At 37.0% G+C, this 144179-nt stretch overlaps 5 protein-coding genes across 10 annotated transcripts; all 5 read left to right on the top strand.

The window, feature by feature from the left end:
- The first annotated feature begins 18715 nt into the window (after positions 1-18715).
- LOC127877782 (uncharacterized) lies at positions 18716-19186 on the top strand. The gene has a single exon (XM_052424057.1). It carries the CDS (start codon positions 18716-18718, stop codon positions 19184-19186), a length of 471 nt encoding a protein of 156 aa, XP_052280017.1.
- Positions 19187-26612: 7426 nt separating this feature from the next.
- On the top strand, positions 26613-27158 carry LOC127877725 (zinc finger protein Pegasus-like). The gene has a single exon (XM_052423935.1). It carries the CDS (start codon positions 26613-26615, stop codon positions 27156-27158), a length of 546 nt encoding a protein of 181 aa, XP_052279895.1.
- Positions 27159-33780: 6622 nt separating this feature from the next.
- On the top strand, positions 33781-40483 carry LOC127832147 (fibrinolytic enzyme, isozyme C-like). The gene is made up of 6 exons (XM_052357455.1): positions 33781-33942; positions 34102-34264; positions 34555-34639; positions 35320-35488; positions 35733-35869; positions 40198-40483. Exons 1-6 carry the CDS (start codon positions 33891-33893, stop codon positions 40348-40350), a joined length of 759 nt encoding a protein of 252 aa, XP_052213415.1. The 5' UTR covers positions 33781-33890; the 3' UTR covers positions 40351-40483.
- LOC127832155 (uncharacterized) lies at positions 36014-38981 on the top strand. The gene is made up of 2 exons (XM_052357461.1): positions 36014-37929; positions 38259-38981. The coding sequence occupies exons 1-2, from the start codon at positions 37772-37774 to the stop codon at positions 38701-38703; spliced, it is 603 nt and encodes a 200-aa protein (XP_052213421.1). The 5' UTR covers positions 36014-37771; the 3' UTR covers positions 38704-38981.
- Positions 40484-46628: 6145 nt separating the features above from the next.
- On the top strand, positions 46629-141503 carry LOC127832116 (synaptic vesicle 2-related protein-like). Of its 6 annotated transcripts, none has more exons than XR_008026700.1 (18): positions 46629-47213; positions 47607-48446; positions 55093-55454; positions 86622-86707; positions 89284-89382; positions 97003-97074; positions 97910-98034; positions 98743-98806; positions 104208-104333; positions 104917-105048; positions 106648-106724; positions 108898-108974; positions 116423-116533; positions 121356-121467; positions 126890-127061; positions 127719-127832; positions 131386-131480; positions 131738-141503. XR_008026700.1 is itself a non-coding variant. In XM_052357372.1 (18 exons), the coding sequence occupies exons 4-18, from the start codon at positions 55292-55294 to the stop codon at positions 131422-131424; spliced, it is 1569 nt and encodes a 522-aa protein (XP_052213332.1). In that variant the 5' UTR covers positions 46630-47091; positions 47607-47693; positions 48271-48446; positions 55093-55291; the 3' UTR covers positions 131425-141503. The 6 variants fall into 6 exon arrangements, 5 of the variants coding, with proteins under 5 accessions (XP_052213332.1, XP_052213323.1, XP_052213316.1 ...); XM_052357372.1 differs by having other exon boundaries at positions 46630-47091; positions 47607-47693; positions 48271-48446; positions 131386-141503; XM_052357363.1 differs by having other exon boundaries at positions 46630-47213; positions 47607-47693; positions 48271-48446; positions 131386-141503.
- The last annotated feature ends 2676 nt before the right edge of the window (positions 141504-144179 follow it).

Here is a 144179-nt window from a genome sequence, read left to right as displayed (position 1 = left end):
GACAAAGCCAATATCATGAATTTCAGTCAGTTTTAAGCCCCATGTCCCCTCTAACTCTATCTCAATCTTGCTTTTCAGCCCCCGAAAATTCTAATGTTCATTCTTCTTCAAGTAGCAGACACCCTATCATGCCAGAAATTACTATCTCGGCGTTCTGCAGCTCCTTTCCAACCTCAAACCCCACAAAGCTGCGGGTCCAGACAACATCAGGCAACTAGTCCTTCAAAATCTTCGTCATCAAATCTCACCTGTACTATCTCTTCTCTTTCAAAAAATCTCGTGACACAGGTATTTTACCAAAGATTTGGACCACTGCAAATGTCGTACCACTGTTCAAAAAAAGGAAATAAACAAGATCCAGCCAACTATAAACCTATCTCATTAACATATATTCTTTGTAAAGTTTTAGAACATATTGTAGCTTCCAACCTCACAGCACATTTTAACAAACATAACATTTTGTATGATCTTCAACATGGTTTCAGGGAACGACGATCCTGCGAAACTCACTTTATTAAACTTTTCGACAAGCTGGCTCGCAATCTTGTAAATGGTCAGCAAACAGATCTTATTCTTCTAGACTTCAGCAAAGCTTTCGATAAAGTCAGCCACCTTAAATTACTTTTTAAATTACAGCAACATGGAGTTAACAAATCGACAGTTTCCTGGATCAAGTTTTTTTTTCATTGGTAGATCGCAAACAGTTGTACTGGAGGGAGAATGCTCATCAGGAGTCCCTGTAACATCGGGCGTGCCACAAGGCTTAGTACTAAAGTCCCTAATTCTATCTCTTCTCAAGTCCGCTTGTTTGCAGATGACACTGCTGTATACTTGGCTATTAACAACTTGCAAGACTGCGCCTTTCTTCAAAATTGATTAGACAAGTTAGTACATTGGGAAAACCTGTGGGGCATTGAGTTCAACCCTAGTAAATGTGTCGTCCTTATTATATCTAAGAAAAAACATAAATTCATCTTCAATTATAGGCTACATGGACAAATTCGCGAAGTCGTAGACAGTGCTAAATATTTAGGTGTTTCTATTTCAGATGATATTTCTTTGAACGAACATATTACCAATATTACAACAGATGCTAATAAATCTCTTTGTCTCATCCGCAGGAATATACAGACTAAAAATGAAAACATCAGAGAAGTAGCCTATAAGACCTTAGTTAGACCTCAGGTAGAATATGCTTCCTTCTGTCTGGCGCCCACATATCAAATATAATACTGACAAAATAGAAAAAGTACAGCGAAGAGCAGTCCGAGGGGTGAAAAACAACTACTCATTTACAGCAGTATCACCGGTATGCAATCTTAACTTGGCTGGCAGACTTTAAAGTACCGCCGTGACCTCTCCCGATTGACTATGTTTTGCAAGGTTGTGTTTGACTTGGTAGCCATTCCGCCGCCATCATATCCTGAGAGGCCTATGAGGATGACTCGTCATATGCACCCACTCTCATTCAGACAAATACATACATCAGCCAACTACTTCAAATTCTCATTCTTTCCTTACACCGTAGTTCTTTGGAACAGCCTACCTGCCTCAATTATACAGCAGACAGACCTAGAGGGGTTTAAGCGTTGCCTTAGCACCACTCTACTCCCCAGTCGTCCCTGAATGCACAAAACAGTGCTTTTAACAACTTTTACCTATAAATATGTTTCTTCTTGTTTAACACTATCACACGTTTATCTTCACCTCACTTTCATGCTTTGAAGTCTCCTTTTCAATGCTTTTAAACCCCTTTTATCTTGCACTGACACGCGCACCTGCCCGCGAGGGGAGTCCGGCAGTATTGAAAGATAGAGATAGATAGATATGCTATAATTAATAGAAACTGTATCTATTATAGCATATATAAAAAATAATAAGACTATGGGCTTCTCTCCTGTGTTTTTATGCTATATTAATCGAACTATAATATCGGTTAATACCGGTATGATGAATTGTAATACATACTTTAATCAAAGATCTATAAATAAATGTTTCTTGACAGACCGACATTTGCTCTGAAAGAGCCCGGTTTGTTGATATTATAAGATCTATCCGTCTGCTCCCGCGTATATGGGTTTTGTATACCCTAAATTGGATTTTGTCCCACACACAATACCCCACAATATTGCAAAAAGAACGTGCTTTGTTTATATAATTGATTGATAGACGCAATGCATAACATTTACAGTGCAGGGTTTAGCACCGTGGATCAAGCCCTGTGTGATAGAGCAGTGTGTTGAAATCTACTCCAGTCTGAGCCCCTAATGGACATCTTAAAAAATCAACAGCATTATTGCCACCTGGTAACACAATATTCAATCTTTAATCGCACCATACCATTGATATAAACTGATTGGCTTTGTCAAGTAAGTAAATTTTAGTAAAAAAAATTGCCAAGGTCTCATGTGACCCCTTAAATTCGATGAGTTGCCTACTCAGCCTTATGGATAATGTGGGACTGTGCATTTGCACATGCTTGTGTTATTCTATCATCTCTATATATATCTGTTATACCAGTGTTAACCTACAACCCATTATATACATTGAAGTATTTACCGATAATCATATTCAAGCACGATCATTTTGTTTAGCATGCGTAGACACAATTATAACACCGTCAAAGACAAACCGTAAGTTTCATTACAAATAAATATCTCGTAAAATTTGAACTTGGACCTTATTAACACATTATTGTTAGTAAGTAATTTGTTTAGTATAGTTTTTATAGTGATTTATGCAAAATCATATATACATGAGAATAAAGCACATGAGTACACTTCGCCCATCTCACCTTTGAGTCACCTTGAAATAAGAGCACGGTTGATGTGCATTACAAAGTATGTATGTTAACGTGCAAAAGTTTATGTATGCAAGTCGAAATCTTTGGCTTTGATATTTCTTTATATCAGTTTAACATAGCTTTTAAGTATTTAAATGAGTCAAAGACAGTTTGGCTTTTTTCATAAATTAATCAAAGATCGACCTATAAGTGTTAATTGATAGATATTTATTTGAACCCAGAAAAGATACTCAAGATATATACGTTAGTATGACAAGTACTTTATTTGTGAGTAAGCGAGGTTGCTAAACATTATACATGTACAAAATACATAAATAATGCCATTCAATAATTAACGACAGTTTTTCAATATAGATATAGACATATAAAGACAATGTGGGAAGCATTTTGCATTTTCATCGCAATTCTTACTCGTAATAGTCGGATATTTTATACATTTCGTCATAGGTTATTACTTTAAAAAGTCGAACTTTTAAATACGAAAAATATTCAAAAATTACAGGTGTCCGAAAATTATGAGACAAAAATAAAGGTGCCCGCAAATTATAATTATATTGCTATAAAACAAATAAATCAATGTACAATAATTGTATTGTGATTTACTCTTCTTTTTCTGCTTTGAAATAAACAAATATCACAGTTTTGCTTACTCTTTCCTGATATGAAAAAAAAAAAAAAAGTAAAAACATAAATATTCTGCTTAGGACGACACTGTTCCAAATGCTTTTGTGGGAATCCATTGTTTTCTACCGGTATACATGGATAGTTACCCAATTGCTCTAATGTAATGGTCGATTGCCCTCAGGCATGCATCTGCCAGGTTTTATGACCTTAATTTGGTTGTAAAAATCCATGCTCGAAGTTTCACACGTTAGGCGAAAACAGGGTCAAAGTATTTTGAATAGCGCTGCAAAATATATTGTCCGAAAATTTAGAGACACAATTATGGACGAAAACCAGTATGTCCGAAAATTAAGAGTCACAAAAATAATTATTTTTGCGAAAAAGAGGGTGTCCGAAACCTTAGAGTGTCCGAAACTTACGTGTAGAGTTATTACGGGTTTTCAATATTTAATATTGCCAGCTACATCAGAATTGTCTCCTGTGTCGCAAATCGGTTTGGAACGGCAACAATTCACCAAAATATAATAGGGATATATAAGTGCAATTGGGATACATCTAAAGGGGCCTTTTCACAGATTTTTGCATGTTTTGAATATTATAATTAAATTCTTTATATTGATAATTGTTAAAATTGGAAATAAAAAGCTCCAGTGGAAAATCGAGGACAAAATTTAAAAAAGAAAAAAAAGTAACTCACAACTGGGTTCGAATCACTGACCCCTGGAGTCCTGGAGTAAAAGTACAATCCATTTAGACCTCTCAGCCATACGCGCTCACGCAATGTAGAAAGTTTTTTTATACTTTATATAAGCTATCCGCGTAATTTCACAAACTATAACGACAACAACAGAACTCTCCAAATTATTTAATCGTTTCGCCTTGCAACGCTTTATAATTTTAAGGTTTTTAAATCATCAACAGATGCATCTATTGGCTATTTTAGAGCTTGGTAAATGTTCAGTATTACTGTTTCCTCACAGATCATTACTAAACGAAAATTTGCGAATCTGAAACAACTTTTTCGGCGTAGCTGTATTAAGCCAGATTTTCACCTTACCTGACCTTTGTAAGTGACCAATAAAATTCAAATAAAATTTCCCGCGGCTAGGTACGAATGAATACACTTTATTTATTCCATTGGCTGATTGGAGTATACCACCAGAACATTGGAAACATATCCGCGTCTTTGTAACACTGTTTTACTGCATGAAACAGTTTTATCTTTTCTGAAAAGGCTTAATAGATAGAACAGTTTTACACTCAATTCTCGACATCAATACAGTTTGTGCGTGCACCTTTTATTTTCGGAGGATTGCCAGGGCAAAAGCGTTTATACTTAAAGGCTACGTTCTCATATTTAGTACTTACTTCCATATTCCTGTCAACATGTTCACATGTAAAAGGATAAAGAGCAGTGGAAGCGAGCGCCTCACTTTAATGCATTGCATTTCAACCCGCGAGGTATCGGGTATTCCCTTCGCGGCCAGTGTGTGAATGTCAGAGTTTATATACAGGTCATCACCGGAGTTTGCGGCCAGAAAAATACTTGTTATATAATAAAGACGCTATCCGTGAACTAGGTGACCTGGAATTTTCTTTAGACCAGAAAAATGTTAAATGAAGATATTCAGCAATATAATTATGGTATGTCAATAAGAGATTCTTAATGTGTTTTCAACAATACAATGAAAAATATTATTTTTGATTAATTTAACAATATTTACTCCACCATATTGACTGATGTATTAAGCATGAGCGCGATGATATTCGATACTGTTAATAATCGAATCAAAAAGCAATGCCCGACAAACCACAAAAACAGGCTTTTTCGTAGAACGCGCCTATAAATACGGATACTTCGCGTGTGGCCGGTTGACTCATATGTTTTAATTTCACTTCCATTTTTCTTTTAGTTTTCTGTTTTGAATCTATAGGTTTATGACCAGCAATATGTAATAATGTAAAACAAGCCGCGAAAACTCCGCGTAAAATCCCGTACTGCATGTGATGCAGCTAAGAACTGCACAGAAAAAGACATTTGCAATCCTTGATCACATTCATTGAACTATCTACGCCGTATATATTTTTTTAAGATATTACTTGCTTAAATTTTGTCAAATTACCAAAACGTGAAAAGGCCCCTTTAATGTGCCTTTTCAAGCCCGTTATGGTCAATTGACAAAAAAAATCAGATTCGCAAATTTTCGTTTTAGTTATGATATTTGTGAGGAGACAGTAATACTGTACATTTACCATGCTCTAAAATATCCATTATATAGTAATGCATCTTTTGACGATTTAAAAAATCTGAAAATTATATAGCGTTGCAACGCGAAACGACTTAATAATTTTGAGAGTTTTGTTGCTGTCGTCATATTCTGTGAAACTACGATGATTGCGAATATAAAGTTTACAATACAACTCTCATTGTTAGGGCGCGGATGGCCGATAGGTCTTACCGTTAGACTTTTATTCCAGGACTCCAGGGGTCAGTGGTTCGAACCCAGTTGAGGGTTACTTTTTTTAACTGTATTGTTTGTTTTTTACTGGAGCATTTTACATCCAATGTTTACATTTTCAATATAAAGCATTTAATGACAAACTTAAATGCATGCGAAAATCTTCGAAAAGGCCCCTTTAAGTTTTATTTGTGTTCAGCATATCTTTCGTTCGTGTGAATTACTTGTTGGTCGAGTTATATTGCTTTGCAGCAAGAAATGACGACTACGAGGTCTACTCATATATTCTGATAGTATCAGTTATGGTGACTCCACCAAGGACGGTCCCAAGCCCGAGCTGAAAAAGGAGGAGGGTTTGGCGTAGGGCTAGCTATCCTACCCTGTTGAAGCCTAATTGAAACCCACAATATGCCACAGGGATGAGGAAGTTCAACCACACCATACTAGTGATCAGTGAATCAAGACTGGCTCTTGGCAGAAGCGACTGATTTCCGGTGAGTAACTGTTGTTCTCGGGACATGAGCAGGAGGATGCAGCACACACCTAGGGAGTAGCCATTTGCTTTCCAAATTAGCACAAAGAGCGCTCATCGGGTGGAATTCGCACGGACCATGGATCATGGCGGTCTCTTTCCTTACAAAGAAGGACATCAACGTGGACATAATCAAGTGCTTCGCCCCGACGAAAGACAGTGAAGAGAACAAGAAGGATAACTTTTACAATAGATTGTCAACTAACATATAAGACAGAGACCAAAGAGAAATAACATTATTATAATGGGTGAGTCGGCAATGCAACCGAGGATATGAGAAGATCGTGGGTAAGCAATGGTTAGGCGAGAAGAACGACAACGGGGAGAGATTCGAAACCTGTGCGCCATGAGTAGCCTGGTCATCGCAGGAAGTGTTTTCCATTACAGATGGATACACAAGGCAACTTGGGTGTCATCAGACCAGTCGACCACCTGTGCATCGTAAGGGAGTTTCGTCGTTATCTTCAGGATGTACGTGTCAAGCGAGAAGCAGACGTGGCTTCGGACCATTATCTCCGTGTTACTCGATTGAAACTGAAGCTGAAGAAGAGTTGAACAGGGATCCAAGCCAACACCAACGTTACAACAATGCTTCAATGAAAGACACCTCTCATTATATACAATATTATTTGGCGAAACCACCAATCTTGTAGTAACATTAATACACATTGCCAATTCAACATACATAAAGGAGTAAAATGCAGCTTGTCAGAAAATGGTCTGTAAAAGTTCAGTATAAGCTGCAGAACTCTCAATTGATGAACATACAAGTTTAAATAATAAGTACAGAGAATGTATAAGAATCTAAGTACAAGAAAGTAAGGTCACTATCTCAAACAAGTTCCATGTCCTGTAGGATCTGCTCGAAGAAGAGTCGGACGTGGCAGACAGTGAAAGTAGCAGTAACTTCAACATGCCAAAAAGTACTGGGCTCCAAGTCTTACACCCACAAAGAGCGGATATCAGATGAGACGCCTTAGAAAATGTTTAAAAAGGACGCGAAAGAAGGCAAATGTCAACAACAGCTGCACACGAGCCCCGAAAGTGAAAGTACAAAAAGAGTACACCGAAGCAAATAGTAGAGTCAAGCGAAGTATTAGAGTAGACAAGCAGAACTTCCTACGGACGCTTGCAACAGAGGCGAAAAAGGCAGCCTACCAATAGAACAAAGGATCTGAACTCAATCACCAAGATATAAGCAGGAAAGTTTGCAAAGCCAAAGAGGCCAGTAAGAGACAAATATAGAGGAGCACTTACAGATGACGAAGGGCAGAAGAAGAGGTGGATTGAGCACTTCCATGAGCTTCTCAACAGGCTAGCTCCTAGGAACCCACCGTAGATTTAGTCAGCTACAAGCGATTTGCTAATCAAGTGCTGCACTAACACGGAGGAAGAGATCAGCATTGCAATCAAGCAATTGATTAACGGTTAATATTAAGGACCTGTCAGTAAACCCGCAGAAGCGCCAATGATCTGGCTTTTCTCTCCCACACCCAACAAAAGAGGCAGAAAAAGACAAGCATGGTATCGGACAACACAGCTAAACTGGCCCTCACCATCAACAGAGGGAAGAGTAAGATGATCAATACCAACGCATCCAACAACACACCCATCATAGCCCAAGGCAAGGCGCTGGAGAAAGTGGACAGCTTCACCTATCTCGGCAGCATTCTGGACAACCAGGGCGGTACACATGCAGATGTCAGATCCGCATCGTGAAATTTTTTGTACCGAGTTCAGACGTATTCAATAATAATTCTTTAATCTTAATATATTGGCACATACATTAAGAACAATGTATTTCATGCTCTTACGATTTTTGGAAACATATTTTAATAACTTTGAGATATTTGCAAAAGTAATCTTTTGTAACGGTGTTTTTCATTCTGTCCAATCCGTGTGTAAACCCAGTTGAACCTGCACCCTGTTAATACTGTTAAACAATGCATGAACTAAATTTTTGTTTCAATGATCATTACTTTGATACAGACGCAAGGCTGCGGGACAGGCAGTCCAAAGAAAAGCCAAGTTAGATTTTTTTTGGATTTAACCAGCCGCTCAAACGCGACCAGCCAATGCGATCCCGTTATTCTTACAGGATCCATGAAGCAAACCTTTTGACTTCCAAACAGATTAAAAGTGGCTCATAACAAAGGAAATGAGTTTGACATGAACATGTTTATTCCATTCGAAATGGTACAATCACATAGTTATATGTTCTGCAATTTAAATAGAATTTGAATAATCAGATACTACATTACGGTATATGTAATTTGCTATTCATCTCATACTTCTTCAAACAATCATGTGTGAACTCATACTGGTCAGTCAAATGTAAAATCTTGAAATATGTCCGAGTTGGTGTCAGAAAGTACAAAAGAGCAAGGGTCAGTTATTTGTATTTTAATATATAAAACTAACAGTAATAGGAAAACGCAAAATATATCTTAAAATACACAACAGTAGTACTGCTGTACAAACTAACTATTTCTTTGTTAAATAGGCTCTGCCAGATATTTCATAATCAATTCATCACTAAGTGAAACATATTGTGAGTATTTGATATTTAAGTGATTTAGCGCATGTGTACCTTATGTGTAAACAAGAGATGTACTAGCGTGTTTGTCAGAAACACAATGCCCCTATTGCGCCGCTTTGAAGCCATATATTTGACCTTTGACCTTGAAGGATGACCTTGACCTTTCACCACTCAAAATGTGCAGCTCCATGAGATACACATGCATGCCAAATAGCAAGTTGCTATCTTCAATATTGCAATGGTTATCTAAAACTTTAACCAAGGTTAAAGTTTTGGGACAGAATGACAGACAGACAGGCCAAAAACAATATACACCCGATCATTCGATCCGGGTGCATAAAAACTTACTGCATTAAAAAATATGAGCCCATTAAACTTAATAACTTGGCTGAGCCTTACTTGTATGGACTTCTATTCTGCGCTAACAAGTTACAGTCCTGAGCAATCCATTCAGATCAGGGTTCAGCATTTGAGAGTCAGTTATTTCAGAAAATGTGTTCTATCTTCGGGATCAAGAAGACTCGCACCAGCCCGCGCAACCCAAAAGGCAATGGCCAAGTTGAGCGATTCAATCGTTCTTATCTCAAAATTATTCGCGCATATTTATCGGATGAACAGAGCGAATGCGATTTGCATCTAGGAAGTATCGCAGGAGCATATCGAACAACTCCGCATGAGAGCACTGGTCTGTCGCCAAACATGCTTGCAACTGGACAAGAAGTCCGTCTGCCTCTTGATGTCATTTACGGCCTTCCTAGAACCGCAGAAGACGGGGACTCTGCAGCGGGACACTCATTGACGTTGAGGCAGCAAACAAGTCGAGCCCATGAGCTCGCTCGTATTGTTCTAGGGAAGAAAGCTGAACGAAATAAGGAATCCTATGACTTAAGAGTGGCATTTAATAAATACAATGTTGGTGACATTGTATGGCTCTTACGGGAAACCAGAAAAGTTGGTGCAACATTCAAGCTGGAACCTCATTATGATGGACCATATGTTATTACAAACATGCCATCAACAATAAATTTGACAATTCAAATGGATGCAAATGGGCAAAAGAAAACGGTACACCATAAAAAGTTGAAGCCCTACGTTGGAAAATGTGTTCCGTCATGGTTGTGCAAAGTGCGAAGAAAGCTAAAAAAAATAAGCTCGGAGTGAAATATAATAGTGCTTAAAAGCAATTATTGTAAACACTTGATGGATATGTTGAATTTTTGTTACATAGATTGTCCGCATAAAATGATTAAACATAAAACGTTAAAACATTAACATTGAACGCTATTGGTAAATATAAATATATACATAAACTCACAAAACAAAGAATTGTATAATATCACAGATACTTGACGAGTTCGCAAGACTTAAAAATAAACATAAATTAGTAACTTGAATGTTAATGGTATCACAGTCATCCACAAGAGGTCTAAATTTGTGATAAAGGTACTATAAAGTCAGCATAATTAAGGGGGTCAAAACAAAGTGTTATTGATCAAAGACAGATTAGTCGTCGACTAGACCGATAACTCGCCCTTCAATCCATGATGCTATATTTGCAGGATATGGAGAGAGCGAAGAAGCCAAGCAGGGTGCAGTACCGGTGTAAGAATCGCAGAAGATTGACAGACAGGGGCGACACGTGGGCCATTTTTTTCAAGTACCATGTTACTTTTGACCAAGTGCCATTCTCATGCAGCCTGTGCAGCTTCCGGTGTCAAACACAGCAACACCTTCTTGATCATGTGACCAAGTATGCACCTCATGTTAAGGAGGCGAAGCTGAGGGGCGTGACTGATTAACGCCGCTACCTGCATAAGTAAGATAATCCGTTCAGTGTCTTCGAGTTTGACATTGAACGTTTGGGAGACCCTGTGTCAGAGCCACATGCGGAAGAAGGAGAAGAAGGGCGGTTTGATGTCCCGGAAGAAACTCCTCTACTACCAGATAGGCTCACACCTACTCAAGCGCCTAAAATCAGTAACCAGTCACTGCCGCGCCAACGGGTCTGAACATGTTCAGGAATCAACCCTTTGTGCCCAACCATCTGCCGCGTCCGTTTCAATATAAAGAAGTGAAACTCCAGCTGCTGGAGCAGTATTGAATTTTCATTAAAAACAATTAGTTGGTCCTTTATTTAAGGCAAGTGACCGATTGCCCAAACAGTACAAAACAGCACAATACAGCACAATACAAACCAACATAAACACAAAATATGAATAAAGCTGGGGTCACCGCCTTGGAACGGTCAATGCAAAGCATTGGGGGTTTAAACCTGGTTATAGAGCGCTCAACCTCACACTTGGCCCAGCAATATTCATAATACATTCAAGTGTAAATAAAATTTAACGTCATAGCATTGTAACTCAAATTAAACAATAATAAAAGGGAATTAAAACGCATTCAATTTAATTACTATTTAATTACTCAATTGCATTGAAGATACAAGAGTAACAGAATTACAACTTTTTGACGAACGATCAAATAAAACTATTAACAATTGTCAACTACATTCCTTCTTTATAGAAAAGATTTGAGAATGTAGAATCATAGAGTTAATATCTCAGATAATCATCGCGCAAATACAGGAAGAAGCAGCAATAATGGGTGTAAAAATTCCATATTACATAGCTTGGTTGTTTATGTGACTGCTAAACAAATTAAAAATAATTAAATCAAACAAGAAACGCCTATCAGAGAGAAAATATAAATAAAATGGAACGTTATAAACCCAATGACCTATGCATGTAGATTACAACTGGGAAAGTCGGTCGTATGACGTCACAAAAATCCATAATGACATAATGACGTGAACAAATTCCAAGGGCAGTACTAAATAAAAATATTAATCGGGCTGTGCTACTAATAAAACAAGTTTACGTGATTTAATATTAAGAAGCAAATGAATACAAATGGTAATTCCATTAAAGCGACAAGACATCTCGAATGGCTGGTTCATTCAGAACCAAATTTCTAGTGAAGTCCCAGTCTATAGGCCTACACCGAAGGCAGCACGTCAGGCCCAGCTGTTCCAGCCTGTGAAGACTCCAAATTCCACTGCGGGTGCCAAGTTGATCAGGTCATAAGCGACACCAGGAACGCCCATCCAGGATGAGATCATCCTGCAGCTGGATGATACCTCACGTTTGGATTTCCTTGATGAAGAGCCTTTGGAGTTGCTGGCGCAAAAGGTGTGTAGTGGCTCTACTACGGCTAAAGGGGTAGATCCTGAGGTTCAGCCTACTTCAGCCAAGAAGGTCAGGCAATCAGCATCTTCCACTAGATCCCTTCCGAAAGCTCCAGAGGAGCATGTTGAGACAGCAGTGCCAACGTCCCTAATCCTGGGGAACATCCAGAAACTAACCTCGGATATGGCGGCAGGTGTAGAAAGGATTGCAAAAGAAATGATCAGACATACGCGGTTGATGGAGCGTCAGAACGACTTACTGCAACGGGTAACCAGTGCCGTGCTCCAGGTGAGAGACGACATGGACAGGTTGCGGCGAAGAGAGAACCGTTCATCCGTGAAAAGTGTTGCTACAAACATAAGAAAATGACTTTAAACACTCAGTAAATGAACTTTTTTTCAATTATTAAATTATAATCTTAACAGTTTTAAGTTAAAAGTTACAAATTGACACTGGACAATGGAGAAAGGGACATATAACTTTTTTGTTCTTGTAGTTTACTTTTTTTATTATTGACTCAGGAGAGTCAATTACGAGCGAGGGGGTAATGAAGAACCCCATGATTGTTTAATTGATATGATTTTTATGTGACCTTAGCTTGTTGTTGCTGTTGTTGTTTAGAACAGGCACCCACCGCGAGAAGTCATGCCCAGCGTTGTTTTTGTATAAACTATGCTTATCAAATTTTATTATTTTATAAGCACAATTTTATACTATATATGTATTTTATCCTTGCTTTGGTTTTGTTCCGACTTTTTATTGCAAGTAACATTACGACTCGCGAAATTTTATTACATACACTGATCCTTAAAGCATTTATTCAACTTTTTACTCACGTTTGTGATTGGTAATATCCATTGCATGAAATCAATTCCTACGAAGTCTGTTCATTTGTTTTCTCCTTTTTGCATTAGATGACATTATTCCTTTTGCAATTGTAAAGCTCCTTTGATTGAAAACACATTTTTGTCAGCCGTCAGCCATCTTACTTCCTGTGTTCGTAACGGTTGAATTATTTCAAGTCAAGGTTATCATCCATGAATAGAAAACGCCCGTATCATGTCATGGTATTATGCACCGCTATTGTAAATGTCATTATTTAACTGCGCTCCTGTTTAATTCTTATTTAAAGTCCAAGATGGCTGCCATTTGTCTGTTTTACTCAGTCAGTTGTTAAGATGACGTTCGAATGTAGTTAAGTCGTAGTGACGTCATTGACCAGTTATTTCGTCACCGACCACTTTTTGCCCATGTATTCTTAGTCATTGGCCAATAGTTGGTCAATGACCACCTTTCGACCATTTTCGACCAATTTTCGCCCAAGATTTTTGGTCGATCCCATCACAGAGTATATAAGGAGCCATGTTTTTGCTCAAAGTCAGTCTCGCTCAGTTTTTCTTATTGGAACCATCTCCACGTCACTTTTTAACAGAAATCTAACTTAAAATTCTTTCGAGTATGTGGTTTTGAATGCTATTACTTTTAAATGGTTTATTTTAATACTTAATACTAGAGTTTTACTAACAGTCTCACATAAAAAGTAACTATTTAAGCGTAAGCCGCACGTATTGTATTAATGCACGTGTGTGGATTAATCTGTCTTTGATCAGTCAAATATATTGAAGATTTTATTATCGCTATATTGGAAACAATCTGTATCTGTTCAAAAGGATCAGTGTTAATAGTACACAGAATTATGTTAGACAGTGGGTGCCTGTATATACATGTAATATTATATAATTTTTGAACACAGGAGAAACGGAAATAAACAAATAAATAAGCAGTTTGAAACGTTCATGGTCTTTCGTCATTTCTATTAAAATCCAATATCGTATCTCAACGCTCATAGATCTACACATTGGCAAGAACGCTACATAATTTATGGTGATCGGCGGTGGAAAACTTTAAAAAAATTAAATAATTAAGTATTCAATGATTCGTTCCGAGTTTGAAAATAATATTTTAAAAAACGCTACCAACCCATTCCGTTTGATATTAAAACATTGACATAGTGGTCACTCCGTGAAAAATAACTACTAATAATAACATTGAATCTGTAACAATATATCAACGACACTTGTTTACTTCAATCATTCAACTGAGCATAACATCATGGAGACTCAGGTTAGCTCAGGGGCGTGACCGTACGGAGGGTCGTCGGGGCGGTCAACCAATCCCCGCGAAGCCATCGAGGTCATTTATGGAGCGCTCAGGGATCTGGTGTCCGAAGTAAGAGGAATAAAGTCAAGTCAAGCGGAACTCGAGGCGCGCCTATCCCAGACAGAGCATTCCTCTGTTAAGCAGGTAGCTCCCGTGTGCAAAGGCCCCAGCAATCCGGGTACATGCAGTCATCCGATGAACGGATAACACAGTCTGATTGCAACAGTCTTGAGACACGAATATTGCCTTCAGAATACGGTCAGCCCAGAGGACGATGTAGTGAACCTAGTAGGCCCGTATCAAGCCAACCTTTTGTAAGCATCCATCAATTTAACTATGCAGAAAATCGAAACACAAATCGCGCCCCAATGCAACACATGCCCAACTTATTGAGACGCCATTACCCTTCAGGAGATCAAATCTTTAGTAACGACCGATATTGTGGCCACTTGTCGTCGCATGGCCTCAATGAGTCACGCATATCTAGGCCACACGAGCGCATGCGTATCCCACCATCTGACGGTAAAGAAGATTGGAAAGTTTGGGTGACTGGTTTTGATGTGATCTCAGATCGGTTTGGCTGGAGTGATGATATGCGCCTTGACCAACTTCTACAAAGACTAGAAGGTCAAGCAGCCGAATTCGCCTTCACACAGCTCTCACCTGCAACGCTCCACACTTACCAGGATCTTAAAGCGTAGCTAAATAGCAGATTTAGAGTAGTTCAATCTTCAAAACCATTTGCGGTCAAGTTCACACGGCGTGACCAAAGGCATGGTGATACACCAGAGTCTTATGCCGCGGAGCTCAAGATGCTATACGATAGAGCGCACCCTCACCGCAAAAGAAGAACCAAACATGAATACCTAGTTTGCAGATTCCTTGACGGCTTGCAAGATGAAGAAGTTAGGTTTGAGGTAGAATACCATAAAGAGCCTACAACGATTGATGAAGCGGTCTACAACGTATTGACACTAATGCAAACCAGAGCGGGATTTGAGGGCGAGCGGGGTCATAAAAGAGCAACAAGGAGAGCGGTTGAAAAAGACGAGTCTTTCTGCGAAGCACAGTCAGCTCCAAACAAGCAAACATCATACAACAAGACAAGTAAGTGGCATAAGAGGCCTCAGCCGGACTCAACAGAAAGCAACGACGGAGTCTTACAACAAATATTAAAACGGCTGGATACCTTGGAAGGAAGAACAAGAAGTGGCAATGGGGAAAGAAGAAGTAGAAGAGAAGTGGAATGTAACCGCTGCCATGGAAAAGGCCATTTTGCTCGAGAATGCTTGATTGACCAGACTTAGAGAGATGTTAAAGAAACAGTGCCCGAGAGCTTGAAGAGAAGTGAGAATCCTTTAAACGAGAATGGGCCAACCCTTGCGGCCATAGGGAGGTCCCAGTAGAAGATGAAGGAGGCCAGCCCAGCAAAACGGTGGATCGCTTGGGAGGGAACGAGGTGGTGAGATAAGAGAGAGCGAAGCAGCTGGCAGATGGGGTTTATGTCAGAGGGATGGAAAATGATATACCCGTAACGTTTACCACAGATACTAGGGCGACAAGGACAATTGTATCAAAAAGAGTGTTTGAACAATTGCGTCCCGAGAGTCGACCGATGATTTAAAAGTCAGCCTGTCTGATTGGAGCGCGGGTGCTCCCATTAGAGATGCAGGTCAGGCGAGATTGAAGTTGAAGTTTGGTCCAGTGACGATGACTGAAGAGGTAATAGTAGCGGAAATAGAAGACGACGCCTTGCTAGGTTATGATTTTCTCAGACGGAAACAGGGTAGGCCAGCAGACATCTTGTTAAGCAAGAACAAGATTGTGTTAGTAAGATGGGAGCGAAATACCAGTTTTCCAGGTCGGTAGGACAAGGCAAGTAGTCGTGGCGAGTGACATGACGGTGCCAGCTAAAGCTGAAGCTGTGGTAAAGGTGTTCGTTGAGCGGTTTGAGACTGATGATGATGACAAAGAGGCGGACTATGTAGTTGAACCAACGCAGCAATTCAAAGAAAAGTATCCGTTACGTCAACTTTAGTCAATTTAAACAAATCGCCAGCCTGCACGATCAAGGTACTTAACCCTTTCATGACTGAAGTTCAGCTGAGACAAAATGCAGTGATCGGAAGGGCAGAAAAGATTGAAAGAGTCGTGTCCGTGATATCATAAGAAGAATACATGGACGAGGAAGGCAATTTTTCATCGGTACGAAGAGTCATGGCACGTCGGCCGAATACAATTAAAGAAAACTCCAAACTTCCGACACCGGCGAAACCTGGTCAAGTCCCGCCGCACCTCATATCTCTACTGAAGAGATCAACCAAAGACAAGACGCAGGCCGAAGTTGAAGCAGTCGCAGGGTTACTCATCAAGTTCCAGGACATTCTCGACAAATGATTGGGATTTAGGTTTAACTAATTTAACTGAGCACTCGATAAACACAGGCGATGCAGCACCCATTAAGCAAAGACCACGTCTTGTTCCGCTAGCTTACGCAGACGAAGAAAAAGGCGCAATTGAAGACCTTAAAATGGGTGTGATTCAAAAGAGTGTCTCCTCTTGGGCAAGTCCAATTGTCTTAGTTAAAAAGAAAAATGGAAGCATCCGTTCATGTGTGGACTACCGGAAAGTTAACGCTTTAGTCAAACCTGATGGCTTTCCTCTGCCCCGCGTTCAGGACTGCCTTGATGCTATAGCGGGCACACATCTGTTCAGTAGTTTTGATTTAACTTCAGGCTACTTTCAGATTCCTTTGAAGAAGGAAGACATCTCAAAGATCTCCTTCGTATGTAAATACGGCCAATATGAGATGACTCGAATACCCTTTGGTCTAAATAATGCAGCCAGCACCTTCCAGCGGACCATGGAAATAGCTCTACAACATCTACAGTGGAACACATGCCTCGTCTATATCGACGATATCATTGTTTATGGCTCTACCTTTGAGCAGAATCTTGTGCGTGTAGACGAAGTCCTATCCCGGGTCCAAGAGGCAGGATTGAAGTTGAAACCCGACAAATGCCACATGCTTCAAACAGAAGTATTATTTCTGGGCATTTGGTGTCAAATAAAGGTATTTAACCCGCCCCCCCCCCATTGTAGCTAGAATCACTGGCTGGCCGACGCCTCAAAACCCCAAACAAGTCAGGCAGTTCGTGGCTTCAGGGTCGTATTATCGTCGGTTTATCAAGGACTTTGCAAAACTGACAAGATCACTGGTAGATTTGACCAAAAAGGAGGCAAAGTTTTAGTGGATAGAAGCCCAAGAGAAGGCGTTTAGTGCACTCAAACGAGCCCTGATCAGCCCGGAAGTAATAAGTTATCCCGTAAACGAAGGCATGTTCCACCTCGACGAAGATGCATCAGGTGTGGGCATTGGAGCTGTACTGGCTCAGTACCAAGAAAATCGTGAGCGCGTGATATCCTATTCGAGCCGAGCGCTTAGCAGGTCAGAGAAGAATTACTGCATTACCGAAAAGGAGCTACTAGCGGTTGTGTATTTCGTGCAGTACTTTCGACAATACCTGCTGGGTAGAAGGTTCACCGTCAGAACCGATCATCAAGCCTTAGTATGGCTCTTCAGCATGAACCCAGAGACAAAATCGCAAGATGGACCGACATTTTAGCGGCGTTCGACTTCGCGATTGAATACCGTCCAGGTCTTAAACAGCCACACTGTGACGCTTTATCCAGATGCAAACCGCGAGACTGTGAATGCCCGTTGGTCGACACGAGTAAGCCACTAAAAGAGGGTAGCATCTATGATGGCAAGTCTTCCAGGCCCACAAGATGTATATCTGGAAACTGAGCCAACTGCAGTGGTTTCTGAAAACATAGTTCCAACTGCTTAACGGGCAGTGCTCAGATCAAATCCATGGTGCAGTCAGTACACCTGTCAAGAGATGGCTGCAATGCAGGATGAAGACAGTGATATCGGGACGATTGCCAGAGCAGTAAACGCTGCCAAGAAACCCGACAATAGTGAAATGCTTGACGAATGTCCCGAATCCAAACATTATTTGATAATTTGGGATCAGTTGCTGGTAAAAGAAGGTGTGTTGTATCGCAGGGGAAGATGCGATTCATTAACCTCCTAGGACAATTTGCAGCTTGTGACTCCAAAGAAAATTAGAGAATCGATTATAAGGCATTCTCATAATGCTGTTACAGCTGGTCATCAGGGTATTAAAAGAACCCGAGCTGTCGTGGTGAGATCCTTCTATTGGTCTAACCTAAAAACAGATATCCGGCTGTACATCCAAGCGTGTGATGTATGTGAGAGGGACAAGGCCCCTGTCAAGAAACCAAGGCGCCGTTGGGACGACTAAAGGCAGGTGCTCCTTGGGATGTGTTGGCAGTGGATTTTGTTGGCCCTTTTCCTGTGACTGCTGTGGTAACAGTCACATCTTGGTTATGTCTGATCACTTTACCAAGTACGTAGAGGTGTTTCCGGTAAAGACACAGACAGCTGAGGAGAGTGTGGATAAGATAGTGGATAATTTTATTTCGCGCTGGGGTACGCATCTGTCCATCAATTCAGATCAGGGTTCAGCATTTGAGAGTCAGTTATTACAGAAAATGTGTTCTATCTTCGGGATCAAGAAGACTCGCATCAGCCCGCGCAACCCAAAAGGCAATGGCCAAGTTGAGCAATTCAATCGTTCTCTTCTCAAAATGATTCGCGCATATTTATCGGTTGAACAGAGCGAATGGGATTTGCATCTAGGAAGTATCGCAGGAGCATATCGAGCAACTCCGCATGAGAGCACTGGTCTTCGCCAAACATGCTTGCAACTGGACAAGAAGTCCGTCTGCCTCTTGATGTCATTTACGGCCTTCCTAGAACCGCAGAAGACGGGGATTCTGCAGCGGGACACGCATTGAGGTTGAGGCAGCAAACAAGTCGAGCCCATGAGCTCGCTCGTATTGTTCTAGGGAAGAAAGCTGAACGAAATAAGGAAACCTATGACTTAAGAGTGGCATTTAATAAATACAATGTTGATTACATTGTATGGCTCTTACGGGAAACCAGAAAAGTTGGTGTTACATTCAAGCTGGAACCTCATTATGATGGACCATATGTTATTATAAACATGCCATCAACAATAAATTTGACAATTCAAATGGATGCAAATGGGCAAAAGAAAACGGTACACCATGATAAGTTGAAGCCCTACGTTGGAAAATGTGTTCCGTCATGGTTGTGCACAGTGCGAAGAAAGCTAAAAAATAAGCTCGGAGTGAAATAAAATAGGGCTTAAAAGCAATTATTGTAAACACTTGATGAATATGTTGAATTTTTGTAACATAGATTGTCCGCATAAAATTATTTAACATTAAACGTTAACACATTAACATAGAACGCTATTGATAAATATAAATATATACATAAACTCACAAAACAAAGAATTGTATAATATCACAGATACTTGACGAGTTCGCAAGACTTAAAAATAAACATATAAATAAGTAACTTGAATGTTAATGGTATAACAGTCATCCACAAGAGGTCTAACTTTGTGATAAAGATACTATAAAGTCAGCATAATTAAGGGGGTCAAAACAAAGTGTTATTGATCAAAGACAGATTGGTTTCCTCGACTAGACCGATAACTCGCCCTTCAATCCATGATGCTATATTTGCAGGATATGGAGACAGCGAAGAAGCCAAGCAGGGTGCAGTACCGGTGTAAGAAGTGTCAGAAGATTGACAGAAAGGGGCGACTTGCGGGCCATTTTTTTAAGTACCATGTTTCTTTTGACCAAGTACCATTCTCATGCAGCCTGTGCAGCTTCCGGTGTCAAACACAGCAACACCTTCTTGATCATGTGACCAAGTATGCGCCTCATGTTAAGGAGGCGAAGCTGAGGGGCGTGACTGATTTACGCCGCTACCTGTATAAGTCAGATAATCCGTTCAGTGTCTCAGTTTGACATTGAACGTTTGGGAGACCCTGTATCAGAGCCACATGCGAAAGAAGGAGAAGAAGGGTGGTTTGATGTCCCGGAAGAAACTCCTCTACTACCAGAAAGGCCCACACCTACTCAAGCGCCTCAAATCAGTCACCAGTCACTGCCGCGCCAACGGGTCTGAACATGTTCAGGAATCAATTCTATGAGCCCAACCATCTGCCGCGTCCGTTTCAAGACATCTCGAATGGCTGGTTCATTCAGAACCAAATCTCTAGTGAAGTCTCAGTCTATAGGCCTACACCGAAGGCAGCACGTCAGGCCCAGCTGTTCGAGCCTGTGAAGACTCCAAATTCCACTGCGGGTGCCAAGTTGATCAGGTCATTAGCGACACCAGGAACGCCCATCCAGGATGAGATCATCCTGCAGCTGGATGATACCTCACGTTTGGATTTCCTTGTTGAACAGCCTCTGGAGTTGCTGGCGCAAAAGATGTGTAGTGGCTCTACTACGGCTAAATGGGTAGATCCTGAGGTTCAGCCTACTTCAGCCAAGAAGGTCAGGCAATCAGCATCTTCCACTAGATCCCTTCCGAAAGCTCCAGAGGAGCATGTTGAGACAGCAGTGCCAACGTCCCTAATCCTGGGGAACATCCAGAAACTAACCTCGGATATGGCGGCAGGTGTAGAAAGGATTGCGAAAGAAATGAGCAGACATACGCGGTTGATGGAGCGTCAGAACGACTTACTGCAACGGGTAACCACGGCCGTGCTCCAGGTGAGAGACGACATGGACAGGTTGCGGCGAAGAGAGAACCGTTTATCCGTGAAAAGTGTTGCTAAAAACATTAGAAAATGACTTTAAAGACTCAGTACATGAACTTTTTTTTCAATTATTAAATTATAATCTTAACAGTTTTAAGTTAAAAGTTACAAACTGACAATGGAGAAAGAGACATTTAACTTGATTGTTCTTGTAGTTTCCTTTTTTTTATTATTGACTCAGGAGAGTCAATAACGAGCGAGGGGGTAATGAAGAACCCCATGATTGTTAAATTGATATGATTTTTATGTGACCTTAGCTTGTTGTTGTTTAGAACAGGCACCCACCGCGAGTAGTCATGTCCAGCGTTGATTTTGTATAAACTATGCTTATCAAATTTTATTATTTTATAAGCACAATGTTATACTTAATATGTATTTCATCCTGGGCTTGGTTTTGTTCCGACTTTTCATTGCAAGTAACTTTACGACTCGCGAAATTTCATTACACTGATCCTTAAAGCATTTTTTCAACTTCTTACTCACGTTTGTGATTGGTAATATCCATTGCATGTAATCAATTCCTACTTAGTCTGTAAATTTGTTTGCTCCTTTTTGCATTAGATGCCATTATTCCTTTTGCAATCGTAAAACTCCTTTGATTGAAATCACATTTTTGTCAGCCGTCAGCCATCTTACTTCCTGTGTTCGTAACGGTTGAATTATTTCAAGTCAAGGTTATCAGCCATGAATAGAAAACGGCGGCATCATGTCATAGTATTATGCACCGCTATTGTAAATGTCATAATTTAACTGCGCTCCTGTTTAATTCTTATTTTAAGTCCAAGGTGGCTGCCATTTATCTGTTTTACTCAGTCAGTTGTTAAGATGACGTTCGAATGTAGTTAAGTCGTAGTGACGTCATTGACCAGTTATTTCGTCACCGACCACTTTTTGCCCATGTTTTATGGTCATTGGCCAATAGTTGGTCAATGACCACCTTTCGACCATTTTTCGACCACTTTTCGCCCCAGATTTTTGGTCGATCCCATTACAGAGTATATAAGGAGCCATTTTTTTTTGCTCCAAGTCAGTCTCGCTCAGTTTTTCTTATTGGAACCATCTCCACGTCACTTTTTAACAGAAATCTAACTTAAAATTCTTTCGAGTACGTGGTTTTGAAAAAAAAGTACGTGGTTTTGAATGCTATTACTTTTAAATGGTTAATTTTGATACTCAATACTACAGTTTTACTAACAGTCTCACATAAAAAGTAACTTTTTAAGCGTAAGCCGCATGTATTGTATTAATGCACTTGTGTGAATTAATATGTCTTTGATCAGTCAAATATATTGAAGATTTTAATATCGCTATATTGGAAACAATCTGTATCTGTTCAAAAGGATCAGTGTTAATAGAACACAGAATCATGTTAGACAGTGGGTGCCTGTATATACATGTAATATTATATATAAATATATAATAATTTTTGAACACAAGAGAAACAGAAATTAACAAATAAATAAGCAGTTTGAAACGTTCATGGTCGTTAGTCATTTTTATTAAAATCCAATATCGTATCTTAACGCTCATAGATCTACACACTCGGCAAGAACGCTGCATTACATAATATCACATAAATGCTCTTCTTGAGGATTGTAATTATCACACAGCTCTGACTGAGCAATATAATCATAACAAGATTTGGACCATTAAACATATTTAATGCATAGTAATTATCACAGAGAAGCTCTGACTGAACAATATGATAATCACAAGAATTATCATAAAACAAACACTTAAAGGGTCCTTTTCACAGATTTTAGCATGTATTGAAGTTTGTCATTAAATGCTTTTTATTGATAAATGTAAACATTAGATCTAAAAAGCTCCAGTAAAAAATAAGAATAACATTAAAGAAAGAAAAATAACCCTCACAGGGCTCGAACCGCTCACCCCTGGAGTAAAATGTCTTTCACGTATACCGCTCGGCCAACCATGCTCATAACATAACTGATGTATTTTAAAGTTTATATAAGCAATCCTCGTAGTATAATCCCAGAATATAACGACAACAAAAGAACTCTCAAAATCATTTAATCGTTTCGCGATGAAACGCTTTATAATTTTGAGGTTCTTAAATAGTCAAACGATGCACATAATTGATATTTTAGAGCATGGTAAATGTTAAGTACTATTGTTTCCTCACAAATATCATAACTGAAACGAAAATTTGCGAATCTGAAACAATTTGTTTAAAGTTTGTAAATTTACCAAATCGTGAAAATGCCCATTTAATGCACAATCAATTCGAATTCGAACACACGCACGAAAACAAAGGGCCTTGACTGTCCCCATATCACTCAAGGAAAACATAAAAACTTTGGTGCCCATGTGATGTAATTTGAAAAACAAAACTGTTTTCAAAAAGCAATTTTTACTCTAGTACTCGGCTTCAGCAGTGGACGATCAGAACGACTTATATAGCAATTCAATTCAATTCAGATATTTTATTTAAGTCTCAATCACATTGCATGTTCATACTACAATTTACATATAAAATATATCACAATGACATGAATGTAACCAGTCATAAATGCCTTTTTAGAGACTGTGCATTTAAAAAAAACACTTTACATTTAACATGACTAAAACATTTATAAAAGCCAAGTTTTCATTCTAATTAAAAACATTTTTACCATTAAAACATACAAAAAGATATTCTAACTAAGACTCTGTATATACATATATACAGTAAAAATATGGTTATGTCCTAGAGTATAAAAATTGTTTGCGTTTATATAAAATCTTAAAGCAGGTTTTGGCAGCAACATATACGTCATTATCATTTTTAAACGTCGCAAGTAATTTTTCATCATCTGACAAATTTTCATAAGTGACGCTTTAATGGGCAATGATATAGTTAGTGCTATTCATCTTCTACAACATGTGTATGGATCCACGAAAGGTTATTACTTTGCAGGTTCATTAAAGGGACTTTTTCACAGAATTTGGCATGTATAGAAGTTTTTCATTAAATGCGTTATATTGATTGATGTAAACATTGGATATAAAAAGATCTAGTAACAAGAAATATCTTTTTAAAAGATATACGGCGTTGATTGTGGTTGGAGTTTTTGAAAGGTAAAAAGTTCAATGAATGAGATCAAGGATAGCGAATGTCTTTTTCTGTGCAGTTCTTAGCTGCATCACACGCAGTACGGGATGTTACGCGGAGTTTTCGCGGCTTATTTTACATTATTACATATTGCTGGTCATAAACCTACTATAGATACAAAAAAGAAAACAAAAAGAAGAATGGAAGTGAAATTAAAGCATACGAGTCAACCGGCCACACGCGAAGTATCCGTACATATTTTTAATATTTATACGCGCGTTCTTCGAACAAAACTGTTTTAGTGGTGTGTCTGACATTGCTATTTGGTTCGATTATTAACAGTATCGAGAATCATCGCGCTCATGCTTAATACATTAGTCAATATGGTGGACTTATTCTTGTTAAATTAATTAAAAATAATATTTATCACGGTATTGTTGAAAACACATTAAGAATCAATTATTGACATACCATAATTATATCGCTGGATATCTTCATTTTTAACATCTTTCTGGTCTAAAGAAAATTCCAGTTCACCTAGTTCACGCTTTAGCGTCTTTACTTTATAACAATTATTTTACTGGCCGCGAACTCCGGTCAGCACATAAGGTAGTCGTGAAGACGCAGCGATGACCTGTATATAAACTCTGACATTCACACACACTGGCCGCGAATTGACCCGATACCTCGCGGGTTGAAATGCAATGCATTAAAGTGAGGCCTCGCTTCCACTGCTCTTTATACTTTTACATGTTGTCATGTTGACAGGAATATGGAAGTTTGTACTAAATATGAGAACATAGCCTTTAAGTACAAACGTTCTCGCGCTGGCAATCCTCTGAAAATAAAAGGTGCACGCACAAACTGTATTGATGTCGAGATTGAGTGTAAATCTGTTCTATCTATTAAGCCTTTTCATTAGAGATAAAATTGTTTCATGCTGAACACGCAGTAAAACAGTGTTACAAAGACGCGGACATGTTTCCAATGTTCTGGTCGTTTGCTCAAATCAGCCTATGGAATAAATGAAGTGTATTCATTCTGACCTAGCCGCAGGAAATTTTATTTGAATTTTATTTTACAGTTACAAAGGTCAGGTAAGGTGAAAAGCTGACGTAAACAGTAACGCCGAAAAACAATAATACAATTTAAGAACCACTGACCCCTGGAGTAAAAGTGTGACGATTTTGGCCGGTATTTTATCCTTTAGGTTCATTATTCTTTGAGTACATTCATATTGTTTACATCAAAACGAAAGTACGTTTCCCGTTGGCAAATCGTTCACTTTTCGGTAAGTTCCACGCACATAGTATGTGCATTTAAGATTGATCATTGTATTTTCATGTACATAATTTGATGATTTAATAATACAAGTCGGTTATTAAGATGCACAATATGTATTTCATAATATAGCCACAGTATTATACAATTACTGTTTGAAACGGTAGGGTTGTGTTTACATGAAATAGTAGGGTGATGTCTTTAGCAAGCGGGTCATGTGGTATATATATCAGTATATAAAGCGCTGCTCTTATGGGGAGGGAGCATTCTGCGTTCGATCGTCGAACAGTTCACAACGTTAAATACGTTGCATTAATTAGAGACCTTATACCATTGAAATTATCTGGGACTTTGGATGCCTTTTGAGTAGAAGTGACCCAAGCAACTTTGCGCACTACACCATAGCTTGCTGGGTAGCTTCAATAGAGACTCATACCTTTGTCCGGGTCACAGGTTTTCTTTGGTAATATAAGACAGTGCACGTTTCTGGTCTCTTAGGTCAGCCTGAGCAAGGGACATCTCTGTGACTTTGGATACTTTCGAGTGGAGGTGACCCTGGCAACTTTGCGCACAACATACCATAGCTTGATCGGTAGCCTAGAGACTCGTATATAAGTCCGGGTCAAAGGTTTCCATTCCAGTTAGTGCACGTGTCAGGTCTCGTAGGTCAGCCTGAGTCTGTCAAGCTACTGATTGTTGCTTGTACAACACAGACCGATTGTCTTCCTTGCATAAACGCAGACGGGGGACATTGATTGTCTCCCTTGCGTAACGCAGAGGGGAGACACTGCAGACTCGTTGCAATAGGTGTAAGACACCCGGGGTGACCCAAGTCACCCAAGACACCCTAGGTGATCCAAGTCGACCCAAGTCGATCCAAGTCAACCCAAGTCGACCCAAGTCGACTCAAGCCAACCAAAGTCGACCCAAGTCGACCCAAGCCAACCCAAGTTAACCCAAGTCAACCCAAGTTGATCCAAGTCAACCCAAGTCAACCCGAGTCGACCCAAGTCAACCCAAGTGATCAAAGCAATCCAAGTCGCACAGGGCATACGGAACCGACTTGTATAGAGGCAAATTATATTATTTGTTTATCAAATCACACGGCTAAGGAAAGCCCGAGGAAAAGCCATTATATATATATATATATCCCGAAGGAACGGTAGACACGTTACAAAAATTGGTGGCAGCGGTGGGATATATTGGGACGACCTTTAAAGCATCCCGACTCAGCCTCACGATGGCTTCACATCAAGAACAAAGCGACTTGGATAGGATAAGAGCCGAACTTGAGCATGTCAAGCTAGAAAATGCTAGACTAAAACTTGAATCCGAGATCACTGGTATTGAAAGCGACCCCGAAGTTGGTGTAGAGGAAGAACCTTGCATAGAGTTTAACGTAGGAAGAATAATCAGGAAACGGACGGCGCCAGAACCAGTCATGGCTCCTAAGAAGCCGCATCTGGCCGTGGAGCAGGCATGCAGCTCCTGGATGGGAAACGAGGTCAGCTGTGATCGCCCACTTGAAACTGCCGCTCCAGGCCATAGGTCGATGAGAAGACAGGTCCCCACGGTGTTTGGCTGTATCGTACAGACCCAGACAGACGAACCTAGGGTAAACAAATGCGATGTGTGCGATATCACCTTCGGCAACCAGGCCATGATGTTCGTACACAAGGGTTGCCATTGTGTCGACAATCCTATGAAATGTAATGTCTGCGGTGAAACATGCCATGACGCGATGGGTTTCTATATCCACATAACCATGGGGCATACTGCCAAATGACTGAGACACATTTAGAAGTGTTAGAGTTAGCTGTATAGTTTATTGTTACTGTTTCTTGTTCATTGTTTCATCAGGTCACACTCATGTTTGTTTTTCTCATCCCATCAGGATACTGGTCATTCATTTAGCATTAGATATCATGTTTTGTCATAACATTTGCTTTTAACATGACTACCGGGAGTAGTATTTTGTTCGTCAATAAAAGATGTCGTTGACGTATTTGTTTAACACTTAGACAGAGTATTGTAAGCGGGACGCTTAAATCGGAGGCGTGGGTAGTGTGACGATTTTGGCCGGTATTTTATCCTTTAGGTTCATTATTCTTTGAGTACATTCATATTGTTTACATCAAAACGAAAGTACGTTTCCCGGTCGCAAATCGTTCACTTTTCGGTAAGTTCCACGCGCATAGTATGTGCATTTAATATTGATCATTGTATTTTCATGTACATAATTTGATGATTTAATAATACAAGTCGATTATTAAGATGCACAATATGTATTTCATAATATAGCCACAGTATTATACAATTACTGTTTGAAACGGTAGGGTTGTGTTTACATGAAATAGTAGGGTGATGTCTTAAGCAAGCGGGTCACGTGGTATATATATCAGTATATAAAGCGCTGCTCTTATTGGGAGGGAGCAGTGATTTACCCCAATGTATTATACAGACATCATATATCCGTAACAATATCTCTCCATCCCCATACTAATAGTAACTTAAGGTTTAATTCCCATATATATTGCAAAACAAACATAAATATGCACGGAAAGGACTATTTTTACGAACTTTGAGTATTTCTATTATCTCCCTTGCATAAGCAAGATATAAGGAAAATCGCATTAAAATCAAAATTAAGGGTAAAACTAGATACATACCTGCACTTAATCTATAAAATAAAGCGATACAGTAGGGCATACTAACTATCCAGAGTCTTCTTGCATAAACTATCTTCCTTAGGCTTAGCCGTAATAACAAAAATATGCGTATAAACAAATCGCGTAACTTACAAAAGTGCGAATAAAGCGCGTTCTGGTGCCGGACTAAACACACATTTAGGTAACTACATAACATCTACCCTGTCTGCCGGACCCCGCCCGTGGACTATAGCCATAAGGGAACCCTCTGTGCGGGCACGGACGACGGTCACTTCCGTATGTCACTGGGGCTGCTCGCCCGGGCCAGCACAGAGTGAACCTACGGTACTATCACGGCCTGAGCATAACGCGGATATGACAACCGACCTATAGTTATTCGTCGCAGGGCATAGCCAACGGGTCACTCCTGTGTGTCAGTGGGGCCCCCTGGTATGTGCCCTGTGACGACGCCACGGACGGGCAAGGGCTGACAAGATACCCAGTAAAACATCAACAACACTCTCTTACTAAAACGACGGAAGGGATTACGGTACCGAATATAACTGTCAACCAAATCATGTAATATATCGGCCGCCTGTCTCGTTAACAACCGCGACCGTACAACATAAACGCAACTTAACGCTAAGGGCACGCTACTAGAATCAATGACGGATAGGTGCGCTTGATAAAAATAAAAACGAACATCTGTAACCACTATGTAAAGATATGGACAAATATAAAATCCCCCCCTTTGTAAACCAAAAAATCGGGCTAACAGTATCCGGGTTCCGCGAGACCCTCCCCCCCCCCCTGTGCTGGTCCTCGGTATTTTAAATTTTTGTCGCTGCACCCAGCACGCAGCAGCCGACGACGACGGTAGTGGGGTAAGCACGCAGACACTACACTTCCGCACAGAGACGGAAGCCGCATCAAGTGCGCACTCAGGTAACTCAATAGAGAAACCTTCAGTACAACCCCTTTAAATGTAGATATCACAACCATTTTATATATGCATTATATTAAAAAACAAAAAATGTTGGATGGAGCGTGTCGGCTGGGGTGGTGAGGTGCCCCCTCCTCGCACTGCGGCTCTGTCGACACGACCCACCCAAGATTACCAAAAAAAAGAAAAGTGATGATAATTAGTATATTTGTTTCTCAGTGTATAGATAGACTAACTCATTGCAGTCCATTTATTTACTAACCATTGAAATAGCCACAATAGCACATAGAACTGCTGCCTTTGATATCATACATAACCCGAACCAGTAAAGCGCTCACTCTCTTAATACCAAACTACCATAACCACAGCCCATCTCTTCTATCATCAAATAAATGATCTATCAAAAACAAAGTCTGGCCCTCACAACACCTCAGTGCCACAGGCAATCACCTCAGAAAGAAGAAAGAAAATCTCGAAATTGTCAAAGCCCACAAAACAAAATAGTCATCTTGGTCCATTTACACACAATCAGTCCCTCTCTTCTATCATCTAATACATGATCTGGCAAAAATCTAGTCTGACCCTCAAATCAACATACAACCATTACCCCAAAAAGCAACAGAGAGTGCCCAAGCTACTATAACATATGACACAAGGCAGCAGATCTCTATATGTACCATTACTAACACTATATACTAATATGTCCTCAGCGAGAGACGCTACATGCCGTCCCTCTTGAAAAATACTGAAAAGAATTACTGTTTGCAGTTCATTGGTACACTAACCTTTATATGCTCCTATGTAGCCGGCTCGAGCCCTTAGCTCGACATGCCCTAGACCAGACCACAATACTAAACCTGGCATATTACACAAACACATAGGAATGCTGTCTTTGCTTGTATAACCAGAAACACTAACGTGTGCGCTCTCCCTAATACCAAATTTACTCAAACTCAGCCCCTCTCTTCTTTCATCAAATAAATGACCTATCAAAACTAGTCTGGCCCTTACAACACCACAGTCTCACAAGACACTTAACACATCAATAAGAAAGAATTTACAAAAAGATTGTCTGCCCCCAACGAACTAGTCATCTCGGCCCAATCAAAGAAACATAGTCCCCTTCTTCTATCATCGTATACATGATCTTTCAAAAACTAGCCTGCCCTACGCAATAACATCCAAACTACATACCATATAACAACAGAGAGAGCCCACGTTACCGCAAGCTATGGCACAAAACAGCAGAACTACACATGTATATAAACACCAATACTAACACTATGTACTAATATGTCCTCCGCGAGGGACGTTAAACGGGGGTGCAGTGTATCGGTGCTATACACCGGGCACTTAAAAGAACCAGGGGCGCCTCTGGAATCGGGGCGTTTCCTGTATCCTACTCGAACCCCCACTAACACCTCTCATGGGGCGGAGAGCACAACAACCACACTTGGGTAAATGATAGCTAGAGCACAGGACATAATCTAAAATACCATGAGTTTTACAAATTAACATCAAACATAAATAAATCATATGATATATCAACAGAGTTTTTAGATCATTTATTTACTTTACCTATCCAATTATAAAAGCAAATACAACATAACAGCAAAATTAATACATCCCAGCTTGATACATGGTCTGGATGTTTGGCAGGCGGGTGTGAAGGAACGATGGTGACTCTGGATAGGGCTTTGGATGGCTCCATGGTTGGTTCTCGACTGATTTGTTGTCGCGCGCAGCAAGTGGGTGGATGAGGGTGCTTGTCTCGGGGGTCTTCAGCGGTTGGGTGCTCGGGCCGGGGCAGTATGCGGGCGCGAGGGGGGGCTCGGGCTCGCTCGGCGTGGGTGCGCTTGTGTGGGGGCGGCGGGTTCTGCGATCTGTGAACTGCAACAATATACAACCCTTCACGACTGACCGACGACCGTAAATTACTGACAGACACCTCCTCTTCCGCTCCAGACAAATGCACAACAATCACATACCACACACTATACACAACCATACACAGATCACCACCAAGGAACCCGGAACGCACGGGCGTGGCGCTCTCATACGCGCCACCCGTAATGAGTGGGGGTGTGAGAGCGATACGTGGTTGTGTTCCGGGTCCTATGTACCGGGTGGTGTTGGGATGTGGATCGCGTTGAGTGTCTGGTACATTAGTAATGTGCGGGACACTCGGCGGGATCCGCTCCTCATCACCACCTTTAGGTAGCTAGCACATTAAGGTCTCATTGGCCAACGTGCAACAAACTCTTTTAAAAATTAAAGTATTTGGCGAATACCCGGGAAACCGGGGTAAATTTGACCTACTTTGACTCTAAAATTAATCTTTTTCTCCTGAGAGGTCACAGGGGCAGGTCGGGCTACCGTAACCTCGTGAAGAGGCCAGTAGGACCTGTAAATAAACTCTGAAACACACACGGGGAGGGAGCATCACTCGGTCAGCTGCTGGAGCGTGCGCGTCGCGACCGAGGCGAGAGTCGCCCGCAGAAGATTTTCTCACCTGTACATATTTCCTTATAGAGGGGAACTTCTGCGGGTGGCTCTGCTAATCCAGCAGAGTCCGTCACCCTCGAGCCGGACGTCTTCTACACTGCTGGGATTGCTGTCTTCTCCAAGATGCAGCGGACTTGTCACCCGCTGTTTATCGTCGAGAGTTCGCCGGCCCAGACCTGCCAGAGGTCCCGTCTGAAGAGGGCCGGGGACGGCGGGACAGCAAGACCACCAGTGTGGGGGACATACGGGACGGACCTGGGTCTTGCGCTTGCGAGGAGGGAACCCAAGAACATCGAGGGGGTGGCTTTAAAGAGGGACCCCGTGGCGGCGGTACCTAGTGCGCTCAACGCGCTGGGGAAACCGCCTCGGGGATGAAGACGACGGCTGATGACAAAAAGTGGGCCATAAAGGCGGAGCTGTGTGCTGCAGCGGTGCTGCGTTCAGACATGAATTTGTCTTTTGAGATTGTCTAACTACCAGTGCACATTAAGGTCTCATTGGCCACCGTGCACTGGTCTATTTGGATCTAAATTATTTCTTTGGCGAATACCCGGGAAGCCGGGGTAAATTTGACCTACTTTGGCTCTAAATTAATCTTTCTCCCCTGAAAGGTCACAGGGGCAGGTCGGGCTACTATAACCTCGTGAAGAGGCCAGTAGGACCTGTAAATAAACTCTGAAATACACACACGGGGAGGGAGCAGTCTGCGTTCGATCGTCGAACAGTTCACAACGTTAAATACGTTGCATTAATTAGAGACCTTATACCATTGAAATTATCTTGGACTTTGGATGCCTTTTGAGTAGAAGTGACCCAAGCAACTTTGCGCACTACACCATAGCTTGCTGGGTAGCTTCAATACAGACTCATACCTTTCTCCGGGTCACAGGTTTTCTTTGGTAGTATAAGACAGTGCACGTTTCTGGTCTCTTAGGTCAGCCTGAGCAAGGGACATCTCTGTGACTTTGGATACTTTCGAGTGGAGGTGACCCTGGCAACTTGGCGCACAACATACCATAGCTTGCTGGGTAGCCTAGAGACTCGTATATAAGTCCTGGTCAAAGGTTTCCATTCCAGTTAGTGCACGTGTCAGGTCTCGTAGGTCAGCCTGAGTCTGTCAAGCTACTGATTGTCGCTTGTACAACACAGACCGATTGTCTTCCTTGCATAAACGCAGAGGGGGGACATTGATTGTCTCCCTTGCGTAACGCAGAGGGGAGACACTGACCGTTTGTCTTCCTTGCATAAACGCAGAGAGGGGACATTGATTGTCTCCCTTGCGTAACGCAGAGGGGAGACACTGCAGACTCGTTGCAATAGGTGTAAGACACCCGGGGTGACCCAAGTTACCCAAGACACCCTAGGTGATCCAAGTCGACCCAAGTCAACCCAAGTCGACCCAAGTCGACTCAAGCCAACCCAAGTCGACCCAAGTCGACCCAAGCCAACCCAAGTTAACCCAAGTCAACCCAAGTTGATCCAAGTCAACCCAAGTCAACCCGAGTCGACCCAAGTCGACCCAAGTCAATCCAAGTGATCAAAGCAATCCAAGTCGCACAGGGCATACGGAACAGACTTGTATAGAGGCAAATTATATTTTTTGTTTATCAAATCACACGGCTAAGGAAAGCCCGAGGAAAAGCCATTATATATATATCCCGAAGGAACGGTAGACACGTTACAAAAGTATATCGCCTAGACCACTCGGCCATCCGTGCCCATACTGAAATTGTTATATTTTGTACTTTATATAAGCAATGCTCGTAGTGTCTCACAATATAACGACAACAACAGAACTCTCCAAATTAGTCAATCGTTTCTAAATCGTGAAAAGGTGCATATAATGGATATTTTTAGTTTGGACGATTAACCATAACGTGTAAAGGTCTCTTTAATATGGCGCACTGGTTCACATGCAGAACATTTAACTGGCTTTTCGTTGACTTTCTGGCCCGGAGCAGGGCGTCTGTATCAGATATGAATTGGAATTTACTTGGCGGGCCTTCCCTTTTGTGTTTTTCCCTCGTTGTGCAATGTCATGAGATTGCTATCGTAGCAAACGCATTGTTATTTGAATGGTCGTTAGTGAGTATATGACGGATGGTGAAGTGCACTTCTTTTAACACACAGTGGTTTTAAACTTCACTTCACGGTGAAAATATTACCCGTCATTTTGATATCAAAACTTTGAAGAGGAAAATAATTCTTCACGCAAGCAAAAAACACTATTCTTTATTTCATAATACGGTGTCACTTTTAAATTTCCCACAGTTATTGCCACACTCAATATCTATGATGGTCCGTAATGAATATTGACGATTGAAAGAGCACGCGCGGTCCGCAATTTTCGTCGCGCGTCGATATAAAAAGCTGACTGCGGTAGGCATTCTCCATCTCTCTTCTGCGGGCTTCTAGCAGTACGATGAATTTTTCGACTGTTTACATCGCTTTGTGTGTGTTTGGCGCTGTCCAGGGTGGGTACAAATCTATTCACGTTGACTATTCATGCATCTGACGCTGCTTACTATCTTGCCAATACTAAAAAAAAAGACTTTATTTACCTGACTTAAAATTATTTCATCTTCTACCGGCAGCTGATAATGTTTATATGATCACGTATTATCAAAATCCAGGGCAGTCCCGGATCATCAACGGGGTGGACACGACTACATCCAAGCACCCACACCAGGTGTCGCTACAACGCTGGGATGTCTCAAGCAATGCCTGGTTCCACACGTGCGGGGCTTCTATCGTCGGGGGCCGCGTGGTCGTTACGGCCGCACACTGCATTGATACGTAGGTTTTTAGTTCATTGGTGCATAATTAAGTATTAAATATCATCATAATCGTCGCTTTCATCATCACCACCAGGAAAGCCATGGTCTACACACGCCGTTTCTCTTTCGTCGCGGGCCTTGGGGTCGTGACTGTGGCGCAATCTTTTCATTATGAAATTGTACTCATTAAAGTATTTCCTTATTAATTTTTTCTCGATCTTTGTTTGTGTAGAAGGTTCATTACAAACGAAGTCGTTGGCGGCAAGTGTCGCCCTAAATCAACCTTTGTATGTCTCTTTCTTTAATTAGTTCGGCTACGTACTCGGTTGTCCTTAACAACGGCAATATGATGGACCCAAACACGAAGAGGTACAACGTAGCGAAAATCGTTGTGGTAAGTGAGATTTATGGTCTTGATGCATGTAAGCAAAGTTTCGTCCCAGCTTTGCCCTTCCATTATACACATGCTAATAATGGACGATACTTTCCGCGTGTATGGAAGTTTTTTGGTTATAGGACGTCTGTTGTGTTCGAACATCCAGCTTGTAATAATATACGTATTGATTATGCCGCTCAAATAACTTTATTATGAACAGTAAGAACTGCTGTTATTTTCAAAGAAACGGATTTTGACTTGCGTGATTGATTCTGTCTTGACAACCTTATGGCTCAAATCTCACACATACCCCGAGTCAATTGTTCCATGTTTGCAAGATTTCAGCAGCAAAATCCAAGTTGTTGAACTGCATACGTGTTGTAAAACAGTATTAACTACTGTCAGAAAGTATGTAGTCCGTCACAGTTAAATCGAATCACGATTAGGTTGTTTGCGATAACGCGGGTTCCAACGCTATCCGGTTAACGCAGTTGTTGTTGGAACACGCGCTTCTCACCTCGATTTACACGAGTTTAGTTCCAACTCCTGTCGCATGTGAGTTAAATTGGTAGTCAACATAGCGGACACCAATGGTATCTTCCAAGTACAGCGGTTTCTCCATCCTTCGAAATACATTATTTCCAACGTCGCATAACAACTGAATAATTTGTTAAACTTCGTTTTGTGCGTCCGCACAGCACGAGAACTACAACAGCGGGAGCGGCGCATTTCCGAACGATATCGCGGTGATGCAGGTGGACTCGATGATGGATCTGACCGACCACGCCGCTGTCCAACTCGCCGCGAACAACGCCAACTTCGTGGGAGTCACCTGTGTAATCAGTGGCTGGGGACGAAATTCCTCGAGTACGAATAGTTCTCATTTTAAGGCGAAAAATAATGTTACTTTGTAAATGTTGGTCATGGGTACTAAGTTTCACGGGTGCGAATAATACTAATTTTTGCGCGAGTGCATCTGTAAGTAGGATTTGTACATGTATAAGGTTGACACAGCACGTCAGCGAATAATGTTGATTTAATACAGCGCGAACCCCTGTAAATCTTTATAATTTTGTGTGTTCAGATAAGTGTAAAAAACTTTTGGTTTCAGGCGGCCCAACTACTCAACAGCTCCAGGAGACGACTGGTAGGATCCTCTCCGACTTCGACTGCTTGCTAAGCTGGCTCACCAACTACAACAGCGTCGCGCACATTTGCATCGATAACCCGCAGACCGGAAGCTGCAACGTACGTTTTAATTATATGTGTGAATGTATGGGTAACCGCTGGGTGGCTTTGTGAGTTATTTCGCGACATGGCGGTATTTGTGACGTACACAATTATGTATGGATGAATTGATCGCAGATCGCGTCTCCGATGAATAACCGTTTCGCGGGCGTTAATGTGCTCTAAAACGTATTATCATATACATGTACTCTATAACAAGACGTGCTCTCAACTCGTCATAATTACGAATAATAATTAGCGGCGTAACTGCATCCTTCTCTCATTGGCGTTTCGTCGCAAAATTGAATAACGACATTTTATTTTATGCTTTCCGGTGGTTTATAGAGAAATATCAGTGAAATAAAAGTGGTATTTCACTGTTTCAAACAGTGAAACATAACAGTGAAAAATATCGTTATTTTTCACTGTTTCAGTTAGATACTGGAACTACTTCCCCAATAACCCCATGGTGAGCCTCAATTGCAATTTTCATTCAAGGGAGACTAGTCTACTTGAACCTGAAACACACATTTACCTCCCTTAAACATAATTATTTCGTCTGCTGCTTAACTCTTTAACAACAATGGATGAATTGGAAAACAATGAAATAAATCTTCTTTTCTCAAATATCTTTGACTTTGATGACTTTTTTAATGAAATGAATGAACAAGATGATGACAGCGCTTCAAAATCACAAGAAATAACATCAGCAGCACCAACAGCAGGAGCAGCAACATCAGCCCCACATCCACTGGTAACAGCATCAACACAGGAAGAAAAAGAACAAAACCCAACATCAACACCAACAAGGAATTTCAGATCTGTAAGTGTGGATAGCTTTCTGCTTGAAAACGAAAATTTAAATACAAAAAAGAAAACCGACAATGACATCAGACTTTTCAAAACTTTCCTAAAAAGTCACAAAAATGAGGCAAGAAATATTGAAAATATACCTCCTCATGAATTGAACCCTCTGGTCTGCGAGTTTTTGTTGGGTGTGACTAAAAAAGATGGATCAGAGTATGAACCCACATCTTTGAGGGCATTTTTAAGCTCAATCGACAGGCATTTAAGGCACATGAACTACAAGCACTCTTTGATAAATGACCCTGAATTTGCCAAAGTGAGGGAAGTATTAAAAAGTAAACAAAAAGCTCTGAAAAAAGAAGGTTATGGAAATAAACCGCATCAAGCCCAGGCATTAACAAATGAACATATTGAAGCTATGTACGCAGCTAAAACTCTGGGAGAATCAAGCCCAAGAGCTCTATTACACTCACTGTGGCTTATATGTACAACCCATTTTGGGATGAGAACCGGCAAGGAAATTCACACCCTATGCTGGGGTGATGTCAGCCTTGGAATCGATTTTGAAACTGGTGAAGAATTCATCACCTTCGACACTGAGCGTCAGACAAAAACCCGTACTGGTGAAAATCCTAGGGATATAAGGTGATTTTCCTACTTTAATATATTTGTACACAAATCTGAATTGATAATTTTTTATTTATATAAAAACTGGTACTGTTTATAAAATATTTAAATGGAATTTTTCTTTAGTAAAAATAATACAAACATGGAGGATATGTGTTGGTTAAGGTAGAATATCGATTTTATTTCACGATTGATCATAGAAATTATTATTTTTACGAGTGGCGAAGCCACAATTGAAAATATATATTTTCTATTATCACAAGTGAATTTATAGACCTTTTTTTACAATATAATTCTTATTTGTATTATTAATATACAGTAGACTTCACTTTTGTTGGAATAGTATTTAATTTAAACAAAACATTTAATGCAACACACATTTTAACTATTCATAGGAAAGTCAAGCCACGGGCATATGCAGTTCCCGAACAACCTGACAGAGATCCGGTGCATCTCTACAAGCTATATGCCGACAAACGCCCTGTTGACATGATGACAGAAGACAGCCCCTTCTTCTTAACTCCTGGCAACAAGACACAGCAATGCTGGTTCAGGAAGTCTGCCATGGGAATAAACAAGCTATACAGCATAATGACCGAGATGAAAACAGATGCTGGTATTCAAGAGCCAAGAATCACCCCATACAGGTCAAAACCCCATATTATATACACTACTTTCATAACAAGACTAAAATATATAATAAAAATCACTTACCTCCCATTTATTAAGTAGGTGTTGTTTGTCCAATTTACATGCTACAACACTCAAAATTTTAATTCATAAAATCTCCTGTACTCGACTAGTACTATTCCTCTACTTTCCGGTTCCATTACATCCAGTACTTGACAGACCACCATGTATTTATTGAAGTGTTTCAAGAGCACACAAAACAATTACAACTTATATCTTATGTAATATGTCATGTGTACCGTTGAATATCGATTTTATTTTTACCATAGAAATAAACTTTTTTCAGTGCAAGAAAGCACTTGATTCAGAAGCTGAATGACGAGAATGTTCCTGCTCATCAAATAATACAGATTTCAGGGCACAGAAATATTAACAGCTTAAATAATTACAGCAGTTTGAACAAGGAACAGTCAAAAAATATTTCAAAAATACTTTCTCATTCAAACCAGTCAGTTGAAAAGCACAACCGCACAGCCACTGCCACTGCGTCAGCCACACCTGCATCAAGTGATTTTCCGATGGCCCGAGGATTTTTTGTCAACTCACATTTCCAGGGCAATGTAACATTTAATTTTCACAACTCTGAATCTTACATGGGCCTTTCCCAGACACAGAACGTAGTAAATCACCAGAGGCAATCTCCATCCCGTACACCGGCGGTAACCGCAGATTCCCCTGTACAGCGACACTACAAGCGAATCCGTCTTATTGCAGAGAGTGACAGTGATTGATATCGAAACCATTTAGCACAAAAACACTGTTGAAATATGTTTGCGTTCCTAGTTTAATCCAGTTATGTGTTATTAATCCAGCAAGTCGTAAAAGTGTTGTTCAACATGGCGAGCACTTTCGTAACTTTGAGATCAGTTGAATACACAAATTACTACGCCAGTATATGCAACACTATTAATTTCATAATAATTTAAATTAAACTATTGTTTGTAATAATATTGAATGTATAAAGTATGAAAAAGATATATGTTGAATAAAACATTGATTTTAATAGTAATACACTTTTTACAGATGTGAACTATTTTCTTGTGTAGTAAGTTCTTTGTGCGTTCTAAAAATTGAGGCACCCCACGGGGAAACTTAATGAGGCAAATTCGGAAAATTAACAAAACTACAAAAATAAGCATAAAATAAAAAGAAAATTTGTTGGTTTCGGTAGCATATCGAATTTAATTCACTCGTGATCATAGAAAAAAATATTTTCACTCGTGGCTACGCCACTCGTGAAAATATAAATTTCTATGATCACTCGTGAATTAAATTCGATATGCTACCGAAACCAACAAATATCCTCTATTTATTAAAATGAACTTATTAATAATTTGTCTATGCCCTGTAAGAGAAAACAACCTTTTAATTTGACAATTTAAAAAGGCCACAATATAATAGGTTTTTTTTTAAATTCAATATTATAGCGACTCGTTCAAGCGAAGATAAATGCAATATTGTTCACATAAAAACACCATAACCATACCTTTTTCTAACTGAGCATTCTAGATACAGTTTTACGTTGAACAATAAAAAAGGTGTTTAATGTAATTTGAAAGAATGAACTTTACACAAATAAAAATCTTCTGTTTTGTCGATTCTTTTTTCAGCCGTTTTGCAGTTGAATGTTGCTCGTTTGCGCAATGTTTTACTATAGTATCAAACATTATCATATTTCAGTGATATAGTAGTGAACGCTATATCAATATCTCCAATAGATCGAACCAAAAACAACCGTCTGAAGTGTAAACATGCCTTCGAATAAAACATGGTGATTGATTTAAAAAGTAAATCCTACATGACTCGAGTGTTTAGTATATTATTACATGACCATTTAGTATAATGTTAACTCTAACCGGCGATATGTAAGTACATGTGTACCTAAACTTTTCGCATGCACCGTATGATGCATCGATTCCACATGAATTTACATTTGTTTGGTCAAACAGATAGCGCTTTATTAAATAGAGTGAAAATAATCGCAGGATCTATAACGAGAATCATATGTGTTGTACATGTAAACATCTCTATTGATCAAGATCAACAACAAAACGATTGGGGTGGCGCATTAATGACGCTCAGTGGCGGCTTTTGGGAAGTGTTCCCAATTGATTATAATGTTAAGTAAAATGTTCCAATATTTAATCTAATAGATATATTTCATCAAGTGCTTTGATGAAATAAGCCGTTAAGACGAATGTTCTATCGCTTGGCTGAAATTACAGGGCGACAGCGGCGGTCCGATGGTCTGCAATGGCGTCCTGGCCGGAGTGACGTCATGGGGCGCAGCCGGCTGTAGCACCAGCCGCCCCAGCGTGTACACGCGGGTCTCCACCTATAGGGCGTGGCTTGATCAGAACATCAATGCCCTTGCTTAGATTGATTGGAATTAGTGCGACATACGAACGTCTGCGAGATTGTGACGTAGATTGATTGACGTCCGTCGCATGCTGTGCAAGCGTATGTGAAATTTGCAAAAAAAATATTAGAATATACATATGAAAATGGAAATCGTGTTGTTTTTATTTAGTTGTGTCATTGGAAAAAAGGATGGTTCCTTATTCATAATTCCTCATTTACATTTGACTAGAAGTGCGGGACTATTTTTAGTCACCCTACAAAAAAATATTTGCGCAAACAAATAAAACAACAACTAAAAGTAGAAAAGACATCGGTAAATATCTGCCATTGTTTATAAGCTAGTAAAGTTAATTGTAAAACTGAAGTAATTCAATGACACGCATTATTCAAATGGCAAATGGTTCCCGGTCCCCTTACTAGATGTCCGTCAGAGTTTCAAAGGGTTCTTTACTTTTCGCAACCCACACCGAATGAGCCCGTCGAACGCTACATGCCGTCGTAGGTTTCCTTTTCTATCTGTACATGTAGGAAATTTGTATCAGTATTTTGACGTCCGTAGGTCGTTGACGTAAAACGTTAACAATGACCTTACGTCAAAGGTCTTTACCACAGAAAACCTGTCGGAAAGGTCTTGGAAAAATGGACAATATACATATTCCGAATTGCAGATAAGGCATGAAAAGAACGATGTGCAAAAATTATGAAGTGTATTACATGAGTGGTGACGTCATGGTTTGACAATATCCGCATAAGTAGAAAAACTAGCAGCAGGTTGAAGTTCTTATTGGTAGAGGTGTTGGTAATGGTACCGTGGTTCCGCTCGATGAAGACATTCTAAATACATATACATTAGTTATACAAGAAACATTTCATAAATTCAAAACTGTTTGGTTGTCTGAGCTATACGGAAGGATAGTACTCTCGCTATTGTTTATGGAGGAAAATAACACAATAATACTGTAGTAATATTTACGATGAAGCAGATCTACTCAATCAGAGATACGTCTCTGACTAAATAAATCGCATCTTATTATTTCTTTGCCGTAAACACTTATCTGTTTTTATCCGGGAGTCGGTGGTGCAATAAAAATCAAACTAAAGAAACTTTCCCCCAGACACGCGATGTCGGTGTAATGACATGATACTCTAGAAAATGTGGTAAACACTGGAACTATTTCATCGGGGACGAACGCGTATGAATACTGGTGCGGTGCGGACAATGTAACCTTTCAAAATCCCAGCAACACGCACACGCGCATAAGGTGGTTGGAGACATTTTCCTTCGATGATGGTCGTAAAATATAGTTTTGAATATTTCGAGCTTATTGGAAACACATGTTCAGCGGCCTGGATGGATAATATGTGTCGCGTTCTGAGAAAACTGTGCATAAGCATGTGCGTTAAGTGTCGTCCCAGATTAGCCTGTGGAGTCCGCACAGGCTAATCAGGGACGACACTTTCCGCTTTTATGACATTTTTCGTTTAAATGAAGTCTCTTCTATGCAAAAATTCAATTAAGGCGGAAAGTGTCGTCCTCGATTAGCCTGTGCGGACTGCACAGGCTAATCTGGGACGACACTTTACGCACATGCATTAAGCCCAGTTTTCTCAGAACAAGGCTCATATTATTGTATGATTTGCCGTATGACAATTAAATTATATCCGTTAATTTGTCCATGTATGGTCGACAGAAACGGCGATACCGATAAAATTGAGTAATTCGGTCAAGAAAAGCTACGCCCATTCATGTCTTTCCGGCTAAATTGAAACTGATATACTCGGTTTAAAACTTGAAAAGGGAATACATTATTACGAAGCACAGTCCCCTTATGATAGTTAGTAAGTGTTGCAACAACGCTAGAGAGGTTAAACAAATACGTTTCATGACAGCATATGTATTTCTGCTGGAATTGTTAAGTATCTACAGTTTACTATATAATCTAGTTCACACTGAGACACATTTTTCAGTGCGCATTTATCTTACATTCATGCCAACACTGCGAGCAAATGAATAGACAATAACATCATTTGAAATTGATTTAGCCAACATTATTTCAGACATTCAAGCACATTTATAGAATTAAAAAGTCAATTGCGTTGTTGTTGCAAAAACAAACGTGTTAATGCATAAGAAGTTAAGACCAATGACAATTTTTTAAATTGCCAGACACCAAATTCATACTAAGGAATACTTAAACATTTAGATACAAGTAAAACAATAGTAAGAACTAAAACAAACTCGTGAACGTTTACTTGTATCGGTAACAATATGTGTAATTCAAAAGTTTAATATAAAAATAATATGTGGTGTAATTTAGCTTCCCTTACTATAGAGCTGCATGCGAATATTAATCTTTATGATAATTATTTATTGATACTGTTAGATGCTTAAAAATGACAAGTAGCATAAAGTATCAGTTTAGTTACTAGTAGTATACACACTATAGATTTTGTGCTTTACAATCTGACCGTGTTCTTAAAAAAATAGAACATATTAATACACGCGTGCTCCTATATCAAGGTCGGTTTCAAATAAATTGATAGTTCAAAGTTAAATAAAAGAAATTAGTTTTAAACACATCGTTATTCGCAGCATAACTTATTGCAGTCAATATGGACATGAATTTGGCAAAAGCGATCAGCAAAATGGTACCGGCTGTTTGTCCAGTATGTTCAAGGTCAAAATCACAGCCTAGTGTCTATTTAAATGAATAGAAGTTCAACACTTTGTCCGGGGTTTAAGCAGTGGACGCGATAAAACAACAGAGACCATTGCAACGTCCAAGCTGAAAACTTAATGTCAGAGGTCATGTCGACTTAACTAATAAAAATACATAAGAAATAAAACGTTTCGCGCGAATTCAAATAAACGGTGTGCGCGTATCGTTCTTTTGCATTAAACAATTAGTACATATTGATGTCGGGTCTTAAAAAACGACCCCACCCCCGCATTATGCGGCTTGTTTAGAACACAAGGAATTTGGGAATCTTATTTCCTGTGGCGTATGTACGTTGATCTTAATGGAGATAAAAGTACTACGTAAGAAAGACGCATGCTGTGCACACGTATATATATATATACATACGGTTCATACAAAAAATAATTGGTCTATTTAAGCTAACAACTCAAGTTTCCCTAAGTTGACCGCCGAAGTTCGCAGTGTACTCGTATAGCCCGTCCGATTAATGATTAAAGATAGACGGCAACGTACACCTTATTAATTGAGATAATTTTTGAGTCATTACGTCAAAATGACCAAGAAAAACGAAAGATAGCGTGATGACACCGTACGTTTTGTTGTAGCATGGGGTGTCAGACAATTCACCCCCTGGACAATTCACCCCCAGAATTTGATTTCCTTGGACAATTCACCCCCAAAGACAATTCACCCCCAAGTCAATTCACCCCCATATTTGTATATGAGATTTTATGGTCATTTGCTTTTGTCATATTTGAACATAATTTGTGAGCAGATGTTCTGGGGTTATAATTTTGACTTTGCACACAATTTTGACGTGAAAATAATAAATGTAGTATGTAAATGAAAGATGACATTGTGTTTTTTGTCAAATGCAATTCAACCAATGTATTTTTCTATAAACTGTGTTACAACATATAAAATTGAAATACAGTTTTTTGTATTTATATTATTTGTGCATTTGTTTTAAATAATAATATTATTTTACTATTTTATTATTAGTACTTTGTCAAATATTGAAGATGATTAATTAGTTTCATTTAATTCTTAGAATTTTACATTAATATCACAATTATTTATTTATTCATGTTAGATAGGATAATTAATTTAATAAAATAAAATGGTTTAATTGATAAGAAAACCTTAATTAAAGAAAGGAAATTTAATCTGGTTGGGAGCGTGCAATTAAAGGGTATTACAATCACGCATTCACACCCCTGGCGAGGCTTTATCAAAGTGTCAAAACAGATTTATGATTTTATGGTCATTTGCTTTTGTCATATTTGAACATAATTTGTGAGCAGATGTTCTGGGGTTATAATTTTGACTTTGCACACAATTTTGACGTGAAAATAATAAATGTAGTATGTAAATGAAAGATGACATTGTGTTTTTTGTCAAATGCAATTCAACCAATGTATTTTTCTATAAACTGTGTTACAACATATAAAATTGAAATACAGTTTTTTGTATTTATATTATTTGTGCATTTGTTTTAAATAATAATATTATTTTACTATTTTATTATTAGTACTTTGTCAAATATTGAAGATGATTAATAAAATTTCATTAAATTCTTAGAATTTTACATTAATATCACAATTATTTATTTATTCATGTTAGATAGGATAATTAATTTTATAAAATAAAATGGTTTAATTGATAAGAAAACCTTAATTAAAGAAAGGAAATTTAATCTGGTTGGGAGCGTGCAATTAAAGGGTATTACAATCACGCATTCACACCCCTGGCGAGGCTTTATCAAAGTGTCAAAACAGATTGATCAAAGTGTCAAAACAGATAAACAAAGACTTCAGTTACACACATTGACATATGACATAATTATGCTGGGCTTGGCATAATACCTGGTAATACCTGTATTAAAAAATTCTATTTTTGTTCACTTGATATTTTGATTATTATTTTTACACAAATAATTATTATTAATAATTATTAAAAAAATATTATTTTTAAACATATAATTATTATTATTATAAACAAAGACTTCAGTTACACACATTGACAAATAAATATACTGGGCTGGGCATAATACCTGGTAATACCTGTATTAAAAAATTCCATTTTTGTTCACCTGATATTTTTATTATTATTTTTATTTAACTGCCTATAAACATAGGTGTTTCATTAAAAAAATAATTATTTTTATTCTTATTATCGTTTAAGTTGTTCAATTTTCTCTCATTGAAGGATAAGTAATAGAAGTTGTGTTTTGTAATGTTGTGTATTGAAACATATTTTAGTCTGCAAATATCAGTATTCATTTCAAATCCAGTAATTCACGCCATTTTCTGTTATAATTTTAAAATGCTACTTACACAGGAGTACTTCATGATTTATTAAATCCACTATAATACCGCTAGTATGGTCCTACTAAAAATGTTTTGAAATGTAATGTATTTTTTACAACAACAACTGTTGTTGTTGTTGTTGTTGTATTTTTTACATTAATTGTACTCAATTCAAGTCCACTTCAATCATACAGTATGTTAACTCATTCCATACTACAGCCTTATCTCTAAGCAACCCCAATCAGTATATCTACCACTAGATAATCAGAAGAAGATAATCAGTACCCTCATCAGCTCTGAATGCCTGACAGATTATCTGTTTATTGTTACCTTTAGTGGTGTGAAAAGGTTGTTTTTAGGTTTGTTTGTTTGTTTTATTTGTGCATACATGTCAAGCAATTTACAATTCAATGCAATCAAGGCAATAAATAACGTATAGATTGCATTATTATCATATTCAGAAACATGCATTACATGAATGGTGCCATTTATCATAGATCCAAATAAGATTACGACATGATGTATACACAGGATAACCCGTAAAGCTTAGACATGTAAACATGAAAAAGCTTATTTCCAACGGATTTAGTCAAACAGATCTTATAAGATAGGTGTTGTTATTTTGTTGACTGACTATGTGACAAATATTTTATTATTATATTTCCCATTGAAAAATAAACATAGTAATATTATGAAAATTTCGAAATCTTGCATAACTTATCAACTAAAAAACATTGGAGTATTTCCAAATAATGTATCCAATACCATTATTATTTATTTATACACGTTTTACAAATATAAACTGTTTTAATGAATAAAAACAATCTTAAATAAAACAAAACACATAATTGATTATTTAATATAAAAAAAACAATAATAAGATTATATATATTGTTAATAATAAAAACAAACATCAATAGGTAAAAAGCACAGTTATGTTTCAATTGCAAGTAATTTTATCAAAAAAAGAAAGACATTCTGAGAACATCTTAATATGCTTTTATTCGATCTTCATAAAAATCAAATAGAATACAAATAACTATCCTTAGAAAACAGATATTCGTAATTACTAAATCCTAAACAAACAGCAAAAGAAAACAACAACAAAATATCTGGGGGTGAATTGTCCAGGAAGCAGGGGTGAATTGTCTAGGGGGTGAGTTGTCTCCTGGGGGTGAATTGTCTTGGGGGTGAATTGTCTTATTCCCGTAGCATGTAGCCCAAGACAAATTAGGATCATGCGACCTTTAATTTATTCAAACTCCTCACAGCAGTTACTTCCCTTGGGCATTCGCCCAGTCATTAACCACTGCCACCACAAATATCACGTGATCTACATACAACAACAACAGGACAATAATAACAAAAATGGCGGAGACGCAGACGAACATTGTGAAAAATCCGTGTTTATTGTGTAGCAAAACCCAGCATTTTAATTTATATAGTGGAATTCACTCATCTTCATTAATTAGTAAAATTTCATGTTTGGTACAAGTCGATGTTCAACGTTGTATTGATAAAAGGTCTGGTGTCTGCAAGTCTTGCCATCTGAAAATAAACTCTTCTTTTGAATTTGTACAATTAATAAAAGAAAAACTTAGCATTAATGAAGGCGTTCAAAACGCAGAAAAGCGTGGGGCTAGCAGTCCAATTACTCCCCAGTTACAAAAAACTGTAAAGGCTCCGAAAACAAATTTGGGACCTGAAAGTGAGTCTGAATCAGAAACTGTACTTGATGATGAAGAAAAAAGTAATGACGATCATCATTATTCAAGACCCTTGAATGTTCGTTTAAATACACCATCTAAAAGATTTCAATATTGTCACCCAGTAGAAGATGAGACCGTAGTTGCTGATATTCAGTCAAATTCTGTAAGCGTCCTAATGGTGTTACAAAAAAGACCCGATAATGCAACTCATAATAGGCGTTACTTACCCTTATCAATGTTGTTATGCCATGGAAATAACTCAATATGAATTTAAAACACCAGACATTTTCGATCACACTAGTGCCAGTATGATAAGAATTGTTATTATTATGACTGTATTATGTATATTAAATCAACCATATTATAGTGATAATAACACATAAGGAAGGGTATTAGAAACTACCAGTATTACTAAAACAATGGGTTGCATTATAAGTTTAAATAATTGCATCTAAAATTTATGTTGAAATGCATGATTCTTTATAAGTTTACTGTTTAGTATTATTATGCATGAGTATTCATCTGTTATTGTCCATGGTTTGTTCATTGTTTTCAGACAGTTCCAGAAAACATTGCAAACAAGCAGAGTTCTCGTCCCTTCTTCACCATACACCTCTGAAATGGGCTCAGTGACAAGAATCTTGTCAAAACTAAAAAAAATATTTTATCCTCCTAAATGAGTTTAATATGAATTAAACCTGGCATAAATATACAAATAATTTACCTAAAAAGTTCCAAACTTTGAAATATAATGATTGTATTTACATATTTTATACAAAGACCTATAGATAACATATAGTTATCTATAGGTCTTTGTTTTATACAATAAGTCTATTTTTCTCGTAAATATTTTAAAAGTGTAATATATGACAGCCCAAAATTGCTGAATTCTTCATTTCTGCCCTTGTGTTTCAAGAGAGAATACTTTCCATCCAAATGGAGAGAGATCTGGGTTCATATCCCAATAGGGGCTTAAGATGATGCATGCAATATTTTGTTGTTTTATTTTCTAAAAACAATAAATTAATGATAAAGAAATTAATTTAGTAAGAGTTTTAACATGTAATAATACTATAGTATTCATATAATGAGTGGATTTTAGAATTAGTCATGTCTTGAGTTTGTTTGTCATTATGAACATTTTGTTTTATATCAAATTTTTATAAGTGACATAATACTTAAATTTAGATTTGATAAAAGAATATTATGTTTATAATTAGGTGCTACGAAAAGCTGTTCAGGATCTGATTTTGAAGGAGATCGAGGATGAGGTTTTCCTACTTTCATCCAGAAATGTTGCCTTGTCTAGTGTTCTTATTCGATATCGCAGCATTGAAAGCTTGTTTGAGAATGGAGAACATCTGATCAAGGAGATCATTAGTGAAATGTCAGAAAGGTAAACAAATATTAAAATTTTCAATTAATGTTAAGCATGAATTATATTAGATAAAATCTATTCATCCTGTTATTTTGGGTGATTTATTGCACAAAAAGCATGAAAGATCTTTTATACCTGAAAGCTATTACATTTGTTTCAAACTTCCCAATCCTAATACCTAGTTTAATTTTGCCTTAAAACTTTATCATTTGCTATGACATGATATTTGATGATTATTTTTTTTTTAATAGTGATTGGAAAATCATGCTCTTTAAATGTAAAAATGAAGAGCTCAAGTTTATGCAATCAAAGTACATGTAATAGGATTAAGACATTTCATGTTTTACTGTCAAGCTGAACACACCACTATATGGTCAGGGTAAACTACATTGATTGCCATGTGAGCTTACCTTATAGTGAGAATAGCTCTATGAGCTATTGGTATTGGGGATATGCACAGTTTTATGCATGACATTTTAATCAGAATGGCAATAGGAAGTCCTCTGCTACTTCATACAATTGTTATTTTTACATATTTGCATACTTCTGTACCTATTTTATTTGTAGCTCACCTGAGCACATAGCGCTCATGAGGATCATTTTGGATACAGTGTTGTCTGTCGTCTGTCTGTGAATGTGTAATGTGCGCTAGTTAACTTTTTTGGCATGAACTAATGTCTAGTGGGCCTCTACAAAGATTGTTCAAATTACGAGCCTGGGGCCAAATGTGCAGAGGGGCCCAATGTTATTTTCCCTGTATGTATGTAGTTAAAATTAAAAAAATCTGCACTTAAACCACAGGCTTACCCTGAGATATTTGGTTTAAACATTGTTTATTTGGCCTCTACAAAGATTGATCAAATAATTGACCTGGGGTCAAAATTAGCCCAATTTATTTATTTTTAATTAATTAATTTTTTTATTTAATGATTTATTTTTATATATTTATATAATTGCCCTTGGTTTCACTTTTTTACATAATGCTAAGTAAATACTTAAAAAATCTTCTCTGAAACCGCAAGATTTTGAAATAAGACATTTAGCATGAACATCATCCTGTGTGCTAATTTTTCAGAACAATTGCAATATTGAACTAAAAGAAATGTTAACAAAACTTCTGTTGATAAATATCCATGGTTCGAAATAAAAGATCAATATATCCAGTAATGTTACAACATGTTACATTTTAGTTTACTAATGTATTTGAGAAAATTCAAATGTTTTAAGAGTCGCATGCACATTTTTCATCTGCACTTCGTTTACCGATCATCTAAAAAACAATGGCACTTCGTTTCCCGACATCTAGACACTTTTTTCCAGATATAACGCACTCGTTTTGTGTGAATCAAAAATGCAGAATTCGCTGTGGAATACTGTTAAAGTAAGCAGGCAATAAATAAAAATGTATGTACTTAGTACGCAAATAAAAAACGAATTACCGAAGCATGTTCTTATCCCTTTGAAATATGATTATGATTTGGTATAAATGTGAAAGATAAATGTTAAACAAATTGGATATGTCTAATGAGTAAAATCTATATGACCATATATTTTAAATTACGTTCTAAGCGGTTGATCTAAAGCATTTATCTTTATGTCCAAATGAAGGTACTAAGGCTATTTTCTTTTATATTAGATAACATGTCATGAATAATCACTCTGCTTAAACTGCCTCTCAGAGATTAATATCAGCAGCGATGCAGGTTCGAAATTCTATTGGAACTCTTTGGCTCAATGCCAATAAACGAAAATAGCAATAAAAGAACGGGCGGGGTTGATTTAATCACACGATAGTGGTGTAAAAATTATGCATATCCGTCTATGTTTTAATATAAACACAACACATGCTGCATATGAAGTTCTATCCAATATAGCACCCTAAACTTTGTTTGTGTGGGTATACTAAGTACTGACTCCATAATATGACATTTAAACATTTTATGTACGCATTCCTTTTTTTTCCAGAATCAGTTGTTTTTACGATTTAATTTTAACCGTGATTCTTAAAACTCAACCAATACAGTGATTTAGGGTCAGGTGAATCGCACTTCGAGCAAACGTTAGCGTTGCGTAAAGGGAAGTGCTCCCTATAAGCAGGGCTCAAAATACAGGGAGTTTTACCATTCTCTTTTTAATTTTGTTGCTACGCATAAGTATCGTCTTGATGATGCGATTCAAATAAGCACAACCGACATAGGATTTTATGAAGAACAAATGTGTATTTGCGTCATAAAGACCCCTTCACTACCGTTATCTAGAGCCCTGCTATAAGTAAAATTAAACACGATTGTGTTGATCCGCATTATCCGTACACATTATTTAATAATAAATATTATCTTATTTGAAAATTGCAATTATAATAAACATAGTATAAATTAATAGTAAGGTGATTTTTGAAATATATATTTTTAAAATGTTTCGTATGAATAGCCATAATATAAATAAATGCACTTGAGGTAGAAGATACAACTCAGTTATTAGAGTGCCCGCTTTGTTGAAAGTCTCCGTAATCTGAAGTGCCCTTTATCGGTAAACAAAGTGGCTGCAACTTTATGTATGCCACCTATTACAAAATGCACTATCTTTGTTTATATTTCATTGAATGCTATCAAAATTTCAGTATTTGAAGCACAGTGATTACTCTACATGCTGGAATAGCAAACAATTTCTTGCAATAATTCTAAGTAGTTTTATTTTGTTAAAATGTTTACTGTTCATCCAGTTTATGCTGTTTTCCGATCGAATTTTCTATTTTTGGGCAAAACTGTACCATTCTTCCGTGAAATTGTGTATTCCCAATACAAAAGGATACACCATTTATCAACTCGACCATGTGTCTTGTCTTAAAAACTAATCTTTAGGATATAACTTTAAATAAAACAGAGGAACTTACCTCTAGCGCGTGGCGTTTGTTGTTCTCTGTTAGTAAAGTGCCATCCGTAAACGAAGTATTCGCATACCCGGCGTGTAGTACAGAATCCGAGACCATAGGCATTATTGAATTGTGACTAAACATCTTGATTTAACTAAGAATTGTATACAAAAAAAAACAAACAGAGGTACTTCAGTTCACAGATGTATCACGATCAAATATAATTGTACAAACTTTAAATTGAAAAAAACTACATACCAATCTTCTACAATGTGACACTCGTCGATCACGACAGCATGAACTTTGCTAGTGAAGTCTTCATTTCTCAGAAGAGCTTTTCCCCAGGTATTATTAAGTAAAGATTCAGGATGACACATGACTATGGAATATTCTCCCTTACAAAGTTTTTGCTGATCATCTTTGCTGACAACAGACTCATCACCAAAAGGCAAACGGAAAGCTTTAATGTGATGTTCAGCGAGAATCTGCATTTGATCTTGTTGAATAATTGTAAGTGGAGAAACAACTAAAACAACTACATTGGTTGAACTGGATACAGATGATAAAAGCATTGGCAAACATTGATAAATAAGGCTTTTACCATAGCCAACAGGTAAATTGACAATTACATCTTTATGACACAATATTGTCTGCAAACATTCAATTTGTTTTGTCTTGGGTGTAACATTTGGGTCAAAAATTTGAACGGCATCTAAAATATGTTGTAATGTTGTTGCAGAAGACATTTTAATTTTAATGTCAAAATGAAAACTAAGGGAAATAATCATCACACAATTTTTTTTTAAATGTTCTTCGTTGCTTATTCAATGCATCAAAAGTAACTAAAGAAGGCCAATTCCCTGGCAAGACTTGAACTCGCATCTCTAACCAGTGCATCGCTGGATAGTGTACTACATTGTACTACAGGGAGAGCTTTGACCTTACTTTAGTCTATTCACAGCATTGACAGTTTAATTGATACAACGCGACACATAACAACTGAATAAAAACAAATCATTATTAACCCAAGACAAATTTTAGTAACAGTTGGTTTAATGCAAAATATGTAACATTAGCTAGACATATGTTTTTACGATATTTTGCATCGCATACATAAACAACATACAAATAAAACTTACCGAGATAGGTAACGATAGTCCCGTTGCAATGTGTCCGCCATGTTGATTACCGTTACGCGTCATGGGAAAACGAAATTCATTTTTTCAATATTGTTTATTTTTTTATGTTTTACATAACCACCTTCATTTTTTTACATAAACAAACTTTTTACAAAGTGCGTACCTAAAAATATATTTTCAACCAGTAAAATATTTTGGAATCACGTTGGTCCAAAATATGGACCAACGTGAACAACCTGTGGAGGCAGAGGTCCATTGTGTCACACCGGTCTTTACTGACAATAACGTAGTGACGTCACCATCTATGTATAGAATGGGCAGAGGTCTCTTCTAGTATAAGGGAGACCACTGCGTAGGAGATTGTAATTTATTGTGATGTGTAAAGTACGGACATCCACGGTCCTATTTGACAACAAAGTTTACTTTTAACATGTAAGTTGCAATTCTTAATGAACAACTTTGAACTATTCGATACCATGGCGATTATTATCAATTGTGTATATTTCATATCAATTCGTTATGGAAACTGTCTCACTATACATGTTATGGTTAGCATTTGGATAGTGCATTGTATTCGGATACACTATTTAGGACACATCTGTTAACCGCTCACGCATATTATACTTCTTGTTGCTTTGAGCTTTTATAAGAACATAAGTACAACTCAAAGTTCTTCTTGATAAAAAAAAATTCCATGTAAGTCTCAAGTTTGTCTATTGTATCGAATTTAATCAACCTAAATTATTGTTAAAAATACAATTCCTGTTCTCATTGAATAATTGATCATTTTGCGGATCAAAGCTCAAAACAACATAACATCTATAGAAGTGTGGGGGCATATGTCATCCTATGGAGACAGCTCTTGTTTTTTTATAATACTGATTGCTCCTTTAGGTTCTTGCTTTGTGGTCCTTAGTCTAAGGAAAAGAACGTTAGTTTCGGGCCTTTTCCGCCCTATGCCACGGGTCCCAAATTCGGCCCCATTCCCAATGCAAATCTGAGGTTTTTTCCCAATTGAAAAAAAAATCCCAATTCCAAAAAAAAACAAAACTTTTTTTTATTAAACCTTTAACTATATAAGTTAACCTTATCCAGTGTAGAAAATATTAAAAAATCTTGCATAATTAAATTATCTGTTGCCTTGAATTTGTTTTTAAAACAGTAAAATATGTTAAATTGATTATTTAAGACTTTCCTTTTTTTCCCCAAAATCCGGCGTTTCGCATGATTTTTTTAACTAAAAAAGGTTAGGCTCTTTCCCCAAAATCAGATAAAAACCCTGCACTTATCACACATGTTCATAATATTTTGTAAAATTTTAATAATATGTTATCAAAATAGTCGTTATTTACCAGTTAACGGCTACTTTGAAATATAAGAAACACTATTTACATGCGATTATTTTTCCCAATTGAGCCAGTTTTGGGATTAATTTGTTTTCCCAAAATGGGTTTTTCACGACGCAAAATTCCAAAAATTCCAGTGTGGCATTTTCCCAAAATGGAGCTGAAAAGGCCTGAGTTTAACCTATTTAGTAAAGCTTGATTGCATGGAAAGCCTATGTCTTATTGAAACCTTTAAGTCAGTTTCCAGGGTAGCATCGGTACTTGGTGTCTCTTGGGTTGATCCAAAAAAAACATAATAGGAAAAAGGTGAAATAACTGTGTATTCATCTGTAGTAGACCATGTCCATAAGACTGACTGTCTGTTCAAACAGTAAATTAATAGTAAAGTAATAACTGTATGTAGCCAAATTAAACAAAGCTGACCAAATGCCACTATGCTAATACAGTGAATTTAATTTAATTTTAGATAAATTAATTATGTCAGTATGTAATTAATTTGTATATTTAATTAAAACTCTTTATTTATTTCTAATGAAAATATTAATTAACAAATAATTTGTCCAATATTTGTTGGTATACTATGCATGCTTCAAGTCATTCACTTAACCTTTTCCCACTCAGAAGCAAAGTGAATATGGCTGTGTGCAAACAGCATAAAACCAGAACAGCTTGCAAGCAGGTTTTATGCTGTTTGCTGCTCATTAGTACTTTAGGTTGGGAAATAAAGCATTTAAAACTTGAATCTAGTAAGAAAGGTCTTTAATTAAAATTTGATTTTCTAAGAGGCTTTTAAAGGTGTCAAAGTGCCTCTCTGAGTGTTAAAGGTTTAAGTCATTTCTTATTGGTCCAAATGAAATACAGGTATTAATTATCAAGTACAATAAAAAAAAATTGCTCCCATTCCCGAGGCTCCCAATACAATCAATTTATGTCAATTGTTTTTTATCTTCATAGCAAGTAATACAATATGCTGGTATAACAGGTAATTTGATTATAAGTTATTAGCTCAGCTGTTTCCGGAGAAAACCAGAGGTATTGTCATAGCCAGCTCGTCTGCTGTAAGCGTCGTGCTAAGACCTTAACATTGGCTCTAAAATCAAAGTGCTTCCACCTACAACTTTGAAACTTCATATGTAGATGCACCTTGATGAGTTCTACATGCCACACCCATTTTTGGGTCACTAGGTCAAAGGTCAAGGTAGCTGTGACCTCTAAAAAAAAAATCTGACAAGCTTTCGCAGCCGAGCATGGCACCCGTTATTCGGTGCTCTTGTTTTATATTATTTTGTATTGCTCTCTGTTTGCAGATCATAATTATGACTCAGTAAAGACAACTTATGTAATAAAAAACCAACATGCAACAATTTGTTGAATTATATAATGGGCTTATCAACATAAAATAACATTCAATCTGTTACAAGTAATAAAGGAATTGTCAACATAATACAAGTGAAAAAAACGGAGTGTTGAAGCAAAAAAGTGAACTAAGCAATTCCAACAAGGACAATGTTTTCACGACTGGCAAAGTTCAGAAAGAGCAGTGATGAGTACCAGGATTTGGACCGTGTTGAGATGGACATTACCGACCCAGCAATGCGGCGCTACGCTGGCTTTTCTGATGCTGAGATACAGCCGGACGAAGGAGTATCTCAACCAGAGCCTCATGAAGGTAGCTATTTACAGAATTTGAATATCAGTACATTTCTTATTCTATGTCTGTAAATTGTTAGATTTTTTTTTTGTATGTCAGTTCCCAGTTACACTGTTGTGTTTTTGTTCACCATTTAAATGGCCAGTGTTTGTGCATGGTATCATGAAAGGTCACACTGTTGTTAATATTTTGAAGGCTTAATCTATTTGAAGGGACTAATTCAAAGATTATTTTGAAAATAAAATCATGGGACACTGTTAAATAACTTACCTCCAATGTTCTCAATTCGGTAACATCGTGTTGCTTGCAAGGCCAGTCTCCCTAGCTCAAAGATCAAGGACATAATAAAGGTCAAGATATTGGCATGGCACAGCGCTTGCAGATTATAACTTCATCATTCTTCTAACACTACTATAAGAGGCATTTAAAAGCAAATTATCTAGCTGTGTTGAGAGGACTTGTTTCATATAATGACTTTCCTATTCTTAAATTTTAAAGCCTAAAGGTCATTGTTAAACTAAAGGAGGGCTTATTCACAGACAATGGAAATGCCAGTTTTCCAACTTGTTGTCACAGATTCAATGTCTAAAAACATGCTGTACATCTGGGAGTTTATTAACATATAAGAGGTAGGCATACAAAGAAAATACAATTTAATGACTTCAAACATAATAATTTTGAATGTTTTTGTTTTTTCACTTAAATTTGTTCAATCAGTTATTTTAAATCACAGATGTTGTCGCCACTTTTTCGCGAAGTAAAAACCTTAAGTTAATCTGACCTTATTTTTGATGACAATCATTTAAAAAACAATTAACAAGTGGTGGAGGTATCAGCTTTTTAATCCAAACAGCACTGGCTTGAGCCCAATGTGGACAAATTTTCTTTCTTTTGTGTTCTGTATTACATTTTATTATTATCCCCGCCATAGGCGGATGGATATTGTTTTGGCCTTGTCTGTCCGTCTTTCAATCCGTCCGGCACTTTTGTGTCCGGAGCCATATCTTGGAAGTGCTTTGGCAGATTTCATTGAAACTTGGTATGAGAAAACGTGTATATATCTGGATAAGAGGATGATGCACGCCAAAAGGAATTGCACACGAGCTGTTAATAACAGAGTTATGGCCCTTTGTTTCATGAAAAAATGCTTTTTATTCCCCCGGATCGAAAGATCTGGGGCATATTGTTTTGGGCCTTTCTGTCTATCTGTCTGTCTGTCTTTGTATGTGTGTGTCACAAAACTTTAACCTTGGTTAAACTTTTATAACTTTTGCAATATTGAAGATAGCAACATATTTGGAATGCATGTGTATCTCATGGAGCTGCGCATTTAGAGTGGTGAAAAGTCAAGGTCAAGGTTATCCTTCAAGGTCAAAGGTAAAATATCATTGTATTTATTTGTTCCTAAATTTTTAACCTTCGTTAAAGTTTGGTCATAACTTTTCGAATATTGAAGATAGCAACTTAATATTTGGCATGCCTGTGTATCTCATGGAGCTGCACATTTTGAGTGGCTAAACGTCAAGGTCTTCATTCAAGGTCAAAGGTCAAAGTTATGGCTTCAAAGCGGCGCAATAGGGGGCATTGTGTTCTGACAAACACATCTCTTGTTAACAGCTTTATCTCAATAATCACATGAACCAGAGCCAGAAACTTGCCATAGTTGTTCTACATCATCTGGGGGTGCTTCACATTCAACACCCATAATCCTAGGGACTAAGGTCAAGGTCACACATTGGGGTCATCGGTCACAAATTTGATGAATTATTAATTATTTAATCATTCCTTTACTATGCATCAAGGGATTCTGTTATAACTGTCCACAATTGTTCTCACTGAGTGTCAAATATAAGATTCAGGTTTCTAGGGTCATGGTCAAAGTCACACACAAAGGTCAAAAAACACATTTTGATTAAATATGCTTTATTTGGTAAGGATTCTTCCATACTTAGATGGATTCTCAAAATGTCCTGATGTTATTGTTTTCAATTATCAGGCAGTGCAAAAAATGTGTTTTTGACCAATGTAAAGGTCACACATCAAAGATCACACATTTATAGAAATATTGATTATTTATCCATTATTTTACTATGCTTCAGTGGAATCTGTAATAACCTTCAACCAGAAATGGCGCGGCAGAGGCCGCCGTGTATCCCCACGCCGCATGTTTGACCTAGGGGCGCCCCAGGGTTGGTAATGGGGCCATGCACAGTTGAGATTGACCGTATTGTCCTAAGAGAAGTTCAGTACATATATCAATTAGAAGTGAATCAGTGTAGAAATGAAGAAGTTATAGTAAAAAGCAATTTTGGGTGTGTGGCCTATGTGGGCAGGGCGCCCCAGGGTTGGTAATGGGGCCATGCATAGTTGAGATTGACGGTTGAGAAGTTCAGTATCAATTAGAAGTGAAGAAGTAAAGAAATTATAGTAAAAGGCAATTTTGGGTGGGTGTGGCCTATGTAGGCGGGGTGCCCCAGGGTTGGTAATGGGGCCATGCATAGTTGAGATTGACCGTATTGTCATAAGAGAAGTTCAGTATCAATTTGAAGTGAATCGTTGTAAAAATGAAGAAATTATAGTACCATATACTTTCGCTTGTAAGACGCATTTTTAAGATAAGACTCAAATTAATAAGTTACAGTTGGGGTCGCGTCTTATAAGCGAGATACTGGTGAAAATAAACAATTTTTTTCAAAATATCGAGTTTACTGGGCTTATGCTAGCCAAGTTGGACACTTGTGAGTTGTTTTGAATCATCACGGCAGCCATTTGCATTTTCTCTAAAGTCTGTATTGGCCCGTACCGTGTATCGGAACGCTTTGTTCAGTTACCGATTTATTTGTAATAAAATGTATTGTTACTGATTTTGTTGTCTATTATTTTAAATTTGAATTTTGTTATTTTTGGGGCGTAAGACGTTATATTGTCCGTGATTATTCTTGAAAAGTTTGTATCACCTGATTGTCTGCGCGCGACGGCGTTAAATGTCATATGTGTGTAAGCGGCGACACGATGCCAACATGCTTAAAACAACAGCAAAATCAATTCTCAGTTTGAAACTGTCAATTGTTTAATAAACACGCTGCTGATTACAAATGCTACTTGACAAGTTTGTATCACCTGATCGTCTTTGTTCCACGTCGTTAGTTGTCAATTAAGACATAATTGGCAATTAGGGTATCCTCTGAAATAAGTTACCAGTTTGCAACTGTCAATTGTTAAATAAACACTTTTATTCAGACGACCCCCTAATGCCAATGACACCTTATTTATTAGGGGCCAACAACGACGGGAGCAAAGAGCGACCGCATGCAAGTATCCGCATATGGCTTTCTTCTTAACAGTGATTTTGATCTGTGCTTCGGAGTCTATCACTCTATCACGCAATTGGCTAATTTTATGAAAGTAGGCGTTACCTATTGTTGATAGACAATAGGCGTAAAATTTGCATAATCTAGGTAATAAAACTAAACGCTTTCAAAATATCTGCCTATTAGTTTTCAATACCTGTCAAACAATACAATTAAGATGACTGATACGATCAATTTTGCTTGTGCATTGATATTACGAACGTAATATGTTTGCAATTGTTAGGGCAAATGATTAAATACCCAATTGTTAGAAATTTTGTTAATTTGATAAAAAAAATTATTGCATGAATAATACTTGAAAAAAAATTAAAACCCACTTCTATATCATAAAATAAACAAATATTATTTACTTTGTTGCTTGATTGTTTTATTTTTCAGACTTGCATGAATTACTAATTGTATGCAGCGCGAGTTTGAAAAATTCTCAATGTGTTACTAATTGATGATTTTCTTTAACATTCTGCCATTTATCGGCCGATGAAAACGGCAAAATTTGACCGCGTCTTACACGCAGGTCAGTCTCAAATCCACCCATTATAAAGTCCGAAGTCGGGGTGCGTCTTATAAGCGAGGGTGTCTTATAAGCGCAAGTATACAGTAAAAGGCAATTTTGGGTGGGTGTGGTCTTTGTGGGCTGGGCGCCCCAGGGTTGGTAATGGGGCCATGCATAGTTGAGATTGACCGTATTGTCATAAGAGAGGTTCAGTATCAATTTGAAGTAAATCGGTGTAGAAGAAGTTAATGTAAAATAACCTAAACAAATGAGTGAAAATCTCTGACCTGGCCCCACCCCAACACCCATAACTTTTTTTTCCAGGGGTCAGATCAAAATTCCGAATAATGCAGGGTCGCATATATGCTCATACATGTAGCTACCATGTGTGTAAGTTTCAAGGTTCTAGTGCTAATGGTGTATGAGGAGATAGTGGCCAGGACTGACAGATGGCGAAGAAATTATCACAATATCCCCACGCTTTTTAAAAAGCTTGGGGATAATAATTCTTATCCATCTTCTTCCTTGCTGTTTGTCATAAGTAAGACTCATGTCTAGGGTTAAGGTTCATGTCTAGGGTTAAGGTCAACATCACACAATATGCTTAATGTAAGGTCATACATGTATGATTCACATCAAGGGTTAAGGTTACACAAATGCTTCATGTAAGGTCGTATGCTAAACCCATAAACTGACCATAATTTTTTCCAGAATTATGTACATGTATACATATTTGTTCTTAGAAATTACAGGGCACGTATTCACCAAACAATTCTTAGACTTAAGTCTAAGAATAAAGAATATTCTTTAAATTGATTTATTCAAGAATTGCTTGAATTTTGAGTCAAACTTGTTATTAAACACCTCTATCCATATCATTTTTCATGTAGAACATTCTGTTAATGCAGACCTGTTTACTTCTACGGTTTCGCCGTAGTTACTACGGATTATTTGGCTAAACTACGCACTACGGATTTGTACTGAAAAACGGATCAATCGATGAAAATGGTAAACTTTCAGTTTTTAATCGTACTTTCGCTTATTTTCGGTCTTTGCGGGTAATTTATCAATCATAATCATTTTGGCGCTTGCATAGTAAGAAACGTTAAAATTCAAACCTCCCGGGAAACGAGTGCTGATCAAGCTTGTCGAGTCGTCACTGAACAACAACTGACTCGCGTATTGGTTCGCAAATTTAGCCGAATATATACAATTTTACGTTGCTATCCAGAATACAAATCTCTCTCTCTATTGCGGAGAATACTGACGATAGTCGATGTATTGAGATTGAGTAGGCCTGTTTTTACACAAGTCCAAGATGGCGGCAAGCAGACGAGAAATTGCGATTAACGGCGAAAATAATAAATACCATTCAAATTAACAACGGATATCATATGGTCATTAGGGAATAATGTAATGCGTGTGTCAATTCACTCAAAATACTACGTTTGAGATAAAAATAAAAATAAAATATTTATCAGAAATATGCACCGTGAATGTGCATGTGCGTCACTGAAACAAGTGTTCGAAATTGTAGTTCAGTCTACTCACAAAGTAAAAGCATTTATTATAATGAGTATGGTTCGCAAAAGGAAAGATACAAACTTGATTTGATTTATATGTAAGTGGATCTGTGTATACTCAGATTCATATGCATATTCTGCTTTATTATGTTTGTTACCCTGTACAGTTTTATGAAATAGCATTGAACTGAGGTTGTCAAGTGCAAGATATAGAAAGGTAAACAAATAAAATATATTATTTTAACTCCATTTAATACATTATGAACACAACAAGAACACTAAAGGGTGATTGTCAATATTTGTTTATGTTTTCCTCCTTATGATATTTAATTTAAAAAAATACTGAATTAAATTAATAGCTACTCTTAAAGAGCTTATGATCAAATGGTGTATTTAAGAATCTATAGATTATAGTAAGTGTAATATGCATGTGGATGGATGTTAATTAAATATAGTCTTCATTGTAAGAAGGCATTGAAGCAGCACTTTATAATATAAAAATGCTGTCAAACATGCACTTAAAAACAATTTTAATTCTGTTACTTATAATCATATTTATAATGCTTAATGTTTCCCAATTTCATGGTTTATCACGCTATTTTTTCCAATTTCATGGTTTATTGCGCCATGATTTTTCCCAATCCAAATGGCAAAGGCTGTAACAAATAAAAGCAAATAATCACTTAACAGATTTAATTATTAGCAAGTACATTCATCAAGTGCTTTATGTACCGTTAAACTGATATGTGACCCAGTCATGGTGTTTTAATGCTCAAAATGATTGAAAAGGTTAAAACTACTGACAACAGCCCAAAACTACTGAGAGATGCCCTCCATACTACTGAGAAGCAATCGGTAGGGTAAACAGGTCTGTTAATGGCATAATTACCTATTGAGGCATGTATATAGACAAACACTGAATGCATTTTTCTTGGTTCTAAGTCTATTCTTTATTCTTGAGTCTAAGAATGGGCCCGTGAATGTTCTTAGTTGCTGACTTGTCTGTCCTTCAAATTTTTTTGCTCAGAATGTTGATCTTGTTAATATCCATGCCAATTTGAAATCTGGATCATGTGTGGCTTAAAGTTAGATCATCAGGTAAAATTTAAAAAACAAACTTACCAACTTTGTTGGTTTGAGATGTTGCATTAACTTTGTCAACGGCCGGTTCCATAAATGTGATCTTGTCATATGCAGAAAAATGCAATTTCAGGAACTGGAATATTTTGTCGCGAAAAGTCCACTGATTTGGAAAAAAACTAGTTAAATACAACTCTTGATACATGTAATCATTCAAATAATAAAAACAGAGTCATCAAAGTTATAGTTATATAATGTGCTAGATGAAATTGAAATACAATAAAAATAATTGCTTTAAAAATGAAACAAACTTCATTTCATAAATAAATAAAAAATGAACAAACAATTTTTTACTTACTAACCCATTCTAAAGAGGTGGGACCATAGACATTTCCAATTAATTATGCTGCGGTCCGGTATTATTCCAGAAACAAAACAAAAAAAGATACGTTAACCTCCGTTTTGGTCAAAAATTAAGTCAATACAAACAGACTGGTTTATTATTCTCCCCCAAAATTTATTTTGGGGGGAGCATATAGTCGCCGCTTCGTCTGTCCATGTGTGCGTGTGTGTGTGCGTCTGTCTGTCTGTCCGTGTACAATTTTTGTCCGGGCTATTTCTCAGCAACTAATGACCGGAATTCAATGAAACTTTATGGGTAGCTTCACTACTAAGAGGAGATTTGCATATTATCAGCGGGTTCTGGTCGGATGATTTTTCACAGAGTTATGGCCAGTTGAAATGTTCCATTAACTGTACATATGGTGCAATTCTTGTCCGGGCTATTTCTCACCAACTAATGACCGGAATTCAATGAAACTTTATGGGAAGCTTCACTACCAAAAGGACATGTGCATATTATCAGCCGGTTCTGGTTGGATGATTTTTCACAGAGTTATGGCCCTTTGAAATTTTCCATTGTACATATAGTGCAATTCTTGTCCGAGCTATTTCTCAGCAACTAATGATCGGATTTCAATGAAACTTTATGGGAAGCTTCACTACCAAAAGGAGATGTGCACATTATCAGCCGGTTCTGGTCGGATGATTTTTCACAGAGTTATGGCCCTTTGAAATTTTCCATTGTACATATAGTGCAATTCTTGTCCGAGCTATTTCTCAGTTACTAATGACCGGAATTCAATGAAACTTTATGGGAAGCTTCACTACCAAAAGGAGATGTGCATGTTATTTGTGGGTTCTGGTTAGATGATTTGTTTAGAGAGTTGTAGCCCTTTGAAATTTTTAAGTTGCTAAACCATATATTGTATTATTTTGTCCAAAGTTATGCCCCTCAAGACGTTTCCTTTTATCTGGATATATAGTGCAATATTGTGACAAAAAAAAACTTTGGGGAGCAACAACCGTCTCCGTTGGTTTATTGTGTTTATTTTACTTCCATTGATTTTTTAACTTCAAAATAAAATGGATTTTACCAACCAGTTGAACTGGCTATTTTTTATGGTGACGTAACAAACTCCAAGTACAATTCTTAGAAATAGTCAAATATTGCACATTGTTTTGTGACATAGGTTACACAATTGATTGGTTGAATTGAATTTATTTCTCATGAAGTTTCTGAGCAGGATCACAGAATAACAGCTCCTGTTAAGAAGCTTTGGTGCGTTAAAAGTCCAGATATGAAGGGAATGTTAATAAGAAACTATCGCCTATCACTTTCTTCCTGATATGGCTGGAATATGAGCGGCATTTAAAAACTTACAAAAGGCAAAAATGATCAGTTTCGGCACAGACATTGCCATCTTAATCGTCACATGATTACCCCCTTTGAGAGCACTAGTTGTTTATATTGCTGTTTTTCTTCATTTTTAACTGAACATTTTAGCATATATTTTCCTAGAACAGGTTTAAATAAAGTTGTTATTTTATTGTATTAAGTATTGTTAAATACTGTGAACGTCATAACAATAAAAATGGCCCTGGTCATGTGAAGCAGTGATAAATACTTTAAATCTGTATAACGTTTTCAGCCTATATGAATATGTTGATCCTAGTCTGTTTAAGTCGCTAAGAATGAGACCATTGCAACATGTCTGTCAATGTGTAGTATTCCAGGCATTTCACAGCAAAGAACTATGAGTCAATAACATATCAATATTTGCAGGGCGAAGGTTTGAACGAAAATGCTGTTACCCTGACATGTACATGTAACTATGTAACAGGAGGGCTTCTCTGATAATTATTACAATCATTAAATTTTCTATATAATCATAATACTCTTATATAAGCCATCTCAATGCTGTCATCGATAAAATCATAAAATAGCCCCATATGTTTATGTACATTGTACATATAACTATGTAACATGAGGAATTCTCTGATTATTAATACAATCATTTCTATATAATCATAATACTCTTATACAATGCTGTCATTGAAGTAACTAACTGTACTTCAATTTAAAAAAAAGGGCAGTGCTCTGGGAAAAACCATATGGCCATATGGGATGATATATCTGACAGCATGGATATGGCCATATGGGATGATATATCTGACAGCATGGATATGGCCATATGGGATGATATATCTGACAGCATGGATATGGCCATATGGGATTATATATCTGACAGCATGGATATGGCCATATGGGATGATATATCTGACAGCATGGATATTGCCATATGGGATGATATATCTGACAGCATGGATATGGCCATATTGGATGATATATCTGACAGCATGGATATTGCCATATGGGATGATATATCTGACAGCATGGATATTGCCATATGGGATGATATATCTGACAGCATGGATATGGCCATATGGGATGATATATCTGACAGCATGGATATGGCCAAATTGGATGATATATCTGACAGCATGGATATGGCCAAATTGGATGATATATCTGACAGCATGGATATGGCCATATGGGATGATATATCTGACAGCATGGATATGGCCATATTGGATGATATATCTGACAGCATGGATATGGCCATATGGGATGATATATCTGACAGCATGGATATGGCCATATGGGATGATATATCTGACAGCATGGATATGGCCATATGGGATTATATATCTGACAGCATGGATATGGCCAAATTGGATGATATATCTGACAGCATGGATATGGCCAAATTGGATGATATATCTGACAGCATGGATATGGCCATATGGGATGATATATCTGACAGCATGGATATGGCCAAATTGGATGATATATCTGACAGCATGGATATGGCCATATGGGATGATATATCTGACAGCATGGATATGGCCATATTGGATGATATATCTGACAGCATGGATATGGCCATATGGGATGATATATCTGACAGCATGGATATGGCCATATGGGATTATATATCTGACAGCATGGATATGGCCATATGGGATGATATATCTGACAGCATGGATCCTGACATATGGCCATATGGGATGATATATCTGACAGCATGGATCCTGACATATGGGATGATATATCTGACAGCATGGATCCTGACATATGGCCATATGGGATGATATATCTGACAGCATGGATCCTGATATATGGCCATATGGGATGATATATCTGACAGCATGGATCCTGATATATGGCCATATGGGATGATATATCTGACAGCATGGATCCTGATCTGACTGTGAACCATATGGCCATATGGGATGATATATCTGACAGCATGGATCCTGACATATGGCCATATGGGATGATATATCTGACAGCATGGATCCTGATATATGGCCATATGGGATGATATATCTGACAGCATGGATCCTGATATATGGCCATATGGGATGATACATCTGACAGCATGGATCCTGATCTGACTGTGAACCATATGGCCATATGGGATGATATATCTGACAGCATGGATCCTGGTCAGACTGTGCAACCATATGGCCATATGGGATGATATATCTGACAGCATGGATCCTGATCAGACTGTGCAACCATATGGCCATATGGGATGATATATCTGACAGCATGGATCCTGATCTGACTGTGAACCATATGGCCATATGGGATGATACATCTGACAGCATGGATCCTGATCTGACTGTGAACCATATGGCCATATGGGATGATCAGACTGTGCAACTCTGAAGGTTGCTCTGGATCTAGGCTGGCTGCATATGGCATTTGATCCATTTTTTGCATTCCACTGCTTAATGCATTTGAAGATTATTTCCATGAACTTAAATATGCAAATATTTGTTTTGATACAAAATTATTTTGAAGTCTTTAAATTTATCAATGATCTTTGTCCCAGTCTTTGTTAAACTAACATAGAGATTGTCTGGGAATATCTTGACAACAATAAGAGGTAGCAAACTTAATAACTCGAGCTACCATATTTTGCAATTATTGTTATTATTTGAATTTAATTTTTAAATTTTTTCCTTGGTATATTTAAAAATAATAAAGTGATCAATTGGAAATTTTAAAGTTAGAAAGATCTTATTAAAACACAGTGATGTGCACAAGAACCATAACTCTTTCATAAATGCATTGTTATGTTACACAGTCATGTAATGTTTATCTTAAAATTATGGTATGGGCATCTGTGCACAGTGCAGTTCTTAAAGGGACCGTCAACCACAAACGAAAAGAAAAGTTCTAAAATACTGTATTTTTTTTACAGTTATTAGTTTATATTGATTAAATATCACGACTGGTATATTAAATTACTTGAAAAAAGTTCATATATTCAGTATATTCGGTAATACAATTTCGCGATGTGAAATCAAAAGTACATCGCGAAAAATAGGTGACATAACGATATACACACTATAAATTACGCAAGAAGATTGATCATTCCGATGGGGATTGTTGTCGACATTCCGGAGATTAGGCAAGGGTAGGTGCGAACGAGGTCTTTTTTGCGGGTAACGGTAGGTGTGAAAGGAGGTCAGTTTGCACTTCGTAATTGGCAAATGTTATTGAGTAATATGTGCCACGACTTGTTAAGATGCTAATTGACATTTGAGACACTAATTGACACTTGAGAAGTGAAGATATGCAATTGCATTTTGTGTGTATAAATATTGAACGTTCAACAGTGGTGTACCTCAACAACTGTATCCCTGTCTCCCATGCAACACTCAAATTTACTGGTAATAGCCCATGCTTTCCCCGAGGAAAAATCACACGATGTACACTAATTCTTATTTTCTCACGTTTTTCATGAAATGCATGTGGACTGTTAATCTTTTGCTAGAAAATTACAAAATTGCCAGAAAAGTATAGTGCTATGCAACCCATGCTCCTAATCATAATGACGCGTCCTATTTTGAATGCTTAATTAAGCTTTCCAATGCCCCGGATTATTGGATTGTGCAATAGTAAAATGGCGGCCATTTTCGGTCCGATTTGGTGGTTTTATCGTCTTTAAATATTTTTTCTCCAATTTTGCATTAAAAAAACAGCCTGCGCGCTATACATGGGAGCGCGCTATACGTGGAAACCTACGGTACCTAGGCCAGTTAAAATCTGCATCAAGTGTGTCATAGAACTTGATCACCTGTACAAATCTTATTAAAAACTTAAATTACCTGTCTGGAAGCTGTATTTATTTTCCAAGCTTGATGAAAATCATCAGAATGTTTATGTCAACACTGTCTAAGCATATCTTGGTCAAATGGGGTGAAAAGATGAGTAATAGGTGAAGCTTAAAAAACAACATATTTTCCTATAGAAACCACGTCTATGACTCAGTCTTGATGAAGCATGGTTAGAATTAATGCCTATCTGTACAATATCAAGACATTAATTGAGTCAGGGTAATGTTTGGTTTTAAAGTACATGTATGTCAACCAAGTCTAGTCTACATGAGCTTTAAATTAATACAGAAGGGCTCTTTATGACTCTCTTAGCTCTCTTGTTCCAAAGTGCTGCCATTTGTTTTATGACCAAATTTGCCACTAATGAACATTTTTGTTCTCAACTAAAGTCTAGAACATATGTAAATTATTTTAGAAAATCTTCAATCTCAATAAAAGTATTATCAGTATTGACATCAAGTGCAAATGTAAATGCAAATTCAGGAAAGTTCTTCTGTAGTCATTGTGGGGACAAATCAATATGCCATTCAAAGAGTGTCTACAGAGCGCAGCCATCTGCCTGGTGCCTTGATAAACATTTGTATTGAAGTAACACAAGATTATTGATAAACGAAGGTGAATGTCCTTCACATGTCCCCGGTAGTTTACAGTCAAGACAAATTAGTTTGCAAACGAATTGCAAAAGTCAGATGTCTCTCATTCACAGTGTGTATGCATATCGGTGGCTTCTATCTCAAACTGTCTCTCTGATCATTCTCGGTTGCCTCTCTGTTATATACAAGAAAACGGATATACAAGAAAACGGATGATCGACATTCACAAAACAGGTGAGAAAATAAAAAATTAAAACTCATAAACACATTTGTGCATAAAAAGAGAAGATCCATGAGTTGAAGCATATATCCAGCTAAATGTTCACAGTATTCCGTAAGTCCAAACACTTATCACAACCTCTATGGAAGATGGAATGATGACGAGGTTGGTGGAACAATCGTGCATATATGCCACTTTGATGACTTTTTAACATAGCTTTTTCCTAATATGTCAAATATCTAGTGTCATTGATATCATCTTTATGATCAAATCCTTAAGTTCAATGTACGTTATATAGTAATTGTCATCAATTTTACTTAAAAAATGCCTACCTCCGCTTTCGTTGTGGCACGGGAAGCCTCTCGATCGGCTCAATTTTTTGGCACGGGTAGCCTTATCAAGTCGTCGATTGACACTGGCATGGGAACACTCGCCATTACATTTTAGGCCGAATAGCCATTCCTCGCAACAATGGGAATGGTGTATTTTAAGCTTCGCAATGATAAAATGATTATCTTTATCATTGAATTAATTTATTTAAACTGTCATAAAATTCAAGTTCAATAGTTTGACACCAGAATTGTCAGTTTCACAATAGTTAAAAGAAATATGCCATGTGTAGTCAAGATTATCTGCAGTATTTTGTTCTTCTAAATTCCAGCGCGATATGCGACACTCAAATCTTTATTGTCGCATGTCAACTTTAAATGTCGAATGTCATATCGTGCGTCGCTTAAATGTCTTGCGTCGACCATGAAGGTCGACACGAGACAATCTACTTGGCACTATCCGGATTCCGTATTTAACACGTGTTAAAATTATTGATAGTAAAAAATTAAAATGTCAGATTATTGTAAGTAAATATCACTTATAACGTAATTATTTGAACTAACGCTATCGGCTACATATTTGTGGTATCTTTATGTACATGTATAAATCTGTCAGTAATGAGAAATCTCGTTGATAAATTGCTGAAATAATGAACATATATTGGTGCCACGTGTTTACAGTACATAATGCAAAAACCAAAGATTCGTTAAAATGCCACGAGTTCATGGATTTTCTCGTGCAAGTCAAGTAACTTGTCGCCGGCTAGCCTCAGATTTTCAAAAGGGCCCATTTTAAAACGACTTTTTACAAGTGGATGAACCAGTCAATAAGTATCATGACATCCCTGTCCATTGACTCGGACTAGTTGCTTCCTGGTTCACTGAGCCCTGGATTCAACGTTTATTCATTTCATATCAATGTTATCTTTCAATTTTGGCCAATAGCCAAAAGCACAAAATTGTGTTCATTAATATTCAAAAATGAAATATTTACAGCTAAAAAAGGGCACATTTATTGTCCAATCTTGATGAAATTTGGTCAGAAGATTGGTCTCAATGATATCTTGGACGAGTTCGAAAATGGTAACGTTTGCTTGAAAAACATGGCTTCCAAGGGGCTGGGCATTTTTCCTTATATGGCTATATATGGCTATAGTAAAATCTTGTTAACACTCTAGAGGTCACATTTATTGTCCAATCATCATGAAACTTGGTCACATTTATTGTTTGATCTTCATGAAACTTGGTAAGAAGATTCATCCCAATAATATCTTGGACGAGTTCGAAAATGATGCCGATTGGTTGAAAAACATGGCCGCCAGGGGGCGGGGCATTTCAGGGCTTCCGCTGTCGTTCGCCAAATTCGCCGTTGGCGAAAATTTCGCAAATTCGGTGAATAAAATTCTCGGTTGGCGAAAATGCTCGGCGAAACGTTTTTAAAATTCGTCGAATAAAATTCTCGGTTGGCGAAAATGCTCGGCGAAAAGTTTTTTGCCTGTCAAGTACCATTCCAGATAGTAAACTCTTTAAACCGTCGACTGTGCGTCAATACATCATCGTGTTATTAACCAGAAAATTTGATACCTAGTCTGCAGCAACACCAGTCAGAACCGGTCATCAAAACAAAGGAAACTTGCTGGTGCATTGTGTACTGGCAGTGACGTCACCATCTATGTATAGAACGCTTGCTGGTGTGAAAACAAAAGGCGTTATCGAACATTATGTCAATACCACGGGCCTGGCAAAAGCATTTAACAAAAAACTATTTCTTCACAAAAACACATGAAATCTTGTTTCAACAGGAATTTGAGAGCATTTCTGTTTAATAGTTTCATTATTATAATATTTTGGGAAAGGTAAAGTTTGATTAAGAAACCAACAATTTCGGAAATAAAAAGTATACCATTCACTCGTAGTAATATATTTCGGATATGTTAAAAATTCGGACATTTAAAGATACGGACATTTATGTGTTGGTTTGTTGTTGATAGTTTGTAAAACTAAGTTTTATCATATTTCAGGCAACTAGAATGGATGGTAGTAATTATCTGGGCCTTTCTGTCAAGAAATATGCGTTAAAAACATTCATTTATTTGAGCCTAGAAATCATCCACCACTTACAAAAAATGTTTTAACAACAGAAGCTGTCAAAGCTGATGTATATCATATCCAAATGACCAAATATAACTGTTTAACAATATGAAGTGAGAGGCTTTGAAAATAAAGCATCTTTAGTCTTGATCAACTGTTATGTTTTGCAAATATTGAAATATGTGCTCAAGAATGAATATCTTTAATATAATGAAAATGTGCTTATTTTGTAAACAATGTGAACTGAACATGTGCTTATGATGTATTAATAAACTGATATTCTGTTATGTAGAATAAAAGTATGATTATTACATTGATGTATGTATATCTAGATGTATGCATATCTATAAATATTTTTTTATAAACTGATATTCTGTTATGTACAATATTTTAAAAGGATGATTATAGTAATAAATATATTTAAGCTTCATATTGTAGTTATTTGTGTTCTTACACCCCTAGACTTTCACGAGGCGGTCCCAAATGCTTGGCTAAAACTTTGGCTACAGTTTCTAAAATTTGGCTACAAAAAAATCCAATTGGCTAAAATGTTGGCTAAAGAAATTTTTGAGCCAGGGGAAGCCCTGCATTTTTCCTTATATGGCTATGGAAAAACCTTGTTAACACTCTAGAGACCACATTTATTTTCCAATCTTCATGAAACTTGCTCAGAAGATTTGGCCCAATGATATTTGAATGAGTTCAAAAATGGGAACCTTTGCTTGAAAAACATGGCTGCCATGTGGCGGGGCATTTTTTATTATATGGCTATATATGGCTATAGTAAAATCTTGTTAACACTCTAGAGGCCACATTTATAGTCCGATCTTCATGAAACTCGGTTAGAAGATTCATCCCAATAATATCTTGGACGAGTTCAAAAATGATGCCGGTTGGTTTAAAAACATGGCCACCATGGGGGCGGGGCTATTTTCCTTATATGACTATAGTAAATCCTTGTTGTTGTAAACACTCTAGAGGTCACATTTATTTTCCGATCATCATGAAACTTGGTCAGAAGATTTTCCCAATGATATCTTGGATGAGTTCGAAATGGTTTTGATTGCTTTAAAACAGAGCTCCAGATAAGGGCCGTACAGCCGTAAATACACCTTTTTCGTGAAGATTTACGCATTTATTTTTATAAACTGGACGTACAATTATGACTTTAATATCCATTTTACGCATTTACGGAAAAAATCTGGCCATACCGATTTGTCTGCGTCAGCGCGGCGTGATTTGTTGGTCTCTAACCTAACGGCGCTTTTCGTTAGTTTAAATTACCGAAAAGTTGTAGACTGGGTTCATATATTATTGTCTATTCTGTCGCGTGATTTCCTGTAACTTGTAAATCCTTCAAAAACAATATGTCTGCGCACAATGGAATGCCTGCTTAACCGAAAGCGGTTCAAAACAACACTTTGTTGTCATATAATGACTACATATACGGTGTCGTCTAACCATCCTGACATTAAATATGTAAACCCAGAAAAAGACATCATCATCCCGATATTAAACGATTTGATTGCATCGGTGGCTTAAAACGTTAGAAAACACGATGGGAAACGGATGAGACAGTAAAATAAGTCTTCATTTACTTAGCTTACTAGTTGGCTTGTGTTGTCTTGTCAAGAAAAATGAAGAAATAGTATTAGTCATGAGTTTTAATGTGTAGTTGGGTTTATATCATAATTCAGAATGGAAATCCTAATACAGTAACTGTTTAAGAACTACATATATTAATTATAATTGTTGCAAATGTTTCTGTCAAGTCAGTTATACACCCTTCAATATCCAACAACACGGGTAGTACAGTTCTACCTGTGTTTTTGGATATGGTAGTACAGGTACTAATTGATTTTAAGCGTTACTCCTTTTCTTTCTGTCAGTGGCAGTACCGTTACTAATTTCACAAATCCTTATCTGGAGCTCTGCTTTAAAACCATGGCCACCAGGGGCGGGGTATTTTTCCTTATATGGCTATATATGGCTATAGTAAAACCTTGTTAACACTCTAGAGGCCACATTTATTTCCAATCTTTATGAAATTTGGTCAGAAGATTGGTCTCAATGATATCTTGGATGAGTTTGAAAATAATTATGTTTGCTTGAAAAAAATGGCTTCCAAGGGGCAGGGTATTTTCCATATATGGCTATAGTAAAAGCTTGTTAACACATCTAGAGGCCACATTTACTGTCTGATCTTCATGAAACTTGGTCAGAAGATTCATCCGAATAATATCTTGGACGAGTTCAAAAATGATGCCGGTTGGTTGAAAAGCTTGGCTGTCAGTGGGCGGGGCATTTTTCCTTATATGGCTATAGTAAATCTTGTTAACACTCTAGAGGCCACATTTATTTTCCGATCTTTATGAAACTTGGTCAGAAGAATTTTCCCAATAATATCTTGTTATCTCAGGTGAGCGACTTTGAGCCTTTTAGGCCCTCTTGTTTAAGTAAAATTGATGAAAATTACTATATAGCGTACATTGAACGTAATGATTTGATCATAAAGATGATATAAATGACACTAGATATTTGACATATTTGGGAAAAGCTATGATAAAAAGTCATGTTACAATTATAATGCACGATTGTTCCACCAACCTCGTCATCATTCCATCTTCGATAGAGGTTGTGATATGTGTTTTGACCTTCGGAATACTGTGAACATCTAGCTGGATATACATGTATGCTTCAACTCATGGACCTCCTCTTTTTATGCTCAAATGTGTTTACGGGTTTCAATTTTATATTTTCTTACCTGTTTTGTGAATGCCGCCCATCCATTTTCTTGTATATAACAGAGAGGCAGCCGAGAATGAACAGAGAGGCAGCATTTTGACAGAGAGGCCACCGATATGCATCTACACCGTGTCATTTGATTCTTAAGGCAAACTAAAGTGTTCACAAAATTGATATATTTTAGCAATATCCCCTTTCAAAAAAGAGTAAATAATGTAATGTAAGCATTTTATATTTATTACAACTTGCTATTTTAAATAACATATACATATACCAGCATAAAGAAATGGGGGGGGGGGGGGGGGTATTCATCATTTTTGTTACAAGCTCTTATTGATGTAGGAAAAAAGAATAGCATTTAAAGTTCACTAATTTCTGCGTGTCACAGTAATGTGTCTTAGCTGTGCTACACCCAGTTTCAAACACTTTAATAATAGTGCTCCTTTATTACATGTATTTAACACTTGTAGAAGTTATTTGGATTATAGGAATGCCTGTAAGTCTGTCAGTAACATTGTGTACCATGTCCAATAGAAGGACCATGTGCAGTCATAAGGGAGTAAAGGGCAAGAAGATGTACTGCAAGATAACAAATGTTAAGCCATCATCTTTGTGTCAGCTTGTAGGATTTTTTTTACTTACATAATATGTAAGTGTTATTGTAACACAGCCATTCTCGTTTTTTTGGTGCCATTGACCTTGCAAAATATTAAAAAATCAATGTCATTAGATCATACAATCATAAAAGGTTTTCAAAAGAATAGTTCTTCAGAAATATGAACATTTTTTTGTTTTAATCAATTATTTACCATTTGCAAAATATTCACAATCATATTAATAAGAGTATTTTTCAAGTAACGGAAGTTAAACTTCTACTTGGATCATTTTATTGTCAATCCCTTTGTTCTGGAGATATAACTCGTAAATTTCTTGCGAATGAAGATATCATCAACACATTCCAACGTATCGAAAGATAGAATGACGATATCATCAACACATTCCAACGTATGAAAAGATAGAATGAGGATCAAAATCATGCCAACAGCTGATTAGATATTTGACTATTTAGATGGCATTGCTTTTGTTTTACAGTTATTCCTTCATTTTGGATTAGTTACATTTACATTACGAGAAAAAAAAAACATCATCAGAATAATTTTGTATAATTTATTTGAACCAGCCATGTATTATGTATCTGACATAACAGCATGACAAACGCTAGAAACCAACGTATATGCTCTGTAACACTTAAACAAACAAAAGAAAAAAGTAACGAAAGTTAACAATAACATCATCTTTTTTAAAATGACAAAACACAGTCCTTATTTTCTTAGAATACAATATTTAGTAGCTAAATATACATTAAAGTTTTAGTAAAGTTACCAGAACAATATTCGCACACATAAGCGGCATTTTGGGAGCGTATCGACAACCTCACAAATAAGAGAAATGTAGTTTTAACTTAAACATTTTAATAAAAACACACAAATGACTCTCTGAATTGCAAATTATACCATACAAGTATAAATTTATATGTAGCGTAGAGTTAGAAACACATTAACACCAACCTATGCACCGCCACATGTGAGTAAATATATATTTTCAAGAAATGCGAAATGTAACGGAAGTTAATTCTCCATCACCATGTTGTAAATTTAAACAAACAAACCATAATTATTATGCTAAGGCTAGTTTTACAACAACAATGTAAGTATTTGTCATCATAGGATGCAGAAATGGCTGTTAATATTTGAATAAACATACATATCACTGAATTACTGTGGTAACAGCCCTAAACAGTGAGTAAACACAAGTAACATTTTGAACTCATGAATATTGAATATTGGATCATTCACTCGAACTTCACCATATTATATATAAATTCACACACAGATTGGATTGCCAAAGCAAAATTCCGTTCATGTTTAAGACGAAAAACTTCTAAATAGTTCATATTTGCAAACTTTACATGCGTAAATGGTCATTCAAATAACAGTATGTTTGGTAACGGAAGTTAAAGCCACACACATTGAAATGAAGTACATAGTAAATTTAAGTATAAATAAGGAACATATTTTATCTATGCAAATTAAAATATATCTGGTGGTTACAAGGTAGAAATCCTTCTCTTTTGCACTTTAAAACTTAAAAATAATCACATTTGTCAAAATGGACGTATATGTCTAGAAATCCTACTTTGGGTTTTAAAAGCGGTACCTGTTTGAAAAAAAAATATTACTTGATAACTAGGCTATAGATTTAAATTTATCAATCTCAATAAGAATATATCTGGTGGTTACAAGGTAGAAATCCCTCTTTTTTGCGCTTTAAAACTTGAAAATAATCGCGTTTGTGGAAATGGACGTATATGTATAGAAATCCTACATTCGGTTTTAAAATAACACACAAAAAATTACTTACTAACTAGGCTATAGATTTAATGACAATTTTGCACACTTTCAAATTGCATCTATACTTATTGAAATCCTACTTTCGGTTTTAAAATAACAAAAAACTAAATAAATTACTTGCTTACTTAGGCTATAGATTTAATGACAATTTTGCACACTTTCAAACGGCATCTATACTTATTGATTAACATTTACTTCATTTTAAGGTATTTTTATGCCCCCTTTTCGAAGAAATAATGGCATATAGTGATCGGACTGTCTGTCTGTTTGTCTGTCTGTCTGTCTGTCCGTCTGTCTGTCTTTCCGTCACACTTTGCGTTTAGGTTTTGAAAAATGCTCATAACTTCTATGTCCCTTAAGATATAACCTTCATATTTGGTATGCATGTGTATATGGACAAGGCCATTCCATATGCACAAAATTTTATACCCCTGTGACCTTGACCTTGAAGTTAGGGTCCGCGTTTAGGTTTCGAAATCTGTGTTTACGTTTCGAAAAATGCTCATAACTTCTATGTCCCTTGAGATATAATCTTCATATTTGGTATGCATGTGTATATGGACAAGGCCTTTCCATACGCACAAAAAATTTTACCCCTGTGATCTTGACCTTGAACTAAGGGTCCGCGTTTAGGTTTCGAAATCTGCGTTTAGGTTTCGAAAAATGCTCATAACTTCTATGTCCCTTGAGATATAACCTTCATATTTGGTATGCATGTGTATATGGACAAGGCCTTTTCATATGCACACAAATTTTTACCCCTGTGACCTTGACCTTAAAGTTAGGGTCCGCGTTAAGGTTTCGAAATCTGCGTTTAGGTTTTGAAAAATGCTCATAACTTCTATGTCCCTTGAGATATAACCTTCATATTTGGTATGCATGTGTATATGGACAAGGCCTTTTTATACGCACACAAATTTTGACCCCTGTGACCTTGACCTTGAACTAAGGGTCCGCGTTTAGGTTTTGAAATCTGCGTTTAGGTTTCGAAAAAAGCTCATAACTCTTATCAAGCGTTTATAGGGGGCATAAGTCATCCTATGGTGACAGCTGTTGTTTGTATGGTTTAAAAATTTTAGACCTATGTTATCTGTTCATATATTTGCCCAATGAGATCAATTATTTCACTCCCTAATTTAAAATGATCTTTTTCTAGACCCAGAAGGGTACGGCTCTGGGATCTTCGTTAAGATATATCCGGATTGGGGATCCAAGTTTCGTCACGTTTTGATGGCCAGCGGAACAATTTTTCTTTCTTCCCAACTTCTTCAATAAAGTTGATTTTGGTTTTGCTTTCTGTGTCGTCAATTTCTGTAACAAACCCTATGTACCACTAATGATCATACAAAGCTGCACAATAATCACCAATCTCAACTTTAATGCATTCATCGTTACTATTGTCAGTGTCTGCAACCATGTTAACTTCGGATTCTGTGGTATTTTTCTCCACATTTTCTGTTTCAGTTTGATGAACTAATTCTGTGCTTGTAGTCTGCGCACTTTGCTTCGATTTTGCATGTTTCGTTAACAGTTCATTAATTGTCCAACCTTCCCATGTCGAAGTGCTTACATCAGTCAAACAGCTGTTGCAGTTACATGAAACATTTTGAGTGGCAATTTTGTTCTCAACAATAGGAACAACTGCGTGAAGTTTAAAAGTCCCCTTCACAGGTTGAATCGAGGCACTTTGCTGTTTCATATCTTCTGCTGCCCCTTCTCGAAAAAGTGCACTAAATGCGCATTTAATGCGCATTAAATGCACATTTAATGCGCATTAAATGCGCATGTTATTGGCACCGTATTTTTTGCTTAACAAGTGCATTTTATTCTGTTAAAAAAAACAACTTTTTACTAGTGTGTTTATACATATAAGTGTATTTTTTCCATGAAATAATACACTAAAGTGCGTTTATTATGATAATAAGTGCGCTTAAGTTTTTTTTTTAAGCGCATTTATACACTTGAGTGTACTTTAAGACATACAAATAATACACTTCATGGTCAAAGTAAATTTTTTAAAGCGCATTAATACACTTGAGTGCATTTCCAGTCATTCAAATAATACACATTCATAATTAAAAGCGAATTTTTTAAGCGCATTAATACACTTGAGTGCATTCCTAGTCATACAAATAATGCAGTTATCAGTAACTAAAGTAATCTTTCAAGTGCATCAATACACTTGAGTGTGTTATAACTCATACAAATAATACACTTTGTGGAGTATTCAAAGTGAATTTTTTAAGCGCATTAATACACTTGAGTGCATTTCCAGACATACAAATAAAACACTTTATTGAGTATTCAAAGTGAATTTTTGTAAGCACATTAATACACTTGAGTGCATTTCCACTGATACAAATAATACACCTTACAAAATTGAAAGTGATTTTTTTAAGCGCATTAATACACCTTACAGTATTTAAAGTGAATTTTTAAGCGCATTTAATTAATAATACACTTGAGTGCATTTTCAGTCATACAAATGATACACTTTATGAAGTGTTGGAAGGGAATTTTTTACTTCAAATAAATATGCTTAAAAATTAACCAAATTTTAAAAAAATCCCAGCATTTTGAACCCAGCATTCATTCTTGAAATGAAAGGTTTGTGTAAACACATACATAAACAAGATGCGTTTGTGAAATACAATGTCCCCCTATATGACGTTTGACCTTGAAGGATGACCTTGACCTTGTGAAGGATGACCTTGACCTTTCACCACTCAAAATGTGCAGCTCCATGAGATACACATGCATGCCAAATATCAAGTTGCTATCTTCAATATTGCAAAAGTATTCATAAAATAAGCGATTTGGGCCATATATATTTGACCTCTGACCTTGAAGGATGACCTTGACCTTTCACCACTCAAAATGTGCAGCTCCATGAGATGCACATGCATGCCAAATATCAAGTTGCTATCTTCAATATTGCAAAAGTATTTATAAAATAAGCGATTTGGGCCACATATATTTGACCTCTGACCTTGAAGGATGACCTTGACCTTGACCTTTCATCACTCAAAATGTGCAGCTCCATGAGATACACATGCATGCCAAATATCAAGTTGCTATCTTCAATTTTGCAAAAGTATTCATAAAATGAGCGATTTTGGCCACATATATTTGACCTCTGACCTTGAAGGATGACCTTGACCTTTCACCACTCAAAATGTGCAGCTTCATGAGATACACATGCATGCCAAATATGAAGTTTTTATCTTCAATATAGCAAAAGTTATTGCAAAATGTTAAAGTTGGCGCAAACAGACCAACAGACAGACCAACAGACAGGGCAAAAACAATATGTCCCCCACTACTATAGTGGGACATAAAAACAAAAAGTACAATTCAGTAGATAAGTACACACTTTTATTAGAATGTTAAACCTTAAAAAAACAAAAACAAAGGTTACATATCCACATAAAATAGAGGATTCAAACGGGCTATTGCCTATCTGGAATTAACAACTTTAAATATCAAGCTCATAACAGTGATTTTTCTCCCCTCTGATTACCGGTAACTGATTAACAGCCAAATGCAGGTGGTTTCCGCTTCAAAAATATTAAAGTTTTCCCTATCATTTACTAGATTTTTATATATTACATTAATTCCAAATCCCTTTTTAATATGGACAGAAGCAGCACATTTAATTCAATCATATTCTGTATCCTAATATATGATAAATGAACCGTATTCAATTTATATAAATCTATATCTTATTTTTAAGATCTTCCTTTTTTTGTTCATTATTGCGCTAAAATATGCCCTTCTGAGAGCCAGTACGTACAGGTTGTTTTGAATTTCCAAAGAAAATCACGGCATGCTGACAATATTTAGCAGCTAAGCCCCTGTCACTATATTTGTTGTTATACACTGTTCCTTACAAAGAATGCATTCATAAACCACCCTTTATAGAGCAGTTCACCAGCTGATCAGGTCTGAATACTACTGTCATGGTCTGCGAGGCGCTTCTCATGCATGATCTCATTTGAGATCAGGTCCTGAAAGATATTTCATAATGTAAGTGTTAAATATTGCTGTTATGGTAATCTTGTTCAACAATTTCTATAAATATCATAAATTTAAATCAAAACAATTTTGTTGGCTTGTTGTTTTTGTTTGTTTATTTTTGCAATTTTAATCTCGTGATCACATGTGACTTAACGCTTTTCATAAATAATTTAAAGAAATTACGTTTGGTCGAAAATACTGTTTATAAATGTACTAATATTTGTGGTCTCCTTTGGCTGTGTGGACTGGTCGGAAGTGTGACGTCTTTAAAATGCAATTACCTTTATTATATAGTTTTACCTCTAAACAAATCCATCTTTTCATGGTCAAGGACAAGCTACAGGGCGCGGTTTCCAACTCCTGTTCCTATCAAGTTGGCCTGCTCGTGCAGGGTAAAACCTGGTATAAATGTCCATACATCAGGTAGTCCCCCTTTTGCTCCCTTTTTTGGCAGGCGATGATGCACATTCTGTCCAATGGATCTTCCGATCAATGTAAATTACACCTTGGGGTTTAACCTTCAAATATAAAATGTAAAAGTGTTTATTTAATATGGGGGAAAGAAATCTGTTTATTAATGACAAGAAATAGGTATAAATAAATTTTAAGATGACAATAACCATAAAATACAGCCATAATAATTCAAATGGTGTTTTTTTCTTTTAAAATGTATTACATTTACTTATCCATTTACATTTCCCAGTGACAATACATAAATATGATAATGATCATAATTAATTAAATTAAAAAGAGATGCAGAAATGAAAATACAAACCTGTTACAGCTGTTCTTCAGTATTCCAAAAAAAAAACGGCAGTTGTTGAACTATGAGACCATATCACTTTAACCACCCACTTTAAATCTTCTTTGCAACAAACTTATTGTTGATTTACACATTGAAGTAAATACACATTGTTTTCATCACACAATATTTTATGTGCTGAAAGAATTTCAAGACATTTGACACTAGAATTATAAGTCTTTATGGTGCTCAATAATTTAAGTTGCTGAAACCAAATTGTTTACAAAAAATAACTTCCTGTGCTCCAAATAACTTGCTGCGCCCCAACCAATCGAAAGTTGTTTGTTTTCAAATAGATGGTGCCAGAACCAATCAAAAGTCTATAAACACCCTTTTGTTTGGGCTAGATGGAGCACTGATAGGGATTAGTGTTTATGATGCTAATGGATCTCTTATCTGATCCTGAACTTATCTGATATTTATTGAATAATACACAGCACACTTAGCATATTATATTTAATCGTGAATATTTCAATATAACATACTGAATGGTGTTAGCAAATAATAATAATATTATAATATTATTTAAATTGTCTTTTAAAATGTATGTTAATAGTCAATGTGGTAGACATTAATTGAATTGGGGTTAAATATCAGTTTAAGAAAGTTCAAATACTTATTTTTAATGTTGTGGAAATATAATTGATTCTGGCAAGCCCACATAATATTTTAGACACTTTCAATATTTTTAATTAGTTACCCACAGCCTGATTTAGTTGTACTTTTCCCTTTAAAAGCTGCTCTACTGATTCACATATTTTATGAGCAGACAAATTGCAACAATAAGACCATAAACATTATGTGAAGATAAAAAAGAATTCAGTACAATCCTCCTATTAAACACTATATCTCTGTCCTTTAACTTCAGTTATTTGCTACAGTGTTGCTCTTTTTTATGAAGATGCACTAAAACTACACTTGTACAGAAAGAATATTTTTTTTGCAAATTAGAAGATACACTTATATGTACAAAAAATGCACTTCATTAAAAAAATGCACTTATTGCATAAAAAGATGCTCTTTGTCTACAGAAGATACACTAAAAGTACAGTAAAATACACTTAAATATAATGAAAATACAGAAAAAATGCAGTTTAGTGCACTTAATTATGAAAAAAGTGCAGAAAAAATACACTTTTCGGTAAAAATGCAGAAAAAATACACTTTTTAAAGCGTATTTTGTTAAAAAGTGCATTTTATTTCGAGAAGGGGCGGCATTATACATTTCCTCTGAAAGTAGTATGACACTGAAGTTTCTTTGTCAGTCTGATTCCCTGCCCATGCAAGCAAAGAAATCCTTGCCTGCGGACTGTTTTACACTTCCACCAAGGCCTTCACATGGCCCTTTCCCATGTCCACTTTCCAGAAAGTCCCATCTAGCACCAACTCCAAAGAGTGTCATGTCGGGTTAAAAACTCAAATATGCTTTTGTTTCGGTATTGGGCATGGGCGATTCTGTCAAGTAGTGAACATATTTCAAGGCAGAATATTCACGTTTGATGATGGGAATCAGATTTGATATCATTGCTGTTACCATTGCAGCATTATGAATGTTGAGGTCAGAAATTCCAACAACACTTTTGTGGGTTTCCGTGTGTGTCTTTAGAAAATATATCACTGTTGTGTGTAAAGTTACTTGTTCGCTTGTCCAATATGCGGACTGAACTTCATTTAGTGCGGCACATGTGAAATTTTCTGCAAAGTCCATCCAAACAAGAACATGACCATCCTGTAAGTTTTCTCGGAGTCTTCGCATTTCATTGTACTGGTTCTTCACTCTGTCTACGTGTTCTCGAAAAAGCTTAACATCCCCCTTAAGCATTTCAACAAATCTGTCTTTTGATAAAACTGTTTGGACTTGTTTCCATCTGAACTTTCCATTTTCTTCTTGGCGTTTCCACTCTGTGTATGTTACATCTGGTTTGTCTATTTTCTGTAATTTCTCACTTATTTCATAGTCAGTGTTCTTAGCAACAAAGTCATATGGGTTCTTTGTGCCAGCTATGTCTTAAATTGCTTTTTGCTTTAGCGCAATATTTTGGTGGCGGGAACAAAGGCAGGTATTTCGATTGCAAAAGTTCACAAGTAATACATGCTTTGGTCTCATTTTGCAAAATGCAGCTCTCGAGAGCTTGCTATCTGGATTCTCTAGTCTGAATTAGGCATGCAGATTGTGAAGAAAGTCAGTTAGTATTCGTTTTTGCAGTTTTCCCTTTTCATCCTTCTTTCCGGGCATTGTAATGCAATTGTCCTTGCGTTCAAAAAACTTTTGAACTTCATTCCTTACATACTTTCGTTTGCTGAATGATTCTCGCTGCTTTTTCTTAACCAAGCCAGTTTCTGCTTATACCAAGCTTCCTTCCAAAGGATCTCAAACACTTGTACTTTCTTGCTATATGCAATCCACTGTGTCTTAGAGACTTCGACATCTTCACTTCATGTTCTAGAACATGAAACTCTAATAATCTCTTTCTAATGTTCTTGTGTTTTCTTGGAGATAGTCCAGAATCTCTTAAAATCTTATTGGCCTTTGATTTTGGTGTTAAATCAGCTAGAATGCCTTTTCTTTTGTTAGTGGATATGCCTGTGTTTATGATGCTCTGTCTAGCTGATGCATAATTGGTTATGCATGCATCTTCTTCTGATACAGTGACATCAGGATGTGACCAGTCTTCTGTTGTTGACCTTTCCTCATCTGTTGTCACAATCATGTTAACTTCAGAATCCTCAGTTGATGTTGATATTTCATCATCGGTAATTTGCAGCTGTTTTCTCTTTGATTTTTGTACTTGTTTTTGTAGTCGTCACTTTACTTTCACAAGCTTTGAAATTTCTTTTATTAGATTATTTATTTGTTTTGAGGTTTTCATAAGCTTTGATTTACATTTACATTTTCGTGTTTTGGTTCCCGCTTTCTTCTCAAAATTTAACTTGACTGTCAACGTGTTCATGCTAGATATACCTGTATCACTCTGTCGCGTTTGAATAGTTTCGGCATTTAAGATTTTCTCTTGTTGCTCTTTTTTTCTTTTATAATGGTGCTGAACTCTTTTGAGAGTACGTCTTTTCTTTGCATCGGTATCATTTAACAATGACGTTGGTATGTATGCAATTCGTTTTCTTTCCCGATCTTTCTTCAGGTAATTTCCTGATTCTTTCTTTTTCTTTTCTCTATACCTTCTCTGAATTTCAGCTCTTGACATTGGCATTCTGTAATAAATAACGTGCATGATGAGTTTGATACATATTGAACAGTGGTTAAGCATTGAATAATCTTTAGAATAGTTGTAAATTTTATTAACTTCCGTTACCTTCTTTGAATGGAATATTAGTATGTAAGAATGTTTCCTTAAACATAAATTTGGTGAAAATGTAAGAGGAATGTACTTGCCTATTAGTTTTATATATATATATATACACTGCAACTCCAATATATCGCGGTTGAAGGGGTCCAAAGATCGCGACCGTGATATATCCGGGAGCGATATAAATTGTAAGGTTATGTATGCATGTATATGTATGCATTAGCATCGTTATGCAATCTCAAAACACGCTATTTACCAATCTTATTCAATTATGTGTTATATCCATATGTTATTCATTGGTATAACACAAAACATTATTCCTTTGAGTATTTTCAAATGCATATAATTAAATTTGTAATCCGAAAAACATTGCCGAGTTGTATTGTTCAAGAAAGCATGCACAAATTAGACCCATGTACAAAATGACGTCATTCATTCTCATGAAAAGAATGGAAAGCATGGGTTTTAATAGTTTTAATAGTAGTGCATTTTGACAACGTGAGGGATCTTTACCTCTAAATTAAAAGCAAGTAGTTTACACTGTATCTAAGCACACAGATTGTTGAGATAGGTCAGTATTGACTTGTGACATTTACAGCTATAATTGTGTACACCTTCATGTGTGCACTGGTGCGTTTCGGCAGTTCAAATCAAATTCAATACAGAATGGTAACACCCGAAATGACCTGTGATGTTTGACAAGAGGGGCTATTGTTTATCGCAGTACACAGGTGTTAAAGTGATGTACAATGTAAGCAAACAATCTGGTCAAAACTGGATTATGAATGTTGGATTAAAGTTGGTGAAAAAAGGGAAAATACCAGCTTGAAACGGATTCTAATTCATCAAATTCTCAGATTAAAACATTTTATTTGGGGATTATGCTCGTCAGATTTTTGGTAGCCATAGCTGATTCGCGATATATTGGACAACGCGATATAACGGACTGTGATATATTGGAGTTGCAGTGTACAATGTCTAGTTGTCAGTGGTTCACATTATATCTTACATTATTCAGCCATGTTTAACTTCCGTTACCAATACCAAAAATACTTTGATTATGACTTCTGCATTTTAAAATCAAGTTTCTATATTTTGACTATTAGGATAAAAAAGTATATGGATCTTTAAATTTATAATATTCTGTTCTTTAAACCACTGACAAAGTTAATTATCCTTAAATGTATTTGCGATTAACTTCCGTTACATTTATGTTTTTTGTTTCCGAAATGATTATATCTGGCTTCTATGTTACAACAACGATGTTTGCTTGTTGCCCACAAGTTATATGTACAAAGGAGTAATCATTATATTATACTGTCAAATAATGAATTAATTATCACATCATCAATATGCAAAAAAGTCAACTTAATTACCTCCCTTCGTTTCGTTGATCCAAACGATGTTGTTTTACATATCAGATATTTACATTTGTGGCGCCCTTGAAACAAACGCAGAAGAGGCTATGACGTAGCGGTGCACTCGCAAAATAATTTAGTCGTGATGTTCACTTAGGGTTAATCGATTAATACCGATCTTGTAACGGATGTTAACAGTCACGAAAGTAATCATTATGCCAATGTTTTGGCACTTTAAATAAAAAAACAATACAATAACAGAAATTAAGTGGTCCTGGTTTTGTTAATAAGCAAAAAATTAAATTTAAATGCAATCGGTAACATGTAAACTCATAAGAAATTCTGTATATGGCAGTCACGGAAGTTAATTTCGTTTTGATCCTTTCCCAACCGTGATTCTGTTTGTGATCATTACCATAAATATCTTTATGATTATATATAAAAAAGTCGATCTTTGAAAAAGTTATATAACTATCAAATAAAGTCGACCACTGCTTTATATAACGTGCATCTGTTTAAAACAGTATTCTATAACAGCGATCACGGAAGTTAACAACTTTTTGGCGACAAGCGATAATGTTGTAAAAAACCTTTAAAACTATTTTGTACTCAAGGAAAAACTTTTGAAAAACTAGGTTCGATATTGTAACAAATTTTTGGCACAAACTAAGTGAGGAAGGGTATAGACAATTAAGTATAAATAACTTCTATAAGTATAGACCCATGCCGGCGACATCCAAAATTCGGTAATTTTCGCATATTCTGAAGCATACTGTGACATGATTTTGTGTTTTAGCAACTTAAAAATGACTTAGGTTTATCGTATGGCATATGCAAAAAATTACGTACACCATTTGCTTTAATGTGAAATTCAGTGAATGAAAGCTGCGACATGCAAAAATGCAAATGGCACTGAAAAAACGAGAATGGCTGAACAATATGAAACAGATATAGGTCAGTCATGTCCTCGCCAAATCACGGTCATACTTGGAAGGTCAACATTTGAAGCCGCCAAATTCTGACTGCTTTATATCTCATATATCAATTGGAAGATTTCTTGAAAAATGTTAGTCATTCAGAAGATGTGCATTAGTCCCTAAAGTTCAAGGTCTTTACTTGAAGGTGAAAAGAATCACAGCAGGCGATGAAGCTGACTATGGCATTGCATTTTTGAATTCCTATTTGTACACCCATAACCACATCATATGAAATAAGATAACGTATCAAACAAAGACAACTGAAGGTACTGGTAGGTAACTGACCACCACATTAGGATTATTGCGTACATTAACATAGCATTAACATGTTTCAGAGACATTTACGATCCAGCAGGCGATAGACAACATTGGATTTGGAAAGTTCCAGGTTAAACTCTCCATTCTCACGGGGTTGGCCTGGGTAAGTACACTGATACAACAATCAAATGTCTGCAAAAGGTACCCAGGGATTTCAGTAGATTTTGAAAACCAGGAGTCAACATGACCCAAGGCTGCATAATAGGGGTCAAAATGAAAATGCTTGGGGTCAAAATACTCAAGAATCTTGAAATTTGTTCCTTTATGACTGTTTTCTATTTTGTAAAATCTTATTTATATGTATCATGGTGAAAAGCATTATTTGTAGCATACAAGATCATTTCTTGTCCTTTAAAAAGTTGGATTATGGAAAAGAAATGTGTCAAAATGATGCAAGGCTATTGTTTTGCTGGAGTCAATAATGAGAAAATTGCAATTTGCTTGCATCAAAACGCAGGATTCTGCTTCAATTGAAATCCCTGGTACCTCTCTCAATCAGATTGTCCAAATAAAAGAATTATAAGAGAAATAAGAAATATCTTTAAAAAAGATATACGGCGTTGATTGTGGTTGCAGTTAATGAAAGATAAAGACTTCAATGAATGAGATCAAAGATGTCTAAGTGAATGTCTTTTTCTGTGCAGTTCTTAGCTGCAGCAAACGCAGTACGGGATGATACGCGGAGTTTTCGCGGCTTATTTTACATTATAACATATTGCTGGTCATAAACGTATAGATACAAAACAGAAAACCAAAAGAAGAATGGAAGTGAAATTAAAACATATGAGTCAACCGGCTACACGCGAAGTATCCGTATATATTTTAAATATTTATATGGGCGTTCTTCGAACAAACCCGTTTTAGTGGTTTGTCTGGTGATTCGATTTTTAACAGTATCGAGAATCATTGCGCTCATGCTTAATTCATTAGTCAATATGATGGCATAATTCTTGTTAAATTAATTAAAAATAATATTTATCATGGTATTGTTGTAAAACACATTAAGAATCTATTATTGACATACCATATGATATCGCTGGATATCTTCATTTAACATCTGTCTGGTCTAAAGAAAATTCCAGTTCACCTAGTTCACGCTATAGCGTCTTTATTATGTAACGATTATTTTCCTGGCCGCGAACTCCGATCAGCACATAGGGTAGAGACGCAGCGATGACCTGTATGTAAACTCTGACATTCACACACAGTGGCCGCAAATTGACCCGATATACCTCGCGAGTTGAAATGCAATGCATTAAAGTGAGTCTTCGCTTCCACTGCTCTCTATACTTTAACATGTTGACAGGAATATGGAAGTTAGTAATAAATATGAGAAAATAGCCTTTAAGTGCAAACGTTCTCGCGATGAAAATCTTCTGAAAATAAAAGGTGGACGCACAAACTGTATTGATGTCGAGATTGAGTGTAAAACTGTTCTATCTATTAAGCCTTTTCATTAGATATAAAATTGTTTCATGCTGAACACGCAGTAAAACAGTGTTACAAAGACGCGGACATGTTTCCAATGTTCTGGTCGTATTCTCAAATCAGCCAATGCAGTCAATGAAGTGTATTCATCTGTACTTGGCCGCGGGAAGTTTTATTTGAATTCTATTGGACGCTAACAAAGGTCAGGCTAAGGTGAAAAGCTGGCTTAATACAGCTTACGCCGAAAAAATCAATAATATTGGTAACTTTCAATTGTGCATGCAGTTTAACCAAACCATACTGGCACATGTTCCAGAATGATTTCAATGCAATTTTGTTGATGTAGAAAATAATCTCAAACAAAAGCAGCTGAAGTTTCAAGATGCTTTCCTATGGCGTTTTGAAGAAATTGTATTTATACAAGTGTTGCTAGTTATTTCAATTGAAGCAGAATCCTGCATTTTGATGCAAGCAAGTTGCATTTTTCTCATGTTTGACTCCTGCTAAAAATTAGCCTTGCATGATTTTGACACATTTAATTGTTTTCCACAATCCAACTTGATCAAAAAAGGACCAAAAATGATCATAATAAAGCTTTTGTGAAAATGTTTTATTCATTATTATGATAAATATGCTTTTACAAAACCTTAAACATGCATTTAGGAAATTTCAAGTTACTTCAGTATTTTGACCATTATTTTTATTTTGAGACCTTGGGTCAATATGACTCCTGGTTTTAAAAATCTACCGAAATCCCTGGTTGTATTAGAAATGTGATTTCATGGTTAGTGTGCTGCTGTAGGTAACAAATGCCATGGAGATGATTTTGCTCTTTTTTGTTTCACAGTTACTGTATCTACATGGTTACTTTACTGTTGAAGATTGTTGACAACATGGAGATAATTATTAGGTTTAACCCTTTCAGCACTGGAACCAAATTTTAAAGGCCTTTGAAAACAGTTTGGATTCAGATGAGACGCCACAGAACGTGGCGTCTCATCAGGATTCAAACTGTTTGCTATTCTAATAGTATTCTTGGGAAAAAAAATCTAACAAAATGCTTATTTTAGAAATTCAGCAGATGACAATTCAGCAGACGACAAATTTCCCAGCATGCAAAGGGTTAATTGTCCCCTTAGGTTCTGTATAACCTTGGTCACTGTGCTGTTTGAGTTGGCAGATGCTATAGAAATAATGATTCCTCATTGTTCCAAAAGATATTGTATCAGTGTGGTTACTGTGATATTGCAGATGGCAGATGCCATGGAGATGATGATCTTGTCCATCCTGTCTCCAGCCCTGCACTGTGACTGGCAGATCAACGAGTGGAAACAGGCTCTCATCACCATGGTAATCACATCTTGTATGCAGTGTGTGCCATGTGTGCAGTGTGTGTAGTGTGTGCAGTGTGTGTAGTGTGTGCAGTGTGTGTAGTGTGTGCAGTGTGTGTAGTGTGTGCAGTGTGTGTAGTGTGTGCAGTGTGTGTAGTATGTGCAGTGTGTGTAGTGTGTGTTGTTTGTGTAGTGTGTTGTTTGTGCAGTGTGTGTAGTGTGTGCAGTGCGTGTTGTTTGTGTAGTGTGTTGTTTGTGCAGTGTGTGCAGTGTGTGTTGTTTGTGTAGTGTGTTGTTTGTGCAGTGTGTGTAGTGTGTGCAGTGTGTGCAGTGTGTGCAGTGTGTGTAGTATGTGTAGTGTGTGTAGTGTGTGTAGTGTGTGTAGTATGTGTAGTGTATGCAGTGTGTGCAGTGTGTGCAGTGTGTGCAGTGTGTGTAGTGTGTGCAGTGTATGTAGTGTGTGTAGTGTGTGCAGTGTGTGTAGTGTGTGCAGTGTGTGTAGTGTGTGCAGTGTGTGTAGTGTGTGCAGTGTAAGCAGTGTGTGTAGTGTGTGTAGTGTGTGCAGTGTGTGCAGTGTGTGCAGTGTGTGTAGTGTGTGCATTGTGTGTAGTGTGTGTAGTGTGTGCAGTATGTGTAGTGTATGCAGTGTGTGTAGTGTGTGCAGTGTGTGTAGTGTGTGTTGTTTGTGTAGTGTGTGCAGTGTGTGTAGTGTGTGCAGTGTGTGTAGTGTGTGCAGTGTGTGTTGTTTGTGTAGTGTGTGTAGTGTGTGCAGTGTGTGTTGTTTGTGCAGTGTGTGTAGTGTGTGCAGTGTGTGCAGTGTGTGTAGTGTGTGTAGTGTGTGTAGTATGTGTAGTGTGTGTAGTGTGTGTAGTGTGTGCAGTGTGTGCAGTGTGTGCAGTGTGTGTAGTATGTGTAGTGTGTGTAGTGTGTGCAGTGTGTGTAGTATGTGTAGTGTGTGTAGTGTGTGTAGTGTGTGTAGTGTGTGTAGTGTGTGTAGTGTGTGCAGTGTGTGCAGTGTGTGTGTGTGTGTAGTATGTGTAGTGTGTGTAGTGTGTGCAGTGTGTGCAGTGTGTGCAGTGTGTGTAGTGTGTGCAGTGTGTGTAGTGTGTGCAGTGTGTGCAGTGTGTGTAGTGTGTGCAGTGTGTGTAGTGTGTGTAGTGTGTGCAGTGTGTGTAGTATGTGTAGTGTGTGTAGTGTGTGCAGTTTGTGTAGTGTGTGCAGTGTGTGTAGTGTGTGCAGTGTGTGCAGTGTGTGTAGTGTGTGCAGTGTGTGTAGTGTGTGCAGTGTGTGTAGTGTGTGTTGTTTGTGTAGTGTGTTCAGTGTGTGCAGTGTGTATAGTGTGTGCAGTGTGTGTTGTTTGTGTAGTGTGTGCAGTGTGTGTAGTGTGTGCAGTGTGTGCAGTGTGTGTAGTGTGTGCAGTGTGTGTTGTGTTGCGTAGTGTGTGTAGTGTGTGTAGTGTGTGCAGTGTGTGCAGTGTGTGCAGTGTGTGTAGTGTGTGCAGTGTGTGTAGTGTGTGCAGTGTGCGTAGTGTGTGCAGTGTGTGTAGTGTGTGCAGTGTGTGTTGTTTGTGCAGTGTGTGTAGTGTGTGCAGTGTGTGTAGTGTGTGCAGTGTGTGTAGTGTGTGCAGTGTGTGCAGTGTGTGTAGTGTGTGCAGTGTGTGTAGTGTGTGTAGTGTGTGCAGTGTGTGCAGTGTGTGCAGTGTGTGTTGTTTGTGCAGTGTGTGTAGTGTGTGCAGTGTGTGTAGTGTGTGTTGTTTGTGCAGTGTGTGTAGTGTGTGCAGTGTGTGTAGTGTGTGTTGTTTGTGCAGTGTGTGTAGTGTGTGCAGTGTGTGTAGTGTGTGTTGTTTGTGCAGTGTGTGTAGTTTGTGTAGTGTGTGTTGTTTGTGCAGTGTGTGTTGTTTGTGTAGTGTGTGTAGTGTGTGCAGTGTGTGTAGTGTGTGCAGTGTGTGTAGTGTGTGTTGTGTTGTGTGTAGTGTGTGCAGTGTGTGTAGTGTGTGTAGTGTGTGTAGTGTGTGTAGTGTGTGTGCAGTGTGTGTTGTTTTGTAGTGTGTGTGTGTGTAGTGTGTAGTGTTGTGTGTGTTGCAGTGTGTGCAGTGTGTGTTGTTTGTGTAGTGTGTGCAGTGTGTGCAGTGTGTGTAGTGTGTGCAGTGTGTGTAGTGTGTGCAGTGTGTGTTGTTTGTGTAGTGTGTGTAGTGTGTGCAGTGTGTGCAGTGTGTGCAGTGTGTGTAGTGTGTGTAGTGTGTGTAGTGTGTGTAGTGTGTGTTGTTTGTGCAGTGTGTGCAGTGTGTGTTGTTTGTGTAGTGTGTGCAGTGTGTGCAGTGTGTGTAGTGTGTGCAGTGTGTGTAGTGTGTGTAGTGTGTGCAGTGTGTGTAGTGTGTGCAGTGTGTGTTGTTTGTGCAGTGTGTGCAGTGTGTGTTGTTTGTGTAGTGTGTGCAGTGTGTGCAGTGTGTGTAGTGTGTGCAGTGTGTGTAGTGTGTGCAGTGTGTGTAGTGTTTGTGTAGTGTGTGTAGTGTGTGCAGTGTGTGTAGTGTGTGTAGTGTGTGCAGTGTGTGTAGTGTGTGCAGTGTGTGTTGTTTGTGCAGTGTGTGTAGTGTGTGCAGTGTGTGTAGTGTGTGCAGTGTGTGTAGTGTGTGCAGTGTGCGCAGTGTGTGTAGTGTGTGCAGTGTGTGTAGTGTGTGCAGTGTGTGTAGTGTGTGTTGTGTGTGCAGTGTGTGTAGTGTGTGCAGTGTGTGTAGTGTGTGCAGTGTGTGCAGTGTGTGTTGTTTGTGCAGTGTGTGTAGTGTGTGCAGTGTGTGTTGTTTGTGTTGTGTGTGCAGTGTGTGTAGTGTGTGCAGTGTGTGCAGTGTGTGTAGTGTGTGTAGCGTGTGTTGTTTGTGTAGTGTGTGCAGTGTGTGCAGTGTGTTTTTTGTGCAGTGTGTGTAGCGTGTGTTGTTTGTGCAGTGTGTGCAGTGTTGTTTGTTTGTGCAGTGTGTGTAGTGTGTGTTGTTTGTGCAGTGTGTGCAGTGTGTGTAGTGTGTGTTGTTTGTGCAGTGTGTGTAGTGTGTGCAGTGTGTGTTGTTTGTGCAGTGTGTGCAGTGTTTGCAGTGTGTGTAGTGTGTGTAGTGTGTGCAGTGTGTGTAGTGTGTGCAGTGTGTGCAGTGTGTGTAGTGTGTGAAGTGTGTGCAGTTTGTGTAGTGTGGGAAGTGTGTGTAGTGTGGGCAGTGTGTGCAGTGTGTGTAGTTTGTGTAGTGTGTGTTGTTTGTGTAGTGTGTGCAGTGTGTGTAGTGTGTGTTGTTTGTGCAGTGTGTGCAGTGTGTTTTGTGTGTGCAGTGTGTGTAGTGTGTGTTGTTTGTGCAGTGTGTGCAGTGTGTGTAGTGTGTGTTGTTTGTGCAGTGTGTGTAGTTTGTGTAGTGTGTGTTGTTTGTGCAGTGTGTGTAGTGTGTGTAGTGTGTGTGTTTTGTGTAGTGTGTGTTGTTTGTGCAGTGTGTGTAGTGTGTGTTGTTTGAGCATTGTGTGTAGTGTGTGTAGTGTGTTGTTTGTGCAGTGTGTGTAGTGTGTGCAGTGTGTGTAGTGTGTGCAGTGTGTGTAGTGTGTGTAGTGTGTGCAGTGTGTGCAGTGTGTGTAGTGTGTTGTTTGTGCAGTGTGTGTAGTGTGTGCAGTGTGTGTAGTGTGTGTAGTGTGTGCAGTGTGTGTAGTGTGTGCAGTGTGTGTAGTGTGTGTTGTTTGTGCAGTGTGTGTAGTGTGTGCAGTTTGTGTAGTGTGTGTAGTGTGTGTAGTGTGTGCAGTGTGTGTAGTGTGTGGAGTGTGTGTAGTGTGTGCAGTGTGTGTAGTGTGTGTAGTGTGTGCAGTGTGTGTAGTGTGTGCAGTGTGTGTAGTGTTTGCAGTGTGTGCAGTGTGTGTAGTGTGTGTAGTGTGTTGTTTGTGCAGTGTGTTTAGTGTGTGTAGTGTGTGCAGTGTGTGTAGTGTGTGTAGTGTGTGTTGTTTGTGCAGTGTGTGTAGTGTGTGCAGTGTGTGCAGTTTGTGTAGTGTGTGCCATGTGTGCAGTTTGTGTAGTGTGTGTTGTGTGTGCAGTGTGTGTAGTGTGTGCAGTGTGTGTAGTGTGTGCAGTGTGTGTAGTGTGTGCAGTGTGTGAAGTGTGTGCAGTGTGTGCCATGTGTGCAGTGTGTGCAGTGTGTGCAGTGTGTGCAGTGTGTGCAGTGTGTGCAGTGTGTGTAGTGTGTGCAGTGTGTGCAGTGTGTGTAGTGTGTGCAGTGTGTGTAGTGTGTGTAGTTTGTGTAGCATGTGCAGTGTGTGTAGTGTGTGCAGTGTGTGTAGTGTGTTATCTTTTAGTTTGTTACCTGACAAGAGGCCACATTATACATCCAATCTTGATCAAACACTAAGTCAGAATAATTATCTAGACAATATCTAGTCCTTTTTCGCTTATCTATTTTTTGAAAAAAAATTATGAGCTATTGTCATCACCTTGGCGTCGGCATTGGCATTGGCATTGGCGTTGGCGTTGGCGTCCGGTTAAGTTTTGCGTTTAGGTCCACTTTTCTCAGAAAGTATCAATGCTATTGCATTCAAACTTGGTACACTTACTTACTATCGTAAGGGGACTGGGCAGGCAAAGTAAGATAACTCTGGCGTGCATTTTGACAGAATTATGTGCCCTTTTTATACTTAGAAAATTGAAAATTTTGGTTAAGTTTTGCGTTTAGGTCCACTTTTCTCAGAAAGTATCAATGCTATTGCATTCAAACTTGGTACACTTACTAACTATCATAAGGGGACTGGGCAGGCAAAGTAAGATAACTCTGGCGTGCATTTTGACAGAATTATGTGCCCTTTTTATACTTAGAAAATTGAAAATTTTGGTTAAGTTTTGTGTTTAGGTCCATTTTATTCCTTAAGTATCAAAGCTATTGCTTTCATACTTGCAACACTTACTAACTATCATAAGGGGACTGTGCAGGCAAAGTAATGTAACTCTGACTGGCATTTTGACAGAATTATGTGCCCTTTTTATACTTAGAAAAATGAAAATTTGGTTAAGTTTTGTGTTTAGGTCCACTTTATTCCTACAGTATCAAAGCTATTGCTTTCATACTTGCAACACTTATTAACTATCATAAGGGGACTGTGCAGGCAAAGTTTTGTAACTCTGACTGGCATTTGGACGGAATTATGGGCCCTTTATACTTAGAAAATTGAAAATTTGGTTAAGTTTTGTGTTTTGGTCCACTTTACCCTTAAAGTATCATACATATTGCTTTCATACTTGGAACACTTCAAACTATCATAAGGGTACAGTAAAAGGACAAGTTGCATAACTCTGGTTGTCATTTTTACGGAATTATGGCCCTTTTTTGACATAGTAACTTTGAATATGTGGTTAAATTTTGTGTTTCGATCCACTTTACTTCTTAAGTATCAAGGCTATTGCTTTCAAACTTCAAATACTTTCATGCTATCATGAGGTTAATGTACCTGGCAAGTTGAATTTTACCTTGACCTTTGAATGACCTTGACTCTCAAGGTCAAATTATTAAATTTTGCTAAAATTGCCATAACTTCTTTATTTATGATAAGATTTGATTGATACTTTGACAAAACTACTCTTACTTGACATGCCACAATAGACTCCACCCAAACCATCCCCCGTGCCCCCCTCCTCTTCCCCCCTCCCCCCCTATTTTTTTTTTTTTTTTTTTTTTTTTTTTAAGATCATCTCAAAAATGACCACCACACCCTCACACTATACCACCCCCCACCCCACCCCCCCCAATTTATTTTTTTTAATGGTTAAAAAACACAAATATTTATTTTTATTATTTTATGTTTGAAATACCGTCCAACCATCGCACCCAAGAATCCCCCACACCCCCCCCCCCTCCCCCCATCCGAATCCCCCCCCTAAATTTTTTTTTTTTTTTTTAAGATCATCTCACAAATATTTATTTTTATTATTTTATGTTTGAAATACCGTCCAACCATCGCACTTAAGAATCCCCCCCCACCCCCACCCCACCCCGTTTTTTTTTTTTTTTTTGCGTTTTTTTTCCGCATTTTTGGAAGATAATGTAATAAATTCCACGCCCCCACACTATACACCCCTCTTCACTCCACCCCTCCCTCCTTTGTGATTGAAAATGAGAGTCCCTTCACCTTTAAAAAGAAAATAGATGAGCGGTCTGGACCCGCAAGGCGGTGCTCTTGTTTTAATCTGAGTAACATGGGTAAAAAAACTAGGTAACCAGCTCAAATCCTCGAAAAATTCCCGTAACCACTATAGAGGCCACATGAAAAAGTCTTGATGAAAATTTGTCACATTTTTAATTAAGACAATATCTTGGCTGATTTCAAATGTGGGTCAAAACCAAAGTTATAATGTCAAAAAGTCAAATCTTAGAAAAACCTTGTTCCTCTCTTGAGGCCATAGCTAAGGCTCAATCTTAACAAAACTTGGTTAGAATGACTAATCTTGACTAAATTTAGGTTCAGTTTAAATATGAGTCATATGCTTACAAAAACTAGGTCACCAGGTCAAATAATATTTTAAAACAAGGATATTAGTAAAACTGATGGATGCTCCCCAATGATGCTTTGTCGATATATGGGATTATTTGTGTGGAAAAAAGTGAGACCTTGAGAAAATCTAATATTAGCCTCAGTGACCTTGACTTTGACCCCAGTGACCTCAAACCTCATCAAAAGGTAGAGGTCCATGCACGGTACCTACATGCCAAATATGAAAGAGATCAGTAAAGTATTGAAGGTGCTATGAGAAACTGTAACAAAAGTGTGACGAAAAAATCTATTATTAGCTTTGGTGACCTTGACCCCAGTGACCTCAAACGTCATCAAAAGGTAGAGGTCCATGCAAGATATATACATGCCAAATATGAAAGAGTATTGAAGGTGGTATGAGAAACTGTAACAAAAGTGTGACGGAAAAATCTAATCTATTAGCGTTGGGGACCTTGACCCCAGTGACCTCAAATGTCATCAAAAGGTAGAGGTCCATGCAAGGTACCTACATGCCAAATATGAAAGAGATTGGTAAAGTATTGAAGGTGCTATGAGAAATGGTAACAAAAGTGTGACCGAAAAATCTATTATTAGCCTTGGTGATATATATATATGGGGAGCATAAAAACTTGTTTATGCTAGTTTGAATCTCGGTCAAGCACATCCACAAACTATGTCAATAGGTCATTTGCACGAGAAATCTTGTTACCACTCTATAGAACACATTTATTACTCCATCTTAATGAAATTTAGTTAGAATGATTATTTTGAGTACATGTAAATGTACGCTACTTTTGATCTTGGTCATATGGGTCCAAAATACTAGGTCATCAGGTCAAATCTCAAAAAACCGTTTACCTACGATAAGTGCCACATTTCTGACTCGATCTTGAGTTAAGGTAGTTAGACAATACCAAGGTCAAGTTGAAGTCTGGCGGGTAATATGTTTAAAAACAATACGTCACCAGGTCAAATCTTAGAAAAACCTTGTAACCACTCAACAGGCCACATGTATGACTCAATCTTTATGATACTTTTTAAAAATGTTAATAAAGGCTAGTTTTATGGCTTGTTCTTTTTAAGGCTGCAATATATATATATTATTAAAAACACCATATACTAATATTGTTGTGTGTGTTTTCTTTCAGATTGTTTTCTGTGGCATGATGTGTAGCTCCAGCATTTGGGGCAGTATCTGTGACAAATATGGCAGAAAGTCGGTATGCTGTGTGATATTTAAGTAACTGAGTCAGTGTTTGTTGCCAGCTTAACCCTTTGCATGCTGGGAAATTTGTCGTCTGCTTAAATGTCCTCTGCTGAATTCTACAATTAGCATTTTGTTATATTTTTTTTCTAAGACCACTATCAGGATAGCAAACAGTTTGGATCCTGATGAGACGCCACGATCTGTGGCATCTCATCTGGATCCAAACTGTTTGCAAAGGCCTTCAAAATCCGGTTCCAGCGCTCAAAGGGTTAAGCTCCTTTTACAGGTCATATGCCTTGGCAGTGACACTAAAGTCTACAGTTCTTCTCCTTAAGCATTCTTTGTACTGGTAGAGAATAAACTAATTCATGCCCAGCAATAGGCTGATACCCATGCATGAATTATATAAGTTGAATAACAAAACATGTTGTCTGTGAGTTTTATAACAAATCTGCACAGATAAGTGGGTTTGAGAATAGTATACATTGGCTGCATACATTTAATGATCCACAAGTCTTTCACTAGATAAATAAACAATTTATAAAAAAACAGAATGTTTTCATTTTGCTCAGTTTCTGCATTTTAAATAAATGCACAAATTTCTTTTATTCATTAGGTCCTCTTGGTGAAAATTGTATCAGCATGTCATTTGATATAAATGAAGGTTAACAACATTGAAAACTTGCCTACAAAAGAAATGCCATATAAAAGAACAGTTTTTACAAATAATCAGATATCAATGTTACAATAGCAATCTTTGTCTCTTTAAACTTTCAAGGACATTTGCATCTTTATCTGCTATTCAACATAACATGTTACTTATAGTATTTATATTTTTGTCTTTTCAGGAGCTGATTTTGTGCTCTGTGTTTACTTGTTACTTTGGGTTCATTAGCGCCTTTGCCCCCAATTTCATCTGGCTTCTGGTATTGAGAGGCTTGGTTGGATTTGGCATTGGTGGGGCACCGCAGTCGTAAGTCCAGATGCCTATTTTTCACCAGGTTTTCCAAAGGAAAAAACTGGTTTTTAGAATGGCGAATGTCGGCTGGCGGGCGGGTGGAACAAGCTTGTCCGGGTCATAACTTTGTTGTTCATTGTGAGATTTTAAAATCATTTGGCACATTTGTTCACCATCATTAGACGGTGTGTCGTGCAAAAGAATTACGTCGGTATCTCCAAGGTCAAGGTCACACTTTGAGTTCAAAGGTCAAAAATGGCCATAAATGAGCTTGTTAGGGCCATAACTATGTCATTCATTTTGAGATTTTAAAATCATTTGGCACATTTGTTCACCATCATGGGATGGTATATCACACAAAAGAATAACATCAATATCTCCAAGGTCAAGATCGCCATGACTAAAAATATATTTATTTTGAAACAAAGGGGATTAATTATAAACAATCAGTTCAGTTTGAGTTGTCTCCCTTTATCAGACTTTTTTCACATTGAAAACCTGGTTGTGTGACAATTTTGTCCCTTGTTTTCCCATTGGTTCCTAAAGTTAATTATGAGAGAAGCCCTAAAAAAATCTAAATTACTGAGATTTAAGATTGAACATTACATTTGTGCTCATAATTAATGGTTCAAAAAAAGAAAATGTCTAAATCTAAGCTATATCTATGCCCTGTGATGTATGGTAAGACAGGTCACTTAATCAATAGATTGTACATAATTTCAGGGTGACCCTGTACTCAGAGTTCCTCCCCACAGCCACCAGAGCCAGATGTATTGTATTGGTTGAGGTTAGAGACTCCTTTGCTTTTTAAAAATTGAGTTATGCTAAAATAGGTCTTATGCCATATGCAGCCAGTGTAGGTCCAGACCAGCCTAGACAATCACCCAGTCTGATCAGGAGCTACCCTGTCTTACCAAATCAAGAAGCAAGTTCAAATCATGCTGCAATAATAGTATTTAACCCTTCTTTTAAAGAACCAATCACTTATCTCCTAAACATATTACATTGGCTTCCAGTATAGGCCTGGGTGATGTTTAAAGTTTTATTTGTTGGATTTCATGTAATCGAGGGTGCAGCTCCAGTTTACCTAAGTAAATTGTTTGCACCTGCTTGAGGACAGTACAAATTTTAGGTCACACAATGACACAAAATTTTACATCCCTAGAGGACGTTTGTGTTACTCTATATTGAATTTTATCACAAAAAAAAGCCTTTTTACACTTTGGAGTTTTATATATAAGTTATGTAAGCTATATAATTATAAAAGGTCATTGCACATCATATGAAGATACTTTGTACCAAGTCTCCCTCCCTTTACGGTTCTATTTGGGAGGACGGCTTAAGCAATAGGGCAGTGTAACCAAAATAGCCAAATGAATTCTACTGAACTTCTTGATGTGGTCAAGGTAAACAACAGTCAAGGCACTGCCTGTAATATAAAAATAAAATGGTTTTCACTTCAAGTCAAGGCTTATGTACATTGTATGATATTTTGCAAGCTAGAAACATGGTCAATTCTTCATAGCCTAAATAACTTGCCTTCAATTCAAACAGATTTAGTTAAGGAAATAAGCATGGACAAGTGATAGAAAAGTCAAGACTGTTATCCTCCAACAGCTTTTGTTTGAGAACACTATATATACTAAAAACTAGGTTGCCTGATCAAATTAAAAAAAAACTTGTTTCCTTTATAGAGGCTCTATATATGACTTAATCTTGATGAAAATGCTTAAACATATGTATAGACATGTTTTCTAATCTAGGTCATGTGAATCCCAAAACTAGGTAACCAGGTCAAATCTGAGAAAAACCTTGTTACCAGCAAGAAAACTATTTTTGAGTCAATTTAATGACTGACTAATGAGATTGTTTACCCTCGGGACTTCGGTTATAAACCATTGCCCGAGCACACTGCTTAACATAAAACTCTGCATAAAAAGGTCGAAAACGGCCATAAAATGGACAGCCCGATTTTACTGGGCTGTACCATTGATATAAGTAGAAAACTTTGCAGTGTTGGTGCGGTGCCTTAATAAAAATCTATTGGTTTAAAAATATGTATACTTATTTAAGAAGCGTTATAAGAAAAACGCAGTACTTAACACTGGCTGGGCCTAACTCTGTTAAAAAGCTGCGTTTTTATTGGATGATACACTTATAAAACGATGGCGCTGATTGGCCGACATTACTGATTAAGGATTGCAAGTAGGTCAATCCGTTTATAAACAATCCGTTTATAAATAGAATTTTCCCACGGCTGACGTTGCACTTTAACAAAAAGTAAACAATAATAGTTTATAAGCAGAAAAATTAAATGAAAGAAAAGGATGAATAAATCCAAAAGAACTTGGACTTGTTTTATAGTTATAAATTACTACCTTTATGTTATGTTACTGTACTTGTTATTATTTATTATTATTTATATGATGTTGTTATTGTATGTTATTGTTTGTTATGTTTTTTAAGGAGAGAGAGAAAGAATAAAGAATGAATAGCCCAATTTTTATAAGTAAAGATGGTGAAAACACACATACTGTTGTATGTGGCATCATCATTACTAGACCCACTGTTCAGTATATACTGCAATGGGTTTGTTGGAGTCTTTAGACTTTGTGATCTGTGTTTTAAATGTTAGAATCCAAATAGGATTATTTTAATATAATTTTTATAGAAAAAGGAATACACAGATGTGTAATATGTTTGAAAACAAAATAATAATACTCGAGGCATACATGCCATAATTTTTCAGACCAATTCCAGGACACTGAGTTAAATTGTCCGGGACTTTTGCCGATTTTCCGGGACATGTATAAAATGTAGCAATATTTATAGACATATGCATTTTTGGTACGTTTTTTTGTGTTTCGCATCGTTAATTGCAAAAGTTCGAAAGCCTATCTGAAATACACTTGATCTATTAACGTCAAATTAAACATTACTACTTCCGTTACTAGATACAAGCCACGTGTTTTCAGTGTAAGCGTTCTAAACATAGATGGTGACGTCACTGCGTTATTGTTATTAAGACTGTGAAAAGCGTAGTTGTTGATACGCCTTTATTCATTTATAACATTAATATAATAAAAAATACAGCAATACAGTACCGTTAAATCGTCAACTCAAACCAATTCACAATACATACAACCAATCACAATAAAACAAATACAACAAAACAGTTTTTTACTCAACTTCTTTGTCGGTTAAACGTGCGAACATAAACTGCTTTTAATTTTTTACTCAGCGATATTGGACTTCAGATGTGTGAACAACTTTCATTTGCCTTTACACAGCGGGAAATAATGACATAGTAGATTAAAGTCAATTAACAATCACATTAAACAATGCCGCCTTTTCGGTTTGACCGCGAACGTGAAACAATTGATATGATAACAGGACCCCTGTTAATTGATCGATTTTGACACGTAGCGTAGTCTGCCTATTCGGGTAGGCATTGTCATGGAGACGCTGCAGATATTCACAGATTCGAGGTGCAGTTAAGCCTAAGATAAGGTACATGTATATATTGATTTTGTTAATTCCGGGACATTTGACAGATTTCCGGGACAGCGGGACAAGTTCTTCATTTCCGTTACTGTCCCGGACAATTCGGGACGTATGGCATGTATGCTTCAGGGTTTTCCAGATCACAAAGTGGTTGAACATTGCCACTATATATTTACATACATAGTCAAGTACCATTATTATGTGTATATTTAAGGTTTAAGCGAAATGCCACACAACAAGATCTAATCGTTGGAGAGATATGTTTATATCTATGAACATTAATTAGTAGGGATGCCAGAGCCTGATTTAACAGCTCTCAAGTGTAAAGTGAAGTTGCATGTGTACATGCAATTATATGAAAAAGAAAGGAGAAAAAAAACAATATATGATAACACATAGAGAGTATAACTCTCAATTATATATTAATGTTGCAATTGAGTATTGAGTTATTAAAAAAGTAATGAGTATAAGTTTATGTATGTGGCTCAATGTTAAACACTTGCAGACAGGGAAAATAGCCGTAATGCTCCAACATAAGACCCTGTCTGTATGGAACTTAAGGAGGATTGGGCTATGGAGAAGAGAAGTCCCCCCAGAGTGGCATTAAAACAATATTTAAAAGTGGGTTTAGTAAAAAACCCTTATATGTTAAGGGTAATAACTTGCGTGTCTCCAAACGGTCACCTTTATAGGGCCACATAAAAATTAAAGGTAAGACAATGTGCTTTACAGTTAAAAATGAGACAAAACAGCTAAATTTGTACAAAAGGTACATTATTTACAATATGTACAGAATCATATGCGTTTATATATTTAAAATACATGTTGCCACCCTGGAGGGTTGAAAGAAGAAGAGATTTTTGGAAGTGTAGGCCGATGTGAGTGGGTGAAAAAAGAGCCAGCAGGGGTGATGTCACTCAGTAGAACTAAGGGAGGTAATTTTGGGGATGGAGTCTACAATGGTTGTTTCCCCTGGACCAGAGGGAGTGCACGGTAAATGAAAAATAGTTTGTAAACTATTGAAGGAAAATTGATAAAGGTAAGATGTAAAATGGTAAAAAGACCAAATATTACCTAGATGCATTAAAACAAACCCAAAAAGCTCTAATCCAGCCAATATTATTAATATATTGGTGATAACAATGGAGGAAATAGTACTAAAGTACCTTGTATGGTATGTAAAATGACAATTAAACAGAAAAACCGAGGCAATTTGCTATATAAAATAGCAATTTAATATATAATTAAGGAAATTTGCTATAAAAATAGCAATTTTAACATGAATTAGTGTAATACAGGGTAAAATGTTTGCTATGGTGTAGGAATAGCAGTATTGAGAAAAAAAATTAAGGCAATTTGCTATATAAGATAGTAGTTTTACACAAAAATAAGGAAATTTGCTACGCGAAATAGCAGTTATAACAAGATTTAATGTACTACAAGGTACAAAATTAGCAGTATCAACAAAGTCGACAATACTTTGTCCTGGATAGGGCTAAATAAGTGTTTATCATGGTATCAGGCCCTGCACCGTGCACTCCAGTCCGACATGGTTCTTCGAGTTTGAAGGGGAAAGGGTGGGGTGTCAAAGGGGAAGAGAGGGGGTGCAATGGAATTTAATGAAACCTGGTCAGATATTTATATTGACATTTGTAAGGCTGATTCGTAGGATTGGTCAGTTGTGACCTTGACCTAGGTCACCAGGTACATGCCTAACAATTATTTTCCTAGTCTGAGTTTGATGTGGATCACATGTATCCAGAAACTAGGTCACCATGTCAAATCTTTGAAATAAATCTTATGACTATATAGGCAACATTTTAGCTAGCACAATGTGCTCATGGTAAGCTTTTGTGATCACCTTTTGTCCATCGTGCATTGTGCATCATGCTGCATCAACATTTGACTTGTTATAACTCTAGAGGCCACATTTATTATCCGATTGTAATAAAATTTGGTCAGAAGACTTTTTCAAATGCCATCTTAGAGTAGTTTGAAAATGGTTCCTGTTCTTTGAAAAACATGGCCTCCAGGGGGGGGGGGGGGGGGGGGCGGAGTAGTTTTCCTATATGGCTATAGTAAAACCTTGTTTACACTCTAGGAGTCACTTTATAGTCCAATCTTTCTGGAATTTGTTAAGGCATTTGTTCTTATGATAGCTTGGCTGAGTTAAAAAATGGCTCTTTTCTCTTGAAAAAGATGGTCATCAGAAGGCTGGGCTGTTTTCTGTATATGGCTATAGCTAAAATTTGTTAACCTAGTTGTAATGATGATGTTGGTGCACAATGATGATGATTTATTCGACCTTTCATTCACTTATCCTACTCTCCTATGAAACTCATTTTTACCTGTGCTTGCATTGTTGCAGCACAATAGTGTTGATCGATGCCTTTTTACATAACCGTGTGATGATTGTGTAACAAAACCACGTTTACAACCCTTGTTAATGTTAATTCTACTCAGGTGAGCAACTCCAGGGCCACTATGGTCCTCCTTTAAAGTATAGCCCTTTGTTTATTTTTTTTCTTATCAATTCATTTTTTTTCGTAGTTGCAAATGTGCAATGTTTTTGCTTTATATTTCACATTAGCTATCAGATGTCGGACACAACATCCAACTCGTAGAGTTCCATTGAACATTACCAGTCCTGTCTTACTGTCACAGACTTGGCTTGTTCATTACAGATATTCTGGGCTATCGGTGCGATGTTTGAGGTGTTGCTGGCCCTCGTAGTGATGCCTACCTTGGGCTGGCGATGGCTGCTGGCTCTGTCTGCACTTCCACTCCTCATCTTCTCATTCTTCTGTATTGTATGTATTGGTCAACGTAGAGCAACATGTTTTAGGTTGGCGAAATGTAACCAACACTTTGCTATTTTTATGCCCCCGGTAGGGTGGCATATAGCAGTTGAACTGTCCGTCAGTCAATCTGTCTGTCTGTCAGTCTCTGCGTCCGTCTGAAAACTTAAACATTGGCCATAACTTTTGCAATATTGAAGATAGCAACTTGATATTTGGCATGCATGTGTATCTCATGGAGCTGCACATTTTGAGTGGTGAATGGTCAATGTCATCCTTCAAGGTCAAAGTTAAAAAAAAAATCAAAGCGGCACAGTAGGGGGCGTAGTGTTTCTGACAAAAATATTTCTTGTTTTACTTATTGTGAATGCTTTTTTAATTTACTGGTGATTTCACTTTCGGTAAAGAAATTAAAACAACTGAAAACATATTTTGTCTAGGATATTTTGTTGTTTGGTGAAACAGCCATACTTGTAACATTTTCTGATAAAGAATTATTAAAGTTCCCATATAAATGCTATTTTAACGTGCAAAGCCATATGATTAGAGGAGCCTGTGTGTAAACTTTCCACATGCTACCCTACTTCTACTTCAGTGGCTGCCAGAAAGTGCACGCTTTGACATGACCCGTGGAAATAGGACCCGAGCCCTGGCCACCATTGAAAGGATTGCTAGGGACAACGGCAGGCCAATGCCTCTAGGAAAACTTGTGGAGCCATCTCTCAAAGTATGTGTGCTCAATATGCAGGAAACATGAAGTATCAAAATCATGCTCTCTTCAAACACTAGTAAGTTTTGTACAGAAGTATGCTTAATATGAGTCACATTGTACAAAATTGGGTCTTAAGTCACCTGTGGCCAGCGTAGCTCCAGGCCACTGTGCACATATGCACAGCCTGGTCAGTAGCCAGCCTGTCTGCTTATGAGACGACTTTACCTTGCATGACTATAGGATACAGGGTAGCTCTTGGCCAGACTGCACAGTTAAGTCTGGAGCTTCCAAAATTAAACCTTTTGTCTTTGAAAGCAAATGGAGCCAGCTATGTTGGTATGTTTGTTTATGATGCTGGTTCATGTTGCTAAATAAATGGTATGTGTTTGTGTATTATTTTCTAACTGCAGTTTTAAGCTTCCCTTATATATAGAGTAGCATGAGCTGTACTACTCACTTCTGCTTCAAGTACTGGTTATCACTGTTTCTTCTTCACTTATTATACCCCCTTTGAAGTAGAGGGGGTATATTGTTTTGCACATGTCGGTCCGTCGGTTGCTCTGTCCACCAAATGGTTTCCAGATGATAACTCAAGAAAGCTTAGGCCTGGGATCAGGAAAATTCATAGGTATATTAACCATGACTGGCAGATGACCCCTATTGATTTTCAGGTCACTAGGTTAAAGTTCAAGGTCACAGTGACTCCAAACAGTAAAATGGTTTCCGGATGATAACTTAAGAAGACTTAAGCCTGGAACCAGGAAAGTTCATAGGGACATTGCTCAAGACTGACAAGATGACCCCTATTGATTTTCAGGTCGCTAGGTCAAAATTCAAGGTAACAGTCACTGAAAGCAGTAAAATGATTTCTGAATGATAACTCAAGAACGCTTAAGCCTTGGATCAGGAAAGTTGATAGGGACATTGGTCATGACTGGCAGAAGAGCCCTATTGATTTTCAGGTCACTAAGTTAAAGTTCAAGGTCACAGTGACTCGAAACAGTAAAATGGTTTCAAGATAATAACTCAAAAATGCTAAAGCCTGGGATCAGGAAAATTCATAGGGACATTGGTCATGACTGACAGATGACTCCTTTTGATTTTCAGTACCGGTACTCTAGGTCAAAAGTAGAGGTCACAGTCATCCTCTTACTTATTCATACAATGTTTGCCACTACAACTGACAGCCCATTTGGGGGGGGGCATGTATGTTTTACAAACAGCCCTTGTTCAATTGGAAACAAAGACCTGTGTTCAGTGTTCAAGGTCCGTGGTTAGGCTAGTTATTAACAATGACTGACAAGACCTATGACTTTGACATACATAAAAAAGTTCTGATTAGCAATCATGAGGGTGAATAAAGTCTTTTGAATTGCAAACTACTGAATTGGTGTAAAAGTGAGAGAACTTGGTTAAAAATTGATAATAAAACAGCCACTTATGTAAAATTTCATATGAACCTTGATCCAATGAAATGGTGAGTCCCAAAACAGTATTCATAACATATAAGAGTATTATAGGTAATTTTAGCGTAAAAACTATATAAAAAATGAATCAAAGTACTGAACTTCTCCATTGGTTTAAACTTTAGTTTTGAATTGTGATTGATTTCAGAGCTCAAAACGTGGTATGGTGAGAGACCTGTTCATACCAGAACTTAGGAAGACAACAATCATTCTCTGGGTTATATGGCAAGTATTATGAACAAGTTCCTTTATAAAACGGGCAATGTGCTTTGATTTTATATGCACAAAAAAGTGTCTGAAAAACGTTTTTAAACAACATAGAAAGTCTCTACTTTGGATAGCAATCTTGCAGTAACATGTAGGATAAAAATAAACAAGCAGTCAAGGGGTTAGGAAGTATTAATACATTGCTGGAAAGACTGATTGACACATTGCTTATTGGTCCTGGAATGTAGACAGTTGAGCATGTTAATGAAAAACAAACACTAGCATTATAATAATAGTCAGTGATGAAAGTCTGACAGAATATTGGCAGCCAAACTGAACTCATTTTTGAAAACTTTTAATTAGATTATTGCATAAAGATTTTTGAACTAGTTTAATTAAATTATGTTGAAAACTAAACTCAATTATTGATGTACAATCCAACATGTACTGATGTACTGTTTAATTACATTAAAATGTCAACAACACTTGACTGATATTTAATGTCTTAATGTTAATCACTTCCTATAAATATTAAATATATTGATAAATGTTGTGCCTTTAAAGTAATAGACCACATGATGGGTTTTTGTGAGTGCAAGACCAAAATTTATCTTGTACATGTATGATGTAGGCTGGTGTCAGCATTCTTGTACATGTATGATGTAGGCTGGTGTCAGCATTCTCCTACTATGGGATTGTTATCTTATACATGTATGATGTAGGCTGGTGTCAGCATTCTCCTACTATGGGATTGTTTATCTTGTACATGTATGATGTAGGCTGGTGTCAGCATTCTTGTACATGTATGATGTAGGCTGGTGTCAGCATTCTTGTACATATATGATGTAGGCTGGTGTCAGCATTCTCCTATCTTATACATGTATGATGTAGGCTGGTGTCAGCATTCTCCTATCTTATACATATATGATGTAGGCTGGTGTCAGCATTCTCCTATCTTGTACATATATGATGTAGGCTGGTGTCAGCATTCTCCTATCTTATACATATATGATGTAGGCTGGTGTCAGCATTCTCCTATCTTATACATGTATGATGTAGGCTGGTGTCAGCATTCTCCTATCTTATACATGTATGATGTAGGCTGGTGTCAGCATTCTCCTACTATCTTGTACATGTTTGATGTAGGCTGATGTCAGCATTCTCCTATCTTATACATGTATGATGTCGGCTTGTGTCAGCATTCTCCTATCTTATACATGTATGATGTAGACTGGTGTTAGCATTCTCCTATCTTGTACATGTATGATGTAGGCTGGTGTCAGCATTCTCCTATCTTATACATATATGATGTAGGCTGGTGTCAGCATTCTCCTATCTTATACATATATGATGTAGGCTGGTGTCAGCATTCTCCTATCTTATACATGTATGATGTAGGCTGGTGTTAGCATTCTACTATCTTATACATGTATGATGTAGGCTGGTGTCAGCATTCTCCTACTATGGGATTGTTATCTTATACATGTATGATGTAGGCTGGTGTCAGCATTCTCCTACTATGGGATTGTTATCTTATACATGTATGATGTAGGCTGGTGTCAGCATTCTCCTATCTTGTACATGTATGATGTAGGCTGGTGTCAGCATTCTTATACATGTATGATGTAGGCTGGTGTCAGCATTCTCCTATCTTACACATGTATGATGTAGGCTGGTGTTAGCATTCTCCTATCTTATACATGTATGATGTAGGCTGGTGTCAGCATTCTCCTACTATGGGATTGTTATCTTGTACATGTATGATGTAGGCTGGTGTCAGCATTCTCCTACTATGGGATTGTTTATCTTATACATGTATGATGTAGGCTGGTGTCAGCATTCTCCTACTATGGGATTGTTATCTTGTACATGTATGATGTAGGCTGGTGTTAGCATTCTCCTACTATGGGATTGTTATCTTGTACATGTCTGATGTAGGCTGGTGTCAGCATTCTCCTACTATGGGATTGTTTATCTTATACATGTATGATGTAGGCTGGTGTCAGCATTCTCCTACTATGGGATTGTTATCTTGTACATTTATGATGTAGGCTGGTGTCAGCATTCTCCTACTATGTACATGTATGATGTAGGCTGGTGTCAGCATTCTCCTACTATGTACATGTATGATGTAGGCTGGTGTCAGCATTCTCCTACTATGGGATTGTTATCTTATACATGTATGATGTAGGCTGGTGTCAGCATTCTCCTACTATGGGATTGTCCTGATGACCACGGAACTCTTTGAAACACCAGATGGATGTCATGGTAACAGTTTGTACTTTTAAATAGACATGTAGCATTTTTCAGAGTATTTTCACATGTAAAGTATGGAACATATTTTAAGAAACTTGAGGCAGTTTGAAGAATTGGGGGTTTGAATTCAGGATTTTTCCTCTGTCTTGTTGAAAAAGTTATTAATGGATTTTCTTTAAACTTGGTCATAATTGTGGACATACAATCTTGGTCAAGATCAGCATCAATATAACCAGCCAGATTGCTTGAAGCACATTTGAATTACGGCCCTTGAATTAGAAAAACTTTGGCACAATAAACCTTGTTAGCCCCTTAACCAAATAGTTTTAATTGTGTCTTCATCAAACTTGTTTACAATATTTGTTGGCATTATGAGTTGAACAAATATGATAACCAGCCAGATTATATGAAGTTATTCTTAATAATAGCATTTGAATTATTAAAAAGTTAGCCTAATTAACACTGTCTTCACCTTAACTGAAATAATCTAGATTGTATGTAAATGTCATACCCCAAAAAGGGTGCTTCAACAACTGTCATTACCTTAATGTCAACTGAGGAAGAATCACTCGTTTTTATGCCCCCGGTAGGGTGGCATAAAGCAGTTGAACTGTCAGTCAGTCAGTTAGTCAGTGTGTCAGTCCATCCGTTCGTCCGTCTGAAAACTTTAATGGCCATAACTTTTTCAATATTGAACATATCAACTTGATATTTGGCATACATGTGCATCTCATGGAGCTGCACATTTTGAGTGGTTAAAGGTGAAGGTCAAGGTCATCCTTCAAGGTCAAATGTCAAATATATGGCTTCCCTCCATCAGTTCGAAAACTTTAACATACTTTGGCCATAACTTTTTTAGCTCACCTGATTGGTCAGCAGAGCTTTTGTGACCGGTCTTTGTCCATTTTCCGTCCGTCCGTCAGTCGTCCACATTTGGTTTGTAAACACTCTAGAGGACACATTTCATGTCCCATCTTCATGAAACTTGGTCAGAAGATTTTTCCCAATGATATCTCGATCAAGTTTAAAACTGGGTCATGATGGGTCAAAAACTAGGTCACTAGGTCAAAAAAAAGAAAAACCTTGTAAACACTGTAGAAGTCACATTTCATGCCCAATCTTCATGTAACTTTGTCAAAATGTTTGCCTTAATGATATGTTGGTCGAGTTCAAAAGTGGTTCTGGTCCGTTGAAAAACATTGCCGCCAGTGGGCGGGGCAGTTTTCCTTATTTGGCTATAGAGAAACCTTGTAAACACTCTAGAAGTCACAATTTTTGCCCAATCATCATGAAAGTTGGTTAAAACATTGGTTTTATTGATATCTCGGACGAGTTCGAAAATGGTCCAGATAGGTGACAAAACATGGCTGCCAGTGGGCGGGGCATTTTTCTCCATTTGTATATAGTGAAAACATGTGAACACTCTATAAGTCATATTTTTGGCCCAATTTTCATGAAATTTGGTCAGAACATTTGTTTCCTTGATATGAGACTTGAGTTTGAAAATGGTTCCGGTCAGTTAAAAAACATGGCTGCCGGGGGGGGGGGGGCAGTTTTCCTTATTTGGCTTTTGAGAAACCTTGTAAACACTCTAGAAGTCACAATTTTTGCCCAATCATCATGTTAGTCAGTCAAAACATTGGTTTTATTGATATCTCGGACGAGTTCGAAAATGGTCCAGATCGGTGAAAAAACATGGCCGCCAGTGGGCGGGCATTTTTCTCTATATGTATATAGTAAAAACATGTGAAAACTATAGAAGTCACATTTTTGGCCCAATTTGCATGAAATTTGGTCAGAACATTTGTTTTTTTGATATGAGAGTTGAGTTCAAAAATGGTTCCGGTCAGTTGAATAACATGGCTGCCAGGGGGGGGGGGGGGGCAGTTTTCCTTATTTGGCTATATAGAAGCCTTGTAAACACTCTAGAAGTCACAATTTTGCCCAATCATCATTAAAGTTGGTCAAAACATTGGTTTTATTGATATCTCGGATGAGTTCGAAAATGGTCCAGACTGGTGAAAAACATGGCGGCCAGTGGGCGGGGCATTTTTCTCTATATGTATATAGTGAAAACATGTGAACACTCTAGAAGTCACATTTTTGGCCCAATTTTCATGAAATTTGGTCAGAACATTTGTTTCCTTGATATGAGAGTTGAGTCGAAAATGGTTTCGGTCAGTTGAATAACATGACTGCCGTGGCAGTTTTCTTATATTTATATAGTAAAAAAAGCTTGTGAGCACTCTAGAAGTCACATTTTTTTGCCCAATCATCATGAAACTTGGTACTAAGATTGGTTTTATATATATTACATAATTAATGTCATAATTATTGCCCTTAGATTGTCCAAATTTTCATTATATTGTACAAAATTCTTGTAAACACTCTAGAGGTCACAATTTTGTTTCAGATTTTATGAATCTTGGTCATAATATTTATTTTTGTACGCAAAGTTTGATGTTTGGTAAGGGGGGGGGGGTCACCTCAAAATATAGGTCACCAGGTCAAATCTTACAAAAACAAAAACACTCCATATGCCAGTTTTGGTTCAATAATGATGAAACTTGACCAGGATGTTTGTCTGGACAATATCTAAGTCAAGTTTGACGTTTGGTAAAGATTGAATGAACCGACTCCTCTCAGGTGAGCGAACTTGGGCCATCTTGGCCCTCTTGTCAATATTCAAGATAGCAACTTGATATTTGGCATGCATGTGTATCTCATGGAGCTGAACATTTTGAGTGGTGAAAGGTGAACGTCAAGGTCATCCTTCAAGGTCATATGTCAAATATATGGCATCTGTCATTCCTAAAACTTTTACATTGGCCATAACTTTTTCAATATTGAAGATAGCAACTTTACATTTTGCATGCATGTGTATCTCATGGAGCTGCACATTTTGAGTAGTGAAAGGTGAAGGTCAAGGTCATCCTTCAAGGTCATATGTCAAATATATGGCATCTGTCCATCCGTCCGAAAACTTTAACTTTCGCCATAACTTTTTCATGCCCATGAATGGTGGCATATAGTTTTTGAACTGTTCGTCTCTCTGTTTGTCAGTCAGTCTGTCCCTTCGTTTGTCAGTCCATCCGTCCATCCATATGTCCGAAAACTTTAACATTGCCCATAACTGTTGCAGAAAGCAACTCGATATTTGGCATGCATGTGTGTCTCATGGAGTTGCACATTTTGAGTGGTGAAAGGTCAAGGTCATGCATACGTATCTCATGGAGCTGCACATTTTGAGTGGTGAAAGGTCAAGGTCATCCTTCAAGGTCAAGGTCAAAGGTCAAATTTTGCAATATTGAAGATAGCAACTCCATATTTGGCATGCATGCGTATCTCATGGAGCTGCACATTTTTTTAGCTCGCCTGATTGCTCAGGTGAGCTTATGTGACCGGTCTTTGTCCGTCGTATGTCCGTCCGTCCGTCTGTTAACATTTGCTTTAAACACTCTAGAGGCCACATTTCTTGTCCCATCTTCATGAAACTTGGTCAGAACATTTGTTTCCTTGATATGAGAGTTGAGTCGAAAATGGTTTCGGTCAGTTGAATAACATGACTGCCGGTGGCTGGCAGTTTTCTTATATTTATATAGTAAAAAAAGCTTGTGAGCACTCTAGAAGTCACATTTTTTTGCCCAATTATCATGAAACTTGGTACTAAGATTGGTTTTATATATATTACATAATTAATGTCATAATTATTGCCCTTAGATTGTCCAAATTTTCATTATATTATACAAAATCCTTGTAAACACTCTAGAGGTCACAATTTTGTTTCAGATTTTATGAATCTTGGTCATAATATTTATTTTTGTACGCAAAGTTTGATGTTTGGTAAGTGGGGGGGGGGGGGGTCTCCTCAAAATATAGGTCACCAGGTCAAATCTTACAAAAACAAAAACACTCCATATGCCAGTTTTGGTTCAATAATGATGAAACTTGACCAGGATGTTTGTCTGGACAATATCTAAGTCAAGTTTGACGTTTGGTAAAGATTGAATGAACCGACTCCTCTCAGGTGAGCGAACTTGGGCCATCTTGGCCCTCTTGTCAATATTCAAGATAGCAACTTGATATTTGGCATGCATGTGTATCTCATGGAGCTGAACATTTTGAGTGGAGAAAGGTGAACGTCAAGGTCATCCTTCAAGGTCAAATGTCAAATATATGGCATCTGTCATTCCTAAAACTTTTACATTGGCCATAACTTTTTCAATATTGAAGATAGCAACTTTACATTTTGCATGCATGTGTATCTCATGGAGCTGCACATTTTGAGTAGTGAAAGGTGAAGGTCAAGGTCATCCTTCAAGGTCAAATGTCAAATATATGGCCTCTGTCTGTCCGTCCGTCGGAAAACTTTAACATTGGCCATCACTTTTTCAATATTGAAAATTGCAACTTGATATTTGGCATGCATGTGTATCTCATGGAGCTGCACATTTTGAAAGGTGAAATGTCAAGGTCAAGGTCATCCTTCAAGGTCAAAGATCAAATATATGGCATCTGTCCGTCCGTCCGTCCGAAAACTTTAACTTTGGCCATAACTTTTTCATGCCCATGAATGGTGGCATATAGTTTTTGAACTGTTCGTCTCTCTGTTTGTTAGTCAGTCTGTCCGTTCTTTCGTCAGTCCATCCGTCCGTCCATATGTCCGTCCATATGTCCGAAAACTTTAACATTGCCCATAACTGTTGCAGAAAGCAACTCGATATTTGGCATGCATGTGTGTCTCATGGAGTTGCACATTTGAGTGGTGAAAGGTCAAGGTCATGCATGCGTATCTCGTGGAGCTGCACATTTTGAGTGGTGACAGGTCAAGGTCATCCTTCAAGGTCAAGGTCAAAGGCCAAATTTTGCAATATTGAAGATAGCAACTCCATATTTGGCATGCATGTGTATCTCATGGAGCTGCATATTTTTTTAGCTCACCTGATTGCTCAGGTGAGCTTATGTGACCGGTCTTTGTCCGTCGTATGTCCGTCCGTCCGTCTGTTAACATTTGCTCGTAAACACTCTAGAGGCCACATTTCTTGTCCCATCTTCATGAAACTTGGTCAGAAGCTTTGTCCCAATAAAATCTCGGCCAAGTTCGAAACTGGATTGTGCCAGATCAAAAACTATGTCACTAGGTCAAAAAAAAGAAAAACCTTGTAAACACTGTAGGAGTCACATTTAATGCCCAATCTTCATGTAACTTTGTCAAAATGTTTGTCTTATTGATATCTTGATTGAGTTCAAAAGTGGTTCTGATCCGTTGAAAAACATTGCCGCCAGTGGGCGGGGCAGTTTTCCTAATTTGGCTATAGAGAAACCTGTTAAACACTCTAGAAGTCACAACTTTTTCCCAATCATCATGAAAGTTGGTCAAAACATTGGTTCAATTAATGTCTCGGACGAGTTCGAAAATGGTCCAGATCAGTGAAAAAACATTGCCGCCAGTGGGCGGGGCATTTTTCTCTCTATATATATAGTGGCAGTTTTCCCTATTTGGCTATAGAGAAACCTTGTAAAAACTCTAGAAGTCACAATTTTTGCTCAATCATCATGAAAGTTGGTCAAAACATTGGTTTTATTGATATCTCCGGCGACTTTGAAAATGGTCGGGATCAATGAAAAAAACATGGCCGCCATTGGGCGGGGCATTTTTCTCTATATGTATATAGTGAAAACATGTGAACACAGTAGAAGTCACATTTTTGGCCCAATTTTCATGAAATTTGCTCAGAACATTTGTTTCCTTGATACGAGAGTTGAGTTCAAAAATGGTTCCGGTCATTGAATAACGTGGCTGCTGGGAGGGGGCAGTTTTCTCATTAAAGTTCAAGGTCACAGTGACTCCAAACAGTAAAATGGTTTCCGGATGATAACTCAAGAGCGCTTATGCCAAGGATCATGAAACTTCATAGGTACATTGATCATGACTCACAGATGACTTTTATTGATTTTCAGGTCACTAGGTCAAAGGTCAAGGTCACGATAACCCGACATAGTAAAATGGTTTCCGGATGATAACTCAAGAACCCTTATGCCTAGGATCATGAAACTTCATAGATACATTGATCATGACTCGCAGATGACCCCTATTGATTTTCAGGTAACTAGGTCAAAGGTCAAGGTCACTGTGACCCAAAGCAGTAAAAATGTTTCCGGATGATAACTTAAGAAGGCTTAGGCCTAGGATCCTGAAACTTCATTGGTACTTTGATCATAACTCGTAGATGACCCCTATTGATTTTCAGGTCACGAGGTCAAAGGTCAAGGTCATGATGACCCAAAATAGTAAAATGGTTTTCAGATGATAACTCAAGAAGGCTTTTGCCTAGGATCATGAAACTTCATAGGTACATTGATCATAACTCGTAGATGACCCCTATTGATTTTCAGGTCACTAGGTCAGAGATCAAGGTCAAGGTGATCCGAAATAGTAAAATGGTTTCCAGATGATAACTCAAGAACGCTTATGCCTAGGATCATGAAACTTCATAGGTAAGTTGATCAGGACTCGAAGATGACCCCTATTGATTTTCGGGTCACTAGGTCAAAGGTCATGGTCACCGTGACCTGATATAGTAAAATGGTTTCTTGATGATTGCTCAAGAATGCTTATGCCTTGGATCATGAAACTTCATAGGTACAATGATCATGACTCGCAGATGACCCCTATTGATTTTCAGGTCACTAGGTCAAAGGTCAAGGTCACGGTGACCTGAAATAGTAAAATGGTTTCTGGATGATAACTCAAGAAGGCTTTTGCCTTGGTTCATGAAACTTCATTGGTATATTGATCATGACTCGCAGATGACCCCTATTGATTATTAGGTCACTAGGTCAAAGGTCAAGGTCACAGTGCCAAAAAACGTATTCTTACAATGGCTGTCAAGGTCACGGTGACTCAACTTAGAAAAATGATTTCCAAATGATAACTCAAGAATGCTTACGCCCAGGATCATGAAACGTCATAGGTACATTGATCATGACTCGCAGATGAAATAATAATGAAACTTGACCAGGATGTTTGTCTGGACAATATCTAGGTCAAGTTTGACTATTGGTAAAGATTGAATGAACCGACTCCTCTCAGGTGAGCGAACTTGGGCCATCTTGGCCCTCTTGTTTGAGTGGTGAAAGGTCAAGGTCATCCTTCGAGGTCAAAGTTAAAATATATGGCTTCAAAGCAGCGCAGTAGGGTGCATTGTGTTTCACGAACACTGCTCTTGTTTCTGAATAATGTGATTTAAATAAAAGAAGCAATACTGCAATTGGCAAAAAAAACAAAATGTGATGTGTCTTTTATTGTATAATTTTCATAAGCATATATTGGTATTTGGTTATAACTATAATATTCCCTTTGGGATACTGATGGTAGTGTAAACGTTAACATATTTTGTAAATCATTACATGTTAATTGCAGAAAAGTGTTCTGCACTTTACTCTGTTGACGATTTCAGGCACTACAAAGGACAAGTCTCCATCAGACCCAGGCTGCTTTGTTCACTGCAAGTCGCTCACCCGTGATGACTACGTGGACCTCACATGGACCACATTCGCGGAGTTTCCTGGTAAAATGACTTTAGAAAACTGCGGCTCATGTTTGTATTGTCACCTCATTAAAAGAGTGAATGTTTTGCGAATTCGTGGATACATTTGCTTGGTTTGTCTTTTATTGCCTGTAGACCACTTTTCATTTGATCTATACATGACATTTAAGAAAAAAAAAGAACCTTTAGGGGCATATCTGTCTTAGAAACCGCTTTTGTTTTAATATGTTATTAAGGTTTTGCAATGTTAGCTACTTCCGAACTATTAAACCTTTTTCGCTCACCTGAGCACAACGTGCTCATGGTGATCTTTTGTGATCGCCTTATGTCCGTTGTCCGTCGTGCGCCGTCAACATTTGCCAATCTGTATGAAATATGGTCAGAAGATTTGTTTTATTGATATCTTGGATGAGTTCGAAAATGGTTACGTTTGCTTGAAAAACATGGCTGCCAAGGGGCAGGGCATTTTTCCTAATATGTCTATATATGGCTTTAGTAAAATCTTGTTAACACTCTAGATTCCACATTTATTGTCCGATCTTTGTAAAACTCGGTCAGAAGATTCATCCAAATAATATCTGAGACGAGTTAAAAATTATGCCGGTTGGTCGAAAAACATGGCCACCACGGGGTGGGGCATTTTTCCTTATATGGCTATAGTAAAACTTTGTCAGGTCACATTTATTTTTCGATCATCATGAAACTTGGTCAGAAGATTTTTCCCAATGATATCTTGGATGAGTTCAAAAATGGTTTTGGTGGCCATCAGGGACGGGGCATTTTTTCTTATATGACTATATTAGGCTTTAGTTAAACCTTGTTAACACTCTAGAGGCCACATTTATTGTCCAATATCATGAAATTTGGTAAGAAGATTGGTCTCAATGATATCTTGGATGATTTCAAAAATAATTATGTTTGCTTGAAAAACATGGCTTCCAAGGGTTGTGGCATTTTCCTTATATGGCTATAGTAAAATCTTGTTAACACCCTAGAGGCCACATTAACTGTCCTACTCATGAAACTTGGTCAGAAGATTCATCCCTATAATATCTTGGAAGAGTTAAAAAATGATGCCGGTTGATTGGAAAACATGGCTGCCAGGGGGGCGGAGCATTTTTCCTTATATGGCTATAGTAAAACCTTATTAACACTCTAGTGGCCACATTTATTTTCCGATCTTCATGAAACTTGGTCAGAAGATTTGTCCCAATAATATCTTGTTTTCTCAGGTGAGCGACTTTGGGCCTTTCAGGCCCTTTTGTTTTTATAGACCGTTCCAGAATTTAGTCATTACCCAATTATCTCCCCTGAATACTCTTCGCAGTCCGCCATTACACTGCTGCTAACAACTGGTAACATATATAAGAGAGCACCGATTATTCAAGGGATGAATTTCTTTATAAATTCTAAGGCCGTCATGACTTGGCCTTGGATGTATGAAATAAAGTTTTTCTGCCAGGGGAGATGTTACGCTAGTGTTATGACATAAAAATGTTTGAAAAACATGCATTTTTAGGTATTTGTCTAGGAAAACTTACACATTGACACATTTTTAAAAAAGCATTTAATTAAATTAAATGCAATATGTTTCATTTGATAATTTGCATCAATCTTAAAATCGTGTATTCCAGTGTTTAATTGCCCCTTTGTTCTGCATAATCAGATTATCTCGTTTTGCTCAGATATTGTCCAGGCTTAAGTAACAACATGGTGTCATAAATCACACTGGGATGCAGATGACAGTCTGGTCATTATACACAATTGATGATGCCACCATGTCTCTTCTTTTTGGTAGTATTTAGCAGTCATTTGGTTGGATAATTTACCCCCGACATACATAACAGTTGCGTAAATTAAAATTTCATGTAAATACCATCATGCACTTCACTTATAATAGGGCATTGTAGTACGTTTATTTTCAATGCACCCCTTACTTTCTATCACTCATTTGTTTGTCACACTAGCGTACTCATGCCATTGATAATTATAATTTTATAATAAGATGTATTTATATTGTACTATTGTGAAGCTATTCTGCAAAAAAAACCAACAATACGGCTTAAGCATAGAGCTTTTTGTTGTGTCAAATTGTCGGCCTGTCAGTCTTCAGATAATCTTTACTTTGATGCCAATGCCGCGTTTTTTTTAAAGATGCAAAAAAATGTATTAATAAATTCGTTAGCACTAAATAATATATTTTTGAAATATTAATTAGGTGTTTTTTTCTGAGTTTTTTTCGATTAATTGACTAAACAAGTGTCGTTATCCATATGTTTTGCGTGATTGCAAAGACATACATGCCATACGTCCCGGATAGTCCGGGACAGTCCTGGAAATGAAGAACTTGTCCCGCTGTCCCGGAAATCTGTCAAATGTCCCGGAATTTACAAAATCCATATATACATGTACCTTATCTTAGGCTTAACTGCACCTCGAATCTGTGTTTATCTGCAGCGTCTCCATGACAATGCCTACCCGAATAGGCAGACTATGCTACGTGTCAAAATCGATCAATTAACAGGGGTCCTATTATCATATCGATTGTCTCACGTTCGCGGTCAAACCGAAAAGGCGGCATTGTTTAATGTGGTTGTTAATTGACTTTAATCTACTACGTCATTTTTTCCCGCTGCGTAAGGGCAAAGGATAGTTGTTCACACATCTGAAGTCCAACATCGCTGAGTAAAAAATTAAAAGCAGTTTATGTTCGCACGTTTAACCGACAAAGAAGTTGAGTAAAAAAGTAAGCATATATAAACGTCATCCTCACTAGGTTTATTATTGTCTTGTTCTAAACCCCCAGTGAATGAATTAATAAAGGCGTATCAACAACTACGCGTTTCACACCGGTCTTAATAACAATAACGCAGTGACGTCACCATCTATGTTTAGAACGCTTACACTGAAAACACGTGGCTTGTATCTAGTAACGGAAGTAGTAATGTTTAATTTGATGTTAATAGATCAAGTGTATTTCGGATAGGCTTTCAAACTTTTGCAATTAACCATGCGAAACAAAAAAAAACATACCAAAAATGCATATGTCTATAAATATCGCTACATTTTATACATGTCCCGGAAAATCGGCAAAAGTCCCGGACAATTCGACTCAATGTCCCGGAATTGGTCTGAAAAATTATGGCATGTATGGCAAAGAACTATAAAATACATTTTTTAAGTATTTTAGCTGTATAGCTGTTAAATTATTCCAAGATGAAAATCTATTCACCTAGATATATTCACATTCTCTTCATCTTCCGTATAATCAACTAAAAGATCGTCAAGATCAATATCACTCTCTCATGATAAAAAGTTTGGTTTTTTACGTGACATAATTCCAGCTCACAAAATTTAATATAAATCCAAACAACAAATTTTTTTATCTCTGATTTCAGTTAGAACAAGAAAAATAATGGAAGGCATATCAAAAATATCATACTTAATATAATATGTTATGATTTTAGAATATAGAGTTTTACCAATTAAGACCAATTACAAACAATTAGCGGTAATTAATTTTGCGAGAATCTTTAATAAGTATTAATTAAAATATAATCTGCTTGCTGTTGCGGCTATTAAAATCAACGCAACAATACATGTGTGAATTGATTGTAACAAGTTAAAAGTAAAAAGTCTAATCAAAGACATAACCACCAATTTTCGCCGATGATTACCACTTTATTACACACACAAAAACAAATACACGAATGCCTTTTTAACATTTTATTTGTAACAATCAATCTCAACTTCAAACAATCATTTGAACAACAAAAATGTGATAATTGCCTGAAAATAATTCATTAAGTAATTTATTTATAAGACATCGGCGAAGCAAGTATTCTCAATGTTTTGGGCTTTTGGAATCGCAGACTCGCACAAGTTAGCAGAAGTGTAATGGCGGACAGTCACGTGACTGACAATATGGAGGCGGTCAATTTATCGATTCTGGAACGGTCTATTGTCACACACTGTAGTTCATTCATAATTAAATATATAAAAAATTATTTGTAATGGGGTTTGTCTAGTTTTTTTTTAAAGTAAATGTAATAACCTATGCAATTGATGTAAAATATTGCATATTTAAATATTAAGATAAAAACAGTTCACAAATTAGACATCATTTTCACGTGACACTCGAAGTTACGTTATTTTAAACAGTTGTAGAATTAGTGTAGACAAACCTGATACTCACATTTATATATGTTTTTATTATGCCCATGGCATCAATTAATAAGGGATTTGCCTGTCCATTCATCTGTTCGTTTGCCCCTAGGAAGATAACCCAAAATAACACGTTTTTACATCAATAATTATAGGTTATTCGACGTTTCACTGTACAATACGGAGATATATTTGGACGAGCACACAGTTTGACGTCATATTGGACGAGCCATTAGGCGAGTCCAATATGACTCCAAACTGTGTGCGAGTCCAAATATATCACATATTGTACAGTTTAAACGTCTAATAAGCTTTTTATTCTATATCCCTTTCTTCAGCTCTTTGTTTCATTTTAATTTTGATTTGAAAATGCTTTAATTGCATCTATGCTATTTTCAAGACAAGCGCCCGTGTGAGTCGATTATAGTACATTCGGATACCTTTTCTCGGTAACGGCTTTTATCATTATAAAACAATTGCTTAGTGCACTTGTACTCAACTGTCCAACATGGAAAAAATGGTTTGTGGACCATGTTTTGGTATAAAATGTCAGTGACTTAAATGTTAATAAAATCAAACTTTAATATGGTCAAAGCTGTTTTCTTTTATGACAGCATAGAAACCTCATGTTATTTGATTTCATTTAAATTTTTTGCAACCTCTTCTTTTTTATTTTCAGGTGTGTTTCTAACTTTGTTTATAATCGAGCGATTTGGAAGAAAAATCACCATGGCAGTGGAGTTTTTCTTCTTCGCCGTGTTTGTACTTCTAGCCAACATCTGTACCATAAGGTACGCTCTTTTTTTAGAAAGAACTTAACAGTGTAAGGTTACTTTTTGCAAAATTATTTGACTGTGCTGTTTTTGTGAAAGTTTGGCCTGCTCCTATGTTTAGGCCATAGAAAATAAATAACTAGATTCTCATCCAAATTTTGGGGAAAATTGGGGCGAGTGGGTGGGTTTTATTTTTTCCTTTTTAACCAGCTTTTCCGAAGGAAAAAACTGGTTATTAGATTGGCGAATGCGGGCGGGCTGGCGGGCTGGCTGGCGGGCGGGCGGAACAAGCTTGTCCGGGCCATAACTATGTCGTTCATTGTCAGATTTTAAAATCATTTGGCACATTTGTTCACCATCATTGGACGGTGTGTCGCGCGAAATAATTACGTCGATATCTCCAAGGTCAAGGTCACACTTTGAGTTCAAAGGTCAAAAATGGCCATAAATGAGCTTGTCCTGGCCATAACTATGTCATTCATTGTGAGATTTTAAAATCATTTGGCACATTTGTTCACCATCATGGGACGGTGTGTCGCACGAAATAATCACGTCAATATCTCCAATGTCAAGGTCGCCACGACTAAAAATAGATTTAAAAAAAAAAAAAACTTACAAAGGGGGTTAATTTTGTTTGTTCATTTCAAAAGTTCAGTTTGAGTTTTCTCCCTTTATCAGATTTTTTTTCACAATGAAAACCTGGTTTTGTGACAATTTTGTCCCTTGTTTTGTTTTTATTAGCTCACCTGAGCACAACGTGCTCATGGTGAGCTTTTGTGATAGCATTTTGTCCGTCGTGTGTCTTCCGTCGTCCGGTTAACACTCTAGAGGCCACATTTATTGTCCAATCTTTATGAAATTTGGTCAAAAGATTGGTCTCAATGATATCTTGGATGAGTTGGACAATGGTTATGTTTGCTTGAAAAACATGGCTGCCAAGGGGCGGAGCATTTTTCCTTATATGGCTATATATGGCTATAGTAAAATCTTGTTAACACTCTAGAGGTCACATTTATTGTCCAATCATCATGAAACTTGGTCAGAAGATTCATCTTAATAATATCTTGGAAGAGTTCCAAAATGATGCCGGTTGGTTGAAAAACATGGCTGCCAGTGGGCGGGGCATTTTTCCTTATATGGCTATACACTGTAACTCCAATATAGTGCGGTCCGTTATAACGCCGTGTCCAATATAACGCCGGGGGTGCTTGGATCCCGTTTATTCTCCAACCTATATTTCTGATTCGAATCGATGCAACTTCATGTATTTTCAGCTAATTCAAACAAGGCGGCGATCACAGCTTGATTGCTTTATCCGTCCGTTTAACTGATTTTAATCGATTAGAGGTTAAACGACAGACAACAGCTAATTGGCGTTAATCTGTTGTGTAATGTCAATAAAGGTGTGGAAACTCGCGAGTCATTGTTTATTACATGTATTCCCTATCAGAGCGGTCCGGTGCGCTTATTATACCCCCATTACCATTGGTAATGGGGGCTATATAGGAGTCACTTTGTCGGTCGGTCAGTCTGTCGGTCTGTCCCGAAATTTCATCCCATCTTCACCAAACTTGGTCACAATTTGTATCTAGATGATGTATAGGTCTAGTTTGAATATGGGTCATGCCGAGTCAAAAACTAGGTCATGGGGTCACTTAGTGTGTTTAAAACCAAAAGTTTGTCCGGACAATAGCTATGTCATTTATCGTTAGATTTTAAAATAACTTGGTACATTTGTTCACCATCATGGGACGGTGTGTTGTGTGAAAAAAGTACATCGATATCTCCAAGGTCGAGGTCACACTTGGAGTTCAAAGGTCAAATGCTTGTCCTGGCCATATTATTATCATTTATTGTGAGATTTTAAAATCATTTGGCAAATTTGTTCACCATCATTGGACAGTGCGTCGCACAAAAGAATTATGTCGATATCTCCAAGGTCACACTTTGAGTTCAGAGATTAAAAATGGCCATAAATGAGCTTGTCCAGGCATAACTATGTCGTTCATTGTGAGATTTTAAAATCATTTGGCACATTTGTTCACCATCATAGGATGGTGTGTCGCGGAAAAGAATTACGTTGATATCTCCAAGGTCAAGGTCACACTTTAAGTTCAATGGTCAAAATTGGCCATAAATGAGCTTGTCCGGGCCATAACTATGTTGTTCTGTGTGAGATTTTAAAATCATTTGGCACATTTGTTCACCATCATTGGCCGGTTTGTCGCGCGAAAGAATTACATCGATATCTCTGAGGTCAAGGTCACACTTTGTGTTCAAAGTTAAAAAATGGCCATAAATGAGCTTGTCTGAGCCATCACTATTTCATTCATTCTGAGATTTTAAAATCATTTGGCACATTTGTTCACCATCATTGGCCTGTGTGTCGTGCAAAAGAATTACATCAATATCTCCAAGGTCAAGGTCACACTTTGTGTTCAAAGTTAAAAAATGGCCATAAATGAGCTTGTCTGAGCCATAACTATGTCATTCATTGTGAGATTTTAAAATCATTTTGCGCATTTGTTCACCATCATTGGACTGTGTGTCGTGCGAAAGAATAACATCAATATCTCCAAGGTCAAGGTCACACTGAGTTCAAAGGTCAAAAATGGCCATAAATGATCTTGTCCGGGCCATAACTATGTCATTCATTGAGAGATTTAAAATTACTTTTGTTTACAATCATTGGACAATGTGTCATGCAAAAGAATTACGTCGATATCTTCAAGGTCAAGGTCGCACTTGGAGTTCAAAAGTGAAAAATGGCCATCAATGAGCTTGTCCGGGCCATAACTATGTCATTCATTTCAATAAGGTAAGGGCAAGCAGAATAATTATGAAATTAGAATTATTCAAAACAATTACCTGTTTAGTGTATTTATCATGTATCGTATTTCATTGTTTAAACTATGGCTGTGTAAGTGTGTTATCATTAATTACATGCTTGATAAATAAAAAGATCTTTGTGTATGTTTAATGTTTCAGTAGGTATGCGAAAAATAAACTTACAAATCCGGACGATTTATTTACATGCTACTGCAGTGTAATTGTTAACAGAGATTCACTTAAATTTTTGCCCGCTATCAGAAAGTCCATGAAAAGCACGTTTTTTACATGTTGCATACGACGCAATAAAACATTTCTGGGTACATGTATCGTATTGCATTCAATCTAATTTTAAATTCTCTCGTCCAATGAAAGCTGTGTCCCATAATGCACTGTACTATTTTTCTGAAAAATGGCGTATGCATATGAATTTGTTTATGAAATTCGTAAACATATTTCTTGTCATAAATGTTTACGATCATTTTTTCGTAAGTGATGTTGTAATTATTGGATTATCGGATAAATGTGCACATTAGAAAAGCGGTATGTAAACTGTTATCGTTCGATGCGGATGACAACACAGCATGGCAATACACAGGACCTTTATTATAGGCTATACTATACCTTAAATAAATAAGCTCAAAACTTATAACGCTGTCCGTTTATAACGCTGTTGCGTGGCTTGGACCCAGTCATCCGCTTTATATTGGAGTTACAGTGTAGTAAAACCTTGTTAACACTCTAGAGGCCACATTTATTTTTCGATCTTCATGAAACTTGGTGAGATGATTTGTCCCAATGATATGTTGGATAAGTTTGAAAATGGTTTTGGTTACTTTAAAAACATGGCCACAAGGGGGCGGGGCATTTTTCCTTACATGGCTATATATTGCTATAGTAAAATCTTGTTAACACTCTAGAGACCACATTTATTGTCCGATCTTCATGAAACTTGCTTAGAAGTCTTATCCCAATAACATCTTGGACGAGTTCGAAAATGATGCAGGTTGGTTGAAAAACATGGCCGCCAGGGGGCAGGGCATTTTTCCTTATATGGCTATAGTAAAACCTTGTTAACACTCTAGAGGCCACATTTATTTTCCAGTCTTCATGAAACTTGGTCAGAAGGTTTGTACCAATGATATCTTGGATGAATTTGAAAATTGTTCTGGTTGTTGGAAAAACATGGCCGCCAAGGGGGCATGGCACATTTCCTTGTATAGCTATAGCAAAACCATGTTAACACTCTAGAAGCCATACTTAATGTCCGATCATCATGAAACATTGTCAGAAGATTTGTCCCCATGATATCTTGGACAAGTTCGAAAATGGTTCCAGTTGCTTGAAATACATGGCCACCAGGGAGCAGGGCATTTTTCCTTATATGGCTTCATGAAACTTTGTCAGAATATTTGTTTAAATGATATCTTGGATGTGTATGAAAATGGTTGTGGTCTGTTGAAAAACGTGGCTGCCAGTGTGTTAACTAGTCATGAAAGTTGGTAAGAACATTTTGTTCTAATGACATCTTGGGCTGCACAGGACAGGTCAGTTCCTTTCCTCTCAGGTGAGCGACTTTGGGCCTTTCAGGCCCTCTTGTTTTAAATGTCAGATCTATATATTAAGTTATGAGGTGTTCACAAATTTGTTAGTTTATATGCATAATGCCTATATGTATGTATGTATGTAAAATTATATAGAATAAAAGAAATAAATTATCAAAATTTGACTATTGTGTTTTATTGTACCCTTTTTATATCATGTTAAACATATTCTGACATTCAATAAAACATTGACTACACAAAGTATTAAAGAAAATACAAATCTGTAACAGAACCCTTTACTTTATATTTTCAGTATGACTAGAAATTATTGATTAAAACATGGTATGTTTGGAGATTTATGGGAAGTTTCAGGGGTGTCTCCAATACTAAAAGTATATAAAGTTTCCTCCACAGCCGACAGCTTGACTAACTGTAACATCGGGTGACACCTGTGTCAATTCTAATTTATTTCGACTAGGGCACAGACAATTTTCAGGTGGTCAACTTTCAACGATAGGGCTTGATCATACGAACCACAAATGAACTCATTGTACAGGTCCGCGGGAGTTAAAGTTTCTGCACATTTTGACACCCCGTACCAATCTTTTATGGTTGTAACGCCGTTTCTACACCTAAAAATAAAAGAACATTTTGTTGTTTTGGCTTGATCACTTAAATTTCAGACGACGCTCGTGCGACGTCAAAAATCAATAATCGTCTCGGAGACATTGGGTTGCCGATTCGCACTTCGCAATTTTTGTACTCGTTCAGCTGATTCTCCTCAGTATTTTGTGGCTGGAATTTTTTTTTTACGGATTTTTTTTTAAAAACAAAAACGTTCGGGTGGGACGATTTTGATGAGCGGGCGGGGATGAGAATCTAGGAATTTATTTTCTATTGCCTTATCATATGTTATGCAAGTTATAAATGTGTTTTATGAGCCTATTTATTTCTATAATCATAAAATATTTTGATTTAATTTTCTTATGAGCTCCAAGAAAGAATGTTGTATACATTAAGATAAAAATTATGAAAATTTTATGTTACTTTTGTTATCTTTTTTTCAGACCAGTCCTGACATTTTTCCTGTTTGTTGCGCGAGCCCTGATATCAGGTGCCTTTCAAGGGGCGTATGTGTACACGCCTGAGGTGTACCCTACCTCAATGAGGGCCATAGGGCTAGGCATGTGCAGTAGCATGGCCAGAGTGGGCGCCATAGTAACACCATTTGTGGCACAGGTGGGGGCAGTCTGCACAGGCTAATCTGGAACGGCACTTTCCGCCTAAACTGGACTTTGTTAAGAAGATATTTCCTTTTGAAAAAAATAATTAAAGTGGAAAGTGACATCCCTGATTAGCCTGCATGTTATTGCATTGACTTAACATTTGTACATATGCTTGATGTAATGGCTTCCAAAACAAATTACGTTTTAATATACCTAATTAAAACAGAAACAAATATCATGTCTTAGTAATACGTCAAGAAAGGTGTGCCTAGGTTTCCATGAAGTGAAACAAATCTCATGAATCAATTTTTATGCCCCTGAAGGGCGGCATATAGTTTTTTAATTGGCCGTCAGTCCGTCCGTCTGTCCCTCCGTCCGAAAACTTTAACATTGCCCATGACTTTTGCGATATTGAAGATAGCAACTTGATATTTGGCATGAATGTGTATCTCGTGGAGCTGCACATTTTGAGTGGTGAAAAGTCAAGGTCATCCTTCAAGGTCAAAGGTGAAATATATGGCTTTAAAGCGGCACAGTAGGGGGCATTGTGTTTCTGACAAACGCATCTCTTGTTATCTTATCAATATAGAAAGTATGGATTGATAATACCTTTTATAAACTAAATTATTTCAACCCAAGTTCTATTGACAACTGTGCTTTTACATTTCAGGTCCTTCTTAAGGTATCTGCATATGTTGCAATATCAACCTATGGAGTGATGTCATTGATTGCTGCAGTTGCCTCCATCATGTTGCCCATAGAAACCAAGGGCAGAGAAATGAAGGTGAATATAACAGAATAAAAATATTTTTTAATGCAAAGAGCGGCTTTCAGAACTGTTGAAAGGTATATCTTAATATTAGCTGCAAATCCATAGGATTTAAAAGGATTTTGTATGTGTAGGTGATCTAATGGCAAGGAAAAAAGCAAAAACTTGATTTGAGTCCTCACTGTCAAGTAGTACTTAGCGAACGAAATTTAAATATTTTATTATGCCCCCCTTCGAAGAAGAGGGGGTATATTGCTTTGCTCATGAAGGTAGGTCGGTCGGTACGTCCGTCCACCAGATGGTTGTCAGACGATAACTCAAGAACTCTTGGGCCTAGGATCATGAAACTTCATAGGTACATTGATCATGACTCGCAGATGACCCCTATTGATTTTGAGGTCACTAGGTCAAAGGTCAAGGTCACGGTGACCCGAAATAGTAAAATGGTTTCCGGATGATAACTCAAGAACCCATACGCCAAGGATCATGAAACTTCATGGGTAGATTGATCATGACTCGCAGATGACCCCTATTGAATTTGAGGTCACTGGGTCAAAGGTCAAGGTCAGGGTGACCCGAAATAGTAAAATGGTTTCCGGATGATAACTCAAGAATGCATACGCCTAGGATCCTGAAACTTCATGGGTAGATTGATCATGACTCGCAGATGACCCCTATTGATTTTGAGGTCACTAGGTCAAAGGTCAAGGTCACGGTGACCCGAAATAGTAAAATGGTTTTCGGATGATAACTCAAGAACGCATATGCCTAGGATCATTAAACTTCACAGGTAGATTGATCATGACTCGCAGATGACCCCTATTGATTTTGAGGTCACAAGGTCAAAGGTCATGGTCACGGTGACCCGAAATAGTAAAATGATTTTTGGATGATAACTCAAGAACGCTTTTGCCTAGGATCATGACACTTCATAGGTACATTTATCGTGACTCACAGATGACCCCTATTGATTTTCAGATCACTAGGTCAAAGATCAAGGTCACAGTGACAAAAAACGTATCACACAATGGCTGCCACTTCAACGGACAGCCCATATGGGGGGCATGCATGTTTTACAAACAGCCATTATTTTAAAGAAACTTCTAGTGGTCAATATTTTAAGTTAAAACTATTTTAGAAATCAAATTTGGTAGTTGCAGTAGAGCTTTATTTGTTGAGAAGACCTAAAAGCATCTGTTCATCAAATACAATTATTATTTTTCCCGTCCAGTAAATTGATTAGACATGCAATTTATGTGTCAACTTTAAAATATTTTAAAATCTATATTTTTTAAGAAGAGCAAGAGTGATTGATGTTTTACTTGGCCTGAGTTGTGCCAACCTTATATACATACATCAGTTTTTGGGGGATTAAAATTTCTGCATCATATAGATAATAATATCATAGATAATAAATAATAATTTGGACACACCCGATGTTTGTATTTTGGATGCTTAATTGTCCCCTACCAGTGAAACCGGAGGGGACTTATGGTTTGCGCTCTGTGGGTGAGTCTGTCTGTCAGTCTGTATGTCAGTCTGTCTGTCAGTCCATCACACTTTTCTGGATCCTACAATAACTTTAAAAATTCTTCATGTTTTTTCATGAAACTTGAAACATGGACAGATGGCAATATGGAGATAATGCATGTCAATTCATTTTTTGTTCCTAAGTCATGAATTCTGGTTGCTATGGCAACAATTTTATTTTTTTTAAATACTGACAATGGTGGAGTTTCACCAGTAGGGGACCATATTGCTTGACAATCTCTTGTAAATTATATACCTGTTTGGAAATTATTAATATTTAAATGAAAATTCATATTGGCAGTTGAAAGAGGTGTTTTTTGCTAATATAATATTTTCTAATGTGGCTCACATTGCACCAGCATACAAGTTACAACAACTTATATGGTCTGTCTTCTGTGAAAAGGGCTTGATGCATGTGCGTAAAGTGTTGTCCCAGATTAGCCTGTGCAGTCAGCACAACTCATTTAAGGCGGAAAGTGTCGTCCCTGATTAGGTAAATAGAACAATACATAAGAACCTTGCTCTGGGAAACCGAAGCTTAATGTCATATAATGTATGCATCGTATGTCATATAATGTATGCATCGTATGTCATATAATGTATGCATCGTATGTCATATAATGTATGCATCGTATGTCATATAATGTATGCGTCGTATGTCATATAATGTATGCATCGTATGTCATATAATGTATGCATCGTATGTCATATAATGTATGCATCGTATGTCATATAATGTATGCATCGTATGTCATATAATGTATGCATTGTATGTCATATAATGTATGCATCGTATGTCATATAATGTATGCATCGTATGTCAAATAATGTATGCATCGTATGTCATATAATGTATGCATCGTATGTCATATAATATATGCATCGTATGTCATATAATGTTTGCATCGTATGTCATATAATGTATGCATCGTATGTCATATAATGTTTGCATCGTATGTCATATAATGTATGCATCGTATGTCATATAATGTATGCATCGTATGTCATATAATGTATGTCATAATGTATGCTCGTATGTCATATAATGTATGCATCGTATGTCATATAATGTTGCATCTATGTCATATAATGTATGCATCGTATGTCATATAATGTATGCATCGTATGTCATATATGTTTGCATCGTATGTCATATAATGTATGCATCGTATGTCATATAATGTATGCATTGTATGTCATATAATGTATGCATCGTATGTCATATAATGTATGCATCGTATGTCATATAATGTATGCATCGTATGTCATATAATGTATGCATCGTATGTCATATAATGTATGCATCGTATGTCATATATGTATGCATCTGTATGTCATATAATTGTATGCATCGTATGTCATATAATGTATGCATCGTATGTCATTAAATAGTATGCATTCGTATGTCATATAATGTATGCATCGTATGTCATATAATGTATGCATCGTATGTCATATAATGTATGCATCGTATGTCATATAATGTATGCATCGTATGTCATATAATGTATGCATCGTATGTCATATAATGTATGCATCGTATGTCATATAATGTATGCATCGTATGTCATATAATGTATGCATCGTATGTCATATAATGTTTGCATCGTATGTCATATAATGTATGCATCGTATGTCATATAATGTATGCACTGATGTCATATAATGTATGCATCCTATGTCATATAATGTATGCATCGTATGTCATATAATGTATGCATCATATGTCATATAATGTATGCATGGTATGTCATATAATGTATGCATCGTATGTCATATAATGTATGCATCGTATGTCATATAATGTATGCATCATATGTCATATTATCAGGGATGACACCTAAATGTATGCATCATATGTCATATAATCAAGGATGACACCTTCCGCTTTTTATGAAATTTCTCATTTAAATAAAAGCTTCGTTAAAAAATCCAATTTGCACAGGGTAATTTGTGAGAATCCTTTTTGCACATGCATTAAGCATGGTTATCACAGTGCAAGGCTCATCTATAAGGGTGACTTGTTAATTTCTTTCAGGATCATGGTGAGGATATCAAGGTCAAGAAACCAAGTTAATTACTGATTAGACCATATCCGGAACGTGTAATATATTTCTGTGTAAAGCTTACAGTGTAGGTCATACTAAATATTGTTGTTATCATGGTACATTCTGTTTAGTGTTTCTGTGTTCAGATTGAAGAGAGATATTTCAATACTGTTTAATTTAATCATATTTTGATATATATATGTTGAATATACTATTGTTGTTTATTTATAGATTAATTTTTAAAATGTATTCTTATGTTTTCTATTTTTACGTTCTGTACTATTTTTCATAATTTTTCAAATAAGAATGCGTGCTGGGGACCAACATCTATGTTCATTCCAGTGCATGCTGGGGACCAACATCTATGTTCATTCCAGTGCATGCTGGGGACCAACATCTATGTTCATTCCAGTCACAGACTCTAGATGAGATCAATATACGCTCCGTGTTCCAGTTCAGTAATTGAGTTGGTGTCTTGGAAAGCCAGGCTTAATGCAAATGCATCAAGTATTTAGCCCAGATTTGCCTTTGAAGTTTGCACAGGTTAATCGGGTATGATTCTTTACTCTAAGACCTTTTTTCGCTTAGAAGAGACTTCATTTTTAACAAACAATTCCACAAAAGCCTTAAGTTTTCTCCCAGGTTAGCTAATTGATTAAAAACAGTGTTTACAAGTCATTATTTTTAAACCCCAGGTATAATGCATATTTTGACCATAATTTGTTGCCTATTTGGATATTATGTTAAAATGTACTTCAGAGCTTTTTTGAATTGTAATGAAAAGTGTTATTTCACATAATCTTGTTTAAGGGATCAAATACTCTTATATGACATATAACAGGGGGTACTATAGCTTACACTAAAATAAATATACTGTTGTGAAATCTACAATGAACACCAGTCCTCGAAGATCTTACATTCAGTTCAGTTTGTTTTCTGCTTTTGGTATATATGTAGTATGTTTACAGCACATTTGAACACACAATTTAAATGCAATATTAAATTAGAATGTGCATTCCACTCTTAAGTCTATTGTCAAAATAGAACTTTATTATGTGTGTATAATAGTCTTCTATCAGCCACAAAATAACCATATGTGCAGATTTGTTTAACATCAGATCATCAAAATGTTGGTATAACTCATAAACAACTCTGATATAAATATTCCTCTACTCTATTTTTGGAAATGCGGCTTCCTTCATCATCTCGATTTATGTATTTTTACACCTTTTTTTGTCACAGCTACATCATTTATTGTATTTATGTTATTATAATACTTGTTTATTTAGTAACATCTTGGTGTATCATTTGTCTTGTGACATATTTACTGTGTGTTGTAAGTTCATTTACATTTGGGTCTTGTGCGAAGTTTTGTTATTTGTCTACAATACATTATTTTGTGGCCACATTCGTTGCAATTTATGATTTTATTAGCTCCTCTGGCCAGAGGCCAGCAGGGCTTATGTCATGGTCCTGTGTCCGTCATGTGTGCGTTAACTTTTCCTTAAAACATCTTCTTCTCCTAAACTACTGGTCCAATCCTGATGTAATTTCTCAGGAATGTACCTGGGGTGAATCTTTTTCAAATTTGTTCAAATTATGCTCCTGGGGTCAAATTTGACCCTGCCGGGGGGGGGGGGGGTCAAAAAATTGAAAATTTGCTTATATAAGGCCTATTTTGTGAAAACTTTAAAAACCTCTCATCCATAACCATTGGGCCTAGGGCTCCAAAATTTGTTATGTAGTGACATCTTATAGTCCTCTACCAAGTTTTTTCAAATTATGCCCCTGGGGTAAAATTTGACCCTGCCCCGGGGGGTCAGAAATTTGAAAATTTGCTTATATAAGATCTATTTTGTGCAAACTTTAAAATCTTCTTGTACATAACCGTATGGCATAGGGCTTCCAAATTTGGTATGTAATGACATCTAATAGTCCTCAGCCAAGTTTGTTCAAATGAAGCCCCTGGGTTCAAATTTGACCGTTCCCCAGGGGTCACAAAATTGAACATATGCTTATATTGGGCCCATTTTGTGCAAACTTTTCAAATTCTTGTCCATAACCATTTAGCCTATTTCTACCAAATTCGGTATGTAGTGACATCTAATAGCTCTCTACTTAGTTTGTTCAAATTATGCCCCTGGGGACAAATTTGACCCTGCCCCTGGGGGTCACAAAAAATGAACATATGCTTAAATAAGGCCTATTTTGTGCATCTTCTTGTTCATAATTATAGAGCCTAGGGCTACTAAATTTGGTGTATAGTGATATCTAATAGTCCTCTACCAAATTTGTTCAAATTTTTCCCCTGGGCTCAAATAAATTTGACCCTTCCCCGGGGGTCACAAAACTGAACATATGACGTTTACCAGGGGAGATTACTGCGGCCGTGTGACCAACAACAACAACAACATCTTGTAAACATGAGATAAAACCCTGTCATTTAGTGCCATTTAGATCAGATGGTGACTGCTTACAAAGGAATGGAAGTAAGAACATGAGTTATGAATGTTTTTCTTATAAACTGAAACAAATCGGGTTTTATTTAAATATGTCAAAAGTGAACATATATCCGGATACAAATATTTCGGATGACATGTTAATTTCATGTCTTTTTTGTAGTGTTTAAACCAGTTTAATAATATCTTATTGATTTTAAAAACGCAACTTCCATGAACATAATTCTTTCAAGAAAAGTCAATATATGAAACTGCATGGTAAACTCAAACTTTGTATCCAAGAGAAGGTGTTGGAATTAATGAAGTGCAATGTTCTTATGGTGGACGAACCAGTTATCGAACACCTAAGAAATTACGTTAAATTACCTTAAAATTGAAACACTTAAAATGACAAAAACATTTTGTTTTAACAAATGACTAACAGTTCAATCATTGAATGATTTATCTGTAAAGTTTTCCAGCAAACTACCTTCAAGAATTCATAACAATGATTCCCTGATTATTGTCACCTCTAGCAGACAAAACAAAATGGCGGCCAATGTAAACATGACCTATTACCCGACATTTCATAAATACTACTCCAGTATATACAAAGTCACATAACTATCACGTGACCCGGACTCGGTGAAAAAATCTGCGTCTGCTGCAATCAAAATTGCAAACGGAAATATGCTTTTTGGTGTGTAAATGCATGTTTTGATAAATGCATTCAAAAAGTAATAGCAAAAAACACACAAAACGGTGTATATAACAATAAATGTTTTCCTTTAACCTGTTTTCGGCGCATTTGTTTCAAGCTTAGTAGGCAAGTAGGTCATGGACTTCATGTGCGACCATTTGTTTATCAATGTGACGTCATGCACACTTTTGCGCATGTGCAAAAAGAACCAAAACAAAATGTCCGATAATAGGTGCTGTTCGATAACAGGTACTTACACGATAACTATCGTATATGCTGCTTTTTAATTACTAATGATTCGTTGTTCCATTTGTGAATCGTGACTCATGAATTGTGGATATGATTGTCAATTGCTCAACAATCCATATATATTTCTGACCATTTTATAATTTTCTTAATATAAGTTATAAATTGATCTTAGAAGTCAAATGTATTACTTAATTAAATACATTTATAAATATAAAGAAATAATCTTAAGATTATCATAACATTCTCAGGCCTGTTGGTCTTTGGGATTTGTGGGTTGTTAATTATATTTTGAGATGATTCTTTACAAAGAAAGATGCTACTATTGTATTTGTTATAAATGTGTGAAAGGCTCTAAGAAGGAACCAGAGATTATTAACCCTTTACCAAACACTAACAGGATTTTACGGGTTTGTAGCTGACAACTTTTAAATAATTGTGATAAAAGGAGAAATTGCTCAAGATGAGCAATTTCTCCTTTTATCACAATTATTTCTACCTTACCTGATAATTTCCTTCATATTCCAAAACAATTTAATTGTCGTCTGCAACCTCTTTCAAATTGGGAAAGTCCAAAATGTGTCGTTTGGTAAAGGGTTAAGGCATTTTGATTCCTATGGGTCTTTGAATCTGTTTCAAATCAAATGCGTAGATTTGATCTTCAGCATCTAAAATTATGTGAAATAGAAAGAACGAAAATATCTTTTGGAGAGATAAATGTACCTACGTTATAAGCAAAGGACCTGTGCAACAATTCCCGGGCTTTTTAGTCTGTTTTGTTCACACGCTAGTAACTTTTTCCATGTATAAAAATGCTTACCCTGCCAACTTTTAAGCGCCCAGTGGGACGAGGGATAGAAAGAGAAAGTCACATGCTTGAGTACATTTCAACCAATGTGCATTGCATGTTTTTTTCGCATAAAAACAGTGGAGCGATACAGGGCCATCATGGCCCTCTTGTTTTAATTTGTTATCGTATGTATTGAAAATTGATTGGATTTTCATTTATAAAGTTTGTTGGCTGTTTAACATGTAAAAGCTGGTTATATCGTGTATTATCAATATATTGCTATATAATCTAAGCATATTGCAAAATATTTTGATAAGTTAATATGATAGAGTATTCTTAAATTGTACTTAAATTTTATTCACTTTACATATTGAACCATCCTTGTATCTGGTGTGCTACCATTTTTTCAATGTAGACAAATGGAAATATGGCAATAAGCAATATACAGGGACCTTTAATTTAAATTACACATAAGCTTATGTCACATATTATTTGTAAGCTATGTTTTGTGACAGTTGAGTTTACTCTTAGTGATGTATTCAGAAGTCCAAGTATCACATGCCTGAGAGTGCTACTCTACAAACACAATTTATAAGCCCCCTACTGGTTTCACCGGAGGGGACTTATGGTTTTTGCTGTGTCAGTCAGTCAGTCGGTCTGTCACACTTTTCTGGATCCTGCGATAACTTTTAAAGTTCTTAAAAAAATTCATGAAACTTAAAACATTGATAGATGGCAATATGGACATTATGCATGTCATTTCTTTTGTTCATACGTCAAAAATTCTGGTTGCTATGGCAACAAATAGACTAGAAATACTGCTGAAAATGGTGGTTTTCTGGATCCTGCAAACTTTAAAAGTTCTTATTAATTTTGCATGAAACTTGAAACATGAATAGATGGCAATATGGACATTATGCACGTATTTCATTTTGTTCATACATCAAAAATTCTGGTTGCTATGGCAACAAATAATTAAAAAAATTATCTGAAAATGGTGGAATTTCTGACAATGGTGGAATCGGTAGGGGACTTATATTGCTTGCCAATAGTCTTGTTATTCCAGATTTCTGCTTTGTAACTATTTATGATTTATTTGACAGTCACTTGGTGGAAACTCTTTTGTTAAGATGTTTGGCCTTCATATGATTGCTTTAGTTTTTCATAGAAAGATTGCTGAAGCTTTCACAGCTACCATTGCTACCATGACATTATTATTTGATATTCTTTACTTTTTTTGCTTTTATGCTATTTGTATTGATTTGTTCTTTTGCAATTTTAACTCATAACATTTCTTCTGCCATAGAGAGATGGCCTCTTAATGCATGTGTGTAAATTGTCGCCCAGATTAGCTTGTACAGTCCTCTCAGGCTAATTAGGGACCACATGTTCTGTTTGTATGGTATTTATTGTTTGAAAGTAAAAATCATGTTTATTTGGTAAGTGTTATCCCTGATTAGCCTGTAGGCTTTATAGACTGCATTCATTTAACCCTTTTTTTCCAGAGCGCATTGCTTGATTTATTTACATATTTATCAGAAAAAGATTTTCTTAATTTTTAGGCCAAATCACAATATTTGCTTATTGGTCTAGTGTTTAATGTTTCTAGTGCAACATTTTCATAATTGTTTATTTAGTGTAATATTTATATAATGATAACGTTGTTTCAGCATCTTGATGCAAGATTAATATTAAGATTGTACTGTGTGTCAGTCTGACCTGTCATATGACCATCTGTCTTTCCATACATGACAGGTGAAGTAAATTTTACTATTTGTTGTAGCACCCACTCTGCGTGCTGAATTGTTTTACAATAACACAAATGTACCCATAACCCCAAACCTTTACTTTGACCTTGTTTTTAGAAATGGGCTATCAAGCTTCAAAACTGTGTCTGCCAAACACAGAATCTCATGCGCTTTATCTTCATTAAGAGTCTCATACCTTTTTGAACGTTTTTGTTGTTCTATATTTATGAACCCCTTCCAAAAAGAGGGGGTATTTTGTTTTGCTAGATGTCGGTAGGTTAGTAGACCAGTTTGTTTCCGATCCATACCTTTTAAACAGATTGACCAATTGTCTTGATACTTTGTCCATATGCATTTGCCAGTAGATGACATCTATTGAAATTGGGATCATTAGGTGACAAGTCAAGGTCACTGTCACAAAAAGAATGAAAAATGGTTTGAATAGATAACTTGTGAACGGAGAGATATATGGGCTTGATACTTCCCATTTGAATTGGCATTAGCCGTGGATGGCCCCTACTGAAATTGGGGTAACTAGGTCAAAGGTCACTGTCACAATAAGTGTGAAATCTGTTCTGATCAATAAATCCTCAACTGATTTACTGATTGGCTTGATACTTCCCATGTTCGTTGGCCTTGGACAGTGGATGACCCCTCTTGAAATTAGGGTCACTAGGCCAAAGGTCGAGGTCACTTTGACATTATGTATTTAATTGGTTTCCACTCTTTGTTTCATCAAAGGCTAAGTCACATTAATATGATAAGATTAACTCTTATGGGCAGTTTTGTTGCAAAATGTCCTGTGTCAAGGCCCTGATTGGGGGAGGGGCATCTGTCTCGGACTTCGGCGCTCTTGTTTTATTTCATATTAATTGACTTTTTTTGTAAACATATCATACATTTCTATGTTGTTTTTATTATAATACTCATATAATTTTGATTTGATTTTCAAAACAATGTAAACAGACCTGTTGAAATCCTTTCTGTTATATATAAAATAATATAAAATATAGTTTTTCCTGCATGCAGGAAACCAAATCCCATCTTGAATGTTAATATTATAGTATGAGTACAAATTTCTCTTTAACCAGATGTAGATTCGGGATTTTGGTTAACATGGGATGGCATATTGAACCGTAAGCAACTGTTTAAAAACACATCAAACTTTATACTTAATTGTACTTTGCACAGACATAAATTTAAGCAAGTTCTTATAACATACTATGTTTGTTTGATATACATTTTTAGCTCACCTGAGCACAGCGTGCTCATGGTGAGCTTTTGTGATCGCCTTTTGTCCGTTGTGCGTTGTGCGGCGTCAACATTTGCCTTGTTAACTCTGTAAAGGCCACATTTATTTCCAATCTTCATGAAATTTAGTCAGAAGATAAGTCTCAATAATAACTTGGATGAGCTCGAAAATGGTAACGTTTGATTGAAAAACATGGCTGCCAAGGGGCAGGGCATTTTTCCTTATCTGGCTTTAGTAAAATCTTGTTGACATTCTAGAGGCGACTAAACCAGTTGCGGAATAGAATTAAATAATTAAACGAGACTTATCTTGGTTTACTCGATGTTTGATTGTAATTCTATGAGCAATGGGAGTTTAGGAGGCATTAATGACACCTCAATATTCTGTTAGCTTTTGTCATTTGTTCTGGCATTTGGAGGCAACAAGTCCCAAACTAACTGATTACATTTGACGACTGCAAGTCCGTCATAATTAGCTGGCCGCGGCAACATGTCATCTTTCAACAGATCATTGTATTGATCTTCATCCATGCCTTTACGAAACAGAGTAGTAATATTTTCGGCTAGAACTGGATCAATATCGGCTGATGTTGTCTCTTGACCCTTAAACCTTTTTGCAAGGGAAGAAAAAACAACTGTCACGTTCTATTCTAGCATTGTTAATATCATCCCTACTCCCCTCAAGGGGTCTTTTACTGCCCGACTGCGTCGGAATAGCCTAACTAAAATCATAGTTTCCATCCAAATCAATACAATCCTCACCGTAGCCTCCATAATCTTCATATTGGTCCGTGTTTTCCAGGTCCTCGACCCTCTTACAAACATTATTTAACATCTCCTCCAATTTGTCCATTTTACATTTCATTTCCATGAGCAAGCTTATCTTGCTTATCACTCTGAGTCTGAGTCTTTTTCATCGAAAGAGACTGTTTGTTTGCCGGTTTTTTAGTTTCTTTTGTTGTTTTGACACATTTATCTTTTAGCACTCGTCTGCGGCGAGTTAATGTCTGCCATTTTTCCAATTTAAGTACGCACCACGTGCGATACACAAATGGCTTAAAAACTACTATTAAAACAGCCCAAACGGACCCAAACTATAAATCCAAACGTAAACAAACTCTTAATGATACACTATACGCAAATAAAATAAAGTGTCACAAACTTAAACTGCGTACACAAACTGAAAAATATTCTACCAAAATGAATTGCGAACCTCGTCCGCCATATTGCGTCAGCACACTGATTGCGTATGCGCAGCAAATATCTCATTTAATGACGACTAAACCAGTTGCGGAATAGAATCATATGCAATAATAGGTACCTGGTAGTATGGATATAAACTTTGTCATTGTTATTCAATGATTCTATCATGGTACTTTCACCATTCCTGTTGCTGTAGATTAGCAATAAATCTTTAAGTTGTTTATAAATAGTTATAAATACTTTACATTGTAATTGCCCAATATTTAGTCAGAATCCGGTAAGAATCAAAATAATTTTATTTATTTTATGCTTTTTATGCTGCACCACTCGTGAAAATATTAATTTATATGATCACTCGTGAAATAAAATCGATATTCCATCAAATCCAAAAAATAGCCTCTATTTATTTTATGCTTTCCGTTGGTTTGTAGAGACATATCAGTGAAATAAAACTGATATTTCTCTGTTTCAAACAGTGAAAAATAACAGTGAAAATTATCAATAATTTTCGCTGTATTACTGTGAAAGTACGTCATTTTGTTGACTAAATTATGTCATTATTTCAGAAAAATTCTCAAGTAAAGCTCTTTGGCAATGTAAATAAACGGTGAATAAAAGCATAAAATAAAAAGAAAATGTGTTGGATTCGGTGGAATATCGATTTTAATTCAGAAGTGATCATAGAAAATAAAAAAAATTCTGTGATCACTAGTGTTTATTTCATTGTTTATCTAAAAAGAAAAATATTATGTCATGTAAATTGTTTCTTATACGAATAAAAAATGAGTTTATGTTTACAAAAAAAATACAAAATTGAAATGAAATATACCTTGTTAGCTTTTGATGCCCACGATATGGTGGCATATAGCAGTTGAACTGTCCGTCAGTCTGTCCGTCCGAAAACTTTAACATTGCCCATGACTTTTGCAATATTGAAGATAGCAACTTGATATTTGGCATGCATGTGTATCTCATGGGCTGCACGTTTTTAGCAGTGAAAGGTCAAGGTCAACATTCAAGGTCATAGGTCAATAACAAAAAATCATCCCTCAAGGTCAAAGGTCAAATATATGGCTTCAAAGCGGCGCAGTAGGGGCATTGTGTTTATGACAAACACATCTCTTATTAGTTTAAATCTCTGTGGCTTCTTGTAAAAGTAAGTGCAGTCTTATCATTTGATGGAGGACATTGAGCTGAAGTGCAATTTTTAGGAAACTTTAATCAAGGGCCCACTATTTTTCTTAAGTTGCCTTAAGTTTTCCGTTTTTAGATCTACTGTCCATAGGCCAGAAGAGCTTATGGGATGGCATGGTGTCTGTCTGTCTGTGTGTGCGTCAGACTTTCTCTTGTTTTTCCGATAAAGTCCACATTTTTCATCCTATTCTTTTCAAACTTGTTCAGTGTGTTGATATTAATGAGGACTCAAACCCTACAGAAAATGGGTTACATCAGAGTAAAAAGTTTAGAGTTATCTCCCCTTGAATTTGAGAAATTTGTGAAATAAGGCTTGTTTACACAAAAAAGTCCACAGTTTCATCCAATCATTTTCCAACTTTCACAGTGTCATTATCTGAATGATGAGTCAAACCCTATTGTAAATGAGCAATATCGGAGTTATAAATCCAGAATTATCTCCCCTTGAATTTGAGAAAAAATAAAAATCTTTAACATTTTGCCATAACTTTTGCAATATTGAAGATAGCAACTTCATATTTGGCATGCATGTGTATCTCATGGAGTTGCACATTTTGAGTGGTGAAAGGTCAAGGTCATCCTTCAAGGTCATAGGTCAATAACAAAAAAAATCAAAGCGGCACAGAAAGGGACATAGTGTTTCCAACAAACACATCTCTTGTTTGTTTACATCTAAAGTTCTATCCTTTTGAAACTTCAACGGATGTTTTAGCTCGTCAAGGGCCAGAATCCCATTGAGAGTGAAGAAAATTTGTCAAACTTATTGTTGAAAAGAAGCCATTTTAAGTTTAAATTTTAGGTTTTTCTTGTTTATGCGATGAATTTCCCATTTTGGGTCTGTTTGTTCAAAACTTACTTTGTTCATACTATCAAGGGCTTGAGCCCTATTGATTCCAGCCAGTAGAGGGATTCAGGCCCTCATGGGCCTCTTGTCATAAATATAGGATCTGGCACGAGTTGTCATAGCATACCATATTTATGCCCTCCTTCGAAGAAGAGGGGGTATATTGTTTTGCACATGTCGGTCCGTCCGTATGTCCGTCTCTATGTCTGTCCGTCCACCAGATAGTTTCCTGATGATTACTCAAGAACGCTTATGCCTAGGATCATGAAATTCATAGGTACATTGAACATGACTCGCAAATGACCCCTATGATTTTGAGGTCACTAGGTCAAAGGTCAAGGTCACAGTGACTCGTTCTTGGATGCAGTTTAGGACCACATTTGCAAATTATATTATGTGCTGGTGTCGTGGGGTCTCCGTCCACACCAGATGGTGTCCGGATGATAACTTAAGAACGCTTACGCCTAGGTTCATGAAACTTCATAGGTTCATTGATCATAACTGGCAGATGACCCCTATTTATTTTAAGGTCACTAGGTCAAAGGTCAAGGTCACAATGACTCGACATAGTAAAATGGTTTCCGGATGATAACTCAAGAATGTTTACGCCTAGGATCATGAAACTTCATAGGTACATTGATCATGACTGGCAGATGACCCCTATTGATAACAATTCTTATGCCTAGGATCATGATTCTTCATAGGTACATTGATCATGACTGAATTTTCAGGTCACTAGGTCAAAGGTCAAGGTCACAGTGACTTGAAACAGTAAAATGGTTTCCGGATGATAACTCAAGAATCATGAAACTTCATAGAGACATTGATCATGACTGGCAGATGACCCCTATTGATTTTCAGGTCACTAGGTCAAAGGTCAAGGTCACAGTGACTTGAAAGAGTTAAATTGTTTCCGGATGATAACTCAAGAATGTTTACGCCTAGGATCATGAAACTTCATAGGTACATTGATCATGACTGGCAGATGACCCCTATTGATTTTCAGGTCACTAGGTCAAAGGTCAAGGTCACAGTGACAAAAAACGTAATCACACAATGGCTGCCACTACAACTGACAGCCCATATGGGGGGCATGCATGTTTTACAAACAGCCCTTGTTTATTAAACCAGTTCAGGAATTTTGTTTTGAATTTCCTGGATGAGTTTAATAAAATACGGTATGATATGACGAGTGTCTGATCTTTTTTATCACATGCTTTTAAATGAGCAAATAAAATAAATATTTACGCAAACATAATAATAAATCCCAAATGTTGTTTACATTTCGTGACATCCATTGACCCTGCAACTTCATTTCAGCAAAATAACAAAATGCGATTGGTCAATAAACGAAAACTAAGCCAATGAAAACGCTTAAAAAGTATATTACACATGTGTAAGATAAAAATATATGTAATGGTTATATTACATGGGAAACAGGCATGTGATAAAACAAAAAATCACGTGTTGACATATATACCATTACAATTTTTAAGCACATTTTACATTATGATTTGTTGTGAGTTTGTTCTATATATTGTTGCTTGGGATGTAAATGTGATACAATTGACATTCAAAGAGGCGTCCTACTGTTCTTACAAATATAGCTTGTAATGAACGTGTATAATTTCTCAGTTGGAAAACTTATTTGTTGTAAAATTTCAGAACAGGATTAGTTTATCATACATGTTGTTTATAAAAAGATCTATGTTATTCAACTATTTATCTTAAAATGAAATTATAACATGTATATACAAGTGATGTATACAAATTGAGTCTCACTTTTCTTATGTTTATTTTGAGCTGTGCTGCTATACATGTCATTCCTGTTACCGTCTTGGTGACATACTTGTGTTATGTAAACATTTTGTGCTATGTTGTTCAATAAAACCTATAAAAAAAAATCACAATATGTTTGTCATCTGAATAGCATATAGTGTACACTTAATTAGGCTGTTAATGGTCCGAAGGTGGCAGTGTTGTCCAACAATTGTTAAGTATGTGTGACATATGAAGAAATATTAAAAACGTGTCTAGTATGTTTTTCGGAGTTTATTAAGTTTTTACAGTGCCCCCTTAGGATACGTGATGGGAGAGCCTTGCATGTGTCCCAGCATACCTACTTAATTTACCGCTTCAAAGAAAGGACCGCCTTCAAATGTCACGATGCCCATTCAAATGATGAGTATATGTTGTTGTTTTAAGCTCACCTGTCACGAAGTGACATGGTGAGCTTATGTGACCATGTGATGACTGGCGTCCGTTGTGCGTGCATGTGTCTGTCAACACTTTGTTGGGAAATATGGGGTAAAACTAGGTCACTATGTCAAATCATAGAAAAACCTTGTGTAGACAATAGAGGTCACAGTT

The sequence above is a fragment of the Dreissena polymorpha genome, chromosome 1 (genome assembly GCF_020536995.1).
Source record: "Dreissena polymorpha isolate Duluth1 chromosome 1, UMN_Dpol_1.0, whole genome shotgun sequence".
In the NCBI taxonomy this organism is placed as follows: domain Eukaryota; kingdom Metazoa; phylum Mollusca; class Bivalvia; order Myida; family Dreissenidae; genus Dreissena; species Dreissena polymorpha.
This window is presented reverse-complemented; position numbering and strand designations above follow the sequence as displayed.

Excerpts from the sequence above, each read along its gene's own strand:
- LOC127832155 (XM_052357461.1), top strand. The coding sequence starts at position 37,772 with ATGATGACAGAAGACAGCCCCTTCTTCTTAACTCCTGGCAACAAGACA. Across the intron at positions 37,930-38,258 it reads CCAAGAATCACCCCATACAG|TGCAAGAAAGCACTTGATTC; the intron begins GTCAAAACCCCA and ends AACTTTTTTCAG.
- LOC127832147 (XM_052357455.1), top strand. The coding sequence starts at position 33,891 with ATGAATTTTTCGACTGTTTACATCGCTTTGTGTGTGTTTGGCGCTGTC. Across the intron at positions 34,640-35,319 it reads ACGTAGCGAAAATCGTTGTG|CACGAGAACTACAACAGCGG; the intron begins GTAAGTGAGATT and ends GCGTCCGCACAG. Across the intron at positions 35,870-40,197 it reads CGCAGACCGGAAGCTGCAAC|GGCGACAGCGGCGGTCCGAT; the intron begins GTACGTTTTAAT and ends CTGAAATTACAG.
- LOC127832116 (XM_052357356.1), top strand. The coding sequence starts at position 55,292 with ATGTTTTCACGACTGGCAAAGTTCAGAAAGAGCAGTGATGAGTACCAG. Across the intron at positions 98,807-104,207 it reads GATGTATTGTATTGGTTGAG|ATATTCTGGGCTATCGGTGC; the intron begins GTTAGAGACTCC and ends TGTTCATTACAG. Across the intron at positions 116,534-121,355 it reads CACATTCGCGGAGTTTCCTG|GTGTGTTTCTAACTTTGTTT; the intron begins GTAAAATGACTT and ends TTTTATTTTCAG.
- LOC127877725 (XM_052423935.1), top strand. The coding sequence starts at position 26,613 with ATGGCTTCACATCAAGAACAAAGCGACTTGGATAGGATAAGAGCCGAA.
- LOC127877782 (XM_052424057.1), top strand. The coding sequence starts at position 18,716 with ATGTCTGATCACTTTACCAAGTACGTAGAGGTGTTTCCGGTAAAGACA.